The sequence below is a fragment of the Diadema antillarum genome, unplaced genomic scaffold, assembly GCF_040938485.1.
Source record: "Diadema antillarum isolate AM-2024a unplaced genomic scaffold, OU_Dant_1.0 seq00000415_RagTag, whole genome shotgun sequence".
Taxonomy (NCBI): Eukaryota; Metazoa; Echinodermata; class Echinoidea; order Diadematoida; family Diadematidae; genus Diadema; species Diadema antillarum.
In genome coordinates this window covers 17,299-154,362 of record NW_027271401.1, presented here as the reverse complement: position 1 = coordinate 154,362, position 137,064 = coordinate 17,299, and the positions used below count along the sequence as shown (strand labels likewise).

Below are 137,064 nucleotides of genomic sequence, written 5' to 3'. Positions count from 1 at the left end.
AAATAAACATGTTCACTCAAAATTCACTCCAAATTCAATCTCAACTCACTCTTTCCTGTTACTCACTCAGATCCTTCAAGAGTGAACATTTTTGTTTAGTGAGTACGTACGATACATGCATAAGGTAGGCCTACATATACAACATGAGTATTGTCATAATTAATGAAACTAAATTTAATGGATGGTGCCGGTACGGTTGAAAAGGGGATTCAAACCTTTTGCAAGATATTTAGAAAACACTGATATATGACATATTAAAATGCATGAGATTCGAAGAGGAATTAAATATCGATTTGATGAAAACTGGTTTTAAAATGTCAGATATATCCAAAAACAAAGTAAAACAAGGTCACCCTTATAAAAGGTGGGACCTACCTTTTATTAGGACCACTTTGTTTCTGGATGTCTCAGCCATTTCAACCCAAAGAAGACAATGATATATTGATTGAAAAGGAGCCATATGAATAGGCCTACATTGTAGTCGATATTGAATGTAAATTCAATTTGTTATGTTTGTCGAGAATATGAGTCACCAAAGATTCTCTATAGCAATGTAAACCGAAGCCTCTTTATATTTTGGTTCGATGAAATTGGAGGATTTTGATCGGTCATTCATTGAATATTATTATTCGGTGAAAAGCGTTTTATTATCTATATGATTTAGAACTTTAAAAGTCTTCGAACAATAAAATTTACTGACTGCATGGTCGCTAGATGGTGACAGATGAAATCAAGGTATATTTTCGAATGTATACAGCGTAAAACTTGTATGGGGAAGACAAGTCATTTACATTTGAATAAATTTACGTTTCATGAAAGTGAAAATAAAAGAAAATGGAACCGGTTTGAAAAAAGGTTGTGATATCAATGAATGTATAATGAAGGTATTCTAAAGCTCATGGTGCACACTATCAATAAGATATAGTAATCTAAACGTGTCTTTATTATAACGGGGACTTTGACTACTTCGATGAAGTCTATAGAATAATTATCGTTGTATTCCCCTTTTCTATTACTATACACGCCCATAAAGCAGCGATGGGCACGTAATAGTGATTTTTTCAAACTTAAATTTGATTTGTATGCAATGAACAAAAATCATATTATGTCAGAAACACCTAGTTGAAAGGTTATAAAACTTTAAGAAAATGGCTTCCATTTTGACGTCATTTTAGATTACGGTATACTCACGGTGTGCGTCAACATCTTTTGATATGTATTTTATTGAGTTCCTCATCTTTATAAAAAAAAAACGTAAATATAGAAATTTAACTTTTGGATTTGGGTTACCTGGTTGAAAAGTTACAAGAATTTTAGGAAATGGCGGCCATTTTGGACGCCATCTTGGATCATTGTGGAAAACGCTCAAGGAGGATTTATGAGGACTTTTAGTATGCTATTCTAAACATATTTCTGGACCCGTCCTGAAGAAACAAAGATCAGCTTGTTACCAAAAATGTCTAGGTTTAAACCTATTTTGACCTAATGCTCTTGGACTCTAAACATAGCCTTCATTGAAACGATGTCAAGTAAGACCCCGTTCTTATTTTCTATGAATTATACATTTATCTTGCATGTGACTATTTGTATTGTGCAATGTCAACTATTATAGATGCATGGTATATAATTATAATGTCAGATTGCGCATGGTCCTGAAGAAAACTGTTTAAAAAATGATTTGGTAACTAAACGTTAAATTGCTGGCGTATTTCAAGAAACATTATTACTGATATTCCCTTTGTGAACCATAAAGTTGTTGTTTTTTTTATCTTATTGGATAGTAGCAACAGAAACACTTTGTTGTTTACATATAGCGACCGTTTTGTAATGACAGGTAAAAGTCAAAACAAAAAGGAAACATTGCACGACATCTGAGTTGATATTTTGTTTAATCACAAAGTAAGAAGCGCGACATTATTATCTATCTTCATTATTTTGTAAATATGAAATTTGTTGTGAATTTCTCTTTGAAACAAGCACAACTCAGTTTGAGTCTTATGTGTATAGTATTGTAATATTATTCAATTCATTTCAATTCAATTCAATTCAATTCAATTCAATATTTTCATATTTCTCAATGAAGGAATGTATACATCAAATATAATAAACACACAGTGAATCATAATATCCGGCTTGGATGCACAGTAAATTAATGTATCCTAAGCACGTAAAACATAGCGGTCAATCATCGTACGTTTGGTTCTATGTATAACGCTAAAGAAATATGATGGAACCTATACTTAAAAGCGCGCTTGTTAAGCGTAGGTCCCAAATTCTGAACAGAGTGTAAAGATGAGGAGCACGGATGCAACGTAGGACCAAAATGAAGAATAACAAAAATGAAAGGCGAAATTACCTGATGGGGCACTAACAGAACCTTCTCAATACAAATAGTGATATACAGACAACCACATTCTGCAGATATAAGAACAGTTGATTTAACAATGTTGACAATAGTGTAATAGTATGATTTGAATAATGGTGAAAAGAGAACAACTCGACATGCGAGTCCTCGGAAGAGATACGGGAAACCTAAAGAGTGAACATACAAATACTAACATTCAAAGAAAAATTATAGTTAGATTTAGAATTATGTAGATCATTTAATAACAATCATAGAACTTATTTGGGGATGCAGTAAATTATGGACCTACGTCTATACGATCATACCAATTACTGTTTAATTCAATAAATTGAGCCTATCAGTCAGTTCAGTATTATTTCCGCATTCATAGTCAGAACTGTGAGACAAAAGCTCACAAAGTAAATACCGTCATAATAATTATAAATAAGATTAATATTGTGTATATTTATTATGGGGCACACAATACGAGAAAACATTAAAAACATAAAGTCGATAAAGCAATATCATGTTGAATGTATACACACTAAAAGAAAGAACACTTTAAGGTAAAGTTTACAGAAATAATTGGAAGACATGGGGTCTTCATTGTGTAATTCTAAGCAAATTTTGACTGGGAAGATGGTCTTATCATCGTAAGTCATGCAGGGCTATAGAATGACTATAAATACGTCATATCATGTGATGTCCCTATTGATTAACAATTCCAAAACTGATATATCTATAGGCCTTCTTCCAACTCTTCCATGCACTTTGACTCTTTTTTTTTTTAATAAGAATCAGGTGTTCAGTGTCCATTTATCATGACTATGACGTCTTGTTTACATGAGTTTGAAAACAAAAAGAATGCTTTGTCATGCACTTATACCACAATAAAATGTCTATTTGGATTTGGGAAATACTCACATGACAGTGAATGCGATCCAAACTATAATAAATGATTTTCACTTCATTATTGAACCCTGAGCTGCCCCCCCCCCCCAACAGTATACTGTATAGAACTATTATCATAGAGTCTTACTTGTTCTCATGCTTATGGGCAAGGGTCGATAGGAAAAGCTGGAAAAAAGAGCCGCGGCAAAGAGCGTAGCGATCAAATAGGTTTTCTGCAGCTCTAATCATGGCTGATCATGAAGTATGAGCGTTTCACCTACCTGCAGGTATGAAGGTGGAGAGGCACAGGAATTGGCTCAGTTCGGACAAAGGTAGTGCTATTGCAACTGACTGACGAATTGCCCTTGATCGACGAAAATAAAGACGTGATTTACGTCGATGTAAGGAAATTTGCCATTTGGTTGCAATAACAACTCGACGGTAGAATTTCATCAATTGGAAAAGAAATTCAAAATTTGCTTTTTTTCATTTAACGTGCAACAACGTGGCTTGATTAAAAAGCACAAAATGGCAGATTTTTTTCTTCTTTGTTTTCTAACCTTTGATGAAGATGTTGCTGCTGTTTGTTTGATTTTGTTTATATTCATGTTGAGTATTTGCCATCTCGTTAACCGACGAAAGGACGTGGTAATGAAAAGAGGACCAATTTTGAAATTCTTTGTAGCAATGTCGGAATTGTGATTTATTTTTCCTTCTTAAATTATAACATTGTCATTAAATGAAAATCAACCACACTTGGGGATTAACTGGACACTCTCGAAATAACGATCAGAGATATAACAAGATATCAAATATTGCGAGGAAATTTCACTTGTTTTAAACAAATCATTATCACGCCGCTCTTGCTACGAGATTAGTTATCAGAAAATATCTGTTGCGACGAATTGAATCTTACAACTTTCATACGAGGGAAAATAAAGCTGATGGGTCCTCACCATATTGAAGGGGGGGGGGGGATATTGCATGAGTGACCATAATTTCAGATCCACATTCCCCTTTTCCCCATACCACAGTCATGATGTACAAAATAACCCATACTGTATACACTCGTTGTTAAAAAATGATAAAGATCAGGCGTTTGTAGCAAAGACACACACACACACACACACTCACTCACTCACTCACACACACACACACACACACACACACACACACTCACACACACACACACACACACACACACACATTTAAAGAAAGTATAGTCCATGCATTCGAAATCCATTTTCAAAGAGCGCCATCTCAAATAATCTCTCGCCCAATCGACTCATTTAGGGCTCACACCCATAAATATTTCCCCATAGGGACGTGTGTTAAAAATCAAATTTCAAAAAATTCTGTAAAATAGCTGGGAGAAATGAGGTGTTTCAGCTTCACTAACCTGGATAAGTTAGATGTACCCTTTCATCCATCAAATTCTCAGGGTGGATAATTTAGTTCAAATTCTGTTCAGGGGTCCGAAAAGCCAGACTACGAGTTCTTGTCACTCAAAAAGTCACCCATTTTCCGTACACGTACCCAATGAAATATAGTCCCCTCAAATTCCACCAGAAAAGCTTGAAATCATCTTCTAACCAAAATGCAATTTGTAGAGGAATTCATACTCAATATCTACAGCTATTCAGCTTTTTGCCAAACTACATCATTGATTTTTAATTAATTTTTTTCTTCATTTATTTTGGTATCTTTGGTACGAATTTGTGAAGGGGTTTCGGACATTCCATTGTATTTACGGATGTGAGCCCTATAGTGAAGGTCATATTTCTCATTTGACTTTTAAACATTATAAATGTGTTTTTGATGATATTTGCACCTACATCATATGGGAAATTACACATTCTAGGGTTATAAAGCTTCTCAAAGGGACACTTTTGAAACTCACACCCTTTGAGGTTTTTTTTTTTAAATAAAAATGTATAGTGTTGATCAGTTCTTCATAAGATGAATACCTAGATGCAGGCAGTAATCTTTGATTACGGGGGTGTCATCATCACATTATTGCCTACAAAATACTTGAAAAGACTTTGTTTTGTCAAACAGACTAACTTTATGAATTTTGACCTGTTCCAGTGGTAGCCAAACAAAGAAATACATTAAAATAACACAGTCAATCAAAGTTGTGTGATACTGATGACTGCTATGTACAAAGATCTATCTATACCACAACAACACAACAACATAATAAGAAAACAAATTATAGCCAAACAGAGTTGGGGGGGGGGGGTAGAGGAGAGAGAGGGGGGGGGGGGGTAGGAAGGGGAAGGGGGAGGGAGGAAGAGATCTGACACAATACATCAACATAAACCAGCAGAGTTTGTATGGGATGAATACTTCCCATAGACTTGTGTGCATTGCATGCATCCTCTATAGGGCTCACACCCATAAATATTTCCCCATAGGGACGTGTGTTAAAAATCAAATTTCAAAAAATTCTGTAAAATAGCTGGGAGAAATGAGGTGTTTCAGCTTCACTAACCTGGATAAGTTAGATGTACCCTTTCATCCATCAAATTCTCAGGGTGGATAATTCAGTTCAAATTCTGTTCAGGGGTCCGAAAAGCCAGACTACGAGTTCTTGTCACTCAAAAAGTCACCCATTTTCCGTACACGTACCCAATTATAGTCCCCTCAAATTCCACCAGAAAAGCTTTCATCTTCTAACCAAAATGCAATTTGTAGAGGAATTCATACTCAATATCTACAGCTATTCAGTTTTTTGCCAAACTACATCATTGATTTTTAATTATTTTTTTTCTTCATTTATTTTGGTATCTTTGGTACGAATTTGTGAAGGGGTTTCGGACATTCCATTGTATTTACGGGTGTGAGCCCTATAGTGAAGGTCATATTTCTCATTTGACTTTTAAACATTATAAATGTGTTTTTGATGATATTTGCACCTATATCATTGATTAGGTATGGGAAATTACACATTCTAGGGTTATAAAGCTTCTCAAAGGGACACTTGAGATTTTAACTATCACGATGCTATACATGGACACGTCACGATGCTACAGGACACCGTTACATTTGGTTTTAAGATAACTTCATCAAAATTGAGTCTGAATGGCACAAAATTTCCAGGAAAATGTATGGTCTCAATACAAATGTAAAGCCTATAAACAATATATGTATATAGCATAATAAGTATTGAGTTATGCTAAAAAATGTAACACTTTGTGCCCCAACTTCACGGAATTACCCAAATACATGATTGACTCCATAAAGTATCTCCTTTAGGAACCTATAATTTATAGTAACATATTCTAATCTATGACGTGAATCATTATTCCTTTTACATGCAAGACTGTTAGCGTCAGTTCATCTGTACTCAAGGTAATTTTAATGTTTATTCATATTAAAGTGAGAATGCTTTGCAATTTTTGCTATGTCAGGGGATCCACCAACAATTAAGCTTTCTTGCTTGTTTGTAAGATTTTTTTTCGTACAATGGTATAAGTTTACATCAAGACTAAATTGAAATATTATGACCTTTAACCTGGTTAAAATTTTATTTACTGCAATGAGTATTAATGAGTGCTGTGTCGTTGGTTGAGCCGTGTATAGGTTGAGCAATAGCTATCATAGCTATTGAGGTGACATGGTCACGAGCAAAATGTAAACTGTTTACGATCTCTTTTCTATCAGCCATTTATTCCCATTTAAGGACACTACTAAAACAGTCATTAAAATGTTTGGAATGCTATTGCTGAAATGATTTTGATTGATACGATGGATAGATTTGAAGTGACGAAATAAAGAGAACGATTACGTTGTATACCGATGGAAGTATGCATAGGCTCTTGTATATAGCGTGTGAAGTCTGAGCAACTGCATGACAGGCTGACCCAGGAGATATAATAAGAGCATTGCCACTATCAGCATCCGGGGATTATGATGTAGCTTTTTAAAATGGCGTTGAGATATGCAGATGACCTATTGTCGTGGATCTGTTTTGGTTCATACAAAGAAGCTTGTCCTACAGTGGCGGTAAGATCCGTTTAAAAACAATCTTGCAAATGTTTATATTATCCCGCTCGTTAATCTCCTTCCCTTTTCCTTCTTTTGTTTGCTTGTTTTTCGGTGTTTGGCTCGATTGGATCGTAAAACACAATTTAAGGACATTATTACTCTCCACAGACGCCAGACACAAACCATTTGGCAATGATTTTGAACGTGACAACGCTCTCCACTGCATACAATGTTAAACTCACACCCTTTGAGGTTTTTTTAAAAAAATAAAAATGTAGTGTTGATCAGTTCTTCATAAGATGAATACCTAGATGCAGGCAGTAATCTTTGATTACGGGGGTGTCATCATCACATTATTGCCTACAAAATACTTGAAAAGACTTTGTTTTGTCAAACAGACTAACTTTATGAATTTTGACCTGTTCCAGTGGTAGCCAAACAAAGAAATACATTAAAACACATTCAATCAAAGTTGTGTGATACTGATGACTGCTATGTACAAAGATCTATCTATACCACAACAACACAACAACATAATAAGAAAACAAATTATAGCCAAACAGAGTTGGGGGGGGGGGGTAGAGGAGAGAGAGGGGGGGGGGGGGTAGGAAGGGGAAGGGGGAGGGAGGAAGAGATCTGACACAATACATCAACATAAACCAGCAGAGTTTGTATGGGATGAATACTTCCCATAGACTTGTGTGCATTGCATGCATCCTCTATTTAGCGACTGCCATGATATAAAGTCTTTACATTCACTTTGCATGTTTGTCTACGCCAAACAAGATCTTTAAATACCACAAAGTCCACCGGATTCGAAAGCCTTAGGCCTACTCTTCCCCACCCCCTCCTTCCACCCTCTCCTTCCACCCCCCCCCCCCCCCCTTCCCCCATAACCAGAGATGTTGTGGGCAGCTAGAGCACATTCAAAGTCTTGTCACGGAATCACAACACTCCTATACTCCCCTTAAAGCTTCATCCCGACTAATGATGATAAAGACAAACTTTACTGCCGAGCGAAAATGAAACAGAAAGTCTCCCAAGAGAGTGGCATGAATGACCTGTCAATGGCACGTGTAAAATAATGATTCACTCTATTTTATAAAAGAAAGATTGATGCCTTAAGAGTACGTGGCACCACTTACAGGGAAAGCACATTTCGTATTTACAAGCGTATTGTGTCGTATGGTGTTTTATCTGCTATATAGAGCATTGTAGAGTGTCTTTGTTCAGTGAACGTTCTTATGTTCATATCCAAGCTCATTCGACACGCATTTCTGTATTGTGTCACTGATATTGTTTTTATTTTCATTGATGAGAAATTTCTGCGTATACTCTGCGAGTCGAAGTTAATATAATGCTATGGTATATTTCTTCATATCTATATGAAAGAAAATAAGCAGATTTAGAAAAAAGATAAACTCTAGAATCATGCATCTTACCTACTTTATCAATTATCATGACAAAATGCATGTCATTAAGACATTTTGAAATATACATTTTGATGCCCTGTCTGGTTGGAGGTATGAGCAAAAAGTTCAAACTGTTACAATTATATATATTTTTTGAATTATGATGATGATAATAACAATAATAGTGGAAATGACTCTTTTCCATCTTTATGATTACTTCCTCTTCCTTTTTTGTTACCATGACAAAGACACCGTGTGTATTGTTTCTTTGTTGTTGTTGTTGTTGTTGTTGTTGTTGTTGTCGTCGTCGTCGTCGTCTTTGTTATGTTATCATTCGGGCATACATTTTATATATCTTTCATTTCATTTCATTTCATTCTCCTTTATCCAACAGAACACAACACAGTATGAATTAGGTTATTATCACAATCGTATACACACAACTTGGAAATTATATCAAATGATACAATAATAAAGTTACATATATATGCATGTATACGCAAAATAATACAAGTCTATGTTTCAGTTGGAATATTGTGTTTTGGAATCAATGACCTGTCCTTATCAGTTGAATGAAAGTAAAGTTGACACATTTTAATGGAAATGAATAAACTATTGAATTATTAGGGGAAAAAGGTCTTAGTTATCCAGAATAGCCTCTTCATGCAATGTTGCCACTGCTCTACCAGAGGGCCCTGCCATTATCATTACCATTATCATTACCCCAGCGTTGCCAGATACCCATTTTCACCTGGGTCGAGAGGGACATGGTGGGTAAAAACATCTTGTCCAAGGACGTAGGCAGTGGGCGGGAATCGAACTCGGGTCCTCTAATTTGGGGTCGGGAGTCGTATCCACTATATCAGGGGTGGATCCAGGAATTCTGTAAAGGGGGGGGGGGGGGGGCGTGAATAATATTTCTGGTGCCACTTCCGGGTTTCATTTCATTTTTTTCTTTTTATTTCTTTTGTTTTTAACGAAAAATGAAGGGGGGGGGGGGCGTGCGCCGGTTGCGCCCCCTCTGGATCCGCCACTGACTAATAATGCCACAGCGCGCCCAAGAATTGACCTTGGCAAGTTCAATCATTCTATAATATTTTTTTTTTCAAAATTTCTACAGTAGATTCTGGTCTTTTGTATTACAAACCTATCAGGTATTATAGTAATCTTGTTGGTCCATGCGTTCTGTAGACAATTATTTGATACTTAATCCACTGTGTATGGAAGGATATCAATAATTTAATATTTTACTTTGTTTGTTTGTTTGTTTGATTGATTGTTTATTTGTTTGTTTGTTTGTTTGTTTGTTTGTTTGTTTGAATGTTTATTTGCTTATTGTAAAGCTTTCAGTTATGTGTTTGTATTTTTTTTTTAATTTGCTAGTCAAAAACTTTGAAAAAAAAATGCCTATACGAAGTGATTCCAAAGGGTGATGTGTAGCACGGAACGAAGAAACTTCACAATAATAACAATGTGAATTGAACGGATCGAACAAAAGTAAACACAATAACATTACTATTCAGATTTTTTTTTCTTTATGCGCAATACAATGGGTCTGTGTTTTCAAACATTATGCTTAATTTACCACTGTTTTCAATACTTCCACAAGTTTATAAACATTTTTATGTGAAAAGTGATTTTGTCAATAACATTTAATCATATTTGACGCAAAATATTGTGCTCTCTTCATTATGCGTCCAATGGCCTGATTGTACGGAGCAATACCAACTTTGCTGTCTTAGGATAATATGAAACTACTACATATTCTACCAATATACTTTTTGGGATATACCAACAAAGCAATTGTATAAGTGCATTCTACCAAGAGTCCATTTCATGTTTCCATATCACATATATACTTTCATTTTTGTTTTCTTTTTCTCTTCATACCACCCCCGACACACCGACAAGGTATGATGGTATTTCTCTTTCGAATAACTCTTCGTGCTTCCGTCCATTATATCAGTCAATCTATTTATATCAGCTATAAGCTATACAATTGTACTGGTAAAAGAGATATCATTAAGTCGCATTTTAATTTCATTTCCTTGACATTCTATTTAAACGCGCTAATAAAAGGAACTTGTTCAGCCACGGGCTGTTATTCTGCAATTCATCTCTCTCTTCTCTCTTGTTCTATTTTCTGCATGACTCGTGACTGACTTAGTGTTTCGATTTTTCTGGGTGCTTGTCTCTGGGTTAGATAGGTTTCTCTTCTTTTTTTATTCGTAGTTCGTATAATTCATTTTGTAAATAATTTAGTTTCATGTACAAAGTAGAAGATCAATGAAATAATATGTGTATGCCTAATTATTGTTTTACTATGTTTGGGAGGGGGAATTTACCCTATATTCAAGCTTTGCTTCTTTAGCATTCCTCCCCATCTTCCACATCTTCTAAACTTCAGAATGTTCTTTGTGCTGTTTCTTTTGTATAACCATAAATTTCATTTATCATATTTTGTAATATTGACGAAGTATATATGTATTTACATTTTGTGTGAAAATTGTATTTACAAGTTCTCTTGGAGATTGAAAAAAGACCAAATGAATGAATGAATGAATGAAAAATCCGTGCACATGAATAGCAGAGAAACATAGCACAATTCAGTGTACAATACTGATATTTTTTAAGTTACATGGACAGAAAAAAAAATACATAAAGATCATGAAGAAAATACAGACATTGGCAAAAGACTGCCATAAAATAAGATAACAATGGTACTTATCACATAATATAATATAAACTTTGTAGCAAAAAAAGAAGAAAAGCTATCTGTAGTATCCAGGAGGCACTATGCATCGAATTAATTGTTCACTATATACACAGGGAGCAAGTTCACAATATCCTAACTACCATGTAATGTATATGCACTATATATTTTGCGTTAACTGCGCAACTTGTCGACAAAACATACAAAGAAAAAGAAGAAAAGTGGGACAGAAAGAGATTGAGTTATACATATTCAGCGCAGATTAAGGGAAGACATGAGCCCGCCCTGCTAAAAATACATTACTGTGTTGTTGCAAAGTGCGCACGCGCAGAGGTGATACATATAGTTAAAACCGCACATTGTTCATGTATATAATGTGGAAAATGTGCCCACAACATAATTACATCAGAAGGTCAGCGCAAATTCAGGAAAATTGGACAATCCGTTCAAAAATTGTCAGAAGGCAAGTTGAATAATATAAACATTAACATAATCAAATATCAGTAACAATTTATTTATTTAAGTTCTATTGTCGCATTTACGGGTGAAAAGGCAACAGCAGTTCGTAACGTCACCGCACGACAATAATATAAAGAATAATAAGTAAAGAGAATTCAACATCTTATCATTTTTCTGGCATGCTTAAAAAAAGCACTTGACTTGCTACTTTCAGAAAGCAAGGGAAATAATATAAACCTTAACATAATGTCAGTAACAAGTCGTCGGGGAACTGTATACTCTTCCTTTAAAATATATGTATAGTTTGTGTGATTCTTTTAACATTTCCTTCATAATATTGTTGTTCTGGGGTGACGTCATGAGCTGTTGTAGTCCTTTCATCCAGAAATCGTAGCACGTTTAAATCTTCAAAAATTCATAACTTTTGAAGAAATTGTATAGGATCAGTTTCCTCAAGCTTTCACTGAGGGATGATCTACTGTCTCGCTGCATTCACATGATCCACAATATATTTCGGTTTCATTCCCCTTTAAGTTATGGAGGTTGAGCTTGGTTGTGATTACTAAACCTCTCTCCTTAGATAGGCAAATATAAAAGTTCATGTTCGTATTTGTTTTTGTTTTGTGTTTAGAAGTGTGGTTAAAAGAAGAAAGCGAGAGGAAGATAGCCATTATCATACCGGCAAGCATGCTGACAAATTACGAGTGTTTTTATGAATTAGTGTTCTGTTCTTTCATGAATCATCATGATCATTGTGTAGTCTGACTTCCAGACCCTCTGCCCATACTATTTCGCTATTCATGATATTGACGTCATCAACGTCGAAAACTAGTATAGTTTAAGTTGACTTCGTCGCCGCGGAGTCCAGTTGGCAAAGGGTCTGGAAACCAGACTAGCACTGGTGGGACTGCCATGACCTTGATTATAAGCACGATAAGGCGAGAGGAAGAGGAAAGTGTAAGAACTATGATTCCTTGTGCAAAATGAAGTTTACCAAAATTACATTATCAAATAATACATATACAGTGAAATCAAATCAACCCGAATGACAGAAATCCCATTCCAATAGGACATAAAACACGAAATCTGAAACTATATAAGAATGTCACAGAAATAAACCGATATTGGAGGCAGTCACTCATTACAAAGTTAAATTGAATAATCAATGTCACTGCATGCCTCACCAGTTTCTTATATTCCTCTGTACAGAATATATGTATATGTATATATGTATATATACATATATATACATACATATTATATATAAATATGTATATGTAGTATATGTATATATATATATATATATATATATATATATGTATATGTTGTATATATATATATATATATATATATATATATACTGCAAAAAGTCCGGTGTTAAATAGTGAACACCGAGCTGGTGTTAAATTTTTGGTGCTCATTTATGGTGTTAAATTAACACCTCCAGGTGTCATTTCCAAATTTTAAACTGTTTTTTGAGGAGTTTCTTAGTAACTGCACTTCTTGTTGATTTTTAATTTAAACAAGACGATCAAGAATTTTACATTAAAAATACTAGATTTTTGAAAAAATGTGAAAATAAATTTACACCAAAGTAACACCAGCTGGTGTGGTCTCTTATTGAAGCTGGACGGATGTTAAACCATTGATATTAACACCAAACACCAACAAATATCAAATCAACACCATGTGGTGTCATTTTTTTAATTTACACCAGTATAGTGTCAAAATAACACCAGGTGCAGTGTCAAATTAACACCACGAAGTGTCAGGTGAACACTTTTCAACACCATCACAGTGCATTTTCAACACCTGTGGGTGTGGTCCTTTATTGAAGTTTGATCGGTGTTAGATTTAACACCCGTGGTGTTAAATCTAACACCAATGTTTTTACAGTGTATATATATATATATATATATATATATATGTACAAATTTGTGTATGTAGTATAATACATTGTCACAACAGTCCTCCTCCTAAGAAAGTCAAACTAACGTATTTGTTATAATAGTTCATACAACAGCCCGATAATTATGTAAAGGGAATAATGTACTTCATTCCTTCTTGTGTATTCAAAACAAAATAACTTTGTGTGAATAATTATCTGTATGATGGCTGTGCTTTGAAGTAACATTAATAGCAACACAATGTTTAAGGTGAATATCAACAAATAAAATTAAATGAAATACAAAACAATGCATTGTTTGTATAATAGGTGTGTTAGTATTTGCGTGAATAGAGCATGTTTGTGTGTGTGTGTGTGTGTGTGTGTGTGTGTGTGTCCTTGTGTGCGCGCGTACGTGTGTATAATGCGTTTGTGTCGTTACGAGGAAAAAAAGAAGACAACTAGAGAGGGGCCGTCAAAGGCAGCAGACCCACGCCTAAGTACAAAGTCGGGGTAAACATAATGTGCATTCGGTCATCTACCAGAATTCGGCCACTTAATTGCCAGTGTGCTTTATCACCAGCCAGTGAGTTCTACCAAAGATCGTACACTGAAGTGTACGATCTTTGGTTCTACAGTCACATCACACGCAAATCACATCATTACACATACGGTATTAACACTCATTCACGTACAGGAAAGTCCTTAAGTCTCCTCCAAAAATCCATCGAAAATCCCAAATTCCACCGTCAAAAGTGCAGAATCGGAACTTTTCCAAGCGCGCGCGAATTAAGTCCAGTTTTAAGAGTATTGTCTACACGACGGGTCGCGGAAAAAGCGCTAAAAATCGAGAAATACGCCGTTTCCTTACGGGATATTTTGATTATAGCAAGCCGAGAGTGTGATGATATCAAAGGTCGTATGAGTGTACGATCTTTGATGGTATCCACAAAAGCAAAAAAGAAAAACAAAATTTACGTACCCCCTAGGCAATTACCCCTATGATTAGTGTCTACGGGAATTATTCAATGCAAGGGTTGAATGCAAATGTCTACTGCACCAGTATTCGGCCACCAACGAGCGCCGCAACGTCCCCGGTGCAATTTTGCACCAACAGTGTAGAGCGCGATGCATTTTCAGCGGCCTTGCACACGCATTGACATTGAGCACGCATATCGTGCAGTGTGACTGCGACCGAGCAAAATGCTCCTCTAACGAAAAAAACAATCAATGTTAATTTGAAAAATCATCAAATATCAAAGGTCGTATGAGTGTACGATCTTTGATGGTATCCACAAAAGCAAAAAAGAAAAACAAAATTTACGTACCCCCTAGGCAATTACCCCTATGAAATAGTGTCTACGGGAATTATTCAATGCAAGGGTTGAATGCAAATGTCTACTGCACCAGTATTCGGCCACCAACGAGCGCCGCAACGTCCCCGGTGCAATTTTGCACCAACAGTGTAGAGCGCGATGCATTTTCAGCGGCCTTGCACACGCATTGACATTGAGCACGCATATCGTGCAGTGTGACTGCGACCGAGCAAAATGCTCCTCCAACGAAAAAAACAATCAATGTTAATTTGAAAAATCATCAAATATCAAAGGTCGTATGAGTGTACGATCTTTGATGGTATCCACAAAAGCAAAAAAGAAAAACAAAATTTACGTACCCCCTAGGCAATTACCCCTATGATTAGTGTCTACGGGAATTATTCAATGCAAGGGTTGAATGCAAATGTCTACTGCACCAGTATTCGGCTACCAACGAGCGCCGCAACGTCCCCGGTGCAATTTTGCACCAACAGTGTAGAGCGCGATGCATTTTCAGCGGCCTTGCACACGCATTGACATTGAGCACGCATATCGTGCAGTGTGACTGCGACCGAGCAAAATGCTCCTCTAACGAAAAAAACAATCAATGTTAATTTGAAAAATCATCAAAATACGGGCCAGTTTGTGATGACGGAGAACGAACTTTCATAAATCTAGAAGGACATAGTCCCTCAAATAGGCCTAAACGTAAATTTCGGAATTCTTACGAACATTTGAGCAGCGAAGTCGGATCGTTGGGGAGTTTATGTGTTCGTATGGTAGCGGAAAATCGCAAAGTGAGAAACGGGAAATTTTCGGAATGGTCACTATACCATGGGGTCAAAACTTCAAGGTCACACAGAATTTGCAAGGGTCAACCGATTATCACCAAAATCTAATCGATTCTTTCCTGTCATTATCCAAACATTCCCTGAACATTTCGTGCAAATCCGTTTACCCGTTCTCTTGTTATCTTGTACACAAACAAACAAACAAACAAACAAACAAACAAACATACAAACAAACAAACAAACAAACAAACAAACAAAAAAAAAAAACAAACAAACAAACAAACAAACATACGGAACCCTTTACATAACCCCCTGCCGATTTTCATCGGCGTGGGTAATTATGTTAACTTCTGGCTGTGTTCTCGCTTTAACATTTAGAGAGTGTCCGCGTGTTCACTTTACATCAATCATTTCGTAGGCGCATACTTTGTATACGAAACTACTTATGGTGCATTTCATTGCAGTGACGTGCGGAAAGTGTAATCATCTTTGACTTGAGTACATCAATGAACGACCGGAATCAGGGGCGTAGAAGACGTTTCTAAAACGTAGGGGTGCCTCATAATTGGGAGGGGCTTTTGGGGGATGGGGGCGGGAATGGGTAGAGGTAACATGCTCTGAAGTATAATTAAAATAAATGTTATGTTATTGGAGAATGAAAACACCGGGTTTAAGTACCTCACCAAAAGAACGTGGGCCTAAAAGTATTGTATTTGACTTCTATTTATTGTTATTATTATCATCATCATCATCACCACCACCATCATCATCATCATCATCATTATCAAGCACTATGTCGTATAACATTCAAGTTTTCATGTCATTTGAGATCATTTCAATTTTTGTTTGTTTGCTTTTCTTTGTCAAGTCAGAAGGATTGGTCCAATGCGAAAACTTAGGCCTATAAGACCAATGCCCTCGTAACCCCTGACTAAAAGTCGCGATGTGGCTACAGTAAGTTTCCACATGCACATAATAGTAGTGCAACTTCACTTGCTCTGTCTTTATTTTACCGAGTCCACTTCCGCATCACAAACTCACTAGTATAGATGAGGTTGCGATCACCACCGTTAACATTGTCTGTCAGCTGCGTATGAGATTGGTCGAGCTTAGAAAACGCAGCAATAGCATCTTTGATAGAATAAGACAGGAAGCCATTAATTTAGATTAAATTTAATCATAAAACGCATCATTTCGTATCTGTACTACTCACATGCTTTGCTTTGGATTTACGTATATACGTGCATCCAGTGACCAGCGCTAATATATACCGACTTCGTTGTCACACTACGATTTAAAAAAAAAAAAAAAAAAAAATCCGTGGTTACTTCAACGAGCTGCTACGAGGATGTGAAACTCAACCGTCATATCGCTTACACTCACTTTTTCTATCTTTTATCTACCACGATTGGATTTAACACGACGGTTTAGCAAGACGGTGACTCTGGGTTGCATCACGCGTTGTACATTACAGAAGGGATAAAAAAAGTATTGGTATATGGGGGGTAATATCACCTCCAAAATGAGAGGGAGTTTGGTGGTGTTTAACGCTGTGCCAGTGAGTGAAAACCTCGTGACGTGACTGGCCGCCAGATACCCGGAAAAGTGGCCTGGACGCCAGAAGAGTCTCGAGCCAAAGAAATGGTGAGTGGTCTATATAGCCATCATGATCTAAGCAGTCTCATTTTAATGTGCATTTTTCTTACTCCGTGCTCACGTCGACTCGAATTAAACGGTAATGATTGAACAAAGACTATGGTTGGAAATTCATTTAGATTTGACATGAATTACTGAGATGCAAGAAATTCTGAAGTTCTACATGTTTTCACACAAATCATCGATATTATCGCCTTACATCTTAACAGCTGGCTTGTACATTTTTTTTTATTATATTATCAGTGTATGGTCATGTCAACATAATAAACTAGCCTAAGATTTCTCTATACTACTACCAGTAGGTAATTGATAGAAACGTTCTCCAAATAGATTAGATATGAAATCTTGCCAATTTAAGTACATACCATAGCGCATAAATCAAGCTTGGTGCTATTATACTAAAAGAATATGTAAATGAAATAAATGTAAAAATTTGATCGTGTCATTTTTAAAAATCAATTCACATACAATATCAGTCCATAACTATATAGCATGTTTCCCTGCAACGTCTTTTGTTAATCATATCAGCATGTGGAAACAGCAAGTTGTGCTCAGACTATAATGGGGAAAGTTGTATTTCGGTGTCTTTTGTTTATTATATCAATTCTTTTAAAATGATTAACAGATGATGTCACAGGCAGAATCTTTGTCTGGAAATTTTCTTTTTGATGACGTATCCACGTAATCAGAAGAGGAAAAAAAAGTAGACGAACTATAATTGTAAAATAAAATAAATGGCAGGTATTTAGATATCAATTTGGCCAAATGATTCTGAGGGTGTCATGAATCAACGCAAGTAAACATGCATTTTGCAATAAATTCGAAAAAATCGACAAGTCAATTTTCATCAACTTGAGTTCTGTGATATTGAAGCTGATAAAAACAAACAAACCAGTTTATAAATACATGTATATATATATATACATAAAGTAATATATTACACATTATAACTTTAATTATTAATACTTCCATGTAATGTATCTTACGAGTGCATTATCATTGAAAAGATTTCATTTTGGGGTTTTTTCTCTGTTTGATCATAATTTTAGTTTTAAAAAATAGAACTTTGAAAATGGAATCTATCTGTGTTAGCATCGAAGCTGTTCAAATAGTTCCACTGGGGTCACTTTATTGCTTTTAATTGATCTGTTTAACCACATCAAGGATACTTCGCTATGAGAGTTCTACTATCACAAGTAAAGTATAATCGCTGTTTTCATGCAAAATCGATAAAATCCGTCACTTACTCCCTCTTCATTAACATAATTTTATGTTTGTTTTGTACCAGAATTATACAGTATAGACTGTACACTGCAAAAAGTCCGGTGTTAAATATGAAACAACGAGCTGGTGTTAAATTTCCGGTGCTCATTCATGGTGTTAGATTAACACCCCCGGGTGTCATTTCAAAATTTGAAATTGTTTTTTGAATAGTTTCTTAGTTACTGCACTTCTTGTTAATTTTGAACTTCAACAAGACGATAAAGAATTTTCCCATAAAGTACTTGATTTTTTAAGAAATCGGTTAATACATTTACACCACAGTAACACCAGTTGGTGTGGTCCCCTGTTGAAGCTGGACGGGTGTTATACCATTGAAATTAACACCACCAATATCAAATCAACATCATGCGGTGTCATTTTTGAATTAACTCTTGCGCAGTGTCAAAAATATCACCAGCCACAGTGTCAAATTAACACCACGAAGTGCCAGGCGAACACTTTTTAACACCGTCACAATACATTTTCTACACCTGTGGGTGTGGTCCTCTATTGAAGTTTGATTGGTGTTAGATTTAACACCCATGGTGTTAAATCTAACACCGATGTTTTTACAGTGTAAATAATATCTACTTTTTGGTTGTTATTCCTTATGTCTTCATATAAAGTCATGGTAATGTGGCCGCAACTAATTGAAGGTTATTTTGGATAACTGTGTTAGATTACTTACGGATATTTTATTTGGTAATTGAAACAACGTTTCTTCAATAGAATCAACTGACAACACAAGATGCCTTTACAGTCGATAAAGCTTGTAGACATGGTATACAATGTAGCCTGTTTCGTGTTAAAAATCAACTTCGCAGAGGGACTAACTTGCATGCCTTTCTTTTTTATTCTCCCCAGCCATATACCCATTTTACTCTTTGATTAAGAGAAATTAGATTTAAAAAATTCTTGCAAAAGGGTATTATAAGCGGTGGATACAAGATTCGAATCAATGCGAGCATTAAGTCTAGAAGTGCAAGTCCCTATATATTTACCACCAACAGACCACTATACCACGATTCATGCTCTCTCAATAGCCTTGATTTCACCAGATTCGTTCCCACCAAGGTCATGCTGTATTCGATGCAACTACTTCAAGTATCCATGTATTTCCATAATCTAAATATCATTCAATAACTTTATCCAATGGCCTTTGTGTTACATTTTGGAATGGAAAAAGAGTGCAGAAATACGATGAATTCAAATCCTAATCAAAAATTTACTCATGGAAATAATTGCTCTAGTATTTCCTACTTGTATCAAAACTTGAAACTAATTCAATTCTCTCAAACGCAGAAAAGTGGTTGATGGTCCAATACAAAATACGGTCGGCATTCAAAGTCAATTAAACAAAATAATCTATGGTTATGGAAAACATTTAAGATCCTTCTAAATTCGAATTGTATAACTTGCGACTTACTTTTCGAATGCGTCAATTTAGCTTATTTGCATGTCCTTCATATTTTCTCGGAAGATGGACATTGTGTTGTATCATGATTTCAGAAAAACGCCCCAAATGTTTAGGTTAACGAACCTCATCTTATTTTCGGATCAATGAAATATATATGGAATCGGTGTGTTCAAAATTGCGAACCTTCAATTTAACGGATTTTCGGATTAACGAACTTTTTGCTGCTGTCGTTGGATGAAAATACTACAACAGGACAATAAGAAAAAATATGAAGAGAATACCACAGATTTCATTTTTATGAAAAGTCCACATTCTGTCGACTTGCCACTGTGGCACATTCGTTAAGGGTAATATAGTTCTCCCTGTATGCTATCTGAAAGAGGTATCTAGTCAGGTGCTTTTTTATTTGCTCGAGAAATATGAAAATAATGTTTTTAATTTAGTTTATATTTTCTTTATATCGTGCTGCAGTGATGCTGTAGTGTTCACATCCATCCATGGCGGCACAGAAATGTTAAAAAGTAATAACTTTTGTTTGGATTGTCTGACTTTCCTCAAACTTTCACTGATGTGTTCTCCTATATAGTATTGCTGCTTTCACCCAATTCGGATTGTATAGACCCTACCATTTGGGTGAGCCACTTTGTCTATATCCTGAAGATATAGTGTTTGAGTTATATACTTGGCATGACTTGGGTGACTATGAAATATAAAGACAGGGGCCTCCGAAAGTAAAGTGTTTGCATCAAAAGAAGCAGATTCGAGTAAACTAAGACAATCATTCCTTTGTCGTGGTTGCCATTATTACAAAGGCGCCGTATCTATCATGAAAATTTGTAAGATTCAACACAAGCTGTGTACACATGAACAGCTAATAGTACAACATTATTACAATAAAGAGGAATTGCAGTATCACTATAAATGGATTATAACCATCTGCTTCTTTCGACCAAACTTTTTTTTCCGACAGAGCTGGTGGTGATACATTCAGGGATCAAAGGAATATACAAAATAGATAGAAAATGGCGAGAGCTGGCTCTGATGAGGACGTGTATAAGTCTTGCTATGAGGTGATGATGCCCATACCAATACCATCTCCAGAGGAAGACGATGCAAAGTTGGCTGCACCCTCTCCAGTCGAGGAGCTGAGGACTCCTCCGACACCGGCTTTGCGTCGAGGACTCGACCATGAAGCGACTGGAAGGGCCCCCTTGAGGTCCTCGCCTGTTTCTATGTTACTGTCGGGAGAAGAACTGCCCTCATATCAAGAACCTGAGAGTACCTACGAGGTGTCAATGTACCTAGCCGAAGGACAATATGACACACCGCGCCATCAACCGCCAGTGCCATCCCCAAGATCCCAAGACGTAGCGGCGTCAGTCTATCAGAACGTACAGACTCCAAAGTCCCCACGGGTCCTCCCATTCAGGGCCAGAGCCAACGTCATGGCCTTGCCCGAGCAGCCGGCTCTGCCTGCGCGAGGACGCGTGGCGCTTAGACCAAGAGGGAGACGACAGGAAAAGCGTGTATCCCCTCTCCCTGTCCAGGATGACGAGAATAAAAGCGAAATGAATAAAGAGGTCACAGAAACCCTGGCTCCGAAAGCATCATATCAGCCTATGATAAGGGATATTAAGGAGGAAAATCTCACACCGATGTTTCCTAATTTCAAGAAGACTGGCTCCATTGATTTCGATGCTCGCATCTACCGATGCAACGAATCGCCTTTGGGAAGCGCTGGCAAGCAGACTCTTGTAGCTGCCGAGGAAAACTTCGCGTGCGCCATTGTGAACCACGAAGGCGGTTACCTAAAATTAAGGCGGGCACAGGCGACACTCTTTATACCCCCTCACGCTATTCTCGGTGACCCGGAACCTGTCGTTCTCTACGTCATGTCTAAGACGAGTCAAGTAGGTTATCAACCTCTGTCGTCAAGTCTAGATCCGGGTCAATTCCTTGTCAGTCCGATCATGTTCGTCGGGAAACCAGGATCAAAGTACTGTAGTATGGACATTGTTCTCTCCTTTCCAATGGAGTCGAGCCCAACTCAGGAAGTGACCTTTGACCTTCTCACCGTAAAGACGTTCGACTCGCAAGGCACTTGTCTTCCCAAAGGTAAATCAATCACACCTTTAATCACACCTCTACCAAATTTTGAAACTTATTGGACAAAACTCTCTGCCGAGGACTCTCTCGTTGTCACATGAATTTATCAAAACTCACAGTTTGCTGTTTAACCGGCTGTTTAGAAATGTATCTATTTTTAAACAACTTTATATTCAGTATTGGTAAATTAAGTTCTCCTTAAATTCCCCAACTGCCGTCAGGAGCTATTCTACAATTGTTGGTCTGATTCTGCCTGGTCAATCTGGTCTAGGTTGGGTGTTAAGCTCTAATATTTTGCGAGTCTTAACCGTTCAGTACCTCTAGCATAAGATGAATAGTTTTTTTTTAATCAATTATTGTAATGACGAGTATTTTTTTGAAAAGTATCTCATTCTTTGAATGATGTTGTTGTCATAATGTGAAAATACATCGCATTTGAATTACAGTCAGAAAATTATATTCAGAGCACGAAACTCTTGGGATGAACATGTTCTGAATGCAACCAAAAAAAAAAATGGAATCAAACAATGTATTACATTATCAAATTATCGATTTTGGTGCTATGAGCATGATGACTGCATGTGGGATAAGCGTATGCCCTTAAGTCAATCTTATTTTATTTATATACATTGTAACTCATATTTCTCTAATGGCGCTATTCCAAATATCCAATAAAGCACAATTGAAATCAAAAACTTTCTCAACATAGACAAGGTAATTAGTGATTAGTAAAATGACTTTTGAGAAGTTTTGATTGATAATTACTTCTAGATCGAATTACCGATGCCTTCTACCTACCGGAAATTCACGAGTCAGATTTAATGTGGTGGGATTCTTAACCGGTGGGCCGCGATATCGGCAAAAAAAAAAAAATAGATATCAAACAAAATATCGTGTGGGAGCTCCAGGTTATGAAAAACACAAAGGTTTGCGAAGCGCGTAAACCTTGCATTTAGACTTTAAGAGAGATAGACCTAAACCTATTTAACTATTCTTCTTATGATATTCTTTTATTTTCTGGTGGGTTTTTTTTTTCTTTCAGATAATGCGAGATGGCGAATTTTGGCACATGGGTACGATTATTTCTTCACCGTCTATGGAGAGCGAGGTGTGCTCATGGTATCACAGTCTGCTTTCTACGTGGTTCGTGCGACAGTGGCAGGATCCGTTGCTACCAACCAGATGACGTTGTGTTCTGAAACCAAGCGGATTTCAAGCGAGAGGGTAAATAACCATGATTATTATCTAAAGGCGTGGTGTCGCGAGTAACGCTCTTCTTGGCGTTTAACCGGGACTTTTAACTCGCTATGTGCCACATCGATTCTTGTCCATACGTATGTGTGTTAAAGTTGTGCCCATTTGACTCAAAGGCAGTTACATTTGAACAGTCACCTGTGTGTTCGGGTGCACGTGCGTCACGAGTTCGACACCCTTGAATCATCAGCCCAAGAATTATACAGCCAAAGAGTCATACAGCCAAAGAGTCATACAACCCATAAGTTCGACATTAAGCAAACAAGGCCAACGAGACGGACACGTTAATCCCCGTGTTGTAATGTCGAACTCGTGGGCTCTTTTTACCTGGTGTCGAACTCATGGTCCTTCTCCCCCCCCCCCCCCCCTCTCTCTCTCTCTCTCTCTCTCTCTTTGATATTAACCATCGTGAGGTTCTTTGTTTAAAACTGATTTGTGGTCTATTTGCCTAGTGTCGAAACGATAGGCTGCATGACTCCGTGGGCTGTCTGACTCATGGACCTTTTTCTCAATGTCGAAGTCGTGGGTGTTGGTCTCGTGGGATTACCCCGTGTGTTCAATGCTATGGGGTTTTCTGTACCAATGGACACCCAAAGTGCGCAAAGTGTTAATCGTAAGATGATAGGTTCGAATCCTGTATGTTAGTTATACAAGTGCGTCCAGTCCTGCAACGGGTTGACGGGTTGACGGTAGTTTGCAGGCACAAACCCTTGTTGGTCGTGAAGGAGTCTGCGCCAAGACTACTATATGCACCACTTCGGCACTGTCCCATAGGCCCTGTGTTGTAGCTTCTCCCAACAAGGAGAGGCTGCAGTGTAGTGGTGCGTGTACTAGTCTTGGTGCATGCAGACTCCTATACGACCAACAAGGGTTTGTGCCTGCAAACTAGGTTGACGGGTTGACGGACCTCAGCATTTCCGCTGCCCACCCCCTTTCTACCTTCCAATTTCGCGGTTGTAACAGAAGTGAAACCTTTCATAAAGGGAAGCGTCAATTGTGTAACTGCTATGATCAATCCCATTACTCTTAATGGCAAAATACAATGTATATGAGGGTTGATTTCAAACTGTAGGATGTACAGCGGAGAATCGCTTTCGACGCTATTGGATCAAAAGACCTATGATGAGAGAATGTCTTGTCATTTCTGTAAGGTTTGAGTTGAGTCCATTTATACTATGATGTTGTATATCACATGTTATTAGAACATACAATGGCATTAAAATGCTCCATCCTCTTAGAAATGCGCTTCACCGGCGGGATGGCGCTTATATGTCATTAACTTTTTTCATTGTACACACAAATACACACACACACTTATATACTCAAATGCTGAAAGTCGTTTTATTGCCAACGATAAGAAGAGCATCTCTCGCAGACAGTGTCATTCCCAAACTAGCCATACTCTGACAAAGCTTACAAAAACTTGTGTAATTATTTTTTATTACAAATGACAGTTCGCAGGCTAGTGTATATTATGTAACATCGCTTGGTAAACTGTTTCATAATTGCCAAGTTTGTGCACCACGATATGAAAAAAAAAACTTTATTGTTGTTGTTTTTTTTTTTCAGTTGGTGGCTGGTTTGGGCATATCTAACTGAAGAGACAAATAGAGATGGAAGGAAAATCAAGTATCTAGTATCTAGAATCTGCAAGTTTCTTTTGTCATGACATTCAACACTTGCGTTTTACTTTGAAGTACAGTTGACACTACTTAGTATTATGTGTTTCGACTTATCTTGACCAATGTGACCGCGAAGTAGCAGCCTAGCTAGAACGCCCATATAGACATGACAGCTAGACACTGCTTTGATTTACATGTAATTGACAGCGGGAATAGTAGTTATGTTCTAAAGCGCTTTGTGCATTCCTTTATAGGATCATTATCTATTTCATTACAATCATCTAATTTTCCATTGCTTACCACAGATAATGCAAAATAAATGCAACTGCTTAATCCGAAGGGTATACCAACTTTGATGGAAAGAGAGCCTTTCTGTGTGCCATCTCTATAAACCATCTACATTCTGGAAAATCATATCCCACAGGATATTCTGAAATCTGGCACATTTACGTCATTTAGGTCCTCTCTCAAAATTTTCGTTACTATTATCATTTTTTTTTTTTATAATCATCAGCATCATTATCATCATTATCACTGATAAATTCCATCGTGGCCGTCCAAGCCCTTCATAACTTAAAATGTCTAATTACTCCCAGATACCGAAATCAAACCAGCACATAATATACAGTGATCCTCTCTCTCTCTCCCTCTCCCCCCCCCCCCCTCTCTCTCTCTCTCTCTCTCTCTCTCTCTCTCCCTCCCTCTCTCTTTCTCCAGTGTTATACCCACCTGTATAGAGTTTTCAAGCCTGGCTGATAGTAAAAATGATGACATCATTTACGTATCTTATGTTTCTCTTTTATTCTGCCTCAGCTGCGGATTATTCTGACCGGGAAGACATTTTCAGACATAAGACGGGCAAAGCTTCATGTTGTCTTTTCAAGGGACGACGACAACGAAACAGAGGTAATGACGTTTGGAGTTTCTTTAAAATATCCATTTTTATTATAATTAATGATATCATAAATTTCCATATTATAATATATCCACACGAGGTAGATATTAGACAAAATAAAATGCACGAATATACATATATATGATATATATATATCATATTAGTTGTGTGTGCATATACCTAATTATATTACAAGTGAAGAAGGAAGCTTATAATATTTGATGATATACATGTACAATTACATATATATATATATATATATATATATATATATATACATGCACATAACTATGAAATGAAATGAATTGAAATTATGTGTGTATGTGTGCGTGTTCATGTGTGTGTGTGTGTATGTGTGTGTTAATGATCTTTTTATGATGATAATTCTTTATTACACTAATGATTTGTTGATTTTGATACTTTTTTATATTCTGTCAATGTTCCAAAGGGTGCATTGCTATTCTTGCTTAGTTAACTAAATTGAATATAATAATTATGTTTATTATATTTTGCATAACGCTTTTATTATGGATTTTCTACAAAATCATAGAATAACAATTGTGTAATCAATACTTTGCATTTTGCTACGGTTTTTGTGGACAAATGGAAATAATTGTCCATAGAACTGAACCGAACTTAAACAGTTGTTAAAGCTCGGTGATATCTGTTTTGGTCATAGCTCGGATATCAATTACACTTATTCCATGGACATTGATGGATAAAGATTTAAGAAATTGACTATTAGAAGGGACAACATGTCATGTTTTTTGATTCAATGAATTCATTGTTCATCCTCCAAACCCCTTTGTACATCTGCAATCATAAAAGTCACGACAAAAACCTCACACAGTTTAAAGAAATCAAAGAGGGTTAAATACACGAACTCTTTTACAAACAGACAAAGAAGGTAAAAGAGAGAAGCGCAAATGGTGGAAAGTGTAATTATGTACTATACGGAAAAAGAATAGTTATACTTGTGAGATATAAATGAAATTAGACGACCAGGAGGGTAGGGAGAAAACACGAAACAAAAACTTGCATATATGTGGATACCGCAAGCGAAATATATGCAGTCATATATTCCTAAGAGCCTTAAGTGTATGGTTGAATCCAAAGCAAGATAACCAATCGTAATACGGAAATGAGAGATATACACTTCATGCATCATAACATGTGACGGTTACAATTGTGGTTGAAAGTCAAACTAATGAATGTATAGCGTGAATGCACCGTGTAACAGTAGCTACAAGGAGTTATAGGGCGAATATAATAAGAGATGCAGTGCTCTTCACTCTTAGTTAAGATAATGTGTATTGGAGGTTTGTAATTGTTATTTCTCCAATCTTTATTTTTCATAATTCAACTGCATTCTGCACCCACACTTGCAACTGCACTGCACCCACCTGATCACCCATTTCCCCTCAAGAGAGTTGTGTCGCCGGATCGTCTTCTTATGAGAGCCCCATCCATTTCCATCGTAACCGCTAACGATGGCGGTCTCCTGCAGTCAATACTCTCATATTAGATTTTACTGGAAAAATACTTACTATGTACAAAGTTTATCTTTTTTATACGTTTTGTATACGTTTACTGCACAATGCGATTGCTTATGTTTGTCGATTATTTTGTGTAATGTTAGGTTCTCATTTTAAATCATTGCATTTATTATTCTTTCTCTTTGTGTCTTTGAAATTTGTATTAAATTTGTATTTGATTGAATTAATTCTGCGGAAATAGATCAAACCAAAATCAAAATCAAATCAATGTCAAGTGTTCCACAGTAAAGACCGTGGGCGAATACGATTTGACAAAATCAAATGCAGTCTTCAGGAACTTGTATAATTATGCGCTTTCTGTGCAAGGGACCCTACAGTTTGTACAACGTTGTGGTTTTTAGCGCCAATCAGCACACAAGGGACACAAAGGGTAAACGGTCTTGAATGGTTATCTTCCCAGGCTTGGTATCTTCTGCCTTGATATCACATGCGAACGATTTTTGAACCACAAGAACTTGAAAGAAGGCCAAGCTCGTCATGAGTTCGCTTGTTACATGATGAGATTAACAATAGACAATGACTCATTAGCAAAAGATTGATTTTCTCAAAGCGTTTGACTCGCGAGCGCTCATTACTCTTGTGTATACTATATTGCCCACATGGGTCTCACTCTCGATCGATCTCTTAAAGGCATTGGTCAACAGTGTTTCGGAGCAGCAAGGTCGTACATGCTGCAAGTGTATTTCATGTGATTGTGTATGGTGATGAAGCTACTTATGAGGAGTCTGACGGCAAAACGGCTTAAGCGCCATTTTTGAATGTCAAAGTAAATTTATGATTAGATAAAACAAAACAAAACCTTTCCAGTGATACCTCAGTAAGGATTGGGAATATTCTAAAGTTATGATAAAGATATCACGTATTTTCTTAATTATTTCCTTTGTTTTTGGCAGCTTTAATCGCAAATATCTTAGATTAAAAAGAATGTAGATAACTTGTTTTTCGATAGAACTCTTCAAAGTTAGATTTTTTTTTAAAACTGTGACCGCTATTCAATTCAATTCAATTCAATCATAGTTTATTCATGTAATATACGAGACAAATTATAGAACAACATAATGTACAATAATTAGAAGGAACACTGTATAAATACTTCGTGGGCGAGCGGAAAACAAATTCGATTATGGCAAATAGACTAAGTGATCCACTAAAAAGCAAAGCTTGTCGGACGTGGATCGCTAGATAAATAATGAGTAAATGATAAATCTATAACAGTATACATGTAGTTATATACATATATACATACATACTTCAAAGCATAGGCGCCGGAAGTGGGGGGGGGGGGGCAAAACGCATTCCCCCCCCCAAAAAAAAAGCCCCCCCAAAAAAAAAAAAAATAAATAAAATAAAAAAATAATAAAAATAAAATAAAAAAATAAATAAAAAATAAAAATAGAATAAAAAAATAAATAAAAAATAAAAAAGTCATGTATAGTAAGGGTGTATTAACGCTGATATCTTCACATTTAAAATTAGAGATTGAAAAAGTGGTAACAGATGATGATGGAAGATATGTTATTTTCAAAGGTGATATGCAAGGGGTTACTTTGGTAATGGGAAATTGTTATTTCCCTACAAGAGATAAAGAGAGAATGCAAGTGGAGTTTTTTCAGAAATTAGATATTAGTGTATGGTGATATATACAAGGGAATATTTGTTTAAGTTTGGTTTTGTGAATGATAATCTTTGTTCTTTTTGTCAATTGGAAAAGGAAACTTATTCACATATATTTTTTGATTGTGTGAAAGTAAAGCCGATATGGCAGTTTCTTATTGAGTTTTATGATTTAGTTGAGTTAGAAGAATTAGAATGGAGAGATATCTTCTTGGGTTTACGAGGTAGTTCAAATCGAATCAAATGCGTGAATGCCTTGATAATTTTGATGAAAATTGTAATATTTCGGTCAAGAGAACAAAATAAGTTACCCAAGAGGGAAAAGATAAAGAAATTTGTTTTGGATTTTATAGAGGAGGAAAAGAACGTTGCGGTTAAAGCAGGTAAGCTTGGTTTTCATTTGCAAAAATGGGAGCAGTTGAAACTTTCATAGAGTCAGATGTATGGTCAGTTTATATAGGTTTTTGCCGTATTAATGTTTAGGAATCGGTATGTATCAGCATTATGGTGGTCACTTTTTTTCTTCCCCCATGTAAAATGTTTAGTTAGCTTCGGTTTTAATTTGGTGTGTGTCTATAAACTGTCAAAGAAACAGGTAACCAAGATACCACAAGTATGTAGTGTGATTTGGCGTGCAAATGTTGGTGTTTGTGAGTGCGCACTGGTGGGTATGTTGTTGTTGTTGTTGTTTTGGTTGATGTGTAGTGCATATATGGGTGTGTGTGTTGAGGGAAGGCTACGGGGGAGGGGTATGTTAGTGGGGAAATAGGTGGGGATGGTTAGGGTTAGGTAGATGTAGTTAGGCAATAGTAGAATAATGGTTAAGGGGTTAGGCAGGAATATGGTTTGTTTTGATGATATACACATATGGTTATTTTGTGCTGTACGGGGGGGGGGAGGGGTGGTTGATAGGTCAGATAGAAAAAAAAATGATGAGTTTTGTTCGGTTAAGTAAAGAATGCTTTTCTTTATGATATGTTTCAGGAAATGCTGTATTCTCAAGCGAGTGTAAAAGAATTTATGTAATGAAGTGGATATTGAGAAATCTGATCAGTTCAGTTCATTTCAGTTCAGTTCAGTTTTTATTTCTGCATTTCAAAATTAATACAAATCAACAAATCAAGTTGATCAAGAATTTTTCCCCCCTTTTAAGAGTTATACCTTATCTGATATATTTATGTATACTAGTATACCGTGTGCTCTGCCAAAATAAAACAGAAGAGAAGGAAGTTAAGTAAAAAAGGGATTGAGTAGCACACATTTCTTATTCGGTGTGTAAGTGATAAGGCATATTCGGATTGGCTTGATTAGGCTGATCAAAATAGCTTTTTCTGAGAATTATGCAGATTTTTGTGTCATTTCTCTTATAAAAACAAGGTATGATTTGGTAAAAAGAATCAAATATATCGTACTGTATGTTTGAAAAATGATTTAGCAGCACAAGAAAGAAGAATACAGCTGCTTTCTTTTTTGTTGGTGGATGTATTAATTTTATTGTTAATATGGATTTCACATTGAATGAAGCTCAAATAAAGAATATTATAAAACAAAAAATATTGTGTAACATATGTATGGTCTATCGTGAGCCCCCTCCAATATTTGCCCCCCCCCCCCAATCCAAAACTGCTTCCGGCGCTCCTGCTTCAAAGAAAGTTAAAAGCTGAGATTAACTTGACGACCATATTCAACCGACCCATGTATAGACAGCAATGATCCGTCTCATTCAAACAATTTCGGAGTATATAGGTCTCTATACTGCATATAGCATGTGAACAGACATTATTGATATGAACATGATTTTAGAGACATCTTATGTTTCAATGTTATTCCTGGCCATTTTTTTTCATCAATGGTTTGACTATCCTTTTAGAGACCTGTCGGGAAAAGTCGATTTTAGTTTTTGTAATGAAAAATGATCTATTGTTACAAAGGACGACTCCGGACCAGTTGTATAATACTCTGAAAAGAAATGGAAATAAATTATGTTCAAAATGATAGTAAGTAAAAAAAAAGATTAGGAAATTTATAATATTATGTGTTTTTTCTAATTTTCGAAACAGTTTTTGAACAGTCAATATGAATCTGCATAAAGTGAAACGATGATGCCAATGCCTCAGAACTTGTTACATAACAACAACAACAAAATTCTTAAAATTATGATTAAGAATATCCCCTATTTTTTGTATTGTGGTCTTGATGTAGCAGCGTTGATCGCAAATATCTCAAATTAACCAGAATGGAGTTAAGTTCTCTTGCGATCAAACTCTTCAAAATATTACCGTCTTTGTCCATCTAATCCCCCGTTTGTCAAGATAGTTACTTTGGTAGACATGGCTCAATGTAAATGTCCACTATAAATCACCAATGTGTTCTTGCGACTCCAGGTATATTCTATCATCTAGATTGAGATTAATGTGAGGACTGCTACAGTACATGCGTCATACATACTATACACTTTAAGGTCTCGGTACACCGAGCAAGGTAACGGCAACGGTCCTTGTGTGTGTGCGTGTGTGTGTGTGTGTGTGTGTGTGTGTTGTTGTTGTTGTTTTTCTTCTTCTTCTTCTTCTTCTTCTTCTTTGTTTTGCTATGCTGAGCCAACAGGAACCATGTTTGGTTCTATTAAAAGAGATCAATAATTCGGTACAAAATCACCCAAAATTTTATTCTTATATATTTTGTCAAAATCAAGAGCAACAAAATCACCAGTTGAAGATTTATTTTGTAACAAATTCATTAGCGGGGAAGGGATATTGTAACAGAAACAAATTAACATGGTTCCTTTTGACGCATCATTGCATGCCCTTGCATATAGCAAAAATTCGGACCGTTGCCGTTACCGTGCTTCGTGTATCGAGGCCTTTTCCAAGATTCAAATTCAAATTCATTTTCATTTCCATCAAATAAACAGAGAAATTAACAGAGAGGCCTTAACACTATGTATATGCTGAAGATCACTAAAGTTCGGGATTATACCTTTGCGGATATTGGTTTAGGGCCTACGTGTCTCGCATGATAAGTTTCAAGTAACGAAAGCGATACAGAAAAATGAAAATGAAGACGCTATCAGCGGTGACATCGATAAACATTACTCTACATAATCGTCATTGAATGAATATAAACACACTTGGGGTTTTCACTGCAATGGAATCGAGCTCGGCATGAGAACTTTGTTAAACTATTTTTATAACTCAAAGCTATGATAAGTTAGCCTGGCTTGTAACATATACTATGGATACATATACGTTACTGTATTGACATTATTATTTCAGTGATTCTATTTACGTTATTCTTATCTTGATATCGCATTCCAAAGTGGATATAAATTGCATTATCATTGTCTGCATAATAGTATAAAATGTTCGCCCTGTTTTCTCACTCTTTCGTAAAGGCAGTGTTTGGAAAAGATATATTTATGGCGTATATCTTCAACAATGTAACGAACTCTTTACGGTTCAGAAAAGGTCGTTTTATCAATTTATTCAAACATAGATATTTTGCAACTACGTCGATAAAGGGCAATTGTCAATCAGTTGCAATAAAAAAAAAACATTTCGACGGTAGAATTTAATAAATTTGAATATAGTTATTTGCTTCAACCGTGTAATTGGAATTCAAACTCATATCAAAGTGAACGACTTCTAATTTGCAAAAACATAATAACAACAGAAAAGCAAAACAAATGAGAGTCCACCTGTGTACATATTAAATAGAGAGACCAGTTCAGATACAAAAAACAACAATAACAAACTAGATGAACAAAACGACCATTTTCATATTTTGACTAAAATTTGTGATAAACTTTTTATCTCAATTTCTCAATCTCTATTTACCTCCGAAATATTCAACTGTCGGCGCTAAAGCCTTCATCAGCGGAATGACCCGTCTTTGCCTTGATTTTTATGACGGTCGGTAAGCGGGTCATAGACTTTCGGAATTGAATTTCCAATACAGATGAGATTTTACTGTGTATAGATTCCCATTGTGGGAGCGCTGCGACATTAATATAGTGGATAAGACTCCCGACTCCCAATCGGAGGTCCCGAGTTTGATAAACTCCCAGTGCTTACGTCCTTGGACAAGGTATTTTTACCCACCATGTCCCTTTCGACCCAGGTGTATTTGGGTACCTGGTAATGCTAGGGTAATCATACATTGAAATAAAAATGGCAGGGTCCTCTGGTAGAGCAGTGGTAATACTGAAGAGGCTACCCTGGATAATTAAGACCTTATTATTGTTATCATCATTATTGCTATTACTATCTCCTGTTGCACTTTCTTGCTATCTTGTCATTCACTTTAGCGTGTTATCCAGGCCGAAGACCAGGAGGGGTATCGAAAACTGGATCACGTGAGGACCATCAGCATCCAGCCGTTGTCAGGGCAACCGGTGTGGGTGAGCTTGTCGCATCTCACGAACCCGTCTTGGCGTCTCCAGACCAGTCCCACAGCAGTACGTATTAATATTCTCGTCTAAAAGTATCGGTTACACCGGAGCCGAATCGGCTGCGAATCCACCCGAATACGGGCATTCGGGTGGACTCGGGAGCATTCTATTCTCCTTCCCCGAATGGCAAAAATTCGGGAGGGATTCTGGAACATTCGTGGAGGGATTCGGCTCGTTTTGGAATGTTCAAAACCAGCCGAATACCCTAAAAACTACTCCCGAATGTGGCCCCCTACAAATTTCATTCGGGCCATATTCGGGGTGTATTATTCGGGTGGAATTTGGTTGGATTCGGGGAGGCATTCGGGGCATTCTGGGCAGATTCGGGCCTATTCGTATCATTAGTGGAGTAACGGCCCGAATTATCTTCATGAATAGACCCGAATATTACCAATAGAGCCGAATCTGCCCAGAATGCCCCAAATACCTCCCCGAATCCATCCGAATCGTTACCCGAATACAGAGCAAAATACAGACGAATGAGCCGAAAAGGCCAGAATACAGCCAAATAGCAGCCGAATAGGTCAAAAGAGCGGCCAGAATGACCCGAATAGCCTCGCGAATAAGCCAGATTGGCGATTGTGCTCTGATTCGGAACGTATTCGGAACGTATTCGTCTCTAATTCGGAGAGCTCCCCGAATCAGAGACGAATAGGTTCCGAATCCACCGAATCCATCCGATTCAGTCATGTTCGGGCAGAATCGGTCCAAATTTATTCGGGAGAATTCGGCTTTGGTGTTATTCTGGCTCAACTTTCCTCTCCTTTCGCTCTTCTTATCCTCCTACCAGGCATTTATTCCCTCATTATGCCTTTTACGTCACAACGTACTGTAAGTCTTTACTTTGTTTTGAGCTTCCTCTTGTTATTTTGACTGAGTGTCTGCAAAAAGGAATGTTATCAACAAACCGAATATGAATCTCTACTCAAGCATAACTTTTCGTTATTCTAGTACATGTTGTAATGTATCATGCTATCATTGTAATTGTTGATTTTCCATTATTAGCATTACATAGTGCCAGGTACTTTTATGGTTATATTTCTGCTATTATTATTATCATTATTATCATTATCATTACCATCATCATCATAATTACTTTATCATTATCTAGATGCATATTGCGAAAGTGTCATTCTCACTAGTAATGAAATCATATATTCCTTTTGTTAGTATGTTCCTACTTGTTTTTTTTTTTGTCCACTAATAAGATTGGCTGTAAGAGAAAAGATAAAGATTGATAAATCCCGAAAAATCTAAAAACAGAAATTTTCGACGCAAGAGCTCCTCGACTACGCAGACAGGTACCCACCGTCGGTCACCTTTGCTCTGGGGGAGATCGGAAACGAGTACGTCCTCGACTCGTTCGTCCAGTGCGTTGTCGTGGCGCATCAGGGATCGATGCCCAATCACCAGGCAGAGGATGTCGTCAGCTACGTACAACTGGTCGGTGACGTCACAATTATGCAGAGAAAAAGTGGCCAGTTCCTAAGCGTAAGTCTACCATAATCATAACGTCACAGGGAAACAAGTACTTATATAATATAGTTCTCCGGCAGTGAGTTTAGATAGTTTAGTTTGTCGACTAATGCCACTGCACACTGTACGACTCATCCCACAAGTATATGCGACTGACAGACTCTGGATATGAAATATCAACAATCGTGTTGTTCTGAGGCTATTACTATTTATTTCGGATCCAAAGTCTGTCTGTCGTGAGTCGTGTAGTGTGCGGCGGGCTCAAAGACATACAGCAGGAAGTACAGTGTGTATAGTCTTGATTGTATCTGTTTTACTGGAACAAGGGACTCCCGTTATTGTTATAACGAAGTCTTCGGGACAGCCAGTTTACTTTCGTATAATGGTCGAACAGAAAAATATACACAGATATTATGCATGGCGAGGATGATTCTGATGCTTAAATCTTAACTTCGTAGTAACGAGAATTTCCTTATAAGCATGACGGAAGTATACACTATGATTTGTCCTCCGTAACTGCTTTAGGAAAACGATGAATGCTTATAGGCAGGTAAACTATATTGGGGCTGACGACCTATAAGGACTTTATGATAACCTGCTAGCCGAGAGCTTTACCTAAAGAATGCTTGTCCTCTTTTGTATTGCACACTTTCTCCATACACAAAAACTCGGTTCTTCCATAAGTAGACCGTAATCTGTTGTCCATATCATGAGTGCTCGGCATAATCACTTCTATGTAAAATCAAAGAGTTGATTGTGTGTGAATGTGTGCGCATGTTTTTTTATGAGATTGTACGTGAGATGAAGGTAGGGGGAAGGGAGGTACAATGCATGTGTAGTGTCTTAATAGGAACTGATTCTAGCTAGCAGATCTTAATCGAAACTTGTATCAGCAAAGTGCCATATCGCTGCATGAAACCAACGTCTCCACATTCATGACATTTTTAAAGTACGAGATCACACCACATTTAAAAACTAAATTTAGAATGAGACAGTCAGAAAAAAATAGATGTGTCATTATACTCTGACAAAAAGTAACAAATAAATGAAAATGAGCAAAGAAATTGGATGTACAAATTAATAGCTACGTATATCAAAAGAGCAATGAAAGTTAAAGGGTTTCGGGGACGAACCCTGTACAAGGGCTCTACATATCTGGTTCTGTGAGTAAATGATATACAGTATGTCCCCCTAAAAAACTTACTGTCAGATTTTCGTTTGATAACTTACACTATGATTTATCCGTCTAAATGCTACCTCAGAGTCTTAATATGTAACATCTTAGCTACATTATGCAGAAAACCCCATTCAATTTGGTTGAGTGGTCACAGAGATATGTGAATCATTGCAACGCATGTCTTCTTCCAAGTTAGGGCCCCGTCACACTACAGCGAATGCCCAACGAATGCCAAGCGAAAGCCCAACGAATTCGAAAATGTGAAGACAGTTTGCATGTCTGACGTTCTTTGAATTCATAAGCTATTCGTAGGGATTCGCAGAGATACGCTGGAGATTTTGGACATGTTAAAAAAAAAAATAGGCTCCAGCGTATCTCTGCGAATCCAGACGAATAGCTGATGTATACAAAGAACGCCAAGCATGTTACGAACTATTCTAGTATTACCAACGGATGTGAACATATCTTCAAATTTTCCAATTTATTGGACATTCGTTGGGCATTCGTTGGGCATTCGCTGTAGTGTGACGGGGCCTTTAGGCGCTTGGATGCTCTTGGAACTGCATAATAGTGATATGTGAACACAATGGACAAATCTTGGAGGGAAGGGATTCCTGACATGCTCTACAAAACTCCTCATTTCTCTTTGACCACTGAAGCAAATCGGATAGGGTTGTCAGTAAGATGTGGCTAATAAGTTATAGTTTCATACCCTGAAATTGTATTTGGACTGATTCACTATTTTTAGAGTTAGCACCTGTGGAGGGTCCCGTTGTAATTTTTGGGGGACATACATACGTTATAGCACTATTTTTTTTTCTTGCAATCCGGAGATCACAGGTCCGAATCCCGATTTTCTTGGCTAATGTCTTCGTTTGTTTTCTGGTCTGTTTCCCCATATTCGTTAGATTTATTATCAATCAAGACAGAGAACTCACAGTTTCACATGTTAACATTGAATATCAAAATTGGTGGCAACAACACAAATCGGAATTAAAGATCACATGGTTGCTACTTTTTATCACTGACTCGTAAAACCAGCGTGGGACCCCTTTAAACTCCCTTTTTGATTTATATGTCCAATTTAGGTTAAATCTTTACCGCATTCAAAGTTTTATTCCACATTGTTTTATTTTAGCCAACTTACCTTAGAAACATACACTTATGCGATGATGATAACTTAAGATTTTTTTAACGTTATGCCCATCCATGTAACTGAACTTTGGTTAAAGACACCACACGATGGACCACGGTGATAGTGAATATACGATGGTACTTACTGTAAAGGTGTAAAGGTATAACATACTGGCAGTAATGATAGTTAAAAAACAACAAAATAATTAAACACTCTTAAAACATCCGAGTCAGAACTGACCCGGAACTGGGTCCGTTGGGGTCACACACCATTCCGGGTATAAAATGACTTGGAATTTGGTCATGAAGACCCCGAATGGGGTCACCCTGACCCAATTCATGACTCTGAATGGGTCATTATCTGACCCCATTCCTTGTCATTTCTGACCCGGAACGGTGTGTGACCCCAAACGGACCCAGTTCCGGGTCAGTTCTGACTCGGATGTTTTAAGAGTGAACAATGACGGAGATTGAATAAAGGTCGATCGAGGCATAATAGCATTTATGGTAGTCGCTGAAAGCAAAAGTGACAAGTGAAACAGAAGCGGTGGCAATTGCGGCAGTAAAGGTGGTAGCAGGAGAAATAGAGGTATTTAAGGGACAGTCTCCTTTAACGTAGATGTGGATTGAAGACTAATGACATGAATGGAATGCATAAAACCTTCAAAAAAATAGTATAATCTTCATTATAACAGTTCATTTCATTATAATGTTACCCTCTCTAGACAAAAAGTAAAGAAGTTTTGATGTCACAATAGTAGTCCTACAACGATATCGAGAAAATCCACGCAGGATAACATATAAACATGCATTTTTATCGACCTTCAAAAACCCGTGGACAAAATCCTTTTCAAGGAATGGAGGATAATGTTTTGAGTTAGTAACAAGCAAGTCGATAATTGTGTAGGCCATGTTTCATTAGAAATCAAACTGCAACCTGTTAAACTTGCCTGTCGATCTATAGACCCGGCCTGGGCAGGGAAGCCTCGAGGCCCCCCCCCCCCCCCCCCCCCCACGCACACCCTACAAAGCTTTCTCCCAGCACACTCAATTTACCCTCTTTGTTTTGACAGATGTCTCTAGGACGAGCGTCGGGGAAGAAACTCCCCGTGCTTTCTGTCCAGCCTTCCCCCTGTAACACGCTTGTCTCGGCCGCGCAGAGCAAGCCCAACATGACCACGCCAATCATACAACTGCCGCCACATTTGCCGCTGATCGCGGGCCCCGAGTCTCCGCGGGTGTCCAACACTTCGAGCTGCCCGTCCCACTCTCCGCCGCCGGTCCCGTCGTCGCAAGACCACAACGCGATGACGTGGTCGACGTCGTATTCGTACGACGACGCCGTGAAATGCAACGCCCGCTTCGACGAGATTATCATCCCTTATCAGTTTATGGGGAAGATGTGCCTGTACCTTCAGGATGCCAGAGCCGAAGCCCGGGGGAGGGGCTGGAAGTCAATTGCACTGAAGATAGGTCTCTCCGAAGAGCAGGTGAGAGACTGAGGTTAAGGGTCATAGGGCCTATATTCCTTTCTCAAATTCCACGGCATGGTTTAAAGAATAATGTCTCCCAACAATGCCCAACATCGTGTATGAAATTTTGCAGAAATACTGCAGATAAAAGAAGAAGAAGAAATAAACAACTAACCCCATGTTACTCGAGAATGAGCTCCTTTTTGCACAGAGAATAACGAGTGGAATGTTTTCGGGGTCCAAATAGATTCACTAGAAACTATAATGTTTATTCCCTCGCCAGCGTCAGAAAGAAGTTCCCATCAGTTTTATAAGTCTGAAGAAAAGTCTTGATTACCAACCTGTAATACAACAGCTTATGAAAGGAATCTGTTTGCAAAGGGGATGCACGAACTATGAATACTTTAAGAGTAATTTTTTAATAGGAAAACAACACGTCACGTGAAAAGCGACATATAAGAGAATGATTTAACATAAACGGAGTTTCACGAATGTGAGAAAGCTTCGGACTTATAATTTGCGCCTTTGCTCTTTACATAGTTAATTTTCATTTCCATTGCATCCATTATCTCTGTGTTGCACCTCTGCCAAGAGGAAGATTATCTTCTCCGACGCTTGTTTGTTGTTTTCATCTGTCTGACAGTAACCATGGTAACGTTTCTTTGGTCAAAACATCGTGAAGGTTTTTGAACATTTTCAGTTAAGATCAAAAATCGGAATGAGAAACAATAGTTTTGAAATTTTGTAGGTGATCAGGATTACCGTCCATATCATAGTATTAATTTTTTGTTATTATTCACTTCAGCGTTTCATTTTGTAACTTCTCAAAGAATATCTGTACAATAGCATAATACGTTGCGTAATTCAGTATAAATGTCATACTATTAATTCTATTCAAGATATTTAATTGGATTCATAACACTTGATGCAAATCTAGTTGTCTCAAGCGAAGTGTCTGCTATTGGAGAACGTCCCATTGAAGATGGCACCATAAACTGACATGATCTTAGTATGTTTTTGCCCGCATTTAATTTTGATTTTGATTTTTCCTGTACAATATCATAGCGTTTCGATTTTCCGTATTAATATTTTGTAACTGATTGACAAATTGGCCTTCGTCGGTGTGAATAAACATCGATTATTCAGTGTTATATTAGTAGCAATGATAAAAAAAACAGTGAGCAAAAAAATGGCCTAGATTATACCAGCAACCTCCTGGTTGCCAGACACAATGCAGGCGTCATTAATATCCACTGTAGATAACCGCTCTTGCGCCGAATAGCCAGTGAACGTTCTTATCCCTCAGCAGCGTAATTCAAATTATGGTAAAAATTCTGCGTAATGTCAGTCAGTTTCAAGGAAAGCAAATCCGCACAAGAATCATTAGTTTGAATCCATTTGAATGTTAATTTTCTTTTTGCAAGTTGCACGTGTTCATTTTAAGTTCTCAGGTGCAAGTATAGTCATTCTATTTTGATTTAGTCCTGATCGGTTTTTCATTTCTTTATACTATTCTTATTACTCTCGGTTTTATTGCAGTATCCATCTCTCCTCAGATTTCTCGTTATTCTCATCGCTGATGCCATTTCAAATAGTTATTGCAATGTACTGCGGAGTTAAAACGGAAAACTAGACAGACGTGTCCATTGTGAAAACGTCATGTTCGCGTTTCAACTTTCGTTTTTTCTCTTGGACTGATGCTACAGCTGCAGAACCTGACGAAGAGGTACGCCTTCCAGTCTCCACTGGCCATACTCCACCTGTTCTTCGGCGCCAGTCAGACGATTTGGGGCGTGTCCGCACACGACACGGCACGGGGACACTTGGCGCGACTTCTCTCCATATCACAAGATATTCAGGTGAGCGAGACAGTGCTCATTATTGCTGCGTTCACACTGACTTCTGCCTCCCGATCTTCCAGACGATGCTGTTTTCATGCAAGAACCAAGAGGCCCCAAATAACGTAGATTAGATAAAAGATCTTATTGTTTTCTATTAAAAAAAAAAAGGTTGCATTTAATTTATTATTTCATTTAATTTATTTTGTGATTATATTGGTGCAGAAAGCTCTGAATAAATTTGAATTTGAATTTGAATTTGAAGAATAGATCTCGACTTTCTAAGGACTCGGAGTAAAGTGTGAACGCGTCTTACAATCAACTGTCCACGTCTTGTTTAACTGAATCCTTCAGTCTTCTTTTCCCCTCCCCATCACTATTCGTCTTCTCTAAATGATGTCAATTTGACGCCCAAATGACCATCCAATTTGACTCCACAACTCCATGTAACTTAGTTCATCTCCGATCTCATTTTTCTCAACCAGAGCAACCCATTCAGACACTACCAAAATCATTAGCATAAAGAAAATGAAAAGTTAACACAATTTTATTTTCATTGTGAGTATTTTTTTCTTCATCATTAGTTTTGTTCCAAATTAATGTTCTAACAACCATGACAACGTTGACGTAACTGCATGAATAATCATTAGCTTAAAGGGATGTATAAGATTGGTAGAGGTGAGGATTCAGCTTTAAACTTTTTGCAAGATACTTAGAAACCATTTCATGAAATGTTCAGGAGCACACAATTCTAAAGATGAATTCAAAGTTTCTTTGAAGAAAATCGGGTTTGAAATGGCTGAGATATCCAGAAACAGAGTAAAATTAAGCGATCCTAATAAAAGTGGATCCTGTCTTTTATTTTGGATATCGCGGCCATTTCAAAACCGATTTTCATAAACTTTGAATTCTCTGAGAATTACACAATTGTTCTTTCATGTTTTATCAAGGTTTCTCATTATCTCAAAAAAATATCATAAAAAAAGTTGAAAACCTGAAGCCCCATCTTAACTGAAACTGTCCACCCCTTTAATGATTCCCGATTTTTTATCATTATTGTTATTTCTATCATTACCAACATCATCACGATCGATAGTCATTTTCGTTATCATTATTATCATCATTAGTACATGTACTATCCTTATTATCCTGGTATATTATTATTATTATTATTATAATTATCATCACCATCATCTTCATCATCATTATTATCAATTCAATCATTACTATCATTAGTTTTGTTCTCATATTATTCAAAGCTGAACCATTTCTTTACACGCAAGATCCTAACCAGTCCTTTCGGTGATTACCTTTTCTGCCTCCGAACAGCGCGACGACCTGCTCCTAGAACTTCAGCGTGAGCTGACGAACATCGACCGCCTCGAGGACCGGCAGAGCATGTTCCTCTTCGACGCCCTACCCTTCGAGTCGAAGACCGGGAAGGGCGCCCTCTGCGGCAGCAACCGACACTCGCTCAGCGACACCGACGTGAAAAGTGTGACGAGCGAGAAACGGGCGACGGGCACCATCAGGAGCCATCTCAGCGATATGTTTTCCTGGTTCAGGTCAAAATCTCACAACGTCGGAGGTAGGTTGGGTCTTTGTGGAAGAAATTGGGCAGTTTGGTTTATAGTCTGGTTTCTAGACCAACTCCATTTATTCTTGACAACTTTAGTCCCTTCCATATGAAGCGCCCTCCAGGGCGACGAAGTGGCGGCTTGCGCCGGAGTCGCCGCCGCCCTTTCCAAACCATCCGAGTTCGAGTCCAATTGAATCTTTATCAATATTCCTTGAACAAGATGTTTTACCCACTGTCTCTCTGTTGACCCAGGTATATTATAAATGGGAACTTAGCGACAACGATTATTCTCGTTATTGCATGTCATCATCGATTTGTTGTTATTGTTGTTGCTGTATTATCACCGTTGTCCTTTGTAAACATAGTGCATTGTCTAACAATGATTACTATAGTGCTATTTTTTATGTGGTTGGTTTTGTTTTTCTTCCCCCTATCACTTTCTCTCCCAATTGTATCATACATCTATATTCTTGTTTTGTGTGTGTGTGATTGCATATATTTTGCTCCTTTCCTTCTCTCTCTTGACTGCTCTCTTTGCCACCACTCCCCCCCCCCCCGAAAACCTTACGAGGCCCTATCAAGGAGTGTGTATGTGTGAAGTTTATATTTATTATATTTATCTCTCTCTCTATGTATGTATGTATATTTATATATAATATAATATATATATATATATAATTAAATTTCACTTTCTTTTATTTCTCACTAGGAAAGAAAACAGAGGATGTATACGTAGAGCCGGTCACGGTGTCAAACTTCAGAATCTTCGACGACGCGTACATGTATGACGTACCCAAAGCGACTGCAAGCGAGGAGATGAAGCGGGAGAAGAAAGCCAAAAAGTTAAATCAGTACATGTAAAGGATGATTCCGTCATCCTCTCCCGCAGAAACCTTTTCGGTGAACCACGTCCGGTACTGTCCTTGAATTACTTTTGATAGTAATTGTCTGAATAGAGGTGGAAATCCACTTGATATTTTCAAGTTGACCTTTGACATAATGTTTGGTTGTTAATGTTCTTCTCGACTAATAGTATAAAATGCGTACCTGGCAATGTTGTGTAATGACAGTGGCCGCTGATTAGAGAGAAACGGAAGTGCGCTAACAACAATCTGCCATGCGCATGACGATGTAGAGCTTCGAACCGTTGTCAATAAAATCATCCTATCGTCGATGCCATCATTGCAAAGGAGGCCACACACACACCTAACATACATATAAATATGATATATATATATATATATATATATATATATATATATATACATATATATAAATATTATATTCTCCTTCCTTTCTCATATCTCATAATATGTATAATATATATATATATATATATATATATATATATATATATATATATATCATGTGAGATATGAGAAAGGAAGGAGAATATAATATATATACATATATACATATATATAAATATATATACATACATACATATGAAGAGTTTGTTCGCAAAAACCGATAAGTCCATTTTTGAAGATATTGAAGTATGGTCTCTGTCATAAAGTACAAAATAATACCTTTTAAATGATATATTGTACACTGCATATAAAGGCACATTTTTGAAGTTATGGTAAAAAGAAGCAAATTTTTTCTTATTATTCTCAGTATTTTTCTTGACCTTTAATTGCAAATATCTCCATTTGCCAAATATGGACTTATCAGTTTTTGCAAACAAACTCTTCATATATATATATATATATATATATATATACGTATTGATATAAGTCAGTCTCCTTACAAACGAACAAAAAAGGGAAGTTCTGCAATGTAAATACAACCCACATGCTTGGCACGAAATTGTGATGCATATGCAAATTAGATGTATGACGTCATACCTTCAAAAGTCTGCCATTAGCGTGGACACATATTTTCCTTTATGTCCTGAAAAAATAGATATACATTTATATATATATATATATATATATATATATATATATATATATACATATATATATAGCATGGGTAATATATCATTTGAATTCTTTGGATCCATCTTTCTAAAGCTGTTAAGATTCATCAGTTTTTACTCTTTTTCATTTTTTTTTTTCAGTTTTGAGGGATGGCCGTTGTAGGTTATCAAATGACTACAGGGTTGGCATAATGTAAGGCAAAAGGCAAGAGTTGTATGTCAATAGACTGACACATAGTTTGGTTCACGAAAACAGATTATTACACTTAAAAATGACAACGTTTCTTTTCCCATATTTTTGTCCTATAGTATTGTATGGAAACTTCATTTGTCTGTTTCATTTCAGATTTTTTTTTTTAAATCAAGTTCAGCTTTAACATGGAAGAGAGTGAATTGTTTCATGACTGCATAAAGGAAACGGCAGGCCTGAGAACTTCAAGCATGGCATAAGTACTTGTAAGCATCATTATATTTTATCATTAAACACATAATGTACAGCAAGGTTACTGTAGGAAACTTTCACTATGAGTTTTCACTGTGAATTGACTCATAACGTGCCATTCGTACGTGCCACTCTCGTACATTCGCAGCAGTGAACAGTAGTGAACATACAGTCAGTCAGTTGACGAGTAAACAGTCAGTCAAAATGTGAAGTTTCCACAAAAGGGTTATAATGTTTATTCAGCGAATGCATGCAGAAATGCTGAAGACACACAATCTTGACAAGGTCAAATATTTAGGAAATATTGTACATTGTACTGGCCAATCCTTTCACGAAAAGTTCCGTATCTTAACGTCTCATGTGCTGCCCTCTATAGATATGAACTCCACAACATTTCGTGACGTCACTGTAATCGAAGGATAGATAAAAAAAATAATAAAAATAGTTGGCTCCCTAATTATCAAAAGGGGGTTGTTAGTAGAGCATTTTGTCCTGTAGGCCTATAAAATTTATAAATGTTAGTCAGACGGCATTGAGAATAATATTACCCTATATAATGACATCGCAATAGCATGATATGAAGGGAAAAACAATGTGTTTTCGTCATTTTACGGAAAAAATAAGGCTATTTGTAAGTCCTTTGACAGCTATGTTCTTATCGCTTTACCACTGTTGTCTATTATTTCATCTATTCAGAAATGCATAATGGGGATCAATTTATCTTTACCCCCTTAGTTTTAGTCAGTACTTTTGATCTGATTATTTCAACTAAGATCAAAATGAAATGTTAAAAAAAAAAATTCACTTGGATTCGTCGCTATAAAACCCCTACAAGTACCCCTAACTCCCGCATCTTTGCATTTACCATCACATGTGAAGTTGGAACGCGTAATGCTAACAAAAACATTTTATCCCTGTATCCTGTAGTTTATACACATGTACACAATTATGAAATCCGTTAGGCCTATTTATTATGTAAATATGATCATTGTGACAAACTACTGATATCGCTATTTCAAGAGGTTATACACAAACGAGAATGAGCCTGTTCATAACGGAAGGTGATTTTAGTATTGAGTATTATTTCCATGACTCTTCGAGTTTTGCGTATAATTTTATGTCATCATAGTATCAACTTGCGTAAAGCATCATGAAACGTAGTAAAGGTTGCTATGGCAGCTGCTGCACATGTGTTCAATTCGTGACAACCTTAACTATATCAGCAATAGAATGTCATTGTACTATAAATACAAATCTTACCACGGCGTTTTGTGAGTTATCATTATTAGCGCATGTCCTGTACTGGACATACTACACGTCCACTAAAAAAAAAGACACTTTCCTATTTGACATTTTATTCTTCTACTACAGAACATTGAACCTGATGTTCTTCATTGTCTCCATGTTTCCTTTACTTCATTGTCTCCTTTCTTCAGAATTAATTTAATAAATCATAGAAAAAGGTTATTCGGCCTGTCACCATGTTTGATTCAATGATTCAATGATTTGAACAAATGTTATGATATCTAAAAATTTGTCTCATTCCAAAATGACATCAATAACTAAGTAATAGTGATTATGGTTATTTTTCTTTGGGGCAAGAAACACCCTCTTTCAATAAATTGGTTTTGTTTTTGTTTTTTAAGGTTACGCTTGGGGTAAAGAGGAAAATCAGCATAAAAGAAGAGAGAGAGAGAGAGAGAGAGAGAGAGAGAATGAAAGCGGGAGAGAGGGAGAGATAAAAACTTTACACCTCCTTAATAGACAGTTTATACTTGATCGATACAAGTCGTGACATCCTCTTCAAAACTCTGTAGGCCTACATACTGACTTTGTCATTGTGTGAGATGATTACGATCTATGCAAACGACACACACACTCACACACATACGGACACACACACATGTTATAGCCTCGTAACGTTTTTAGTGTGCAGGGGCGGATCCAGGAATTCTGTAAAGGGTGGGGGGGGGGTGGGCGCAAACATTATTTCTAGTGCTACTTCTGGGTTTCATCTCATTGTTTTTTTTTATTTATTTTCAACAAATAAAGGGGGGTGCGCGCCCGGTGCGCCCCCCCCCCCCCTTCCTGGATCCGCTACTAGTATACCCATTATTAGCCTTTTAGTCAAGGCCCTCTCGCTGTATGGTGTAGCAAGCCCAGCCGAGTGGGTTAGCGAGAGACTCGCTTCGCTCCGTTCGCACGTCCGTTACAGCGAGAGGGCCTTGACAAAAGGCTAACCCATTATGGGTTCGGGGAACGACGGAGGGGTGGGGTGGTCAAGGGTATCTTAGCACTCCATATCCTTGTGGGTATAGCGCCAGCCACGTCCAACTCCGACGGAAAGAATCTCAATTGCAACGTACCAAAATGTTTGTCGTTACCTTGGCAACAATATGACAATAGCCTGTGAATCATTCACATTCTTTTTTTTTAGATGTTATTGTGTTTTCCTTGTAAGTTCATAGATATTCCGCGAATGTATCCATAATTGAAGATTGTATACTCTCTTTAAAAAAAAATAAATCGAGTGAAAATATTCACTCTTAAAGGAGTGAATACAAAAAAGAGTGAATTTAGAGTGAAATTGGAGTGAATTTTGAGTGAAAATGCTCATTTTCATTCATTTTGGAGTGACCTCAGGGATCACTCGAAGATTTAGGAGTGATCCCTGAGGTCACTCCAAAACGAGTGAAAATGAACATTTTCACTCAAAATTCACTCCAATTTCACTCTAAATTCACTCTTTTTTTGTATTCACTCCTTTAAGAGTGAATATTTTCACTCAATTTTTTTTTTAAGAGAGTAGTATGTCAACTTTGATTTTGTTTTTCTGTCAGTAATGACGATTAATATCACTTCAAAGGTCCACTTGTTTTAATCATAGTTATATTACAGTCAAAACTAATTCGGTCGTTCGCTATTTTTAAGCCAAAGATTCCGTTTTGCGGCCGTGTCGTGTTCTATATTTTGTGTGTGTCTGTTCATCTCTTCAACAATTTTCAATCTTGAAAGCAAAATTATATTATCTCTTCAGTCTTTTGTTTCCGCCGAACGAGGAGTATACATTAACTCGCATGACTGTAGATTTTTGAAGTGTATTATAGTACAGTTTTTTACAGTTCGTCGTTATGCACTTTACAGGGGAAAATAAATCCTGCATGTTATTTTTTCAACACAGTAAGTTTCGATGTGTGCCTTGATATGTACGTGTTTCTTATACAAGAACGGTTTAGAGTGATTGGGAAACACATTACGAGTAATATACTATAAAATATGTACACAAGAAGGTCGGATTAATCATTACATGGACAGGTATAAGACAGGTCGTCTTTTTATACATAAGGTCTCAATGTCACTGTAAAATCCTGAGATTCATGTGTCAGTGTATATAAGTGATGCAACACATACACATAAATAAACAATAAATTCTGATAATAAAGAAAGAGAAAAGTCATTTCTCTATTCAACACGTATATAATTATATAGGGCCAATACGTCGAAGACAAAATAATTTCATTATCATATTACTGTTTGTGGAAATAGGCCAATTTGCTTTTACATAAGTCAATTCAAATATTTTTCATTTGCAATGATACATGAATCTGTAGGGCTTACGGCAGATTATATGCATTATAGAAGTCCGTCGATCATTCAAATTGGTACATTTTAATAAACATCTCGATTTTGTTCGCAGAAAATGAACAATTCATTCATGCATTCATTCATTAATTCATTCGTTCATTCATTCATTCATTATTTCCATATCAAAACATAACATTTACAAAAATCAAAACACAATTGCCTTGGTACATTTATACATTTTGAATGGAGGGATCATAGAAAGCACACAAGAGGCTGGCTGGAAATGATCCCCTACAAACAATTATTACAATTCAACTGAACAATAGGCGCATTCAATTGATAAAACAAAGGTGGAAGATAGAGAGAAGAAAAGAGGCAGAGTTGGAAACAACACTGTAAAAACATCGGTGTTAGATTTAACACCATGGGTGTTAAATCTAACACCGATCAAACTTCAATAGAGGACCACACCCACAGGTGTAGAAAATGCACTGTGATGGTGTTGAAAAGTGCTCACCTGACACTTCGTGGTGTTAATTTGACACTGTACCTGGTGTTATTTTGACACTGTACTGGTGTTAATTCAAAAATGACACCACATGATGTTGATTTGATATTTGTTGGTGTTCATATCAATGGTTTAACACCCGTCCAGCTTCAATAAGAGACCACACCAGCTGGTGTTACTGTGGTGTAAATGTATTATTTTTCACATTTTTTCAAAAATCTAGTATTTTAATGTAAAATTCTTGATCGTCTTGTTTAAATTAAAAATCAACAAGAAGTGCAATTACTAAGAAACTCTTTAAAAAACAGTTTTATATTTGGAAATGACACCCGGAGGTGTTAATTTAACACCATAAATGAGCACCGAAAATTTAACACCAGCTCGGTGTTCACTATTTAACACCGGACTTTTTGCAGTGAACGCATATTTATATACTTTACTTATACAAATACTTATACTTAGAGTTTCAAGCACATTTCATCAATGATAATAATGTGAAAGTAATTAGAATTGCTTGAATACGGTGAGTGGAGGCAGAGAGAATGAGAGCGGGGAAGGAGTTGAAGATATGGGATGATCCACCAGTCAATGATACTATTCATGGGGGGGGGGGGGGGGGCTTTAAAAATTGTCCATGTACCCCAAAGGTGGTGATATCGTAAAACGGGGTGAATAGGGACAAATTTAAAGTTATTATGATTGTATTTTTCTTTTCATGCAGCCCAGAGACTCGATCTTATGTGGGGATTTTATGTCCATACCTTTAATTTGGTATTGTGAAAAAAATAAATATTTGGGGGAAAAGTATGTTTTTTGATAAAATGACGCTGTCCCTGTTGACCCCAAATTTGGGGTCAACAGGGACAACACTATTTTTGATCCAAAAAGAGCTATTTGGAGGCATTTTTTTTCAATCCATCCAATGAAATGGATTAAGGGAACAACTACAGAATTTAAAAATGATATACAAACATTTAAGAGCAATCTATTCCATTGATGAATCAATCTTTAACAAATATTGCAACAGCCCAACAAAATGAGCTGATATGAAAAAATGTGACCCATCAGGTCAAAGGTTAAGATTGAAAAGTAAGTCAAAACTTTACTAATCCATTGAATTGCACTCAGATATTAACCCACTAGACTTCTTCTAGTGGCAAATCACGATGTACAATCTTATTCATACACTCTAAATTCAGTGTAACTTGACTCTTATGATGTCGGGGATATTTTGGGAGTTCTTTATACAGCAATTATATAAGCTGGCACCTATAGTATGGGTCTGACCCAAAGAGATGTGTTATTGGCATTAAGGGGACAGTATATTGGTGGAGATGAAAATTGGGCTTTTAACTTTTTGCGAGATACCAAGAAAACACTTATGACAAAGTACAGAGCATACCATTTCAAAGGGAATTCAAAGTTTATTTGATGAAAATCGGGTTTGGAATGACTGAAACATCTAAAAACAAAGTAAAACAAAGCGATCGTAATAAAGTGTGGGTCCCACACTTTATAAGAATTACTCTTTTTTGGATATCTCAGCCACTTTAAAACCAATTTTTATCAAATAAACGTTGAATTCCTCGTAGAATTACATGCTTTTTCATATTTCATAAGAGGTTTCTCAGTCACCAAAAAAAGTTAGAAACTTGAAATTAGGTCTCAACCAAAACTGTACGATCCCTTTAAAACATGCAGAAGACAGAGAAAAGGGTCATGAAATACAAGTGGAAAAGTCCTAGCCTGTCTTAGGCAGTGAAAAAAAATTCCCAAGAGGGTGGGTGGGGCTGGGGTTCCCAGACCCTTCCTCCCCAAGTTAGGGTTAAGACAGCAAAGTTCACTCTCATCTATGTATACAAAAGTGAAGCCACATAGGCCTATCCAAAGATCAGTATTGCTCTCTTGTCAAGAGATTTAGAATAAAAATTCACACTTTTGGAAATAGCTGGACATACAGTGTAACAAACATTTCAGAGCAATTTATGACATTATAATAGTTAATCATACAGAAAATTTAAAGGGCCAATCAAACGACACCATGGTGCCCCTATTCACCCCAGTCTAACTGATTTTTTTTTGCCCAAGAGAAGAAAAAATGTGCTGTCACAAATTCCTGTTGGAATAATTATTTCATATTTAAAGGTGTGTTGTAGGACATAATAGGCTAGATTCATGAACATTTTCAGCGAATTTCATTAATCAATGGCCACAGGAGCAGAAAAGTTTTGACTGGCGCCTTGATTTTTTTGTGATTTTTTGAAAAGTTTTTATTTGGACCTCCTGTACCCTTTAAAAAAATTTTCACTTCAGGAGGACCACTTTCTGGACACTGTTGGATGGTCCTTCCATCCTGTGATAAAAATAAGAAAAAAAGTTCAAGCAAATATGAAACATGAACATTCAAAAAAACTTTTCTCGGTTTTGTCCCTATTCACCTCGCCGTCCCTATTGACCCCGTTTTACGGTACAGGTGAATTAGGCAAATTTCGTCCGATATCTCTATTATATTGTGTGTCAGAATTCTTGAAAGGGCGTTCCACATACAATTTTAAGAATTCTTGCAAGAAAACAAATTGCTATCGCAGAGGCAATCAGGTTTTCGCCCGAAGCATTCAACGGTAACATGTTTAATTGAAATTACTATTTTTTATTGAATAATCTTGATTTCGGCTTAATAACAGGAGCATTTTTTAAGACCTAAAAGGCCTTTGATATCATATTGCACGAAATCCTCTTATCAAAAATGCCTTACTCTGGCATAAAAAAACAACCGAACTACAATTATGGTTTTCATCTTATCTTTGTAACAGACAGCAATGTGTTTCTTTTAATCCACTGGGCATGCCCGGGCACTGATCTGATACATCTGTTAATAAGAAATTATACTCTAAGATTATTCCGTATCAGTTCTATTTGTCGGGATTATGTGGATTACGTGATAAACAGGCTTTCCAGGGGGTACAGTTTTAAACACTTTCATAATGATTATGATATAGTTCTGATTTACACTTTTCCATATATTTCGGGACAGGATTTATATGCTTTATCATTAAGTGAGATTTCGTTTCATTAAAAGAAATAAACAAGCAAAGTTTAGTAAACATGTTAACGTTAAAATGAATCCTCAGATTGCCCAGCAAGACGGCGCCTCCCATCGATCATCAAAGACGGAAATGCACCTGTGGAATTCTTTTGTACATCAATAAACAAAAACTGAAAACGGTTTGAATAATTACAGCCAGTTGGAACTCCATTTCTTAAACGCCCTTATTTCATGGTCCATCATGGTGTATTAGTTCATGCTGAAACTGAGCCTCAACTTTGCCATGGAATATATCCCCGTCGCTTGTATAAAGTGGACGAATCTTTTTGTTTTTGCCATGCTTGGACTTCATACTTCCTTTTGTCAACGACACAACAAAACGAAATTCTCAGCAATTCTCTACTTCTCAGTTTCATTCCCTCTTCTTATTCCAGATTGCACTGCGAGTGTTAAATATTGCGTTTCGCTTCGCGGATCATAGCGTGAGACCTATACAGTATGTCCAAAAAAAAAAAAGTTACAATCAGATTTTTGCATTGATAACACCCAATACGATTAAACCGCCCAAATTCTACTTCAAGGTCTTAAAATATAACATCTTAGCTCCATTTTGAAGGAAACCCCATTCAATTTGGTTAGGCAGTCACGGGGAGGTGTGGATTGTTGTGGGGCGTGTCATGAGTCTGATTCTTCCAAGTTTAGCACTTGAATGCTCTTGGAACTACATATCAATGTGTAAACACAATAGACAGGACTTGGAGGGAAGGGATTCCTGACGTGCTCTCACTCCTCTGCAGGAGTCCTCATTTCTCTTTGGCCACTGAAGCAAATTTAATGGATGTGGGCAATGAGTTATAGTTTCATACCCTGAAATTGTGATAGATTGATTCACTATTTTTAAAGTTATCCTTGCGGAAGTTACCGTTGTATCTTTATTTCATTTTTATTTCATTTATTTATTTATTTATTTTCTTCTTCTTTTTTTCTTTTTTTTTTAGGGGGGGGGGGACATAGGGTAGAGGGGAATACGATAGAATAAGGACGATGTTTAACTATTCAAAGTAAGTAGGTCTATATCGCCAGTAGGTCTGTGTTAGCCGTCATCTAAATTGTAGGGCCTATATTTGGCGGCATGTTTGCTTATGAGGTGCTATAGTGCCCTTTGATCTCCACACCATGCCTGCCAACAGTACGACAATACACCAAAGGTGGACTGTACTGAACAGGAAGAAGAAGGAGAAGAAGAAGAAGGTGCCCTTCCTTTTCTGTTTGTTTATCAATAAAAATCAAACTAAAATCACCCTTTACGCCGAAGACACGGCATTGTTACAAAATATTTTACAAGGGAAAAATATTGTAAGTATTTAGATGACTATGCAAAAGGAATATTGATTTTAATTTATTAATCTATCGTGTGAACGGTTCAGAATTAATCAAATGAAAATCAATGCCACTATAAAAACAAAAGTTATGGCTTTTAGAACCAAACGTAAGATTAGAAATCAGATTCTAATTACTCACGGCGACAAAGCTAGATCACTTTGAAAATGTTACAAATATTAAAGCTAGTACTGTAGCTGATCATTCCTATTTGTCTGCACAAGATACACCAGTAAGCCTACCCGTATTATAGTTGAATGGACTTTGCAGCGTGCTGTTTATTTTTCGTGCTTGATCAAACTGCAAACGAGGGCATTTAAAAATGGCCATATAAACTTGATCGCTGATTGGTCAATGCTTCGGTAGCGCACCCACCAGCGCGTCTTTCATTGGTCCGTTCGAAGTCTATTGAAGCAACGTGCGAAATTTGTATGGGCTGCTGTGTATTACGTTTGGTGCACGATCGTCTAGCTAGCTCAACGTGAGGCAGACCATGTTGTTATGATTGCCATTCTGAGCTGCGTGTGGAGCGATGGCTGATAAATATCGGCAAATCTGTGAGTATTTTGGCGGAATTTCGCTTGTATTTGTTAACACCTTCACATAAACATTGAAGACAATGTTATGATGTCGTTTATTACCCCACATTTTTCAAGCGTAAAAGGCATTGACTTGATGTCTTGAGAAGACGAATGAAGTTGAAGGGAGGATGAGTCCAGTCCTGTAGTGTACGTAGTGTTACTGTAAACTGTAACTGTGAGTAATAAGTCCATTAACGTTAAACGTTTGTGTAAAAACACGCTAAATGCCCATACCGTAAAAAGTCCGTATCTTGTCGTCGGGGATAAGGAGGACCGTACGAGTTCAGAATTTTAGAAAACTCCTCCGGAAAGACGGATTTTTCTGTCTAATCCATGGCGATTTATGACGTGATGGTGGTGGTCAATGACGTGGTGCGGAGTAGGCCTATGGTGCACGGAATTTTGGTGGTGGGTGGCGGCGTAGTTCAAACCGTGCCCCCACGTACCAGTGCTGTGGCCGTGTGCCAGGAGCAGTACAGTAAAAATACAGGGGAAGTGGCCCAGGGTGCCATGTCGCATGTCACAATCGGCAGAAAAATCTACTGATGCTAATGATTGTATGCTCAGGTGTCGTGAACATGACAGTATTGACCATGATTGACACCAACAAAGTATTTTATGTAGGGACAGGGTGCCTAGACTAACACTGTCAACACTGTTAAGGTTGTGCCTTGGAGAGTGGGTTGATGGTCATGATGATGGAGTAGAATTTAAAGTTAAACTGGACCAAAAGATCAGTCTGTAAATCTGGTCGTGGGGGATATGTTCCGCGGAGACTGTGTCTGGCTTCATGGAATAATCCCCTCCTACTTGTATACTGTCTAGGAACATCTACGTAGGAGAGTGATAATGTCAATAAAAATAAAAGACTCCTCTGGACAAACGGATCTTTCTGTCTAAAGTAGAAGAACGCGCTACAAAAAAGCCTTTCACTCCTTCAGGCCCGATGGGACTTGTTAAAGGTTTCTGATGTTTTTGGTTGAGATGGGGGATTCAGATTTCCGATTGTTATTTTTTTGCGAGATAATTAGAATTCTTGAAACCACAAATGGTTAATGTTAAAGAGCATACATTTAGAATTCTAAAAGGATTGCAAAGTTTGTTTGATGAAGTCGTGTTTTTTAATGCCTTTTAAAAAATGGCTGAGGTATCCAATTCAAACATTGAATTTTTGCATTTTTTGTACTTTCCGATCAATGGAAAATTGTGAGGTTATGACATGGTTAGCTCACTCATTGCATACATGTATATATCCACTGTCACAACTTAGAACTGATTGCAGAAAAGCAAAACTTCAAAATGTTATCACTTTTGTCATCCGATTTCAATCAAATTTTTACTGTTGAACTCAAAAGATTTTATTTTTTTAAAACCAGACTAACATATTTAGACTGGATTTCCCCTTTAAAAGCAAATTTTGCATACACTGCATGTACTGTGTGTGATAACTGTTGATGATTATCTACCTGCAGTACACTCTCTCATGTAGTGTCTGAGCACTGGAGATTCACTGGATGGCAATAAAATTATTTGTGGAAGGGCTAGACCTCTAGTCATTCTGAACAAAAAACAAATTGAAAGAAAAGAAAAATTGACAACAAAATGTTTTGAAAGGGCTGACTTGTCACTCTCAAATATAGTGTCTATCACAGACACCATGGGCAGTTACTATTCTTACCCTGTAAGTACTGTGCAGAAATTATTCCATTGACTTTGGTTTTCCAATTTCAATTCGCCAGAAAACAAAAGAATTGACAAATCGTGAGGACTGTCTGACGGGGTTTCTAACCCTGAAATTGAGAAGTGAGAGGAGATTCAACCCCATCCGGAATGGATGACTCCAACTTGACGCGGGGTACCCCGGTGCTCTGCGACCCCTGGGTCAGGGCACACACTCCCACGGCCGAGCAGGAACACAACGCGGCAGCCGCTGAGCGAAAGAAGCGCCGCTCGTGGTTTGCCGGCGGAAGCGGAACTCCCGTGAAAGTGGCTCCGGGTTCGAACGTGAGAGGGCCATCGTCGGAAGAGGAGGAGGAGATTGCCACGCTGCAGATAACACATTTCACCAAAAAGGTCATGCTGTCTTTTGATGGGGTCCGCCTCGGCCGGACCAAAGTGAAAAACCTGCGGCTGGAGAACCCGCACGACTTCCCGCAAGAGGTGGCAGTTGAAAAGTTTCCCTTCTCAAAGGTTAGTGAGGTGGCAGACACTATCTCAAACTTCAACGCACAATTTCAGCAACTTACAGTGAAGGAAGAGGGCTGCCGTTCCTGTTCCTCTGTTTCTGAAATAACTCTGCATTGAAGTTGAAAACACTGTTTTTACATTATAACAGGGAATAATTTTCCAACTTGAATTTTGTTAGCAATTTTAGCTCCTAAAGGAATGATATTTCAGATATTTGGTATGCTGCACACTTCTGTTGAAGAAAACTGCCAAGTACACAAAAGAGAGTTTGTTTAGCACAAGCAGTGGAATTTAAAAAAATACATAGATTATTTAATTGCGATGCAATGCCAGGAATATTATTCCCTGCATTCAATAACTCTTATTCACTTTCATTGTATCATTTGATAATCCTAACTTCTTTTTAGGCAGTCTTCTGTTAGTAACATTAGTAATTTACAATCCTGGCTGTTGGATATGACTTTCCATGAATACTTGGTCAGTGAAATATGCACATTTTTATTTTGAAGAGACAAGTTCGTAATGCTTCATGTACATGGCAAATAGATACACACTAGTCATGAAAAATGAAGTAACAAACCCTATGACAGCTTACAGGAATTGTTCTGTATTTGTAATGATTGTCTTGTTGTCTCAGGTTGACATTTTTCCTGAATGCACCACAGTCCCAATGGATGTGCATACTACTTTGTCAAAGTAGGTTCTGCAAAATTCCTCATTATATATTTACTCAAAACTTTTTATAAAGTTCTTTTACTGACCATATATTTGAGTGTTTCTTGTAAGACTCCACCAGATTCGCATTTAAATTCGCTACTCTCCTACTTAATACCAGTAAATGTTCTTTGAATATCCTGCAGGGTTTTTCTCTGCCCGACACCCAGTATGAGCTGGAGGCCCGGGAGAGCCTGGTGGTCCCCATCTCTTGGACACCGACAGAGGAGAAGAACGTCAGGGAGCTGGTCACCCTCAAGTGTGAGGGCGCCTTTCGTCTCCAGCTCATCATCCTTGGAACTGTGTCGGTTCCAAAGAAAAAGGTAGTATGCCATGAGTGTTTCCTGCCTGGGTGCTTGCATAGCATCGTTCCAAGTAGGGCTCTACATTGATACTTGTGAAGGAAAAAGTATCCTCTAGATACTTCCCCAGTACTTCATTATTGCAGGAGTTGCCTGTATCTTTCGTCTATATGAACTTTTACAAATGCAGTCAAACCTGCCTTAGCGATCACCTGTTGTATAATGGCGACTTAAGAAAAGCAAAATCCTCCCATGAAGAGAAAAGCCATGTTAATGACCCTGTCAATTGTGGCCACCTGTCTATAGCAAGTTGGCATATCAATGTAGCCTAGACTTGTGTATTCTCATGTACTGCCAAGAAACAGCAAAGCTTTGGGGGCATTTCATGATTTCATCATAAGACAGTCAACAAGTAACTGACAAGTTTCATGAAACACTGTCAAGAACCTCAACTAATCATCCATTTCCATATAACATCATGCTAAAATGCCATAGCTTTTGTTTGTTGTTGAAATTTTTTTTTTCTTGTCACTCATCCCCCCCCCCCAAACCACTGTTAGAGACTGCATATTTTCAATGTGCAGTCAAGCCAGGGATATTGTGATGTACATGCTGCAGTCTTCCAACAACAACATTTCACACTGAGTCAGAAAATCAGTGGTGACATCATGAATGCCATTGATTGCAAAAACTAACATACAACAATTAGAGAAGGTGTTGTGTCTCATGAAAGCAAGGCAGAGGCACACAATACTGTATGTATCATGGCAAAAAAAAAAAAAGACTTACTTTATGTAGATACATCATCCACTCAATACAGGTAAATGAAGAAAACAAAATTGTGCTCATGGGGCAAGCATACTGTTTCTAAAATTTTCCTGGCATGTCAGATTTTAGCTCTCAAAACCAATACAATGCCAAACTACAAATCCTGTACCTGAAATAATTGTAACCATGGTCTTTGTAATCCATGCATTCAGTTATTTACCCCTTGAGGTCTGTCAGTTACTTCTTGTTCAAATATTTTTATCTTTGCAGAGAAATGTAAATCGCAGATCAACGTATACTGCTCGCAAGGGTCAAGCTCTTCAGGCTAGACAGAATGCTCTCGCTGTCACAAACCTTCGCAGGGAAACATTCGTCCACAAGAAGTCTCCCCAGCCGAAACCATGCCAAGAAGTCACCGACAAAGAGAACAAAGTCCCCAACAAGGGGACGAAACATGCTGATTCGCCCAGATCGAGGAAGGCTCGTGCCAGGTCGGTGGGAACTGTCCTCGAGCAGGTGCTGACTCCAAGTCACGCATTTGCAGGGAACCAGGTGGAGAGGGTGATTGTGGGAGGGAAAGTGTGTGCCTTCAGCCCTCAGCTCACTGCCAAGGCCCTGTCAGAGATCGCCTGGCAGTCTCCCTTTGCCGACGGCAAAATTAGGAGTACGCCGCAAAGGGAGACCCTGACTGTGTGCGATGGTCTCTCTCCACTGCTGCAAAAGAAGGAAGAGAGAAGGAGGGAGGGAGAAGAGTCTTGCATGCGGAAGGTGGTACTCGTCAAGAAGGCCCCTGCGGATCCCATCCGGAGGCTATCCAAGGAGCAGATGGCCACCGTGACTAAGGCAAAGTCGCCATCGTCCCGGCTCAGCGATGGCAGAGGTGCTGTCCCACATCGGTTGACCTTCGCGGATGCCGAGATAAGCCATGTTGAGGCCACACCGGCGTCATCTGCGCAGAAAATATTTGGCACAGACAGCCAGCGGGAGGAATGTCCCTTGACGTCGACAAGAATCGATGACAGTTTTTGCCCATCGGACCGGGTGATGGAAGAACCAGTCATTGGCGAAAGCAGCAAGGAGCCCAGCAAGGGGAGTATGGACAGGGACTCCCTGGAAGATGAGGAGCCTTACCAGGAAACAGCAGCCATCAAGACACCATCAACTCCTGACAATGACGTTTTTGTAAAGGATGAATGTAGTTCTGCTATGGTACAGGAAATGACAGACAATGTCAAGGCAGGTGAGCAAGTGGAAGATGAACCAGAGTTAGGATCTGGGACAGTAGATGTGGAGCCAATTCCAGAAGACACCTCACTCGGTGTAGCAGTCGAAGCTTTCAAACCAGAGCCAGAGAACCCAAATATTCCAAAATCATCCCCTCATGAGAGTCAGAAAACTGAATTAGCATCGATCTCTGAACCAGAGAGAAAGAATCGATCCCAGGTCTGGCATATCTCCCTCGGAAATAGTAAAAAGATTCCAGCAGAAGGAAGTCACAAAATTCCCTCCGGCAGCCTATCGGCTCGAGAGACCAGCAGTAGGTCAGGACAAGTAGCTCGCGGACGAAGTCCGGCTGCAACTGTGAAAGTTCCTGCAAGGAAACAGGAATCTAAACCGTCTCCCTCCAGTGCGCCCAAGAGGGCGGCGGGAGCTGCTGCGAGATCATCTCCGAAGCCAGGGGAGGATTTCACAATCCACAGGAGTGTGGTGACCAGCAAGCTTAATAGGAAGAGGCTCAGTGATCCCCATGGGAAGACCAGCCCACCCAAGAAGAGTCGCCCTTCCCCAGAGCACAAGACCTCTCTGAGAAAGGGCGCCACCACCGCTTCTGCAACTGCCAAAGGTGCATCCCTCAAGAAAGGCACCGCCAAGCCAGGCTCCTCCCAGCTCATGAACAGGACCGTGGCTCTCAGGAAAGCTGCAGCCACGGGGAAGGAAGTTCCGATCAAGGCTGCTGCTAAACCCGCCAGGAGCAAGCCAAGGGCTCCCAAGGCAGTCAAGGGTGTCCCAATGGCCAAGCTCCAGCTGATAAAGCCCACTCGCACAGGTATCAATCTATTTGACAACATCTTTTGTTTTCTGCTATATAGCCATTTACTACTTCTGCCACCTATGGTACTTCTTTGTATCAGCCCTTCTCCTTGATTTGATAATCTGTCATCAATAAGGTCATTTGCATGTAATTTCCACTTGACTTTAACATTTGGCGTCAAAAACTGTTAGTAATGTGATTCAAAGTTGGGAGTTCATAATCACTATCTCAACTTAGTTTTAAATTAATTTCTGGTTGGGTTATCCTCATCAACCTTTATTTTTTTCTTCTTCTTCTTTTCTGCCTACCTCTTGGTGTTTACAGCTCTTCCAAGACATCCATTGCCATTTGCGGCAAAGAACATCTTTTACGATGAGCGGTGGATGGAAAAACAGGACCGGGCGTTCACCTGCTGGTTGAACTACATCCTAACCCCGGAGGTGGACACACCTAAGGACCCCAACAAGAAAGTCAAGAGTGAGTCTCTAGTATTCTCCATACCGAGATACACAGAATTTGTATGCCATAAATGTTTGCATTGAGTACAGGTGGTTCACAATACTCCAGGAGAATCAACTTCACTATGAAGTACTTCTTGTTCGGCCCAATGCAATTGTAAGAATGTCTGTATACCAAAGGATGTGTAATATCGTTATCTCTCATGAAGAGGTACATTGTATTGCTAGGCATGTACAAGAGTCACGACTGAGTCATAATTTCTTTTTTCCTGTCTTTGCATTCAACAGGTTCAACTCTACTGCTTTTTATTCAAGCTTTTACAGAGAGAATAAAAAGCAGAGTCACCCATTCAGAATCTGATAACCTATTGTCAAGTATGAGGTAGACGACTTGGAAAATGGGGAGAAATTAGGGGAATTAGAAAAAAATGGATCCCCCCCCCCCCAAAAAAAGAAGATATATTATACAGACATGAACAACTGTGTTTTATATTTGTATCTTATATTTATAAATATGTCTAATATGGGAATGAGCAACAAGCCATAAATATCCACAAATGATTATTTCACGAAACATCATCAAAATCAAAGTATTGTTCAAGTTCTCGTGATTTTGTTCTGCTTCAAGCGTCTAAAGACCCACTTTTAAAGTGTACCTGTTTCCTTTTTGTGGTGTGAATGTACCTTCATTTTTAGTCGACGCCCACCTGCTGTGTCTGGAAGGAGCCAGTAAGGTGGGCCCCGCCCCTTCCAAAGAGGACCTCTCGCTGCGGGCCTACACGGCAAGGCGCCGGCTGAACCGGCTGCGCCGGGGAGCCTGCCTGCTCTTCCAGAGCGAGCCCATCATCCGGGTGATGCAGAAGGTGGAGGCGGAGGTGGAGAAAGGGAGGATCGTTGTCCGCAGCGACAAGATGCTGCATGCTGACCTCGGTGCGTACTTGGGTAGAAATTGCAAATATCTACAGTGATGGTTTTATCCTGGGGCAGAGAGAGAAACATGTTTGATATATCATATGCAACAACTGTCTGAATTCATTGAAGCAATTCTGATGTTTGTGTTGCTTCGGCTCATATTCTTTCACAGTTGGTTTCCAGTTATTGCAGTTGTGTTTTGGGCAAAGTTGCACAATTTTCCTTCAAGCGATGAAATACTGCAGATCATCATTGAAACTTTGGTTTATGTCTTCACGATTGTACATTATCAGGGCCAATTACGTGAAGCTGTTTTCTTTTCTCTTTTTTTTTTGGGGGGGGGGGAGGTGGAAGTGATTATGGTTTGGTTCTTTGCTAATAGTTTATTCTATTGCCTTTCCTTTTCCTCAGGTATCAAGCAAGAGCTGCTGAACATGATTCTGTGTTACAATCCTCTGTGGTTGCGCATCGGCTTAGAGGTGAGACATAATGGAAAAAATTTGAATTGTGGGGTGAGATCAATATTGTTGCCTGAAAGTTGTCCTCCATAGATATTTATGAGACTTTTGTCATTAATTTCATTCCTTAGAGCCAAGACAGCATTTCATGAAGCCTATCAGGCGCTGACAGTCTTTTTTATGCTACTGAAATCCTTGCATCGGATTGGCTGAGAGTATGTATGAAATGAAAATCATGGACAAAAGTAACACTTGATGAACTGGACAGCAGTGTGGTTTGTGAAGGCATTGATCATTCTATGGAGTTTTGTTTTTGTGTGTGTTGCATGACTACTGCCTGTGGCTTTCACAGAACATACCTGTTTGTGTCGTAAAATGCCCAGATAATTGTAGTTTCTTTTACTGCTGTGACATTTAATTCATAAAAGTACTCTAAAGAGGATTCTATATATGACAGCTTTGACATTGTTCTGTTCATATAATTTTCTTCTATCCAAGAGAAAGAGAAAAAGAGAGGGAACCATCTTGAAGTGCATATCAATTGTTCAAACACGGAGATTAACTACATTATAACTATAATGTGATCTACATCTAACTGATTACTACTTATCAATGTCCCTTTTCACGTCACGCTCCAGACGATCTATGGAGAGCTCCTACCAATCCAGGATAACAGCGATGTCTACGGCATCTCGCGATTTGTGGTGACCCGGCTCCTTGGCAACCCCGACATAGCAGCAGACTACGCCCACCCAACTGTCCCAAATCTGTTCGGAGAAGGTAAAACGTCTTGTCCCCCATCTCGGACTGCGGTGAAAGCCGTTATATTTGGGAGGGTTTCATTTCTAAGAATTTCACAAATCACTGTTGGGCTGAGAGTTTTACAGCCCACAAAGATATCACTATTTGATCTTGATCGCATCAAGTTGCGGGGTGAATGAACCTAGGTATTAGTGCACTTACTACAGCCTCGGACTCAAATTGCAAAAATGTCTGTGACCTCCTCATTTGCAAAAATATCAGCTTTTGAAGTATACCATTGTAGCTGTTGTTTAGGAAGAGCAAATGCTGTAAATTTTCTGGTGTTTCACTCTCAAAGCGCTTGGCTGGTAGTAGGTAGAGACCATCTTGGGGATGGAAGTAAGGAGGGGTGGGACTCTTCTTTGGTGGTTTGGTGCTGTTTGTTTGTCCCATCAGAGGAGTGGTCTTTATAGTCTTCAGAAAAATTAAACACAAGAAAGGCACACTTTTTTAGCTCCACCAAAGAGGCTATGTTTTTACCGACATTGGTTCTTGCTTGTTGGTGCTGGTTTCTTTGACTGCATGTTAGCTATTCGACTTGGTTTCTTTTATATTTCTTTGTTTGTTTGCTTGTTTGTTTTTCCAATCAAGCATTTATATTTGAATGATAGTATCCTAAATATGATAGTATAGTAGTTTATTGACTGACATCCACATAACTGCATGTGTATCTTTGCAAGCCTCGATATGGACGAACTGTTCACTGAGTGCGAACACACTGTCTCTTCCTGCCCTTCCAGGCTATGCGGCCAGCTTGGCCCAGTTCACACTGAAGAAGTTCCTCATGCTCGTGTTCTTCCTGGACCGCGCCAAGCTGACAAGGCTTATCGACCACGACCCCTGCCTCTTCTGCAAAGATGCCACTCTCAAGGTAAGGTTCTTGCTTGCTGAGCTCCCTGCTGCACTTTGGTGATTTCCATTCTGCTCTCACATTTCCTCTGTTCTTTCTAGTTGGAATGAATGTCAGCCTTTCTTATTAGATAGAATCTTATCTGACAAGGTTTATAATAATTGTGATCTTTATAAAGTTCCTCATGCAGTGTACTTCAAAGAGTTCAAGCTTGTGTTTTTTTCTTAGGAAATGAGAGCATACTGTGGTGTTAAGTTTATCAATGAGATTGCCAGCATTTACACTTTAGATTTCAATCTTTATTTGACCCCTCAGTCGAGTCGCGACATTCTTCTGGAGTTCTCCCGCAAGTACCTGAGGGGCGAGGGTGACATCACCCGTCACCTCAGCTTCCTGGGCTACTCCGTCACCCACGTCCAGCAACCCCTGGATGAGTTCGACTTTGCCGTCACCAAGCTCGCTGTTGACCTACGTTGTGGTGTCCGACTTGCGTGAGTATGATGGCAGAGCTGCCATTAAGTATTTCTGATTCTCTGTGAGGCTCCCACAGAACTTTATATTGCTTCATGACTTGACAAGAGAATACAGAAGCCTCCCTGGCTTTGGAATTATGTTTGCCCGATGATTTGCATTTAAAAGCACACAAGTATCTTGCCCAGTACTTCTTTGAACTTTCCTTCCTAATCACTGTAAGTTAAGCAAACATTTTCGTGGTACTGAAATTTTGGGACATTTCACACAACATGAAACTAAGCATCAAAATAAAAGGGTGTGAATATTTTTCCTTCTTATTCTGTACAAGGCAGTCACATTTCATCTCTATGACTCCACCCTACTGAAAACACTCAAAATTCGCTTTACCTGGTTAATGGGGATAAGTTGCTCACGCGAAAATTTCCACTTTTTATAGTATATGGATATGCGAATGTTCCAGTTGGCATCTTATGCATCTATAGAGCATTGGGATATGCCAAGGATGGGTATAAGCAAGGTGCTAATGCTTGCCATGCCGCGCACATCATTTTGCAATGCGTACGAGGTAGCATCTCTTGATTTCCAAACATTACACACATTCTAATAGCCATTTGTTTTGATACTAAAGAAATGCAACTCAAAAGAACTGTGAACATGAGTGTGTGTAAGATTGATTCTAATGCAGTATAAATGACATCCTCGTACAGTGTGCATATTGGTGTTTCATCTGTATGCAAAAAAGAGAACACTGTCAAAGGCCATGTTTATAATTCCCATTCTATCATTGATGATAACTGTAAAACCAGATTATTTTTGTGTTCATTTTAATTTCGCAAATTTTGCGAGAGCCATGTTTCATTAAATTAAAATGCATGCCAGCGTAAGTTCTTGTCTACATTATATTAATTGAGTGTCAGAGGTAATTTGCGAAAACTTCATGGCACGAAAGAGGCCGTCTGCCACAATTCATGAAAATTTCTTGACTTACAAGTACTTATAGCAATGGCACATATTTTAGCTCCATAATGTCAAATCTGCGTGTACACGTGAGGCAAAGTTTTACCATCGATTGCTAATTGTCTTTGTCTGAATGTTGCAGACGGGTAGTGGAGTTGCTGACCCACAACTGGACACTGTCCAGAGAGCTTCGGGTGCCGGCCATCAGCCGGCTGCAGAAGATCCACAACATTGAAGTGGCCTTCAAGAGCCTCCGAGAGAGGGGAATTGATGTTGAAGGTAAGAAATCTGCAAAAAAAAAAAAGGGGGGGGGGAAATGAGGAGAAAAACAAGGATACAAGTCAGATCATAGTAAACACCATTACATTGCTGGTCCTCTGCATATTTGTAAACTTGCCCACTTGACTTTATATTAAAGATTTTCTGCACCTAAGTTGGCATGCAGTTACACAATGAAAATTCATTATGTTATTTCATTCATTCATTTTCTTATTTTCTCTGATGTACGGGGCTTAGTAGAGGTCAAAGGGGATAAACATTGATGTGATTGGTAGTTACGTTTCAATAAACATCGAATAAACCTGACAATATATGCACCAGAGAGGTGAAAAAAAAAAACATTAATTTTTTGGAGCATGATGTTGTGATGCCCTTTACAGTCATTATAGATCAGATGTGTCATAGTTCATAGTTGAAAGTTCAAGATTGACTTTCAGAAGGGTACTACATGAAAACATGATGAATCACTGTAGATCAATTGTTGAATATCTTTACAGTTGTAGATATATGAAGAGAAATACATAGACTAGCAGATGCAGTGTGATTCCTGTAATTAGGATGTCCTCGGAACAAGCAGTTTTCTTTTGTTTTGTCAAAATTTCATTCCAACTGAAGGGAATAGTGCACCATGGACTATAATGATGATAATTTCAGGGCCTGACTTTTTGCATTTTCATACTGATGATTTTGCTATAACCGTGTTTGTTAAAACATGAATGCCTTGTAGATGGAATGATATCTAGATTAGATTCAGAAATTTCTGATGATATTCTCACCTTTAAATGCACATTATGTTCTACTGCGTGTGTTCATGTCTGGTCAGGAGGTGGTCTGAACGAGAGAGCCATCGTGGATGGACACCGAGAGAAGACGCTAGAACTACTCTGGAGGATCATCTTTCACTACCAGGTGAGGAAAGATAGGAACTTGAGAGAAGCTACTATAAACAGGGGGGTGTTTCATGAAGCTGTTCGTAAAGTTACGAACAGCTTACGAGCGACTGGTGATCAGTTCTGATGTGCTATACTTATCAGAATTTCCATAATTCAGCACAAGAACTGATCACCAGTCACTCGTAAGTCGTTCGTAACTTTACGAACAGCTTTATGAAACACCCCCCAGGGCTAGACTTCAGTGGTGGCCCAGGGCCACTAGAAATTGATGTGGGGCCACCAAATTTCGTAAATGGCCGTATCTTGGTGACCCGATTGTGTAGCCTACATTCAAATTGAATTTTTATATAATTTCCTTCATTTCCTACCACCATATTTCTTTTTCAGCCCCCCCCCCCAAAAAAAAAAAAAAAAAAAAAAAAATTGTTAATTCAAATATTTCAGTGGTCCTAACAAGCCAACAGAGAAAAAAGTTAAGTGTCAAACCCTGATACTGTAAAAGTGGATATTTTCATGTGACTAATTTTTTGCGCTCGGCGGGATAAGAAGAGTTCCGTGTGTTTTAATTCTGCGGAATCAAGACGTCAACTACAGGAACATATGGCATGCAAAATATTCGCGTGCTTTTATTTTCGCGTTAATTTCTCATTGCACGAAATGCGCGAAAATTTCCACTTTTACAGTAGTTGAACTCATAGTAAACTGGCCTGGTGAAAAACTATCTCTGTCATAAATTGCCATAGATTGGAATACATTAGTTAAAATCAACCTACTGAAAATCTTGCATCTGAGTCTTCAGGGGTTAAGTTACTATTCATAAATTTAGATATACTAGTGGATCAACCTATTGAAAATCTTGTATTTAAGTCTTGAGGGTGTAATTACCAGGAATTGAAATACATGAGTGTGAAGTAACCTTATAAAAATCTTGTGATTAAGTCTTAATTGGGAAATTACCATCAATTTGAATGAGTAAACTGGTATACAATTGTATATTGAACCTTATGTGGTTTTGGAGGATTTAACAATAATTAGAATACATCAGTAAACTGGCCAATGAAACTCTAATATCTGTGATCTCAGGGGGGAGTTTACTATTAATTTGAATACATCAGTTTACCAGCCAGTCAGAGCCAAAATTGTTTGAATTCCTCGTTGCAGGTGGGCGTGATGCTGAATGAGAAACAGCTCAAGGAGGAGATTGCCTTCCTCACCAAGAACCGGCGACTGCGGCGCCAGTTCGATGCCCTCAAGACGGGGGCCACCCAGCAGCGCCCCTCAGGTCCCGGGGCCGACGGCCCCCACCTGTACTTCAAGAGCTCCCAACTGATGCTTCTGATGGACTGGTGCAAGGCGGTGTGCTCCTTCTACGGCATGCAGGTAGGGATGGGGAGATATCTTTAGTCGACAGTTGCATTTCCGCTGTCCAAACCAAGCCCTGTCTAGTCAAGTATACATTATAGATTAAACCACTTAAAATATGGACAGAGTAGTTGTAGTAACAGCAGTAGCATTTTGTGCTCGTAGTATAGCAGTAGCAGCAGCACCTGCAGAAGTAGGAGTAGTTCTAGTAATAGTAGAGGTAGAAGTGGTAGCAGTAGTGATATTGATGATAATAGTAGTAGTGGTATTTATAGTAGACTCAGAGTGATACAGATGTATCAGTAGTAATACTGATATTAACAGTCGTGGTAATAGTGGTTCTATTATTAGTATAAGTATAATTATACTTGGTAAAAGTTGTGTTCCCAGGGGTAAATTGGCACCTCGTCTACAACCACCCTGTCCACTGTCCACCTAGTCTAATGCCATCTCGTCTAAACTCACTTCGTCTACTACCAACTCGTCTACCAACCATTTTGTCTATATGCCAATTAGTCTAATTGTCATTTCGTCTACTAGCCATTTTATCTAATGTCCAATTTGTCTAAGTCACATTTCGTCTAACACCCATTATGTCTATTGACCATTTCGTCTATTAATCATAAGGTCTATGAATAAAATAGTCTACAGCTCATTTTGTCTAATAGCCAATTGGTCTACAACTCATTGTCTAATAGTCAATTAGTCTAATAACCAGTCAGTCTACTCCCAACTGGTCTACTGCCAACTGGTCTACTCCCAATTGGTCTAATCCCAACTGGTCTACACCCAATTGGTCTACTCCCAACTCGTCTACTCCCAATTGGTCTACTCCCAACTCGTCTACTCCCAACTAGTCTACACCCAACTGGTCTACACCCAACTTGTCTACTGCCAACTCATCTACTGCCAACTCGTCTACTGCCAACTCGTCTACTGCCAACTAGTCTACTCCCAACTGGTCTACTACTAGTTATAGTTTTTTTTTTTTTTTTGGTATTTAAGTCTACTTCATCCAGTTTCTTTTTTGCCAGTGAAATAGGTTGAACGCTCTTGGTGCCCCATTTGGTTTAAATTTTTATGTTCTAATTATGACATTTTTAAAGGAAAAAAAGATAATGTCACAGTGTGACAAACTTGCTGCATGTTATTTTTGTGGTGGATGTGTAATCTATATCAGAAGCAATCATGCAGCATTTATATGTCCAAACTTCAACACTCCATCCATTCAACTTTGATAGTGATACACAATCATAAGTATGGTAAAAATGAAAAGGAACACATTAGAAGTACATTATCAGTATTCTTCATTCTGTCTGCCACGTACTGATGTATGTAAACGGTTAAATGCAACACAGTACTAGTATACGCGAGCATCCGGTGTCAATCCATCCAACTACACGCCCACATCGCGCGGATCGTTAGTACCTTCACTAGTGTACCAAACGCAATGAAAATCAAATTACACTCGTACTGGATAATTCCTCATTCGGGATCCCGCCAAGATCGCTGCATGCATGCCCACGGAGGTACGGGTGGACTGGGGTGGTCGGTCGAAATGTAATTCTGTTTCGTATGACTGACAATTCGTTTGTGATGGAGTATTGTAACTGAGCTAGTTTATCATTATTTAGTTATTTTACGGCCAAAATGCAGACTGGATAGTCATGTCTCACCATTGATTAGTATGTCTTTATATTCAGCATGTACGGAATAATTAACAACTAGAATAGTCTAATATTGATTTTTGTGCTAATCAAGGGCAGGGTTTAATATGAATAGTTCATGACAGTGAGACGGACTGGACACTATACAAAGTGGTATATTCATTATTAGCATGACCAGATGGAAATGATCAGTTTGGGTAAATTGTTGAGAGTAAAACTATATCAGTAGGGAGTACACCAATTGGGTATAGACGAGTATAGACCAATTGGGAGTAGACAAGTTGGGAGTAGACCAATTGGGAGTAGACCAATTGGGAGTAGACCAATTGGGAGTAGACCAATTGGGAGTAGACGAGTTGGGAGTAGACCAGATGGGTATAGACCATATTGGGTATGGACAAACTATGGGTTGGACGATATGATAACTAGACAAAGTGAATGTAGACTAAATGACTTGTAGACGAGGTAGGAGTAGACTAACTAGTAGTAGACAAAATAGATATTAGACGACATGGCAAATAGACATTGTGAGTGTAGACGATTTGGCTATTAGATCGATTGTTTTGTAGACGAAATGCTCCTTAGACGAGTTGGGTATTAGACAGTACGGGTAGTGGGCAAAGTGACTATTAGACAATATGGGTACTGGACAAAACGAGTTGTAGACCAAATGGGTATTAGACGAATCGGTAATAGACGATATGCCAGTAGACCAATTGGAAAATAGACATAGTGGCTGTAGACGAGGTCACTATAAACCTTCCCAGGTAGGAGAAGTGATACTTAAAGGGGATGGCTAGTAACTGATTAGTGGGAATGCTGGGGGATGATTGTTCCAATCCTTGTGGGATTCATTTAAGAGTACATTATATATCTATTGTTGTGGGAAAATTATATACTTCCGTTAATGATCGCCCCGTCACTGTACAGGCATGCTAACCTGGAAACATTAAACTGCACATTACTTAAATATGAGACCATTCTGAAGCATATAATTTTCACACAACAATAGATATATAATGTACTCTTAAATGAATCCCACAAGGATTGGAACAATCATCCCCCAGCATTCCCACTGATTCCCGCTGATCAGTTACTAGCCATCCCCTTTAAGGTTATAGTAATAGAGGTAGCTTTTGTATTAGCACCACTTGGTATTAGTAGTAATAGTGGTGGCAGCCGTACTGATAATAATGCCAGTGGAAATAAAAATAGCTGATGTAAACAGTATGACAATGATTGATACTATCGTAACTTTTGACGTGTCTCCCACCACAGATCGAGAACTTCACCGTGTCGTTCTGCGATGGGCGTGCCCTGTGCCTCCTAGTCCACCACTACCACCCTGCCCTCCTGCCCTACGAGTGCATCTCCCAGGACACCACCCTCATGCACTTTCAGAGGGAGGAGGCACTGGACCTCAACAGCTCCCTGGATGATTTCAACGGTACCTGGTCCCAGACCTTTTCACCCAGTAAGTCTTGCTGCTTCCCCTGCCCGATTTTCATATTTCTTTACGATGTATTATTTCCTGCAATACCACAATTGCATTTCATATGCAGATTTTGAATTCATAGAGTCCACTTGAGCAAACTCCTAAAATGTTTCTGTGAATCTAGAAGTAAGATGCATCCTGACAGTGTTATGAATTGTCTACCATACATTGTAGAAATATGGTGAAAAACATAATATGGAACCAGAACAATCATTTTCTCTTTTACATGCAATTAAAATGTGATATCAAATGTGGTCAGATGCAGGCATTTTTGTATTAACAGTGTAGACCAATACACTTCTTATTGTTGTCATATATCATACGATTATGAATTGAATCACCTTTACATTGCATCAAGAAACAGATTTCTCAAATTTGAAACTGGTTTCTAACACCAGCTTGATATCCGTAAGCTGATAAACATTAGCCAACTCAAAAGCATGTTGTATTGTTGACATTTTATGGAAAAATAAAAGATCTACAGTATGCGCATTCAATATTCAAAGCTTAACATCATAAATGGTGTGATTTTGTAGCTCTTTTGAAATCTGTTACATTTCGTGCTACAACTACCAAGTGACTGATAATTATTGACCCTCACCACCTTTCCTGCACCCTTTCTCACCCCTGCCACATCCTCTCTTCCACCCTACCCCCACCCCTCCCTTACCCCCCCCCCCCCCCCTTTCTTCCCACACATTCAGCCACTGGCAAGCAGACTGACCACGACAAGCTGCTGGCCCATGAGCGGCAGAACTTCAAGCTCCTCTACGACAAGGTGGCCGAGCTCGGCGGGGTGCCCATGATGGTGCGCTCGGCCGACATGTCTAACACCATCCCGGACGAGAAGGTGGTCATCACCTACGTCTCGTATCTCTGCGCCCGCCTCCTGGACCTCAGGCAGGAGACGAGGGCGGTGCGCACCATCCAGCTGGCTTGGCGCGCCCATTGGCTGCGAAAGGAGCAAGCAGCCAAGATTGTGAGTTTGCAGTCACTCTCTTCTATTTTTGTTTCATTGTTGTTTTCATATTTTGGAAGGAGGAGGAGTTTCTGTTGTAAAGCAATAGCTTTTCAATGATATCTGTGAAACTAATGTAGTGGTGATAAGATGTGGTGCTAACTGATGGGATGTATTTAGGACTGATGATTCCTGTTTTAGAATTTTTTTCTTCTTTTTTTTTTTTGTACATCTAGCACAACGGCATATTTGCCCCTTGAAATCTCTCATATTCTGTATTGTATTTACCTTGAATGGAGTTAGATAGAAAAGCAGTTGAAAAAAAAAAAATGTTGGCAAGCAGTCCTTTAATTTCATGGCATGTTCCACAACAAAAAACAGACTTGCTTGAAGTTCAGAGTACAGTATTTACAGTACGTACAATATGAAGTACAGGACAACTTCAACAATGTCTCTAACCATGAAAAAAATGTGGCTACAAATATATTGCCCATTTGTGCTGGTACATGAAAGTGACTTGGAACATTACTTTTGTGTTGTTTATGTTAGAGTTTGTTTTGCCGTTCAATATTTCTAGGAAACTGTGAGTGTTTTATGTGTGGCTGATTCACCACATCATATTAGCTATTTGAATTGATCTTTGAAGCAAAATTTGACTATCCAAAGCAAATGTTACTGGTCCGTTCCTCAACAAATACAAGTTTTATAATACAACCTTTGAAATCTCTCTGCCTCAACCATGGAGGTGTTTTTACACAATAAACTACTGTGTACCCTTTCCCCTCTACTTTTCACTCTTTCATTTTGTCTTATCATAATAGTTGCGGGAGTCTGCAGCCACCAAGATACAGACAGCCGTCAGAGCCTATCTCCTGCGGCGCAGACACCAGCGCGTGGCCAGTTCCGTCCTGGCCCTCCAGACGGCGTCCCGGGGATTCCTGGCCCGACGAAAGGCCCAGAAGCTGAGAGAGGAGAGAGAGGCAGAGAAGCAGCACAGGGCAGCCAGTTACATCCAGGTATTTCATTTCACCTTCACTTCATGAATCATTCCATTTTCCTTTTACACTGCAGCAACTACCACTTTGCAGCAGTCTGTAGTAGACTTCCTGAAGTTCCTGGACACATACTGTAAAACTAGAAACTTTCAGGGCAGGAAGCATTTGCAAATTGCCATATTCATTTCTTGCATTGTGTAGACAAAAACTTTTAATGTGCATTTGACTTTCACGAATCTTGGCTCCTCACAAAGCTTGTTTGATGCACGCAAAAATTTCTGGGTTTACAGTAGTTTATTCTTCGGGTCAAGAAAGGAAAATGCCCCGAAAGCTTGTTGTTTCATTTCAAGTTCAATTTCCTCTTTTCCGTCACTTTTCTCCATGTGTAGATACTTCTTTTTAGTCTCTCGATCTCTTTCTCTCGAATGTAATACTAGCAAAACTCCATACCATAACCAGCTTTTTCATTACAGGGCATATTGTCACGATTTATCGTAATGACACATTTCTGCTCTTGATTCCTTTTTGTTGTTGATCAGTAATGACACAATATTTGATTGGTGAAATGTTAGGGCCATATTCAAAGAAACTTGTGTATTGACTAAACAAGGTTTACGAAGTTGTCATCACAGCTTTGTGATCTTTAAAAACACTTCATTTTTTGCATGAGCTTTTCCTGGCGGATGCTTTAACCGAACACACAAATATCTGTTATATTTATTAAATGACTTCATATCTCAAATTAGCTGATGCTGGCTTACATTTCTGGACTCTCATCGTTACATTAGTGAACAGCTACTTGTATATATGCTGTATCATTAGCTCATGTGATGAATTGTGATGAATATCTAAAAACAGCAATATGTGCAGAAAGCTCTAAACTCAGACTCGATCTTCATTTCACCACTTCTGCAAGGCTGTGGCAAGAGGATTCCTCGTCAGACGTCTGGTTGCCAAGCAACGGGATGCGGCAACACTAATCCAGGCCGCTGTGAGGGGCCATCAGAGCAGGATGCGGATGCTGCGTGAGAGGCAGGCCATTGGGTTGATACAGGAATGGTACCGGTCACTGATCAAGACCAGACAAGCAAGGAGCAAGTTCCTTGCTCTCAGGCACGCAACGATCAGAGTTCAAGCAATGTGGAGGGGCGTACTGGTAAGGCAAATTTGCGTTAATCCTCTGACCATGCAAGGTGTTTGGTCCTTTATAATACTACTCTCAACATGGACTTCTGCTTTCCTTTGTATGATAAGTTTCAAGTACAATTTAGTACCTCATTCAGCTGGTAGTAAACTGAACTACTGTATCTGATGAAATTAGCATTTTTTTTTTCAACTTTTCACTGTGTTCAATGCTGATTTTATTAATTTGCAAATATTCACAATTATGTGAAACTGTTCAGTCAAGGTAAGATAGTATTGCTTGACAGCCAATCATACATTTGATATGTTAATGTATAAGAAAGAAATAGCACATGACAGAGCTTATGCTGTTTGCTGCGGGAGTTACAATATTGGTTTTTGCTTACACTGTACTTGAGACTCGAGAACTTCCCCCACATAAGAATATATATTTATTCTACACACCACAGTACTACTGTTGAAACTATGAATATCATATGGTGTAAAATCAAGCAGAAATATATTGCATTATGAGAACGCTATTCACATGTTCATACACTCATCAAGGAATTCTGCCCTTTTCTCCCAATGCCATCTAGGCTCGCAAACTCTACAAGAAGATGGTCGCCGCACTGAAGATTCAGGCGGTCTGGAGAGGCTACCTTCAGAGACGGCAGTACTTGAAGCAGCGGTCAGTGGCAGTCCTTCTCCAGTCCCACTTCAGGGGACGTCAGGCCCTGACTGCATACCAAAAGCTGAGGAGCATGGTCACAAAGATGCAGCTCCTGTACAGGGCAAAGCTCCAAGGTCGGGTCCAGCATAGGGAATATCTTGCCCTACGTTCTGCAGCCCTCATCCTGCAGAAGCACGTCCGAGGACAACTGGCCAGGAAACATGTGACAAGGGTCAAGAGCGCAATACTTCTGCAGGCTGCGTATAGAGGTTATGTGGAAAGAAAACAGTACTGCGCAATCAGGCGCAGTGTGGTCCGCATCCAAGCTCAGTTTAAGGGATACCAGGCACGGAAGAGCTACAGGGAAATGCAGCAGGCAGCAAGAGTGTTGCAGGTCCGTTATCGTGCCGTGGCGCGCGGTCGACGTGTGCAACGAGAGTTCAACCTCATGCGCGGAGCTGCCATCACTCTTCAAGCGGCCGTCCGCAGCCACCAAGCTCAGGCAAGATACAGCCAGTTGAGATGCAATGTGATCAAAGCCCAAGCTGTCGTGCGGCGCCACCAGGCCCGACAGGCCTACAGGAAGTTGCGAGAAGTAACAATCATACTGCAAACACAATATCGCGCCCGTCTTCTCGGAAGGAAGGCTTGCAGGGAGTACAACTTGGCACGAGGAGCAGCGATCACCATTCAAGCAGCCTATCGAGGTAAAGTTGCCAGGAGCAAATTCCTCGTGATGAAGCAGGCTTCAATTGTTCTCCAGACCTGGTTCCGATCCTGTGTTGCCAGGCGGCGCTACCTTCGCCTCCGCTCTGCCGCTGTCATTCTTCAGACCCGCTACCGGGCACTCTGCATGGGTCGCCAAGCTGTACAAGACTTCTACTACACTAGAGGAGCTGTCATCACACTTCAAGCCGCCTTCAGGGGTTACATGCAGAGGAAGGCTTATCTTCAAGATAGATCTAACATCATTCACATCCAAGCCATGGCCAGAGGAGCTCTTGTGCGCAACCAATATCTGAAGACACAGAGAGCCACTGTTGTTCTTCAACGACGATTTCGTGCACTGGTTGTAGCTCGGTCGGTCAGGTCAAGTTTTCAAGCCACCAGGGAAGCTGTTGTGGTTCTCCAGGCTGCCTATCGGGGCAGCGTCCAGAGGCGTGTATACCAAAACCAGAGATCAGCAGCCATTCGTATCCAAGCTGCCTTGCGTCGGAGCATAAATCAGAAGAAGTATGTCCAACTTAAAACTGCTGCTCGTGTCTTGCAAACACGCATCCGTGCACGCCAGCTTGGCAAAAGGGTCTTTAATGAGTTTGCATCAATGCGGCAATCAGCCATTGTTCTTCAGTCGGGGTTCCGGGGATACATGCTCCGAAAGAAGTTTCTCCGACTGAGGTCTGCTGCTGTGGTCATCCAAGCTGCATACAGGGGCAAAATGCAGCACAATCACTACGTCAAAGTATTGGCTGCCGTTGGTGTCATTCAGACTCGCTTCAGGGCTTGGAAGTTGATGCAGGACTGTCGAGAAGATTACTTTATCATCCTAGGAGCGGTGATTACAATCCAAGCTGCGTACAGAGGCTACACTGCACGTCGCATTATCAAGCAGCAGCATGTTGCTGCCACTGTCATCCAGGCTAACTACAGATGTCATCTAGCCAGGTCAAAGTATCTCACCCTGTGTAAGGCAACCCATGTCCTTCAAACCAGAATTAGAGCTCACCTGCTTGCACTGAAGATCAGAGCAAACTATCTCAGGATGCGGGAGGCTGCCATCAAGATCCAAGCTCTCACCAGAGGAAAGTCGGTACGAAAGAGGCTTGCCCAACGTCACAGGGCAGCTGGAACAATCCAGGCAGCAGTCAGGGCACATCTGGTGCAGAAGCATTACCTTTCTCTGCGCTCCGCCGCTTGTGTCTTCCAGAGGAGATTCAGAGCTGTCTTGCTGAGAAACAGGATCTGTATGGAATACAACATCATGAGAGGAGCAGCCATCACCCTCCAGGCAAGTTTCAGGGGACATCTCCAGAGGAAGAGACTCGCTCAGCAACACCTCTCTGCCACAAGGATCCAATCAGCTTTCAGATGCTTCACTGCAAGGAGGCACTACCTTGCGCTCTGCAAGGCAGCACAGGTGCTCCAGACGAGGTTCAGAGCTCGCACCCTGAGGAAAGCTGTTCAGCTCCAGTACCATGTCACGCGTGGTGCAGCCATCACCCTCCAGGCAAGTTTCAGGGGACATCTCCAGAGGAAGAGACTCGCTCAGCAACACCTCTCTGCCACAAGGATCCAATCAGCTTTCAGATGCTTCACTGCCAGGAGGCGCTACCTTGCGCTCTGCAAGGCAGCGCAGGTGCTCCAGACCAGGTTCAGAGCTAGCACCCTGGGGAAAGCCGTTCAGCTCCAGTACCATGTCACGCGTGGTGCAGCCATCACCCTCCAGACAAGTTTCAGGGGACATCTCCAGAGGAAGAGACTCGCTCAGCAACACCTCTCTGCCACAAGGATCCAATCAGCTTTCAGATGCTTCATTACCAGGAGGCGCTACCTTGCGCTCTGCAAGGCGGCACAAGTGCTCCAGACCAGGTTCAGAGCTCGCACCCTGGGGAAAGCTGTGCAGCTCCAGTACCATGTCACACGTGGTGCAGCCATCACCCTCCAGGCAAGTTTCAGGGGACATCTCCAGAGGAAGAGACTCGCTCAGCAACATCTCTCTGCCACAAGGATCCAATCAGCTTTCAGATGCTTCACTGCCAGGAGGCGCTACCTTGCGCTCTGCAAGGCGGCACAGGTGCTCCAGACCAGGTTCAGAGCTCGCACCCTGGGGCAAGCTGTGCAGCTCCAGTACCATGTCACACGTGGTGCAGCCATCACCCTCCAGGCAAGTTTCAGGGGACATCTCCAGAGGAAGAGACTTGCTGAGCAACACTTGTCTGCAACCAGGATCCAAGCAGCTTTCAGATGCTTCATTGCAAGGAGGCGCTACCTTGCCCTCTGCAAGGCTGCACAGGTGCTCCAGACCAGGTTCAGGGCTCGCAACCTGGCGAAAGTAGTGCAGCTCCAGTACCACGTCACGCGTGGTGCAGCCATCACCCTGCAGGCAGCCTTAAGGGGACTGGTAGTCCGCAGAGAAATCAAGAGAAGACAAGAAGCTGCCACAAAGATCCAGGCAGCATTCAAAGGATGCAGGGAAAGGAGAAGATACCAGAAGACATGCAATGCCATACTTGTTGTTCAAAGGCATGTGCGAGCATTCAGACTTGGTAAGGAGATGCAAGCAGAATATCAATCGCTCCGGCATTCTGCAATCAGGATTCAGGCTCACTATCGCTGCCACAGGGAGAGGAAAAGGTTTGGCGCAAAGAAAGCAGCAGCAATAAAGATCCAGGCAGCTGTGCGTGGATACCAGAGCCTCATGTCTACCAGAAGAATGAAAGAAGAAAGAGTCAATGCTGCCCTCGCTTTCCAGAGGCGATGGAGAGCAAAGGTCCTCAGGGATCGTGAAGTGGTCTCTTACCACCTGCACCGGGGGGCAGTCATCACAGTCCAGGCCGCCGCCCGTGGATACATTGCCAGGCAGCATTTGAAGAAACAGCACAGAGCTGCTACTGTCATCCAGTCAGTGTACAGAACACACAAGGCATCCCAAGCCTTCAGAAGAACACTCTCTGCAGTGAAGACGATCCAGGATCACATCAGGGCTCACCTGCTTGCTAAGCAAGTCCAGCGAGAGTACCTTCAGCTCAAGTGTGCTGCAGTGTCGGTCCAGGCAGTGTTCCGGGGGCTCATTGTTCGAAGGCAGTTGGAGTGTCAGCACGTGTCTGCCACCAAGATTCAGGCGTTTGTCCGTCAGCTTATTGCAAGGCGTCGGTATACCGCGATGAGGTGTGCAGCTCTTATCCTCCAGAGGCGCTACAGGGCCAAGAAGTGCGGACAGGAGCAGTGGCTGAGATACCAGCTGACCAGGGGGGCCTGTATCACTCTCCAGGCAGCGGTCCGTGGCTACCTGGTCAGGGCACACATGAAGAAGTGGCACGGAGCAGCCACCACAATCCAGAGAGTGTACAGGGGTTGGAGGCAGGTTCAAGAGTACCAGCGCACGAGGTCTACACTTGTCCAGCTTCAGAGGCAGATCCGAGCCTATGTCGTGGGCAAGAAGACGAGGACAGACTATGTGGCGATGAAAGCAGCAGCTGTGGTTCTCCAGAGTGCCTTCAGGGGTTTATCTGCTAGGCGCTTTGTTGCCAAACATAGGGCGGCCCGTAAAATACAGGCAGTGTACCGCATGCACACCACAAGAAAGAATTACCTAGTGCAGCGCGGTGCTGCTGTCACAATCCAGGCGACCTTTAGAATGTACGCGGTCAAGATGACATATCACAGAACATTGTTAGCACTGAGTACCATTCAGAAGCATGCCAAGGGGTACCTTGCAACCAAGAGAACCAGAAGTGATTACCTGCAGATGCGCCACTCTGCAATTTTGATCCAGTCACATGTCAGGCGTCATGCAGCACAGGGGTCATACATGAGACTGCGCCGAGCAGCCATCTGTTTGCAGGCGCACTTCCGGCGTATGCTGTCAGAGCGGATGTACCGCAGGAAACGCACAGCCGCCATCGTTCTCCAAAGGCGGTATCGGGCAGTCACCGCAGGACGCCGCACCAGAGAGCAGTACTATTTGACACGTGGTGCCACCATCACCATACAGGCAGCGTTCAGAGGGTACCTGCAGTGCTGTAGGTACAGGCAGCTGCGGTGCCATACCATCAAGCTGCAGGCCCTTGTCAGGGGAGCCATGGCAAGGAGGCATTATTCCCAAATGCTAACGGAGACAAGGGCTGCTTTGACAATCCAGCGCTGCATCAGAGCTCACCAGAACAGGAAGATCGAAGAGGTGAGAAATCATAGCTTTTATGAATAAATGCAATAAAGTGATTCTTGCTCAACTAAATATTTTTAAGGAGTGACAAAATATACAAATCATCTTTAGAGAGTAATGACACTGGGAATTGTGACACGCTGTACATTATCTGACAACTGACTACGCATGTAGTTAGATTTGTCAGTCCGTCACTATTTCCCTGTGATTGATCAATTCATGCATTAGCACGATAAGACCTGCACTTCACTTTAGAATGAAGAGAAAAGAAAAGAGTTTAATGAGCAAAGCTGATTAAGTGGAAATATCAGGGTTTCATCCTGCATAAGTACATTGCACAAAATTAATTTTGAATGGAGACACAGTAAAAACTTTTGTGAATATTTGATCATGTCATGTCCAAAACTTTCAGGTTCATGTTTTGATTCTTGGGATAGAATTTTCACCTGCATGAGAAGAAGCCACAAATACTTGAAATCATCCATGCTTATATATTTATGTACAATCGATTTTTGCTGGACAGACTTTTTCCCAAGACATAAAAACCATGTCAGGAGCTTAATCTTCGAATGATTTACATTCTAAGATTTGCTTGTTAATAATGATACTTTTCGTGAGCAATGAAATGACCAGTGAAATCATATTAAGACATTTTGTTCATACGGAACAGGTAGTGAAGAATTATGAAATATATGAAATTATGAAATACAGTAAACCTCGCATGAGTCGAAGCTCTCGGGACTGACAAAAATGCGTCGACTTAAGTGAAATTCGACTCTCGCGAGAGTCGATTTTTTTTCGACTCACAGTTATGTACATGTAGTATAGGACATTTGCATGCATGTGTGTGTGTGTGTGTGCGTGCTTGTGTGTGTGTTTGCATTCAAATTTGTCTGTTCTTGAAGATAATGTTCTTATTTTGTTCTAAATTGAACATGGAATTTGTATCAATACTAGTACCTAGTAGTTAAACGTAGTTCGCTGAGAATGTCTGCGCTAATGTGGCAATGTGCATGTGCTATGTCTATGGTGCAACATAGGTAGCCATCTCTGTCAACCTACCCTGAGACAAACACTCTCCCAGGCCCATCCTACCTCCATTGAACAAAACAGCCAGCCGGGCACGCACAAACAAGCTCCACCCACTTGGCCTGTCACTAAAATATTAAAGCAGCGATTGGTTGACCGAGGAGTTCTGGCTTGACATGGATAAAGTATGGATGTGCTGTGTGTATGGATAAAGTACATGGATCGATGTGCTGTGTGTATACATACATGTGTATGTATTCGACATGCGTGCAGAGCGGTACGGTGAGTGTGCATGCTTACCTGCAGCAGGCCAGGGACGGGGTTCTGCGACATGCCGATTATTTTGTTCTCCTCTAAATGTAATGAGAATGCCAGACAAATCTTCTTCGGCTCAAGTGATGTGAACTACGTGTATTTTGTACAAAAGGGACTGACTGTTTTACTTCGACACAGCCGAAATTCGACTCTCGTACTTCGGCTTATCCAAATATTTCTTAGAGAAAATACATAGGGAAAAATCGGGACTTTTTATTTTGCTTCGAGTTAAGTGATTTTCGACTCACTCGACGTCGACTTATCCGAGGTTTACTGTATATTGACAGCATCAAACCATAATGTGGTAACTCTACACTAATGATACTTCTCTATTTCTTTCGCAGGCCAAGAGACAAGCCAGGCTGGCGGAGCTGCAGCAGTTTGCTGTTTGTGCTAGAGCACACCTCTCTGCTATCCGCCTACAGAGGGCCTACCGCAACCTGCTCCTCCGTCGTGCTTTCCAGCAGAAGATGGCCGCCATTGTCACCATCCAGGTACCCTCCGTCCCAAGTAGTCATATGTCATCGTGTGCTTCTGTTTGTCGGTATCAGTGTCTTCTGTATTTGTGACATTTTCACCCTTCATCCCTAAACCCTGACGGTGCTTTGTTCGCCGACTGAAATGTCTACTGGAGTGTGCTGTTTCGTTTTTTTGCCAGTTGTCACAGATATACGGCTTCTAATATGTGTTGCCATGACCTTCCTATTTGGTCAAGTTTCGAGCTATTGAAATCTGAGTGCTGATGAAGAGCACAGCAAGGGGCAGCTACGAGCTTCCCTGGCCACATTAAAGAACGTAATAAGTAAACACTTGAGCACAGACACCTTGCCTGCCATAATTCTATCCCCACCCCTTTATCAAGTCATGCAAGTTTGACCATGAATATGCCATGTCCATATTTGCTAGCACAAAGTGGAGCATTACACAGTGAGCATGCAGTCATTTTATCTACATATTGCAACTATTGATTTTGATATATTCTATCATACACATGACCGAGTCCAATACTCATCAACTACCCCCCCCCCCCACCAAGTTTGACATGTTTACCTGTATAATACCAGGATTGGTTTTATCCTTGGTCTTAAAAAGAATCTGCAACTGGAAGATTAGCACCTTGGCATTGACTAAAAACTCTTATGGGCACATTAAGGGTTAATGTGTTGTCATTTCCTTTTTTCACGTGACACAGAATTGGATGAGAGCATGGCTGCAGCGCCTGGCTTACCTCAAACTCCGGACGTCCACCCTCGTCCTCCAAAGGGCAGCGCGTCGTTACCTCGCCCGGAAGAACGCAGCAGCCACTTGCTTGCAGTCTGTCGCTAGGGTGTGGCTTGCTAGGCAACACGTCAAGAAGATGCAGTCAGCGGCCTTCATGATGCAGGTCAGTGTGAAAGTTTTGGTTTTGATGGTGATGAAGCCCATGATGATGGTGATGATGTTAGTAATAATAATGATAATGATTATGATCATTCATAGTTCATCGCTGGGGTGACAAGACCTTGTATCTGAAATTTTGGTGAAAATGGCATTTTTGGATTAATGGTCAGATAATCAGTTAAGTGATGTCCTGTCCAAATCCTAGCTGTCTTACCCCCAATATGAAGCCACCATAGCATGTTAAAGGAATGTCTGTCCCATTTGATACTGTGCTTTGGCGGCCATGTTTTTTGCTCTCCTGAACATTTGACATTTTGTAGATACGAGGTCTTGTCACCCCATCGATGAGTTGTATGATCATGGAGCTTGTGGTGGTATAATCATTTTATCAACAGGGGCACCAATGCAAATTTATCCTAATCTCCATGCAAAGTTAATCCTCGTTTCCTCCTCCTCTGAAGGAAATTTGAAAAAGCATACAGTCTGTAGATTGGTGCCGAATAGAAGTATATTAGGGGTAATAGAAATGAGATGTTACAAAAGTTTGACAATTCAGAGCACACTACAGGGCATTTTCACCAGAGAAGAAAATGTAAAAGGAATTGGCGAATGTGTATAAAGCAGAGCTGCGCACTAAGCCTTTTTTTTACTGGTCTATTCCTGAAAAACTTGCTGGTCCGACAGTGAATTTTTACTGGTCTCAGACTGTGAGACAAGTGCCAGTGTGCTGCATTGGGCAAAAGACATAAATTTTTCTTTGACAGCTATTCAGAATGATGGTGACGAGTAAGCCACGTTGTCATGATTTGACATCTTGTTTCTCTCTGTCCGTCGCAGGCGCTGTGGAGGGGCCACCGGGTGCGCTGCAGCATCAAGAGCAAGAAGGTGGCCCAGGCGAGGGCGCGGTGTCGCCAGGCCAACCGCAACGCCACGGAGGAGAAGAAGCTGTGCAACCGGGCTGCCTCGGCCCTGGACTATCTCCTCCACTACAAGCAGATGTCCCGCATCCTGGAGACGCTCATGAATCTCGGTACACGACTGCATCATATTTTTCAAAATTCCAATTCGCCATTCTGCCATAATCAACTGGCACCCTTTTTTTTTTCAAATTAGGATGTCGATAAGCGGATTTTGTTATATTACACTTTTCCCATAGACACCTGTCTGAATACTGTATATGCCAAATATTTCGTTGGGTGTTTATTTTCATGAATTTTGCGAGTCGGGTGCTATTCACGAAATTAAAGACGCACAAAAATATTGACTCTGATCCTGATGTGAATGTGACGTACGCATGTACATTTCTCCGTTCAGTACAGGACTCCACGATCGCGAATTTAACTACTCGCGAAATCGTCGGGAATTCCCGATTGGCGAAAATTTAGTCACGAAATATATGGCGTATACAGTAAATGCTGGAGTAGTCTCCAAAGGGTTAACAGAGTTGTCAATTCTTGATGTTTTTGTGGGGGGTTCTTGAAAAGTAAAAATTTTCGTCGTGTCCTGACAATAGAATATAAACACTTCACTGTTTCAGGTATAGTTTTTTGAGCATTTGAGTTGAATGTCATACACAAGAATCCTTCTGGTTGTTCTTGGAAATCCCCTGAAATCCTGATGTGAGACTATTAGTAGCCCTGGTCTAATGTATTACAGAACATTTCTCGGGTAAACAAGGACCAGGCATGGGTTACAGTCATTACTTTATTCTTTTGGACATTAAATTGCTCAGCACAGAATTAAATAATTTTGTTTCTAATTTTTTGCACACTTCGTATTTGGAAGCTGCATTTATCACTTTGTTTCTCAACTCCTGCAGAGGTGGTTTCCCGTCTTTCCGTCGTCTGCTGCGAACGTCTGGTGGAAGGGGGCGCTGTTCCCGTCTTCTACTGCCTGGTCCGCGGCTGCAATCGCAGCGTGGCGTGCATGGACGTCATCCGCTACGTCGTCCGTATTCTCTTCAATCTCACCAAGGTACACCAAGAAAAAATGCACATGATACTTTATACTCGGTATATTTTGTGGCATCTTTATTTTGACCAAGGTAGTGAGTCAACTGATACTTGCAATAATATTTAATCTTGAAAATGTTTATGAAAATATTTACTCCTGTATTAAGCAGAAATGTGCTGCATATTGTCTCCAAGTTCTCATTCTGTTGCTGAGGTTTTTGGTCATAACATGCTAAGTATGCAAAATTCTTGAACAAGTACCAGTTTGCTAAATATACCCACAAGATGATACTATATGGTATATTATTTATTGTAGAGTAACTATTTAAGCAAGCTGAAGATATATATTCCAGCTTTTGTAGTTGTCTGCCTGCATCTAAAAGTGTTGGGGGGGGGGGGGGAGGGGAGAAAGAAGGAAGGGACTGCAACAAAAAAAAAAGATGTAGAGGCGAACCCCATTGTAACGAACATGGATACGAGATTTTGCTCATAAAAAGAGGATTTTACCAGTATTGTCAATATATTTTTATGAGTACTGTAAATATTTCCCTAAGTCTCTTAATATGTATGAATATAAAACTCACTGCAACAAATCAACATTTTCTAATGCGTGACTAACTCTCGCTTTGCGCTGTTGTGCCATGAATGCTATGCTGCTACAGACGGACTCTACCCAGCGTGCCGTGCTGTGCGACACCGAGTCGGTGACCACGCTGATGGACCTGCTGCAGATGTGTCGGGAGAAGAACCGCGACATTTTCTGCAAGATCTGCGTCATCCTGGGCAAACTCCTCCAAGACCACACCCAGGCCACGGTGAGTCAACTTAGTCTCTCTATCCAGCAGTTTTTATAGATGGGTCCTCATTGTGAACATAATGATAGTGTGCACAGTGGGTACTAGAAATAATAACCCTGTCGAGTTAAGTCCTTTTAATTAGGCAAGTCTGCCACTGGATTACATGAGCTAGTGATACCAGGAAGCATTTTCTTTTCTTTTTTTTTAGAACAACAAAGAGACCCTATAAACAGTAAGTTTGTCTGCTCAGACCAAAGAAGAATGTTTATTGTTAGTTTAATTTCATATTAGATGTGGTGATGTCGAGCTCTGCTGTATTCACACACCACAAACACGCCTTGGCCACTGTCCTTTGTCCACTTTATGCTTCAAAATATATTGTATTTCTTTCATTCACCACAATCTTGGCAGTGATGATGGACGCAAATTTCTACATTATGGAGACACCTTTGTGCAAGCGGATCGGGATGTCCAAAAGAGTTCAAAGTTAAATAAGCAAATAATCAAACCAAACATTTGTATTTTCTATGTCTAGAAATCAGCACCTCTGCATCAATTTCATTATGAGGAGCTTGTGCCTAGCAGTTCTCAACCATCTGTATTTTTCTTTGCAGATGATTCTTTCCAACCCCAAAACTCTGGAGAAGGTGCAGTCGCTGCACAAGCTGGTCTCCCGTAAGCAGACGCTGAACGAGCGTCGCATCAAGGCCAAGACGCTCAACGCCAGCGCCACCTCCACCTCCTTCCTGGCGGGATCCTTCAGCGGCCGGAGCTCCGCCTCCCTGCTCACCGCCACGCCCCGCAAGCGCCGCAGGATCCTCGACACCGCTGGCGCCGGCACCGGTGGTGGCGAGTGGCACATCGAGGATCCCTTGACCGCCATCTCATTTCTCAAGACCATGGCTGAGAGGGTCTGAATGAACCGTCATCTCGCTCGATCCGAGATTTCCCTCACGACAGGCTGGTACCCCAGGACTCTGTCAGCCACTTGGTCTCATGACCCTGTCAATGGGCCAATCAGAGCTGAACAGTAGAGGGCAGTGCAAAGCGGCTGCAATCCTCTTCAATAAACATGCATTTTGTGTTTGCATGCAATGTACAGTAAGTGAGTAGTTACCGTTTGATCTTTGTACAGCAGAAACAAAAGCAAAATGCTCAAAGTATTTGGGTGTACGGCCAAATGCAATACAATGCTTGTGTTGTGTAAAAGTAAAAGCGCATTCTACAGCAAATGTTAGAGAATCATTGTTGCTTCTAACATTCTTTTGTTCCTTTCTTTCTCTTTCTATTTATCTTTCTTTCAATGTTGAATTTGACAACATGCTAGGTGACATTATGATACATGGAATTTAAGAGAGGATTTGTGCCAGATAATTACTTGTTCCGCATCATCTGATGTTTATGAGTGTCTTCAAGAAACTGCTGATACGCTTCTTCAGTTAGAATAATAGAAGGAAATGAATTTCATATCAATGCCAGCCAGTAAATTTCATGATTCCAGACAGGATTTGCCAGCAGGCTGCGAAATTAAAAAGACACGCAAAAACAATGACTCTGACCCTGATATGAATGCGACACACATATACACATTTCTCCTTTCAGTACTGCACTCCACGATCGCAAATTTAACCACTTGCGAAATTGTCGAGAAGTCCTGATTCGCAAAAAATTAGACTCGCTAAACATATGGCGTATACAGTAATTGGTTTACTCTCATGGTGATTATGTGTTCGTAGATCTCATTTTGATGACATCGTGATTCGCAATACTTTAGTATGCCGGAATGTGTTTCCATCAAAGTTGAATTTCTGCCAGAGATCGTGTTCAACCAATGTGGATGTACATGTACATACAGATGTATAATATGTGTATACCTTTACAGTATAATATACAAGTGCCTTCAAGTTTCTTCATCTTATGCCATACTCTATTTGTGCATTGCCCAGATTCCATGACATTGTGGACCGCAAAGTAGTTGCATGTTACTCTGAAAGAGCATTCCAATTTTCAAAAGGTTTTTCAATAGATTTACATTTTGTAGCTCTCATGTACTCAAAACCAAGTAAATCATGTTATCTACAGTATACATGTACAGTGCATATTTTGACTAGGGTTTAGTTTAGGTTTTTTTCCCCAAGATTAGATTGGGTAATTCTGATTGGAATACTTTGATCACTTTTACTACTTTTCAAATCATCAATCTTGTAAATCAAGTGATATATGCATTTGTTTTTTGTGATGGCCTTTAATGAAAATACAATATGAGTTTGTATTAAAGGGAAAATTCACTCCGATATTTGAAGGTTGTGAAGTTTGTTGTTTCTGCTCTTTGTCTTAAAGGGATGGTATAGTTTTGATCTTGAAATGGGGATTTAGCTTCTAATTTTTACAAGATAATTGCAAAACCACTTGTATGAAATATTAAAAGAGCATTTGATTAAAATTGGTTTTGAAATGGCTGAGATATCCAAAAACAAAGTAAATCAAAACAATCCCAAGAAAAGTACAGTTTGTATGTCCCATCATTTCTCAGGATTGCATTATTTTGACTATCTCATCCATTTCAGAACCTACGTATATATATATATATATATATATATATATATATATATATATATACATCTAATATATATGAAGAGTTTGTTCGCAAAAACCGATAAGTCCATATTTGCCAAATGGAGATATTTGCGATTAAAGGTCAAGAAAAATAAAGAGAATAATAAAAAAATTTTGCTTCTTTTGACCATAACTTCAAAAATGTACCTTTATATGTAGTGACCAATATATCATTAAAAAAAGGTATTATTTTGTACTTTATGACAGAGACCGTACTTCAAAATCTTCAAAAATGGACTTATCGGTTTTTGCGAACAAACTCTTCATATATATGAAATACCAAAACATTGGCCAAAATAAAAGGCGACACCCCGTCAAGAGTTAGCAAAAAAAAAAAAAAAAACAGTCAACTCTGCATGAGTCAATCTTGAAGGGATTGAGGAAAATGCTTCAACTCGGGCCATATTGACTTTGTGCATACAGTATCGTATGTCCCCCCCCTCCCCCCCCCCAAAAAAAAAAAAAAAAAAATGACGAGACCCACCGCAACGATAACTTTAAAAATCTGTAGTGAATCAACCCAAATACAATGTGAGGGTATGAAACTATAACTTATTACGGTACCTACATCTTATAGCAAACCCCATTCGATTTGCTTCAGTGGTCAAAGAGAAATGAGGATCTTTGCAGAGTATGTCAGATATCTCTTCTCTCCAAGTTCTGTCTGTTGTGTTCACACATTGAAATGCAGTTCCAAGAGCATCCAAGTGCTTAACTTAGAAGAAACAAACCCATGACATGCTTTACAACAATCCACATTTCTCTGTGACCACTTAACCAAATCGAATTGGATTTTCTTCAAAATATAGATAAGATGTTGAAGGGGATGGCTAGTAACTGATCAGTGGGAATGCTGTGGGATGATTGTTCCAATCCTTGTGGGATTTATTTAAGAGTACATTCACATAAGAGTCTCATATTCAAGTAATGTGCAGTTTAATGTTTCCAGGTTAGCATGCCTGTACAGTGACGGGGCATTAAACTGCACATTAGATTACTTTCAAAGTTTATTTCTTCACAGTTAACGTAAGCCAGTTCACAATTAGTTCGTGAGCACATCGAACAATGACCTTTCCTATTTCATTTTTTTTTCTCAGTTGGTCAACCACTTCTGTTTTCAAAGCGGCATGAAATGCAGAGGCTTGCCCCGATGTAACAATTTATGAAATTCATGTTCAAACAAGGAGGTTCGAGGGATGGAGTCACAATAGTCTTATTCGCTTTGATCCCATGCTCGTAGCCGCCACTCAAAATGTTTGAACTACAATGTATGTGTCAACTCGATCTTCCCAGCAGATAGGAAGACAATGGATTCACGTCTCATTGCATAATGACCAGCCACGCTCCATACGGAAGATATGTCTTTATGATGGCAATTACTTTTCGCTGTTCCTATACTTATAAACGATTGGTGGTAGAGAATGGTAAAGACAAGGGGGTGCGCAAAAAGATATTGCTCAGATATTGCTGAAATAGATATCAAAATTACTTGGACTGGACATGTCTGGACATTAATCTGACATGCATCGTATTTGTTAATAAAGAACTATACAATGTATCTGAAAAGCGCAAAGTGAAACTGTGAACTGGCACAGATATTCAGTGTATAGGGTGAACTTAAAAACAAACAAACAAACTCACACACACACACACACACACACACACACACACACACATTCAATTCAATACCAAAAAAAAAAAAAAAAAATGAGAGAGGTTAATGTCCAGAAAATTACACCACAGTGGAAACCGTCGTTCGTGCTAAAAGTCACCTCTTGATCCAGCATAACGAGAGAGACGGACGGAAAGATAAGATGACAATTACAGGAAGTAAATTGAGACTAAAGAGACGAAACATAGGATAGTAAACTACATCACGTCGTCTCCGCAGACGACCCGAGATTTCCATGCGGTCCTTAATGGGTTTGTTTACGGCCAACCCGCCCGTCGGTTCGCCCTGACGCACCGTTGGTGTGTTGTTTCGGCCACATCCCGTGCGACAAAACAGTGGCAGGCCTTTCTTTTTTTAATTATACCAAGTCACAATACTGACGTTTTGGGTCTTTTTTTTTTTTCAAATGTGACCTTCCTTTCAACGTCCACAGACCGGAAGTCACGTTTCCTTATAGTTTACCAGCTGTGATGTGGTAAAATATTACTTCCTAAAGACCTTTGGAACGTTTCTATCCCCCAACCCATTATCCATGCTTTAAATTCTGCATTCAAAACCCAATCCGTCTTCAGTGTTTATGGTTATTACCTCCCCCAAACACACATACACACATACACACGCACGCACACACACACACACACACACACTTACTTTTCATAATGATGATGATTCTACTTTGCAATAGCGTGCATTAATGACACTGAACGTTTTAAAGCGGGGTTCCCACCATCACGATTGGCGCCACGATTGAAATCGTGGTCTTAATCGTGGAGCAAGCGTGATGGTCTTATCAGATTGTATCAGATCTTAAGGTCAATCGTGGCAATCGTGTTAATCGTAGAAAATTTTTGGACGGTTCAAAAATTTTCTACGATTAACACGATTAGTTTTTGATCGTGATCATCGCATCAGATCGTCTGGGATCCTATCTAAACGCAGCAAATCTCATCTAATCGTGCTTCTTAATCGTGTTGATCGGGATCGACTTTTTCACTTCACTTCCGCATATTATTATTATTTTTTCCCATTTGCCCTTATTTTACTCACAGATTACATATATTTTGTATTCCGATAGGTGGTAGCCTGCATCTTCAGATTATTATTTCCAAACGGTAAATTGTATGACTGTGTGGGCTTTGAATTGTCGTAATTTTTAAGGTACATTATTAAAATCATATTTTTATGATTTTAAGATATGAAAGTTGTGTTACAGATTGTTAGATATTTTCATACATTATGCTAATGATGTTATCATTAATAAGTTGTTATTACTATTATACAGACACGCAAAACAGGAGTTGTTCCCGCAATCAAAATGGGGTAACTTTTGTAACGAAAACCAAAAATGAGCAAAAATAAAATGGCATTTGTATGTCTGCACGTATTGACTAACGTCAGTACAAAGATGAGAATAATTCAATGAATCGTGCTTGAATGAGCACATATCAAAGGCAAATGGTTAATTTTTGAAAGTATACTATATAGTATTTTTGGGGTGCAGTATCCTGTTGTTTGTGTATTGTACATAATGATTAAGCGTTGTTGTTTCATCAGCCATCGTTTGACCCCTTCACGTCTATTGTGACACTTTTCAATGTCATTTGTGTGTGTGGGTGTGTGTGGGTGTTTGGTAGAGCATAACTTTAGAGGAAAATGGTTATTTTCAACTCTCATTATTACTGCAAATGTAAAAGTGACCATTATCGTGGATGTGAGATCACCCGTATTATGACGATAAAGATCACTCTCATTATTTTTCACTGTTAGTTAGTCAATAAGTGTTGCAATATACCCCTGCGAAATAATGTTGCTTAAAACCTCCTTTTTCTTTGCTAAAAAGTGACATTATTTTGATTAGGGGAGTCACTTTTCTGTTGTGTGTGTGTATCAGTTATGTTAAACATTGTTAAGTAAAACAATAAATCAAGCCAAATAAATCAAACTTTCAATAACCCTTGAGATAACGACATTTTGAAATAAAAAGGCATATGATATGTACACTTTAAGAATATGAAATCAAACACACAAGCAATACTATCCATTCTGCCAATTTTCTTATATCGAGCGTATATAACACATAATACTACGTTATATAACATTGAAAATGATCCCATCCTCTTTTGTAGCTTCCATTTCATTATATAATTATTTTCTTTCTGTATTGGAGAGAAAGGTCATTTGTTTTGTTTTGTTTTTTTCTGGGGAGGAGGGGCAATCATCTGATCTTATGTATTTGGGTTCATTATTGTTTTTTTCTTTTTGTGAGGGGGGAGGGTGAGTATGTCGATTTAATAATATATTAATTTCTTTAGGTTTAGAATTAGATGAGGAACTATCTGAGGTTGTGGCTGGCCTGGGTGCTACTTTCTCTAGGGCTGATAACGTAATCGTCATTCACAATACTGCAAAGGTTACGTTGTCCTCATCCTCAACCTGTCAACCCTTGCCATCATCAATGGTTGTGGATAAAATTAATAGGCCTAACTATTCTGCAGAATTTAAGGGAAACAATCAAATACATCGTCAGCCGGACTATAATATTCCCATTCGGGTTCAATCGCGCCTTAAATGGGGGTCGCTTTTGATCCCGATCGTGAAAGATATCGTATCTTATCTCAACAGCCCGTATTGGTTCGCGGTATTCGTATTGGAACGTATCAGCACGTTGCTGCACGTACCAGATCGGGGATCCCGGTCGTAATGGTCATGTTAGATCGGTACCAATCGTGAACTCAATCAGGACAATCCTATCGGATCGTATTTGAACGGCAGACCAGATCGTGACAGATCGTATTGCTCGAAATAAACCAATCGTGACCATATCGCATCCAAGCGTACCAACGCGTATTGACTCGCATAACCTCGTGTTCAAACGTGAAATTTCAGACGAGTTCAACAAATTTTCTACGATCAGTTACGAATGTCCAATCGTGGCGTTCGCAATGGATCGCACGATAGTGGGAACCCCGCTTCAAGCGGGGTTCCCACTATCGTACGATCTAGTACGAACGCCACGATTGGACATTCGTAACTGATCGTGGAAGATTCGTTGAACTCGTCTGAAATTTCACGTTTGGATACGAGGTTATGCGAGTCAATACGTGTTGGTTCGCTTAGATGCGATATGGTCACGATTGGTCTATTTCAAGCAATACGATCTGTCACGATCTGGTCTCCCGTTTTAATACGATCCGATAGGATTGTCCCGATTGAGTCCATGATTGGTTCCGATCTACCACGATCATTACGATCGGGACCCCCGATTTGGTGGGTGCAGCTACGTTCTGATACGTTCCAATACGAATTCCGCGAACCACTGCGGGCTGTTGAGATAAGATACGATATCTTTCACGATCGGGATCAAAAGTGACCCCCATTTAATGTGCGATTGGACCCGAATGGGAATATTATAGTCCGACTGACAATGGATTTCATTGTTTCCTTAACTTCTGCAGAGTGATTATAGGCCTACTATCCACAACCACTTATGATGGCAAGGATTGACAGATTGAGGATGATGACAACGTGACCTTTGCAGTATTGTGAATGACGATTACATTGTCATCAGAGAGAAAGCATCACCTGGGCCAGACACAACCTCAGATAGTCCCTCCTTTAATTTAACGTAAAGAAATTAATAGATTATTGAATCGACATGTTCACCAAAACAAAACACACAAAAAAAGATCAAGACAAAATAAATGTTTCACCTTCCTTTGAAATATATGAAGAAAATATGAAATTGAAGCTAAAAAAGAGGATGGGATCTTTTTGAATGCTAACATAATAATGTGTTATATACGCTCAATATAAGAAAGTTGGCCAAACTGAAAACATTGCTTGTGTGTTTGATTACATATTCGCATAATCATATGCATTTTTATTTCAAAATATCATTATCTCATGGGGTATTGAAAGTTTGGTTGGCTTGGCTTGATTTATTGTTTTATTTCACAGTGTTTAACAAAACCGACATACACACATAACAGAAAGGTAACTTCCTTAAAATAATGTCACTTTGTAACAAAAAAAAAAAGTCTTCAGCAAAGTTATTTCGCAGGGGTATTGCTACACTTCTTGACTAACTTCTATGTGAAAAATAATGACAGTGATCTCGTTGTTGTTGTTGTTTTAAAGAAAGAAGAGAAAGAAAGAAAAATGATCTTTATAGTCATGCACGAGTGACCTTACATCCACGACAATGGTCACTTTTCAAAAGTCACAAAAGTTAAATTGTGGGGTATGTGAAACATTCTGCTTCTGGTTGATGTTTCAGTGGTGTTGTTATTTTATAGTTCATTGTGCCACCCCTCCCTTATTCAACCTCGCGGAATACAAAATATATACGATTTGAGAGTAAAATAAGGCAAATGTGCAAAAAAAAAAAAAAACAAGCAGAAGGAATGTGAAAAAGTCGATCCCGATCAACACGATTACAGAGCACGATTAGATAAGATTAGCTGCGTTTTGATACGATCCAAGACAATCTGATGCGATGATCACGATCAAATATTAATTGTAGAAAATTTTTGAACCGTCCAAAAATTTTCTACGATTAATGCGATTGCCGCGATTGATCTCAAGATCTGATACAATCTGATACGATCTAATAAGATTACCACGATTGCTTCACGATTAAGACCATGATTTCAATCGTGGCGCCAATCGTGATAGTGGGAACCCCGCTTAAACCAGCAGTATGGTTATCATAATCCATTGTCTAATCGGTTAACTGCCCTAGCAACCTACGAATAAAGACATGAAAGATAAGCTGCTCCGATCACATACACACAAACGATACACAGCAAATGACCTCTCTGCAAAGTAGACCTATACTTGTATCAAGATGATGTTCCATATCTTATCCAAAAGAATCGCAGAGGCGACAGCCGTGCATGAGTATCTATGGGAACGCAAAACGACTCGAGGGCAGACAAGACGATGAAATATTATGTCAGTGACAAGTACTGCATCAACCCTTTCTGTGCCAGGGACTTTGGATAGTGTGGGCCTAATCAGTGTTATGGGGTGTTCTGTGTCAATCTACATTCGAAGCACACGATGGGTTAAAGCATGGACAAGGAAGGCGGGTGGTAGGAGACGAGAAATTTAATTGGAGACTGATTAGGGAAAATTTTCGTCCGATCTCAGCATAGCGATGATTCGAGACTCTTTGGATCTGCAAATGTTCGTGTATATCATTAAGACGAGAAAAAGTCAAAGAAGAAGCGAATGCTGTACAGCGTTTTCCATTCTTCTGAAATATATTTCACATTGACATGTATGTATACTAGTAGTCATCAACCCCATTTTGCCTAATCCCTGGGAGGTATTGTGCATGCGCTCAGAACTTTCTGTAGAAGCTTGTCATTTAAATCAGGTCATAAATGATGATTATGTTAGTAATTGATGATGGTGGTGGTGGTGGTGATGATGATGATAGTGGTATAATACTGTAATGGTAATGATGGTGATGGTAATGAGGTGGTGATAACGTTGGTGGTGGTGGTGATGGAGGTGGTGATGGTAGTGATAGTGGTGATGGTGGTGGTGATGGTGGCAGTGGTGGTGTTGATAGTGATGGTGGTGATGGTTGTGGTGGTGGTGATAGTGGTAATGGTGGTGATAGTGGTTAAGGTGGTGATGATGGTGATGTGGTAGTGATGGAGGTGATCGATGGTGGTGGTGCTCGGGTGATGGTAGTGGTAGTGGTAGTGATGGTGATGGTGGTGATGGTGGTGGTGATGGTGATGTTGGTGATGGTGGTGCAGACAGTGGTGACGGTGATGGTGGTAGTGGTGGTGTTGATGGTGATGGTGATGATGGCGCCGGTGGTGGTGGTAGTGATGGAACATGGTGGTGATGGATGTTGGTGATTGTTAAGGTGGTGGTGATGTTGGTGATGGTGATGATGGTGGTGGTAACAGCGGCAGTGATGGTGCTGTAGATGGTGGTGGCGTTGACGATTCTAGGATTGGAGGACGGAGGAAGAATGAAGAAGAAAATAAACACAGAAGAAGATGGGAGAGAAGAAGGGAAAAAGGAGAGACGAAAAAGGGAAAAAATTTAAAAAAAGCAAAAGAAAACTGAGAAACAGAAGAAGACAGAAGGGAGAGAGATAGAAGAAAGGATGGAGGGGAAGAGAAAGGAAAAGTGAAGAGAAAAGAAGAAGAAGAAAGGAAAAACTACAAACAAGGACAAGAATAAGAAGTTGATGATGGGGAAAAACAAGAAAACTCGAAATACAAAAATATAAAGAACAGAAGAACTTATCCACCAGATATGTTACATGCATACATTATTCTTTAGTGTTGACAAAGAGATCTGTGTGGCTGATATCAGACTCTTGACGTTCTGAGCATGATTCATCAGTTAGCCCAAATAACCAACTGCCTAGCGTAAACCTGCTAGGTACCATTAGAGATCTATTGGGCATGCATGATATGGTAAGTGACGGGTTAAATATCTTCTTGGAAAATACTTTTTTTTTCTTTTGATCTGTTAGTAAAAGAACACAGCAGATGAAGCGAATTTGTGTTTGGTGGTTATCATATATACAATGTGGCAATTGTGTCTGACAGCAATTACCGAACTTATTATGAATACCGTTCAACCACATGAACTGTGCTTGATTAGCGGATTTGTTATTTTTACGACTTTCAATTAATTAGCCTATATCTATCATGCCCAAACGTCCAATGACCACGATGACAGACTTACGCATTTTATTCCATATCTCTCTTCTCTCTCTCCCTCATTCTCCTTCTTTCTTGTCTCCCCCCCCCCCCCCATATATCTTTCAAAGCTAGAACAGTCTACGGCTTCTTTAGAATTCTCAAGGTAATGGTTAAAAAGTACTAGGCACTGTCTAAGCGAACTTTAGCCTATATCTTTAAGTGTTCAGCTCAATCAAAACTTCTCTCTCTCTTTCTCTCTCTCGCTCTCTGATCATCGGCCAAAGACCTTCATGAAGTGGGTTTCAGAATCTCCACGATCTGATTGGCTGATTACCATGTAAGAATATAATTCTACTAATTAATTTACATCATCGAGCCACGCCTCTTGCACATGGTCATGATAATCAACAAATGGGTAAAGTTCTCCTGGTAAACGATGTATCATTATGTGTCAGTAAATGGTCCCCGAAAAATACGTGATGATGGGGAAAATACGTTTCATTTCGCCATTTCAGTATGTTTATGCGTTCATTTTTTTAACAGACTAGAATATAATAGTCTTAAATCAGTTGAACACAATTCATACAAAGCACTTCTTGAGTGTTTCAATCCTTGTGAATAAGGAAAGTCTCTCGAGATACAAGTGTTTTCCGTTGCCTAGTGACAAAACAAACATCACTCTCTATCGCATTGATTGCACTTATTTGATTCAGTCAAGTTAATTCATCATAAATAGTTCAGTTCAGTTTAATGACATTTTATTTCTAGCAAATATAAATGTATATAGGTAACAGATAACATGCGATCAATTTGAAAATACTGGGGCACATCTCGAGAAGTAAAAAAAAAAAAGGTGACGAGTATTCCATTATTATTACGTTATCATAGTAAATGGAGATGCAAAACAGAGGTATGGACAAAGACAGAGATAGAGACAAACGAAGACAGAAACATAGACAGGGACATACATACATACATACATACATACAGACAGACATTGACATTGACAATGATATCAACTTGTTTCAATCCAATTCAATTCAATTCAAAATGATTTTATTTCCATAAAATAAAGTAATGCAAAGTAATATACATAACGCTTACATGAGTACATGGTATCTAAAGAAACTTTGAATCACGTATAAGTTTCAACAAAACATGAATACAATTATTATGATGATGTCAACTCTGGTTTGGATAAATAAACAAGTAAGCAATACAATCTTCATCTATAACTCTGCATGGAAAAGAGGAATTCACAACTTGTAAAGCATAACTTCGACTTATATACATAACAACAAAAGGGACATGGAACCCAACAGACGTGTAATACAGGGAGATTGTCTATTATGAATATTACTATGATAATGATAATGATGATGATGATGATAATGATGATGATTACTACTAGGCCTAATTTCTACTACTACTACTACTACCTGATTACTACTACTACTCTTTTGTAATCAACATCAACATCATCATCATCATAGTCATAATCATCATTGTTACCATGGTATCATAATCAGATGTATTTGTAGTGGCAGTCACGTAACCATGGTAACGATGCTGTTAAACATCTTGACCGAGACTACGGCAATTTTGGAGAGTAACCTATTATTGTATTATAATATGATAGTTGGTTTAACCTTAATTAAAACGAATGTCCATAACCAACCGTTTACGTTCACCATTGTTCGCGATTGAAATTGTTCCATGACATTGGCGCGCTGTGCAATTATCATGAATCAATGGAAGGGATACTGCTGACGATGTTATTATTGCCCGAAGCTATTTTAACCCAATTTCGTCTCAATATCACTCTCAATCATTTTCTGTCTTGTCATACCACAGGCGAATTTATTTGATTCTTTCTTTCCAAGAAGTATGTTAGATCAGAATATGCCTGTGTTTACGCAAATCAAATGACATACAGTATAGCATATATGCATGTTATATGAATTTATATATAGATAGATAAATGAATACCCACGTTTAAAGTAAACGAAAAATCTGTATTCTGAATTTGATGAGGACTCATGTTCAGAAACTAATAAATCAAATTACGTAAACTTTAAATGTACTACACTGTAAAAACATCGGTGTTAGATTTAACACCATGGGTGTTAAATCTAACACCGATCAAGCTTCAATAGAGGACCACACCCACAGGTGTAGAAAATGTATTGTGACGGTGTTAAAAAGTGTTCACCTGGCACTTCGTGGTGTTAATTTGACACTGTGGCTGGTGATATTTTTGACACTGCGCATGGTGTTGATTTGATATTGGTGGTATTAATTTCAATGGTATAACTACCCGTCCAGCTTCAATAGGAGACCACACCAACTGGTGTTACTGTGGTGTAAATGTGTTTACACATTTTTTCAAAAATCAAGTACTTTATCGGAAAATTCTTCATCGTCTTTTTGAAGTTCAGAATTAACAAGAAATTCAGTAACTAAGAAACTATCAAAAAAACAATTCTATATTTTGAAATGACACCCGGAGGTGTTAATCTAACACCATGAATAAGCACCGGAAATTTAACACCAGCTCGGTGTTTCATATTTAACACCGGACTTTTTACAGTGTATATTATGTATGCAAGTAGGCCTATATAAATGAATGAATGAATATATTGCACACACTTGTGTATGCCATCTCTCTCTCTCTCTTTCTCTCTCTCTCTCTCTCTCTCTCTCTCTCTAATTACAACATGTCTGAAAAGTATCATATCTTACTTATAAATGAATATCACAGTAATCGTGTGCCCTAACTGGCGTCGAAATTGACGCCAAGCGTGAAATACAGACATAATGCGGATGCGGAATATATTTTACGTACCTTCAATCATTATCATTGTTGAAGAAAGCAGTTTGCTTACATATTTTCTTTTTCTTTATTTTCTTTAACTCTACCTTCCTTTCGAGCAGGTAACCCACATAATTTTTTGAATACGTCGGATATACGAAATTGGTGAGCAATGTGACATATAACATATGGGATAATGAAAGAGAGCGGTAAAAATCAAATCGCATCAACTGGAAAACAGTTGTATCGTATTATACCGTACTATATATTATTACAGGAGTCATTATCCAATTCAAACACATTGTAGTAATATACTTATCGAATTACCTAACCATCTACAGGAGTTGTGTCTGATAGAAATTAAATTGGCAATTGCTATGATCTCTCATATACACAAAGACAGGAATAACCTAAATTATATTAATTTATTAAATATTATATATTTATCATGCTCTTCATAAGAGTCATAAAAAACATAATCCAACCGTAGGTGATTCATTATCTATATACCAGGCTTTTGTTTTACCCCCCCCCCCCTTCCTTCAAACTATGGAGAGTTCTTGTACGGATAATATTATTCCGTGACGTATATGTACATAGGACGCTTCATTCAACATTTAACGCGTCACGACACGCTTGGTTTAATTTCTCGGAATAGTGGATGTCAAGTATAGAAAAGAACAAAAACAAAAACAAAAAAACTTTGATTGATATCCTGATCGTTCACTCTAAGCTTGAATGTATCGGTTTCGCTTGAGTAGACCAGACACAGCAACCGTAACAGAAGAATAAGAACATCCGCCAGTGCATGGCTTTTTGTTAGACAATATGAAACTAGGTTAATCGCCGTAAAAGAAAATACCCCGCGCTGTTCTGTACGTGGATCCAAATTTATCATCGGGGATAGTTCCTCTGTTTTCTTCCATTTTTCAACTAAGTAAACTAACAACAACAGCGACGACAACAACAACAAATCATATTAAAGGGATGGTCAGTGGCTGTAGTGGTTATGGAGATGAAGACTGAGCTTTTAACTCTTTGCAAGATACTAAGAAACCACTTTATAAAATGTTACAGAGCATACCTTTTTTAAGAGGAATTCAAAGTTTATTTCATGAAAATTGGTTTGAAATGGCTGAGATATCTAGAGACAAAGTAAAACAAAGCAATTCTAATAAAAGTTGGGTCCCATCTTTTATTAGTATCGCTTTATTTTGGATATCTCGGCCATTTCAAAACCAATTTTCATCAAATAAACGCTTAATTCCTCTTGGGAGTACTTCTCTATCATACATGTTTTCATAACATATTTCTCATTATCACATACACACACACACACACACACACACACACACACACACACACACTCACACACAATAGAAACCTGAAGTCAGGTCTTAACCAAAACTATACTATCCCTTTAAGCTTTAGAAAGAGTTTATATGCGAATACAGAACTTGGATACAAGGAAGCATGCATTGACCGTATATATGGGACTAACTCTGTAACAAACTTAGTAACTTGGTAAATTGCAACATCTCCAGAATTGGGTTAATATAGATTACTTATTTACACTGGGAAAGCAACCCATATTACCCAAGACCCTCCACCTATCCACTGGCTCCCTGTAGAGACACGCAGTATCTTGAAGATCCTCCTCGCTGTGTGTATACCCAAGGAGGTACTAGGCCTAGTACCTCCTCGGTATACCATTCACTACACAGATTTGCCACTGGTGCCTTCCTTGAAGATACCCTTCATTCGTAAGGAACCGTCACGAAATCGTTCATCTAACCTATACCTCAGATCGAACACAATAAGTTCCTAGTGGGGGATCGTGCTCTTCATATACCTGATCCCAAACTCTGAAATAGCTGTCCCTTATTGTATCTTTACGACAAGCACCTTCATTTGATGTTTTCAAGTGAAACCCTTTAACCTACCTCTGTAATTTACATTGATGTAATGTCTTTATATGTAAACTTTTATATTTCTTTTTTTTATAATGAGTATGTTTGTTGAAGGTTTTTTTTTCTTATGTTTTATATCATAATTATGTTGAAATGTATCTTACATACCCTATTTATATTCTGGTTTCCGCTGCGGCTTTAGTATCTTCTCAGGTATAGAATGATCGCTTTATGTTACAGAGTCCGCTATGTCATCAAAACCGTGTGTATGTTACCTGGAGCCGACTGAAGACACTGTTGTGTGGACAGTAAAATCACAGGCGTTGGATTCTGTAAGAGTTAATGTCCATTATAACTTATAAGTGGTATGGTGTTATTCAAAAGTTATCTGATTATGAGCATTGGTCACTTGCAAAGGAGGTGGATATGTGTTTGTGATATATACATTTAATTTTAGCTTAAGTCGAAACTGATTTATGATGATGTCGTATCATCTCGTTTCATTTCGGAGATAACTGTATACAAATGGTAGTCTGCAGTTAGCGTCTATGTCAGAGAACAAATAATTATTAAATCAAACCAGTGATAGTGATTTGGGGTCCCTACTTTAATACCAGAGCCCCAACAAATTAGTGTTAAAGGGGAAATCCAGTCCAAATATAGGTTAGTCTGATAAGAAGAAGTAAAATATTACGAGTTCAACGGTAAAATTTTGATCGAAATCGGGTGAAAAATAAGGAAGTTATGACAATTTGAAGTTTCGCTAATTTTTCAGGAAACAGTTCTTGAACGGGAAATATGAATATGCAAATGGCAAAGTGAGTATGTCATCCCCCCATACAGTTTATGCATGACATTTTGAAATTTTGAAATTTCCAGTTTTCATTCAAACGCAAATATGCCCGAGGCTTAAATCCTGGTATATCTAACTGATCACTACTCTGAAGTTGTTCAACCAGGAATAACATCACGTTTCAGAATTCAATGACAGAAACAATCAATGAATTTTCGTCATTTTTTTTCCTGTACACGATCAATGGCAAATTGTGAGGTTATGACATGATTAGCTCACTCATTTGCATGTTCATATCCAGCGTACAAGAACTGTGTTGCAGAAAATAGCAAAACTTCAAAAATACCGTTGTAACTTCCTTATTTTTCATCCGATTTCACTCAATTTTTTTACCGTTGAAGTCTCAAGATTTCAGTCTTTTTTATTAGACAAACTTGTATTTGGACTGAATTTCCCCTTTAAAGAGCACTGTCATACAAAGCTCCCCTCCTCTCAGTTTTCTCTACCAATCCTTCCCTCCCCTGTATAATAATAGTTCTATGATCTTAATCTTTCCGTGTGAGTCTGTGTGTACATTATGTGCATACTTTGTGAATGCAGTCGTATGCCGCTGTGGGATTTTTGTTGTTGTTGTTGTTGTTGTTGTTGTTGTATCTCTCTCAGGTCTTTTCAAATTCAATTCAAAATGATTTTATTTCCATATAAAGTAATACAAAGTAATATACATAACGCTTACATGAATACATATTCAATTCTATTCAATTCATTTATTTCCATTCATAACATCAAAAGGAACTTTCAATCACGTAATTTTCAACAAAACATGAATACAAGTATCATAATGATATTCACGCTGGTTTGGATAAATAAACAAGTAAGCAATACAATCTTAATTTATAACTTTACATGGAAAAGAGGAATTCACAAGAAAAGCATAGCTTGTAAAATTTGTGAATTACTCATTTACAAATTAATGTTTGATGATAAAACATAAGCCTTTTGTGCATACAAGCCAAGCTTTCAAGAGGGTTTCTCGATTTCCAATGTATATTTGCAGCCATTTTCTGACATAAAGAATTGTTCTGTGTTTCTTATGATTATTATTACATACTTTTGCCATTCTAATATCATATGCCAGAAAGAGTGAGCAAGATTATAACTTGAATTATATTTTCTTAATAGCTGTGTTGCTCATGCAGTTATCAATTATGTAAGCATGATATCAAATTTTTATTGGAAGTGTAATAAATCCAAATGCTATAAAAACAAACATCGTCACTAGATTAATTACATAATTTATGCTTAACATGTAGTTAGGATATTAATATCCAGCTTGGTTATTGGAAAGAGAACATATTGCTACATTCGTTTGTTGCATAGAGCGGAAATCAGGAATGCATGAGACATGTATCAAACGTTTGCAGATAACAAGAATTTCGCTTTCTCTTCTAAAATGTACTTACACATTGTAATTTTCAGCTGCATTGTCTATCAGGCTACAGTGATACATGCTTGGAAACAGCTGGTCAGGGAGTAAGGTTTAGTTTTAGGCCTATTTTTTGTATGTTTATTAGTATAGTTGTTTGTGTTAGGGTTGCTGTGTCGTTTTTATTTTAGGTCGTTAGTTTGGAAAATATTTGTTATTGTTGTTGTTGCTGCAGCTGCTGCTGCTGCTGCTGCTGTTGTTGATGGTGGTGGTGGTCGTCGTGCAAGTATTAAAGGTCCAGTTTACCTTTGGGAGCAGTGATTTTAAAAATGTTCAAGATATCACATTTGATCCATATGTGTAGGTCTGTTGTATCACAAAACATCCTACCATATAAAATTTTTGCAATAAAGCCTAAAATATAAAGAGATATCAGTATTTTTCTCAATAAACCATAACTGTAGACGGTTTAGTCTGGAAGCATTCTTATTATAAACATTGTTCATATTTTGTGTATTTAACAATACTTACATCGATTTTACGGATTCAAATTTTTACACTGGTTGTTTCTATCCCTAACTCACATTTTAAACCTATTTTAAAGCATTAATGCTTGGTTTTTGTTTCATCTGCAAATGGTAAATTATGCCTTTAAGGATGAAAAGAGAATTTTATAAATACTGACGACATAAAAGCATCCGGATTAGTCACGCATGCTCAACAGTCTATTGCCATGATTGCTGGGTCGTTGATTTTTTTCTGGCACCGTGCCGATGGCGTGCAGTGTTTTCTCTAAGCGTTGTGAACATGTGGGGAATAGTGACGTTATGATATAAAAATAAGATGTGTTTACCCCCAACCGACATTCCTCACTCTTCTGCCCAGAATTCCGGCCCACTTAAAAGTTGATTTTTCCCCTCCTTGAGAACTGTAGTGATCGGTCCTTGTTTGTAATACCAAGGAGGTACCAGTACCTCCTTGGTAATACTAGTAACTCGTCACGGGTATTGTTCGATAAATGAATACACACGAGTGGCCAGGTGAATGTTGGCTATATTTGTGGTCAGTTACAGACCCAGGATGACCCATGTCCACAGAGCGGGTTCCTGTTGTATAATAGTTAAGCTTTGGACGAAATGAATTATACAGGTGATGAAATTTAAGCTTGGCGCTCGTTCGAAGAGAGCGCACCTGAGTGCAAGAAGGTCTTATCACACTCGCGCCTTTTTACGAGACTTGCCACAATCATAATATGTGCCATGTCACCTGGCCTGATTTCACAATTAGGTGGATCGAGCCAAGGTACAAGGACACAAATATCACACGTGTAATTCACGTGTGTGTGTGTGTGTGTGTGTGTGTGTGAGAGTTTAGGTCTGTTTGCAATCAAGAACACAATGACAAACCTCATATTGGTATTTTTGATTCACTCATCTGTAGACCTAGATATATTACTGTGATGTTGAGATTTGCGTGTTTCCGTGTTTGATGTCAATCTCCGAGTTAATGCACATTCCGAATTCTTATGATAGATTCTTGTCTTAATGAAATGATATACACGACGTGTAGGCTTTTAATGAATTCATTTTTTTTTTTTTGGTTCTAATTTTTGTCATGTTAAGTGGCACCTTCTCAAATCAACATTAAGTTTCTGTTTTCACGTCGTTTTCTTGAATGATACTTTTTAACAAGTGATGTAAAATGTATGTATGGTTTCATAAGCAAAATATAATATAAAATGATAACGAAAAGTGATATGCATTAGATCAATATCTTAATATATACACTCGCTTGTGTCTGTAAATGTGTGTGTGTGTGCAAAATATATAAAAACTACAACGAAAAGATAATGTTGCGAAAACATATCAAGATTGTGTACTGAATCGACGCTCTTTGCTTCTCATAACCAGAGAGGATAAATGATATCCTATATACAAACACTCAAAGTAGTATTAAATTTACATGACAGGTTTGAGCTGGTCGTTCGATCAGTTGCCGGTTCGAAAGGGGGAAACCCGCCGCGCTTTCCCTCTTGTACACTAAAAAAGATACAATTGATGATGCGCTTATTTAGGAGTATAGAAATGAAAAATGAATGACAAGCGCATCTACAACCCGGATTTATACTATTGTCGTGTGATATATTGTAGTGATATCAAAACCGCTTTGCTGGAGAGGACAGACAATATAAATGAAAATAGACGTCTGCGTGGAAGTCATATCTGTAACACAGTTTTCTTTGAGCCAGTGACTTTCACATTCCTGTTCTCCTCATCTTTCATTTTTCATGTATTTCATCTTCTATTTATTCTGCATCTAATTCTTCTTTATCTCTGCCTTACAAAGTTCTCATTCTCCGTCTTCGTCCTTTCATTCATCTCATTATCTCTTCTTTGTCTTCTTCCTTCTGATTATTCCTTCTTCTTCTCCTCCCTCCTTTTCTGTCCTCTTCTTTTTCTTTTCTTTCTCCTCCCTTTTTTCTTCTTTATTCTTCTACAACGAAGATTGGATAATCAAAAAATCGCTGTGTGTTAGACGGTATGAGCTTCTTGAAGTTGACTTTTCATATTAATTACTGTAGGCTGCGCTCCTTTAACGAGAATAAGACATTATTTTGATTTAGCTTTACTTACTGTTGCTATGGTAACTGCGATGATTGCTAGTTCGAAATACTGTCAACAACTTCATGCATTTAAGGGTCCCCATAACAATTTTAACTTTTAAAAAGCTCGCAGTCTCTATGAAAGCGAGGGCACTTTGCAAGGCGTTTAGTTGTATTGTCGAGAGCTATGGCAATTGGGGGTGACTTTAAGGAGTATTATTCCTGTCTAGGGTGGCCAAATATCACTGTTGTGTGTTCTGTTGGTTTGTTCCTTCCTTTTTTTGTCAGTGTTTGTTTCTTTAGATCTGTATCAACAATCCTTCTGTCCGTTTGATTGAATGAGCAAATACATTGTATGACCCATATTCATTGCACTTTATACCATTTCCCTAACTTCTTCTCTCTGAGTCTTTTTCTTTCTCTTCGTATCTGTCCTTTTATTCCTTACACACACACACACACACACACACACACACACACACACACACACACACACACACACACACACACACACACACACATAAAACATACACACACACCAGTACACACTCACCCCCATAAATCATTATGGACCGGCGCTCGGATCTATGATCGGTCATTTTTTTGTGATTTAATGTTGTAGATATTGGAACACTATACTTGTCCGAAGTAGGTTATAATATGATATACAGGCTTGAGATAACACATTAGGCCTGATTCTCACCCACAGTCTGGCATGTACCGCGTCTATATTTATCATTGGTCAGGAAAGATTTAGGACAGACTAATGGCCCATTTAATTTTTCTAATCACCCATAAACATGTCACCGATTAGCATGATTAGGATCTATAGATTACTCCCCAGGACTGAAATTGCCAACTCATGCAAAACATACTTGTTTTCAATTTCCACAACATGAGATCATCAAAACAGTTGGGGTCCCTGTGTGTCCCTATTGAAGACAACTACTATAAACAGGCAAACTAAGAGCTGAGTTTGATATGATTGACATGTTGACCTTTATTGTTCATTCCTTTTTACTAGTTGTAGAAGATGCGGATATAAATGAAATGAAATAAAAACGAAATATCGTTGCATCATAATATGTGCATTTGTAAGCCTAAGCAGATGCGGACAAAATAACTAAAGAACTAGAAGCTTATACGTAGAATTGAAAAAAAAAATCGTCATATTGAATGTGATTGACATGAAGCTTCACAAAATATGAGAGAGAAAGGGAATTTGGCGGCGAGAAGAAATGAAAGATCTTGGAAGTGGAAAGAAAAATAATATAATCTGAGGGACACGTCATATTAATGAGAGAGTAAAAGCATGCTGTATGCAAAGGTATCTAGGATTTTTCACAAAATTTACTGCAGCTTCATCTGTCTATACCATTGTACAAGAGGAGTAGAGAATGGGTGTAAAAACAATAATAAATGTGTATGTATAATCTATATATATATAGATATATATACACACACACACACACCCATATTATATATATTATATATATATATATATATATATATATATATATATATATACATATATATATATATATATATATAGAGAGAGAGAGAGAGAGAGAGAGAGAAAACAAAGAATCAAGAAATAAAATAGAAATGCATTATTTTGCCAATCAAGAATGGGTTTATACTCAAGTTTTCGGTGGCCGCCACCTTCTTCAGGAGTCTCGACGGGGAATAAACACTGAAAAGAAGGGGAAAAGGAAAGGAGAAGGTGGAGCGTCAGAATGTTCAGACACAATTAGCAGTTGCACATAAGGCATAAGACTATGGAATAAATATATACGTTTTATTGACTCTTTTGTAATTTTGTCTTATACATTCAGGTAGATTATTCACAGCCACTTGACAGCTGAGGAGGTCCCGACTGGAAAACATGAAAGATTTGGTATTGATGGGTCCGTGGAGGAACTATTAAGAGTGATTTATTGTTTGACCGCAAGTTCCGAGAGAATAAATATTCCATTACCATGGTTATCAACTGTTGAAGGTAGACCAGTGCAGTGTTTCTCAAACATATTATGAAGGTTGACAAAAAAAAATAAATGAAAGAAAAATCTGTCGGATTAATTTTTTTCTTTTCGGATTAACGAACTTACTTTCGGATTTATTCATTCGTTCATTCATTCATATTCGAGATTATGTTCCTATGCGCCTTAACATTGTCAGTAATGATATTATGGTCTTCAACAATCTGTCATATACATTCATGCAGATAGTTATGGGCGTGACGCAGAAATAATATATGATAGAAAAATAGACACATTCGGATGATTGCCTTCAGGGAAACTCGCATCAACTGTATCACATAACTGTAATAATATGATCAAGCAGAATTCATGAAAGGTATACGCGATAGGCTTATTTTGAGGGCGTGTAGTCATTCTTTCAGGATTAACACGGAATATATATATATATATATATATATATATGAAGGATTTGTTTGCAAAAACCGATAAGTCCATTTTTGAACATTTTGAAGTACGACCTCTGTCATAATGTACAAAATAATACCTTTTAAATGATATATTGGTCACTACATATAAAGGTATATTTTTGAAGTTATGGTCAAAAGAAGCAACAATTTTCTTATTATTCTCTTTATTTTTCTTGACCTTTAATCGCAAATATCTCCATTTGGCAAATATGGACTTATCGGTTTTTGCAAACAAACTCTTCATATATAGGTCTTTGACCGAAACGTCAGTCTAATATTTTGCGGTGTTTTTTATGACTGTTTATTCTTGATATCTATTTATTACACACCGACGCAGAACTTTCATATTTTGATTGCTCAGAGGTACATAAGTATATGCATATAGGCCTATGACTTATATATATGTATGTATGTGTATATGTATATGTATATATATATATATATATATATGTATTATATGTATACATAACATAGTATACCTTATATATATAGCATATAATATCTACACAAACAGTCATTATACATCTATATATATTTATATATATATTACTTTATAACCACTCATCTATTTATACACGAGTCTATCACGTCGTGCTACTTGGGCTTCTGGTAGACATGTTGTGTATTCAAATCGTCGTGACTCATTGGCTATTTCAAAGGGGATCTCAAAAGATCCATGATATTGACTCGGTTCGATTTCGTAAATCAATCACCGCTTGTCCGTAGTAGCGTGATCAAGTTTCTATATACGACCAGTGTCCCCCTCTTTTCATCGTTAATACTTTCGATACCATTGGTCGTGTCCTGGCTGTTTGTGATTATAGGTATTGACCATTGATTTAGGCTAGGATCCAGACTTTTCTTTCACGACATATAATGCTCACCTATTTCCTTCTCTCCACTTTCTGTCTTTTTCTTCCTTTTTGCGCTTTCTTTTTGTTTTTTGCGTTTTGTTCTCTTCTTCCTCTCTTAGGAGCTTGTGTAGCTGTAGGTTGTTTATTACTTCTTTTTCCTTCTCGAGGGAGCCACACTAGTACAAGCACTGTTTTCAGATTGGATTCTTTCTTTATGTACTCCAGCTGAATATGATTGTGTGTGTAGTTTAAGTTGATTATATAGACATGAACATGTTGTTCTTTTTACATCTTTTATATTATTCAAAATGCATGTCCCGTTTCAATCGTTGCGTTGTATATTCCGTTGAAATGGAAAAAAGAAAATGTTAGAGAAATGAAATGAGTCGAAATAATAGATATGCAGTGTTTGACGAGACTAATGGTACGACACAAAGGCGTAAGTCGCAAGTTGGTAAATATCACGGATGTTATCGTATAACGGAACCCTCGTGGTGCGGAATGAATGTTGTTAAAAGGATACCGATATATTTCTTGGAAACAACTGTATCGTACCATTCGAAACCACGTGATGATATCCTATCTATGATCTCACCCTTCTGTTTCTTTCTCTCTGTCTAGACTACTTAGTATTCTCTTTCCCTCTCTTCTCTACCTCTGTTATTCTCTCTCACCCATTCACGTTGTCACTGTTAGCACGCAAGAAAAAAAAATCCCTTTTACTTTTCAGGCGACTGAATGTGATAACAAGCTCTCTGTTAAACTTGAGAAAATCGAGATGTAATATAAAATTTAAATATATAAGACACACAAACATAATATGCATACCATATATACACATACATCAATATATGTAAGTATGCATAATGTATAGGGCCTACATATTCGAGATACAATATGTAATGTGTATTTCCACTTCTAGTTGAAGATCACATTCCACGGATCGAGAAAAAGCACCCTTTTAAACATTTTACAGATTGAACAGTAAGTCCATCATCCGACGGAGCAAAATTAAACCTCTGCAAATACCTCACTTGTTACTATACATAACAAACATATTCCTGAAGTTATGATTAAAATCATAATTTTCTTATAATTTTCTTTATTATATCTCAGTTACCACAAATTAAAACAAATGGAGTGAATTCATCTTGCGATAAAAGTCTTCATTTGTTTTTGTATACTTTGGTCTCAGCTGATTATTCCCATGCGTCGTTCTGGTACAAAGTGTGACCTCCCCCTAAGTTTTGCTTTTGTGTAACCTATAGTGCAATTTGAAATGATACTAAAATAGATCATGGATTTTGATAAACAATTAATTACACATATAATGTAATTTATCTTGGGAGAGGGAGAGAAATTAAAAAAAAAGAGATCAAACGATAGGGAATGATTTACAACGTTAAACTTTACGTTAGTCGAACCTTTAAATTTCCAGTAACCATTCTCTTTAAGCCTAATCTCGAAAGTAAACAAAGACGGTAAACTTTTTGTGACTAACAACAATTACTGGAACTCGAATCACAAGTAGAGATATGAAAAAAGAAATATAATATGTGTATATGATATATATGTATATATATATATTATATATATATATATATATATCTTAAAGTGTAATGCCATTTTAGGTTTTTATCATATATTATATATGATATCCAGTTAATCTCTTTTTTACACTATTAGGTATGTACAGTCTTACAAGCCATGAATAAAGGCTTTCTCATGTACATTCCATTTTCAGTCATTACATGTATTGTGTACTTTATGCTGATTTGTATAGTACTTGTATCAACAATTTTTTGTCATTGTTGTTTTGATTTGTATGTTACGTTATGTGTGGGGTTTTTTCATCCTTGGTGAATGATGGAAATAAATAAAATAAAATGAAATAAAATATACGAATACGAATGAATGTGCATCATTTACATAAAGAAGTGTTAGAGACTATCTCCAGATGACTATTGGCAGCATCTCAATATTTATGTGTATGCATGAGAGAGAAAGACATACAGGAGAACAAACAAGCACACACACACACACATACACACACATACATACATACACACACATACATACACACACATACACACACACATATGCCAGAAAACAGAAAAACACAGAGGCAAACAGGATCCACCACACCAGCTTTCTTTTCTACAATCAATAAGTCAAGCGTCCCCATCCGCGTTTTCGTTTCTTTTCTCTCTACTGTGAGAGATAAAGATCCCCCACATGTCAAGCCGGAACTAAATGTTTTTCGATACTTACTTGACGGGAAACACAATCGAAAGCGGAGAGTCGGTGGATCTGTTCATCTAAAAATAATCACGGGATAGGCATATCAATATATTCTTTCTCGAAGACCGTCCCACTCTTTTTTTTTTTTCAGCGCCGATAATCCTGAGCGAAGAGAGCTGAAATCAAACAAGTCAGAGCATACAAAGACCCTTTGTGATCTTCAAATGCGATTACTATTCGTGAGCCTGAAGGGAGGCCCAACTCCTGCTGCATGAATAATTCTTTAGTCACTTGGTCCAATCAAATTGTTTGGTTTATCGACGGTCAGTGCGAAATGTAATATGCATGAGCTACTTCAAATAAGAGAGCTCGGCTGATTGGTTGAAATAATAAAGATTGCTGCCAAACGCTGGTAGCATGCCTAGGTAATTCAAATGCACACGTTTTCAGAAATTCGAATGGTTTTCCAAAGGGCCCGACTCCGTGACGATCTTCTGCTCTCTTCTCATGCAATAAATCATTACAGCGAAAGAGCCTTGGACAAAGACTACAGTGTAGCTTGCGTTTTACTTGAAGAGCCAGTTCATGAAATGTAATAATTCTGTAGAATTTCTTCATTTTTATCTCCGTCATTTTTATGACATCCCCATCACAGAGGGAATAACTTTACACACCAAGCTCGCGTTCAGCAATTTAATGTGAAAGTTCAACGCACTTTGGCAAAACTCGACTGTCCATCTGAAACCACACACGCGTGTGTTGCGTTTTGCTTGGTTAACCATGCAGTTATAGATGAAGTTTCACAATCATTTGATTTGCGGGATATCCAGATGCCATGGAAGTCACAAATAAAATATGTAACTCTGACTCTCGAATGATTAAAAGAAGAGGTGAAATTCAAGACGTAGATACCTTCAGATATTGATTGATCACTTATTCAAATACTTTCGATTTAAGTGTGAGATTTTGTGATAGTTTTACCGAAACACAAACAAGCAGCAATATCTTATATTACAGTTGATTAGATTGATATGATACAAATGATTAAGACATAAAAACGATACACGGGCCGTACATTTCGGTTTTGATTTCATACGAGTTACACATTATACTGATGTTTTATCTTCTTTATTCTTTATTTCCCTTTTGTGCATAATCTAGTACAAAGAATATGTATTACAGTATTATTCTATATCTAGCCAAAAACAATAGAAAGAGCGAGATTCGGCTACCACTTATTTACTTACGGATTCAAAGTTGCCCTTTAATTTGATTGCGTAACATAATGTATGAACAACATGAACTGTGCATTTTACTATAACATTCAGTTTGTGACAAAACTGCGAAAACTTCACATCGCAGAGAGACATTGTGATCTGTATGTGTATTAGGTAGGCACTTTATTATTAAGATTAGCATTTTGCAATTATTACAAAAATATACGTTCTGCTAATATATACATTGTATATAATTCCTCTGTATATTCGATTGAAATGTAAAATGAACTTGAACTTGAAGAACAGTAGCTTATTGGCTACAATCATTATTCATTCATTTTAGTTTTATTTCAACAAAGTGATAAAAGGAACTTTCTCAGCCAGTGGCACAAGACCGTGCATAGTATACATAAATCAGTTTACTCGTTAAAAAAAAAAACAACACAAAAATAAAACATACAAAGAACGAGACAGAAAAAAGACAGATCGCTCTACCCTGACACTTTGTATCCGCCCTTTGTAAGATCATTGAGAATTTACAAATTTTTCCCCTTGCAAACAACACTACCAGCACTGATATAGCATTACAAAGCCAGCTTAAACGTGAAATGCATTGGAATGTGTGCATGTGGGGTGGGGAGGGGAGGGGAGGCTAAAGGGAGGGAAGGGGGAGGGATTCTTGAGACTTATAAAACCATAATACAATGCAAAAATGGAATGCTAATATTAATATCATGTTTTGATTTTTTTTAAATAAAAACTACGTAAGTCATCAGGTTTTGAATTTCGTTGTTCACTGTTATAAGCATTATATTTCTTTGTAATCAGTGCCGCTTTGCGCTAGCAGCGGCCGCGAAGCGCCTTTGACTGTGTGCGTATGCCTTTATGTGTGCGCGTGGGTGTGTGTGTGTGTGAGAGAGAGAGAGGGGGAATTCCGTTTGATGGTGATATCTAACGGAATTCGAATAAAAATATTAAAATAAATGTATGTGCGCGTGTGTATGTGTGTGTGTGATTTTTGTGTGGTTATGCGTACTGGTGTGTATGTGTGTGTGTGCGTGTGTATGTGTGTGTGTGTGTGTGTGTGTGTGTTTGAGGGGGATTGAGAGGAAGGTATCGGACATGATTATAAGCCTATTGGTCACGATAGAAAATGTGATCATACCATCCCTTTGACGTGAATACTGCCTAAACATGAATGTTCAAGTTTCATGGGTATACTATAGTATGTGATTTCAGAGCTACGTTACGTCATTCAATCAAGTTGAGTGGTCAAAATCAAAATGACTCAAAAAACCTGACGTCGATCATTATTTCATCATTAATATACATTGTATCGGACTCTTGATACAAAATATGACATGAAGGCTGACTAATTAAATGAATTCATCTACACAATTCCCCGAATTCTACTGACTGCATATAGAACATTAAGATGATAGTTATAGTTGATCTATAGTTTCCCACGGGGTGTCAGTGTAACAATAACTGGGAACATAACACCGGTCACTCCGGAAAGATAGTTTAAAGGGATCGTATAGTTTTGGGTGAGACCGAACTTCAGGTTTCTAGCTTTTTTTTTTCTGGTGGGATAACGAGAAACCTCTTATAGAGTATGAAAGAACATGTTATTCCGAGAGGAATTCAACATTTTTTATTCAATGAAAATTGGTTTTGAAATCGGCTGAGATATCCAAAACAAAGCAATCCTAATAAAAGATGGGATCCACCTTTTATTACGATGACTTTGTTTTTGAATGTCTCAGCCATTCCGAAACCGATTTTCATCAAATAAACTTTGAATTTCTCATAGAATGGTATTCTCTGTACTATTTCATGAGTGGTTTCTTGGTATCTCGCAAAAAAATAAAAGTTCAGTCCTCATCTCTACCAATACTAAAATCATTTGGATTTAATTGGATTGAATTGAATTGAATTAAATTGAATACTATACTACGCCTTTAAAGCAACTTTATCCTCCCCCCCCCCCGATTTGCAAGTGGTGTTACGTACAACACTGTAATGAAAAAATCTATGCATTTTATCATCATATTAAGAGCATATCAGTATAAAGCTGCTTTACTGATTATTGTTTGTTTTAAACTAGACTATTATTATTAATTATTTGCCCCCTCCCCCGCTCCGTAATGGCAAATTTGTTGCCTTATTGAGTACCAATTAGCATTATAGTTTAGCTGATTGTTTTTAGATAGCCGTAGTTTCGCTCGGTTGGTCCGCAAGCGCTGCGCAATATTTTGTTTCACTCAGGGTCACAACCGAAAACAGTTTCAGAAAATGTGAATGGTATTCAACGGCGTGCGCATCCTTGTCAAAATGCCCGCGCTCTGAAGGTGCTAGTGCGTGTCGATTCAAGTCATGGTCAATGAGGGTTGCTTTAGTACGACTGCAGATTGCGTCGCGCCATAAATAGCGTCTGCTCCGTCCGCTGGGTTTCAGTCGCTCAAGATCACTCTCTACAGTATGCCGGAGCAAGCCCGGTCGATTTCCAGGGTTTATGTTACAACTGAACCAACCTTGCACTGCTGAACTTTCGTACTTTGGAAACCGGCTTCGATGACGGCAACTACATGATATTCATTACCAGGCAGATTTCGTAAAAGCAACATCAAGTTAACGAAGCGAGCTCCTTGTATTTTCCTTTTGCTGTACGTGTATTTTTTGATATGTCAACCATAACTTGACAATCTGTCATCCTGGACATGATATCGTCATCTCTTAATGTTGCGTCTTCACTTTCTCTGAATGCTGCTGTTTGTTTTCATTCCACTGTGAGCGGTGATAATCAAGTGTTTCCCTTCAGTGGAAATTAAAAGGAGAATATCGTCATGCGCCAAAGTTGATAACATCTTGTGGACATTTTTATCCTTACCTCTATCTACTGACAAAAAAGGAATGTATAGCTGCCAATGATCTTCCACGGTATAATACTAGTAGTCTGCACATTCTTCCACCCCCACAGTGTTTTGAGACCAAAAACGATTGCAAAAGACTGGACAAAAACAAACGACGCAAGAAAGAAAATAACCGTTGAACACTTCCGAGGAAACTGGTCATCACATTCACGTGTTCGCCGAAGGAAATTTGAGTGCGAAGTATTTTTGCGAGGATAAAATCTCAGGTACACTCAATTCGTGTTTTATTACAGCACATTCCCCTCCCCGATGTCCTCATTCTGAAATCACTTGCTCTATTAATAATAGTTCTCGTATTGTCTTTACCTGTATCATGTGATTGGATATCTCTGTGACCAATGGTGCAGATTTTGCCTTCGACGTCATCATCTCCAAAGTTATTTGCAGACCCCGTGTCTGGTGTCTTCAATACTTAGCAAGGACAGGAAATAAGAGGCCATTTCCTTCGTGGTTATAGCAAAGTGAAAACACTGAAGCGAGGCGGCGTCTTGTTTTCATGCCATACTATCACTTGTCTAAAAAAAGAAGAAGAACAAAAAGAACAAAAACAGAATCATTTGTTGTGGTTTTCATTCATTATTTCACCGTTGTTTAGATGATTTCTCCGTACTGAGTACCATGTAGGCAGCGGACATACTCTTTGCTGGAGATAAGTGAATTCAGAGACATTTCGATACAGAGGATTATTGCGCAAAAGTGTCGGCAAATTGGTGTTTGGATGTATCACACTTGAGTGGGCAGTAACCGTGGAAAGAAGGACTATTCAAGAGGTAAAGCTACTGGGCAAACTCCCCACGAGTATCGAAGAAGGATTATATGGTGCGTGTAGGAGAAGAACACGAAGGATTATTCGGAAAACCGCGAGAGACATTTTGACATTTCGTACCCGCGAGTACATCCGATGACGTCACTGTTCAACAGGAAAGTTTGTGCCCGACAATCAATATAATTATAGCGCCACTTCCGACCTCATTAGTTTCCTCGTTGGTAAGACTTTAAATAGATAGCGCATCTTAACATAGGTGAGATGATAATTCTATGACACGCCCAGACTTGTGCAAAGATAGAATTAACAGGTGTTAATCGGAGAAGCTGTGATACAGTGATATAATATTTCCTGCATTTTCCCACGCAGTCACAGGAATAGGCAAGACAGTGACGAGGAGTTCTATCTGTGAATATTCCTCTGGACGTAGCCTCTTACCATCGGCATTCGCCATGGAGAGTGAACGACTCATGCGACTTGTTTTCCTGGTAAGTGATCCTTCAATATTCATCAACTCCATAGTTTCTGTCTTTTTATCTTTAGCATCGAATTCGATCTTCAGAAATAATGACGTCTGAAGGGAAAACATCTACAATTATGTGTATTGTCATCTTTACAAACGTCTACAAGCATTCTTCATTTCGAATTTGGTTTTTTTTTTCAAATGAATTTAGTTGACCAGAAAAAAAAAAAGATTGCTGATCACTGTACTGGCCATGTTTATGTCACATAAACTATATACTAGTTATGCATTACGCGAACGTACAAATAAAAAAGGGATGCGGTCAATGTTAATCCCAGCACAAGGATTCGTAAACTGCTGAAAAAAAAAGGGAAGGATGCTTTGATCTGGACAAGTAAGAATGTAAGAGTGAACATAAATCGACGATGAAAATAATGTGATATAGTTTTGTAGTTTTTATTCATCATTTCTTTTCTCCATCACATCTCTCCTCCTCCTCCTTCTCCTCCTCCTCCTCCTTCTTCTTCTTCTTCTCCTTCTTCTTCCATTTCTATTCCTCAGTCTATTTCTCTTATCCCCCCTTCCCCTTCCTCCCCCCTCCCCGCCTTTATATTTCACTCTCTCCCCTGGATTTTCCATGGCCCTTCTGCTTCTGTTTCATTTCGAGCATATTGACAAACAGACGTTAGTTAATTAATCCTGAGCAGCGCGGAACACAAAATAATTTCACAGCGTTTGAACGCACCAGACGTTTGGATGAAAACCATGAGATGAAGGGTTTAGGGAGTTCGGTTTAGGTTTCTCCAAGGTTACAATGAACGCAAAGAGTCAGAGTAGGCCCTAATTAGGGTCATCAATATTGACGCTGCAAATCGCTTACCTTGTACTTGTAGGTCATGTGCGTGCGGAGATGTAGATGAAATTTATTACTCACGCTACTTTATGAACTGCCCAGTTGATACAACGAGAGTAAACAATAGATTTTGTCGTTGTTGTTGTTGTTGTGACGTTACTTCGTTTTGGTGTCAACGACATCAGTTCTAACATCATTCACAGTGAAAATTGATCAAGTCATCCCTACTTTTTGGCTGAATGAAATATCTGTTGTAATTTGACGGACAATAATCATTATGCAACTTGCAAGGAGTCCGGGTGGGGGGGGGGGGGGACATAATGGGCTGGTCCGGGAATAGAATCATGTTCACTATGAACATTATTAAGGGTCATCGAGAGATGTGTCAGTACCATTCGACACCGGAAGGAAAGGATTAAGGCATGTTAAGTGATGATTAATATTAGAGCAGCGAGCGTGATACGGATTTATAAACAAAATATCATGCATAGAGTCAAGTCGACTGTAAAGCATATGTTCCGTTGATGTGCCATTACTACTTTGATTGCGATTAGATTTCGCTGCGTTGAGTTGCGAACTTAATAATACAATGTAAATGTGGCAGATTAATCTATTTTCGACTTCTTCAGACTGCATAATGCTGATATCTGTTTGGGTGTTTTTTGTGTGTCTGTTTTCAGTTTCGACAATTCTTTTCAGTTCAATTCAATATTCAATTCAATTCAATTCAATTCAATTCAATTCAAATCAACTCTATTCCATTCAATTTTTATTTTTATCCAACACAAAATTAATACCGCCAGTGTGGAGAATGACATTAAGTAAACTATTGCAGCAAGACTAACATAATTATTACCTGCAGAATATTTTGAGAAACTTTCATTGAATGGCACTGAATTTCGAAATGGAACAATAACACCAATGTATTGCTCATAATTTTGCTGCATCATTGTTTGATACATGATGATATCTGTAGTATTTGAACATAGGAATAATTATCAGTTCAATGACGATGAAAATGGAGTATACCCTGCATATCATATATCCTCTAAACGGGGGAAAAGTTCACGCCTAGTCAGAACGAAACCAGCTCTAAAAGCAGCCGGCTACTTAGGGCTACCCGTGTGACTCGCGCTAACCCTGGATGGGATGTTATGGCACCTAGCGTTACTGTAAAAATAAAACTCAACCAACTTACTAATCATTTTCTCTAACTCTTGAAACCATGCCGAGTTCAAAGTCCATTGAAACACTATGTTTGAAATCCCTCGTGTTTCTTTTTATGTGTTAGGTGTCATCTTAAAAAAAATACATCCCCTGCTCTAGCGATGACGTTTGTGATTAAAATAGAACGCCATCCAGCCTTGGTCGAAACACACACTGCTTCCCTGCTATACTACATTAGGATATTGATATTGGTGTTATATAGCATGTTTATTGGTAATATCTATCATATTATTGTCAAGCACTTCAGTTACCACTTCTCGGTATGAAAGGAGATATATTGATATTTTGTGTACCATGAGTACATGATATATGAGTGTCAATATGCACGGAAAATCCCAAAGCGTTGTACACTGTCAAAAGTTCCCAGCACAGAAAGGGGTAAGAAATACCTGTTGTAGTTATCCCATGTCGTAGGTGTCATAATGTTATCTACGAAGATGATAAATATATAGATATATAGAACAGTGTAGGTATTAAGATAGATAGATAGATAGATAGATAGATAGATAGATAGGTAGATAGATAGATTCCAAGAGGTGCATACACGGAGTTTTTAAAACATCATCATGGTGAATATTACTACTCTGAAAGGGTTATTTCCAGTAAGAAAAAGGAAGCTACCCCAAGGTCAAGAGTCAACCTACTTGCAGTCGAAAAAGGTTTATGGGGTTATTGCGTGAAATTCAACAGAACATGCTGACTATGACTGTTTGTGGCCGTTTGAATGTCACTTCCCATGTAGATCGTCTTCAATGGACAGTAAAATGATGATGATGATGATGATGACGACGACGACGACGGCGACGATGATGATGATGATAATGAAAATAATGATAATGAAAACAATAATAAAATAATGATAATGATAACGAAAACAATGATAATGATTACAATACTAACAACAACAATAACAATAATAATACTGTAATATCAACGTTGCCGCTGTGTATTATAAGGTTGCACTATATGCGTAGGCCCTATATCTGTTTTGTCCATGTCATAAATAGGCAAAAAAAAAAGGGCTTTCCTTTACACCCAGAATAAAAACGACGTACTCTATGTCTTTACAGATTCGTCAAAGAAAAAAACAGGACTTGGAAAAATGAATCTTGAATGAGTCACTGTGAGGGAAACAGTAATTTCGTCTGATCGATTGACTCTTTTTTAGAGACAGACAGAGAGGGGGGGGGGGTGAGGGGGGAGGAGAAGCGAAGAACATGACTTAGCGAAACTTCCTCTGACAAATGTATCCGTTACAAAGGGGGAAAACATATCCGGTTGCACATTCAAATGTTCCCCTCATTGGACACACACGGGAGGGATAAAAGTCATACAACGATAAGTAATCCACTCCGATTCTATAGAGCCCCCCCCCCCCCCCCCTTCCCCCTTCCCCTCGCTCTGCGTTCACTTTCTAAAATTAGCACTGCTGGTCTTGAACGAAGCCAGTCTACAGAATCACCGTTGCGGTATCACATCTACGAAGATAGCGAGAGTATAATAAGCGTTGCTGCATAACAAAACGGAACGTCAGGGGCGATGAGTACACTTAGGTTTCGATTTCATGTAGGGACATGAACATATTGCACTTCGGTTTCGATTTCAGTGTCATAATCATAACGGAGCGGCTGAGCATGAGACGAACATTGCTTTTGAAGGAGTATTAAAATGTGAAAGTCATGGCTGCCTGATTTGATGCCAGAAAGTATGATATTGTAATTGGGAGGGGTATAGGAGGGGGATGTTCAGAGTACTGAGATAATTGTTTTTACTTATGCTTTGCTTTATCATATTGCTCGGACTATTTTTTGTTTTTGTATGAGTAATTGCATTCGGCTTATTTGTCGATTGAGTATACACAAGAAGTATGACGTAAGACTGACGTAAGTCATCTTGCGTGGCGGCCCTGGATATCCAGGGTGCGATTAGACGCCCCACCCCCACAAACACCCACACTGGCTATGCCCCTTTAGGCAGCTGATTTGACTCTTAAAGGATGGTACAGTATTGGTTGACGTGAGGATTTAGCTTTAAACTTTTTTTGTGAGATACTTAGAAACAACTATACACCATTCTTGGAGGAATTAAAAGTAAGTTTTTGATCTTCGAAAATTGGTATTGAAATGGCTGAGATATCCAAAAACAAATTAGAATAAAGCGATCATAGTAAAAGATGGGTCCCACTATTTAGTAAGATCGCTTTATTGTAGATGTCTTAGGCATTTGAACGCCATTTTTGATGAAATAAACTTTGAATTTCTCTTTCAATTGTATGCACTTTCATATTCATACCAGGTTTCTCATTATCTCAAAAAACCATCATAAAAAACGTTAGAAACCTGAAACCCCCATCTCAACCAAAAGTGTACCATCCCTTTAAACTTATGCGTCACAGCAGATAGATCATAGATTTTGTTTTCGTCCCTGAATAACACGTCGCAAGTTTCAAAACATTTCTCGAAGGAGGCATCTCGTTTCCGACCCTTTCTCGTCGCCGAAAATATATGGAACACATCCTCTTCTAATAAATTCGTCTGGGAGAGACTATTAATCTGCCTTTTTATAGGCCTACTGCGCTATAGTCTTTATCCTGTGATGCAATGCACATACCCAAATATATCTTATTTGAAGTCCCGTGCCTTTATTTATTTCTATTCCGTGTAGTTATCTTATACAGAAACCATGCAGAATTTTCTGTTCGAAGTCTTGAACTCTCGCTTTAACAACTTGTTGTTAGAAACTTGTTACATGAGTTATGTTAGGAGTCAAAAGGGGCCCCTATTTTCGATCCAAGCAAAATTAATAGAGGCAGACGTTTATAATCATGCGTCATTTTGCCTCTGACGAAGATGCATTATTCATCCTCATTCCCCTTTTCACTCCACTTTATCCCACTGGCCCGCCTATATTAACTAAAAAATTGCAATTTCCGCAGCTTCTTTTTTTTTTTGTTGATAGTGCATGCATGGGTGAGTCATGCATCTTCGACATTTTCGTGCACGGAGTTGTAGGTTGATAAAGGTAACCCTTCACCAGTTTGTAAGTCTTCATAAAGGTTGAATTAGGAAATGTCACTGCGCCTCACATCGAGGGAAAATAATCGTATCGATCTAAATCGATACTTGGCTATCAATGTATGCAAAGCCTCCGCAATTTATTGATGCGGACACTTCTTCGCGCTCTGATAGTCTTTTAGTAGAGCAGATAGGTGCAAAATTTCGTCGAACTGTGGGTTTCGTGAAACAAGCATGAAATTGAAGCTAGCTTAGACAAAGAGGAGTTCTAAACACACTGACCTACTCAACAACACCAAGGATTCTTCTGGGTAGCAAACCGATGATCATCTCCGCATGGATCAGACCCAGCATCCACTGAGCTAATCAATTACCCCGTCTGCAAAATTTCCATTGCGTTCATCGCGTGCCGACCCTCGAGCAGGTGATTGATATGTAACCACTATTTTACTGCTCACCGGAGCGTGAAGGGTACAGCCTCCATCATAATGGCTTACTCGTTACACTTCATTTATAATAAAGCTAAACATATATTTTCTGTGTTGAGCCCCCACCCCTCCCCCCCCCCACACACACACATACACAAACTCAACAGGTATTACTAGGTCAGTATAGAAATGTTGAAATTAGATATTGAGGACAAGCGGTAGTTGTCTTTTAATACAACTGGCCTCTGTGAGAGGGGCAACAATATTAATTTCCTGTTGTAGGCGATGTTTGTCTTTTCCGCTTCTCATACAATCCAAACTGTTTCATTGTGGAAATTCAGGCCACTGTCAAGTATAAAGACTGCAGTTGATAACTAATTCTAGACCTATCTATTGAGGGCCTACTGTCGTGTCTCCAGACACCACAATTTACTTGATATTATATGTTTATTGCAATTTTATGTAATACAATGCTGCACCAAATTGATCAGTCCCGTCCCGGAAAGGCTTGCGCACTGCCCGATACCTGCTCGATAAGCCTGAGCAGTATACAATACGTGTATAGTTCATCAACTCCTCCCCCCCCCCCCCTCCCCCATTGTCGCCGCTGCGGCCTTCAAGTAACCGACACTTTGACCTCGCGCGATTTCATTTTCATTATATACCCTGTTAAACATTTTTAGTATCAATGTCCTTCTTCCCATCTTCACTATCATGGTCGTGCTCTGTCACAACAAATATCAATGCTTCATCGCTTCTCTCTCTGTACAATGTTTCGTACACCTGCCATTTCGGTATAAGCGTTTAGTAAATTTTGGTGTGGTTTTTCTTTTAAGTAATGTCACGCGAAATCGTTAATGTTAACACTTTTATGCAAAAGAAACGTTCTAGTATTCCTGGAGACCTCATTCGAAATCGATCACCTTTAATAGTCGTCCTCATCGTTTGTCTGTTTGCTCGTTTAAATCAATTGTCTAAGCTAGCTAGTCTTGATGCGGTTCTCGAAACTGTTGATTGGTCAAGAGTTTTTGAAAGTGATGATATTAATTTGTCTTTTGATTATTTCATGGAAACATTTAATTATCATTTGGATAATGTAATTCCGAAACAAAAAAATAAACCAGATTATAAAAAGACACCTAGGTTGCCGTGGATTACAAAATCAATTCTTCGGTCGATTAACAGGAAAAATCGATTGTATTATAGATACAAATTGGAAAAAAATGAGCGATCAAAACGTAAATACACTTTATATAAAAATACTCTAACTATGATTTTACGTTCTGAAAAGAAAAGATACTATTTTAAGCAATTGCAAAGATACAAGTTTGATATGAAAAATACTTGGAATGTGTTAAAGCAAGCTATGAATGTCTCGAGTAAAAAATCTGGTTTCGACAACATTAAGTTGAATGATGAAATCATCAGTGACCCTGTTCACATTGCAAATGCTTTCAATTCTTACTTTTCAAAGATAGGTGAAAGTTACGCCCAAAATATTCCTGCGTCAGAGCATCATTTTACTGAATATTTAGGCCAGCGCAATTCCAATTCTGTTTATTTTACTCCAACTAATAGACATGAGATTATTGATATTGTATCTTCTCTTAAGAACAAAAGGAGTTCTGGATATGATGATATAGATAATTTCATTCTTAAAGGTGTTATATCTTCAGTTGTTGATCCCCTTGTTCATATATTCAATTTGTCAATTTCTAACGGTGTGTTTCCTGACAAGATGAAACTGGCCAAAGTAATTCCATTATTTAAGAAGGGTGATAAATCCGATGTCAGTAATTATCGTCCAATTTCATTATTATCATCGTTGTCCAAAGTTTTAGAGAAACTCATTTATAAGAGAACTATTGGTTTTTTGAAGTTGCATAATATTTTTACTAATTCGCAATTCGGTTTTCGAGAGAAGCATAATACAACTCATGCTCTTTTATATTTTATTGATAAAGTGGCTCACGCAATTGATAATCACTCTCATTTAATTAGTATTTTCTTGGACTTCTCCAAGGCCTTCGACACTGTTGATCACGATATTCTACTCCACAAGTTATCACATTACGGAATACGTGGGAAGGCCTTGGAGTGGTTCAAGAGTTATTTGGAAAATAGAAGACAGTTTGTTATAATCAAAGATAATTGTTCAGTGATAAGAGAAGTAAATTGTGGTGTTCCGCAGGGAAGTTTATTAGGGCCACTGTTATTTATTGTTTATATTAATGATTTTTGTCAGGCATCTGAAGTACTTTCTTTCATCCATTTTGCTGACGATACCAATGTATTTTTTGCCCACAATGATGCTAATTTTCTTGTTCAAAAAGTTAATTCTGAATTACAAAAAGTGAGTAATTGGGTAAGAGCCAACAAATTATCCTTGAATGCCCAAAAAACGAAATGCATGATTTTCAGTAATACTGTTGATACTCTGAGTACAGCTATAGTTTTGAATGATATTCAGTTGGAAAGAGTTTCACATCTTAAATTTCTTGGAATTATTGTTGACGACAAACTTTCCTGGAAGTTACATATTGATTATATATCCAACACAATCTCGCGTAATATAGGCGTTATAAATAGAATGAATTCGTATATTCCACAAAAATCATTACTTATGTTATATTCTTCATTGATATTGCCTTATCTTAGTTATGGTGTTTTAGTATGGGGTAACACTCATCAGAATCTACTGGATAGAGTGTTTCTCCTACAAAAGAAAGCTCTCCGTATCATCTGTTATCCTTCCATACCCTCCCACTCAAATTTGTTATTTTCCTCCAATAAGCTATTAAAAATTAAAGATTTGTTTTTATATAATTTGGGGCAATTTATGTACATGTACAGCAACGACTCACTCCCGTCCATTTTTGCTTCTATGTTTCAAAGAAATCAATCATTCCATGAGTATCCCACTCGACGCTCCAATGAATTTCATTTACCTCTTTTACGAACGATGTTTGCTAAGAACACACTTATTTACACTGGCCCAACTTACTGGAATTCCCTGAATAATGATATAAAAGATTCCCCCTCTATATATTCATTTAAAAGAAGATTAAAGTTTTCTTTATTGCAATTTTATGATCCCACAGAATTGAATTAGCCTGTTGGCTTATTTCAATTCCTTTTCGAAGAACTTGGCTTACAAGTGATATACCGTATTTTCTCGTCTCTCTTGTCCTGAGACACCTACAGAGTAGGTTTGATTTCATTTATATTATTTCCGCATCTATTTCTCTATACTTTTCTATATAATGGTATCCTTTTCACGCATCCCATCATTTTTTTCAATGAATTCTGTCGAGGATCACTGGATCTGCTCTGTCTTTCTGTCCGTTGTATTGTCTTCCTGTTATATTAGTCTTGTCTCGTTCTGTCTTGTCTCGTTCTGTCTTGTCTATGAATCCCCCTTTATTAGTTTCGCCGTCCCAGTTTCGTTTTCTGTTTACTCGCCTGAGTATGTATGTCTGTTTGATACTCTATCTTCCTAGAGGGCTTCCAGACTTTTTTCTTTTTTACTTTATTCCCAGTCTTTCTTCCCCTTTTTGCATCAGTTCAATTTCTATTGACATTCTGTACTTGAGGGGCCCACATTCTACAAGCATTGTCTTTTTAGTGGGTCCCTCCATTTTTCGATGTCTTACGCATTATGTCGTCTTTATCACTTCAGTCAAGTTTCATTACAACGTATTTCTTATTCCAAGGTTCTTCGATTTTATTTTTCTCAATTTACTTTGTCTTGACTATGCAACCTTATTCTCTGTTACCAAAGAAAGTGAAATGTTTATGTTCTTTTCGAAAAATGAAATAAAGCATGAATTGAATAAAAATTGAATTGTCACAATGCCAATAATCTTTAGTGGTCCCTAGCTGGTACAATGAACACCTTCGGAAAGCCAAGCAAGAACGCAGAAGATTAGAATGACGATTCCTGAAGCCGAATTCACTACAGATCGATAGAGAGATGTACGCAAAGCAGTGCAAGGCGTACAATACTCTGCTGTATGAGACTAAGCAACTATATTTTCGAGACAAGATAAAAAACTCAGACGAGAAGCAACTTTTTCGACTGATTAATGACCTAACATCACCGGAAATAGCGTCACGCATAGCTGAGCATCATTGTCCTGAGAAACTGGCACGAGAATTCAGCGATTTCTTCACAGCGAAGATCCACCGTCTCCATAACAGCATCGGTCATGAGATGTACGATGACCTTTCAATATCTCCACTGCTAACGCAACACCGGTTATCCAGTTTTGAGGTGGTTTCAGAAGCTCAGGTCTTGTTGATGGTAAAGTCATCGTCATCAGCGTCATGCGAACTTGACCCGCTTCCAACACTCTTGATTAGACGTTGCATTCCTGACCTGACTGCGGTCATCACCAAGTTCATCAACTGCAGCTTGCAGGCAGGTACAGTTTCGTCAGCTTTGAAGAGGTCTATAGTCACCCCTAGGCTGAAAAACCTTAACTCTCTGTAAACGATCTTGGAAACTTTAGACCTATCTCCAACATCCCTTACCTTTCTAAGATCTTGGAACGGGCCGCACTGGAGCAACTTCAAGAGTACCTAGACGAATGCAATCTACTATCTCCTACCCAGTCTGCATATCGCCGGCATTACAGTGTAGAAACCGCCCTTATACGAGTGCAGAATGATTGCTTGCGAGCCCTGGACAATCATCAAGAGGTCGTCATCGCATAGTGCTTCTTGATTTTTCAGCAGCCTTTGACACTGTTGACCACCTGATACTCCTTGATCGAATGTCAAGTGAATTCGGCATATCAGGCAGTTCGCTTGAACGGATGAGATCATATCTCGAGGGCAGGAGCCATGTCGTCAAGGTAAAAGAGAGTGCATCACCTCGGGTTCAGAACTCCTGTGGCGTTCCGCAAGGATCGGTTCTCGGACCCCTTCTCTTCTCGCTTTATACGACACCAATCTGTGACATCATCTCCAGCTCATAGTCTACAATCAATGATCTATGCAGATGACGTCCAGGTGTATACGTCATTCTCATCATCGGAGCGGGAATCGGCACTACAAAAGATCCACGACTGCATTGCTGACATTCTGTCCTGGTCGATGCGAAACAAACTAGTCATCAATGATGATAAGACAGAACTTCTGCATCTATCCTTTAAGTTCCTCGAAAGGCCCCCAGGAGTCGAACTGACCGTAGGCCACAGTCATTGAGGAGAAATGTGAGGTTAGAAACCTGGGATTCTCCATTGATAACACCTTATCACGAGAATCACAGATAAACAGTACTTGCCGATCCTCCATGGCAGCTAGTTATCAGGAAGATCTCTACAATACGCACTGTCCTAGATCGTGGCACCACCCTCAGACTTATCCATGCTTTTGTCACGTCAAGACTGGACTTATGTAATGCACTTCTCGGAAACGCACATGCGAAAAACATCGCTAAGCTCCAACGGGTACAAAACATAGCAGCAAGAATCACAGAAAGAGCGACCACACACACCAGTACCAAACTTCTCCTCAAAAATCTCCACTGGCTCCCTGTCTGCAAGCGTGTAGAAAACAAAATACTTCTTCTCACATACAAAGCACTCACTGGTGAAGCTCCAACCTACATTTCAGACCTCATCCACGTCTACACACCTCATCGTGCTCTCCGATCACAACACCAACTACTTCTTCAAGTCCCCCGCTTCAACACTCAATACTATGGCTCAAGTTCCTTTTCTGTCATGGCACCCAACCTATGGAACACCTTACCCAACTCTGTTCGCACCGCACCAACACAAGAGACTTTCAAAACTAAACTAAAGACGTATTTGTTTAATCCATACTTTGGTCATTCTTCGTAATTTCTTTATTGCTGTTGTAGTCAGTTGTATTGTATTACATTATGTATTTCTAATTGTATTGTAATTATAGAAATTTTGTAAAGCACATAGAGACTTAATTGTAACACGCGCTATATAAGCAGAATGTATTATTATCATTATTATTATTATTATTATTATTATTATTATTATTAAAGCTGGCAAAGCCATTATACCAGCCTAGCACACCTCATGCACGTGGATAGTATTTTCTCAAGGAGGTACATGTACTAGGCGAGCCAAGTACCTCCTTGGTTTTCTCCCCTTTAACTGGATTGCATTGGTAGTTTGAATGGTCATCGCATGATAAACGCCAGTGAAATATTTCAACCTGTAGTAGCCAGATGAGGATTCTAAATTTTGTCATTCTCGAGAAAGGTATTAGGCAAATCTTCCAAGGCAAAATTTCCATTGCGTTCGATAAGTACATGATGTATGTTTTGCCCATTTTCTTTTCTTTTTTCTTCTCTTTCAAGGCTGTCGTATCTTCAAGCTATAAGCTTATTTGACGACAGTCTTCTGCATTCACACTTTCCGAATACATGCGCCATAATTCAATCAGATTATTTGCTTCACTTTATCCCGACTGCTTCCCAACTGACGTGTTCTCTTACTCTTTTCTTTAATCTGTACACATGGTACACGTATATCTCAGTTATGTTCGGATGTACACGATATGTTTTATTGTCTTGAAAACAAAAAGAAATGGCTGTATTTCATTTGTAATATAATACTATTAAATGCAGAAAATTTCCAATAAATTCATTTGAATTCAATCGAAAATATAGGACAAATTATTTCTCCCAACACGTGCCTGTGGTCATTGAACTTTGATATGTGTATAATTATAATTATAATATAGGCCTAATTATAATAACTGAAAACGAAACAGCCATGTAGATTTAAGTTGTTATAAAGACACATACACACATCCAAAATAAAAATCAGTCAAATACTCCTTCAACCATTCGAACTTTCACCCATTTCACACTGAGGTTCGCAGTCATTATCTTTTGCAACTGGAATGACACGTTAAAGTCATTTTTACAAAATCAAAGCCCGAACTGAAAGTGAAACTAAAACAAACAAAATTATCTTAATTCAGCTCATCGCTATTAATAAGACAGTGGCATGTTCCCGATAGCGTTGACTTTCGTGCCAAGTTGAGTCAGATATCCTTCCGATATCATTCAAGAAACTATATTCGTTGAGAGAGTAAGAGTTTGAAATAACAAACACTGTGATTGTCCTTTTGATATCCAATCATTTTGTTGCCTTACTTTCTTCTCACATACAGACAGAGTCATAGATGATTATCTCTCTATCTGTCTGTCTCTCTCTCTCTCTCTCCCTCTCTTATAATAATAATATTCTTCAGCTATAAATTCCGTTTCATGTATAATGTGAGAGTTCAATCTCGTTTTCTATATTATTTCTTGCTTTTGCTCGTTTTGTTACCCTATTGTATTGACATATTGTCATGCCATAAAATCACATTATTATGTTAGGCCAATTCCATTTTGATAATGTCATTATATACTGAATACTTACACATTATTACAATGTGATATCTTTGAGAAATTTGAGAAACGATAAACTCTAACTGAACTGATTATACTGTATATAAAGAGCAGAAGCATAGCGGAAAGTAAAATGATCAGTCAAGACACAAATAATATCCATACAAAAATCACGAAATCAGCATATCTATTCGATTTATGTATTTTATGTCAACGCTCTGCAAAGTAGACATGGCAACAAAGAGTTAAAGATTGAAAAAGATATAAGAGAATTAAAGAGAAAGAGAATTCAAGTCAAAGAGAGGGGGCAAAGATGTCATCGTTGGTCATAGCTTTACTTTGGAGAATGTCGAAAAGGCAAATGAATGCCCCTGAAAAACGCCTGTTGTTATTGTTGTTGTTGTTTTTGTTGTTGTTGTTGTCGTTGTGTTTGCAGTTGATTTAACTGTCACGTTTCATGTAATCAAATTCTAGCAATATAATACCACGTTAGACGACTTACGCTCGGGAGTTGACGCGTTTCCTCGACGACTCCAATACAATTATTGTACCCCATAATATACTAACTATTGCAAATACCACGTGACCCTAAGCAACCTTTACTCGTAAGGACGCGCGACCCTAATTTGCTTCCTGTTCATCATGCATCATCTTCTTCCTCCTCCTCCTCCTCCGCTTTTTCTTCTTTTCTTTTCTTTGCCGCGCTGCCCGCCGAGACGATGATTAAAGATTGATCCGACGATATCGCGATGGATCGATTGCAGACTCGCACAGCTGTACCGTTACCCATGATCCTCTCGGTCAATATTAGCTTAGCAACATGATGACGTTGTTGCATAATATAATATAAAGTAGTTTAAGGAGGGAGATCTCCCATAATACATGCTACATTATGCTCGAGCTGACGAATCCATGACGGCTGTTGAAACGAAGAAAAAAAATGCGCTTGTTGTGGTTTTAAGTGATCACCATGCTTCTCATTTCACTAACGATCAGATTGACTATTATTCAAATGCCGTCAGCTATCTCACTGCAAACTTTCATACTAAAACTTCTGAAGCTATTGTCCTTCATGACACAGTATATCTCGTGCGATTTACCGTATTAACGAAGTCAAGTCTTTCCCTTCGTGTTAGGATAGCATATTAAGCTATTCATGTAAAATTATTCCCATCTCTCATGAGATATTCCTATATCTATTTATAGTACTCGCCATTCTGTCCATTCATATTGTGCCCCTCCCCCCCCCCCATTTTCCATTTCATTTCATTTCATTTCATTTATTTCCACTTTCATCATTAGTTTACAAAGTTTGCATTAGAGAACATAAAAAAAAACATACTATAGAATACATTGTGTGAAAGATGATAGTGGTGGAATATATAACTACATTTTTTTTTAATATGTAAAACAACATTAAATCGTTAAATATCTTGAAAATGAAATACGACGTATGACAAACTAGAACAACTGCAGTGCCTTGAGAACTGACTCTTCGATCAGGGCGAGTGCCTAGTCAGATCTGGTTGTACACGGTAAATAGCCTCTCCTTTTCCCGTTGTTGTTGTTTTTTTTTTTCTTTTTAAAGAAGAGGCAGCAGCTGACTTATGACATTTTCACTTGAGTATGAGAGCAGATGGCGGATGCCACTCAATTTCCGAAATTCACATTTGCAAAAAAAAAGAAGAAAAAAAAAAGAAAAAGATGATAAATGGAATAACAGAAGAATAAGAAAGAGAGGAAGAAGCAGCGAAAGAAGAAGAAGGAGAAGGAGAAGGAGGAGGAGATTCCAAATGAGATTCGCATATTGCCAAACTTACAGTGGGGAAAAAAGACAGCTAAGATATTAGAATAAAGTCTTCGCCTCATCCCACACCCCTTCGTCCACCTCAACTTCCCCCACTCTATATACTCAACCCCACCCCGGGACCCTACCCAACCCCACCCCCATTCGCCTTCTCCATCCCTCTCACTGTCTATACTAATTGTCTGTCATCAAAATCAACTCCTCTCTTCGTTGCGCTTTTTCATTTCTTTCCGAAGTAAACCTGTATAATCATTCACTGTGTAACTATGTTATTTCTGTAGTTTCTATTGCTCAATGCCCTTCTTTTCCTGTTCTTCCGCTTATCGGAAAATTTTCCCCACTTTTCGCATCAACTGCCTTAAAGTTCCCATAGTCTTCACACAAAGTTCTCCGCACACAAAACACAGTACTCATGCATGGAGTTGATGACATTATGGAAAATCGTTTAGCAAATGTCACGTGCTTTCCAAACAACAGCCGTCCATTGCAGATGGTAGAGTAGGCCTAAATGACAGGAGAGTGCATATAATTATTTAAAGACATTATTTACCATTTGCAGATGAAACAAACACTCAGCTGGTCAGTGCTTCAAAATAGTGCTTAAATGTGAGTTAGGAATTGAAACCACCGATGTGAAAATATGAATCAGTATAATTTTTCTTTTTCAAATGATAGAATTTATTGATTTCTCGAAGCAACATAATTATACAGAGGATGGATGAAATACATATTATAATTATAAATAATTATAAAGCCATTTCTCTGGTACAAACAATTTAAACACTTATCTGTGTTTTTTTCCATTGTTTTTCATATATTCATGTATTTCCTTGCTAGTAAAGATACAATAAAGGGATATATTATACTTATAATGTTTTCTGTTATCAATGCACAATACATAAACTCATTATAAATGCTATATTATTATCTGATGGATATCATGCCGAAAGCTATTTATAGTATCTTTATTTTTATCATGCGTGCAAGGGTACACAATAATGCAGACAAATGGCTGCACCAAACCAAAAGTAGTTGCAATTAATGTTAAGTAATATCAAATAATCAATACAAATTGTGAACCACAGGTATAACAAAGATGTTTCTGGACTACCGACTACAGATATGGTTCATTGAGAAAAATAGTGATATCTCCTTACAGGCTTTACTGCAAAATTTTTACATGGTAGGATGTTTTGAGATACAACTGACCTACACATAACATCAACAGTGATATCTAGAACATTTTTAGATCACTGCTCCCTATGGTCAACATTACCTTTAAGGGAAACAGTTAAAACAATTCATGTTAACATTGGTTGACATAACCGTGAACACACGAGATTTAGAAAAAAGAAATTGTCATCAGAGTAACCTATTGTCATCTATTATACATCACCACGTCAGAAGCGTGAGAATGGCCAAAATGGAAAACAAAAATACATCAGCAACATGCACTCTTTGACATATTTTGGTACTCTTTGGGACAAGAAGACAAACATATTCTTTAGATAGGAAGCTTTGCCACCTGGGCTGAGTACGAGTTTGTGTTAGTTTTGGGGACAAAGTATACGACTCCTTTAATACAAAGGGACATTCCCGCGCCATGTTCGCGCAGTGCATGATGGGAAGAGGAAAACTTGGACACACAGAGCAGAGAACATGTCCCTAAAACAAGAATGTTTGAGAATTTTTACAGTTCCATTATAATTATCATTAATTTCACAAACTAGCGTTATCAGTTGTATAGTTACAAAAAAAAAATATTGCGATGCAACTTATAGCTGACGAGGCGATGATGTCATGACATCACAAGTTTATGCTTTCCCCTGCTGACTGGCTTATTGATGCAATGTACAAAAGTGCCATATAAATCATATTATGTCAACAGTTTAGCGACTTTTATATAGCACCTCTCTTTTAACGTTAGCATAACACATGAGTCATTGCAACTTCACGGTGATTCTGTGTGAAAGGTCGTTATGATTCCTTTCAAAATATAATGTGCTTTTTTTATGGTCAATATGATTGTCTCGTGACAATATGTATGACTTACAAATGTGTGACTTACAAAATCAAGAAAAGATAAATTTGCTCTCCTACACTTTTTCTGATTTGAATGAAACCTCACTGATATCTTTTTTTTTAATCTTCATTTTCTCTTTATCCAAATCAATGCGAACACACTGTTGTGTTTATCTTTAAACCTTCATACTGGATTTTGGGGAAACCGAATATTGTTATCTTTTCACAAGAACACCTTATACGTGACACCCATACTGATTTCATTTGACATTTCGACGCGAATCTTAATCCCTCAAGCGAAGATTACGCTAATCCCATCCATGTGATTGCGATCAACTTTCTTCCCTACTCTATGCTATAATAGCACCTAAAGTGTTACTGGGTATAAAAAAGGTTGCGGTCAAAATGTAGTACATGCGATGATCCAACTCGTGCTATACTTGCTGCAATGTAATTATGACGAAAAAGTTACCTCTCTTAACCCGTTCCGTACGGGAAGCTGGTGGCCTGCGTATTAAGTCTATGGGTATTTCAGAAAACAATTTAACAGGTTAAGACCAATCACATAAGAGCCATTGACATTGTGTACGGCAAGGTCAGCAATGATGACAGTGGTGATATTAGGTTTGAACTGTAACGTGTGTTTGTTGCTCGAAATGTTTATCGTTTTGCGCTGTTTTGTCGTCTATATGTTTTCTTTAAGGGGTTTTCTTTGACTGTTGTTATACACCGGAATTTCGCAGCGCATTAATCTACATTCTAAGAGAAATATAGGTTCAACTTTTGCACCCAGTTTACCGGTGTCACACTAGCGCCATTAAAAGTGCAACTTGGTACCATTAAAAGTGCAACTTGGCACCCTACAGACCAGAGAGGTGCATTCACACTGAGAGCACCTTTAGAGGTGCAAAGTTGCACCCATAAAGGTGCTCTCAGTGTGACAGCGGTATAGAGCAGCATGGTACAATAGCATTACCACAATTCACAGAGGTAAGATCTTGTAAGTTATTGTAACGTATATTTTTAATAGTATTCATATTTTTTTCTTGATTTTTTTTTCTAAACAATTCACATTGGAACACTTGTGTGAATGACCTAATGCTGTAACTTGTAACAATACCACACAATAAAGCTATGAAGATTGACGTTTTATAACATTGTACGTCTTACACAATCAATTGAAACTCTCGATGGCTCTGTTCAGTAATCGTCGAAAGTGAAAGACCAGCGAGAACGAACCAACTTGAGAAGTCCTGCTTTGGGGGTTTTCCGCTTTAGTCGCTTGAGATAGCGCCTGTTAAAACAAAAGATACAAAGCAAAAACAATCAAATTGAAAAAACGAAAACAAAAAGATCGAAAGCGGATCGACGTTGGGACCACCGCTTTCTAAACTTGTCACGAAAGTTTTTTAGTGCATTTGGTCGAAGACCGCATCTTTCTTTCTTTTTTTTTTTACATTGAGTTGTAACTTTCTATTCCTGACACAAGACTGAAGGTTATGCTAACAGTTTAGCTTTTTCCCCCTCTTTTTTTTACATTTTGTCTTTGTTATTGTTTTATTATTTTGACATCGAAGTCCGGAAAGGGCCGAGACCGACTCGACTTCCGCCAAAAGTCACCCTTGTCACTGCTTTTACACTTCAGCTGAAAATTGAAATCCGGGCTGACTTCGACTCGTCTGCTTACGATTTGTAGAGACGGCGGCGATAGCTGGGTCTCTAATGTTTCTATGTCTATATGTCTACATCTATATCCCTGTGTATGTCTGTTTCATTATACGTCCACCCTCTTTTCGACGTCTCTATTTTCGTCGTCTATGTATTGAAATGTCTACACCTCCACATCTAACTCTGTCTAGTTCTTAATATCAGCCTATCTCTTTACCTTTTCATTTATCTATCTTTCCATATCTGACTTATCTATCTATATCTATCTATCTATCTATCTATCTATCTATCTATCTATTTTTCTGTATAACTATCTACCTATCTATCTATCTATCCATCTATCTAATTTCTATCTATCTATCTATTAGATCTATCTATCTATCTATCTATCTATCTATTTATTTATCTATATCTATCTATCAATCTGATTTACCGGTATGTTATATACGATTTGTGTTTTTGTGTGTTGACAAATTAATTGACTTCGATAAGTACAATCTGGTGTTAAGTAGGACCTATACAAGAGTAAGATTTGTTAACGTACTTGACGCTTGTGTTGAGAGGCAGCCAGTGACAAAGCTTTGTGAAACCGCCCATGTTAGATTGAAACTTATTGTATATGTCCGAAATATCCCAATGCAGTCTTTAAAACACACGCAAAAAAAAAAACCATGTAGATCAGTTCATCTTCAAATACTTTTCGTTGTTGTTGTTGTTGTTGCTGTTGTTGGTTTTTGTTTTTGTACTTCTGTGCCTTGAAATTGCAGCAATTTCATATATAGGTTACTATCATTCCATTTCAACTATATAGATCGACCTTTATATCCGCGTTCTCCTCGTTTAACCTCGCCGACCTTTTGTGGTCGGCCATGTTTGCTTCTCGAGTGTCAAAATCGATTTGAAATTTAGATCTGTTTTGACTTTCAAGACAATCTTTGAGCAGCTAAATATATAGGACAGAAACCTGGCTAGAAAGAGGTATTTGCCGCAAACTGGATAGTTCATTCGGGGAAGTATTAAGAGAGGAATATAACTTCTTCCAAGTTATAGAAAGCGTTCCACGTGGTAATCATTATTCAGCGGGTGAAAAGTTTAAGTCATCAGAGGTGTCTCTGTATGTACCTTCTCGTCATAGCTGCTGAGGAAACGTCAACATTTTTGCTCGCAAAGTGATAAAACATGAGGACGTTTACCCCGTCTCTCGCGCTGTGCAAACTTCGGTGCAGTGACTTGTGATCTCCCTGCCAGCTCAACGCGAAAGAGCCTTATGACGATCGTCTGTTTAGCCACGTGGTTATCAAGCTCGTCATATTTTGTCAATGATTATGATGGTTCCATGCAGATGTCATACAGTATCAAAAACAGCATGAGTAACGTGCATCTGCTTATTAATTCGGGGAGAAGGAGGGTGTTTTTTTAAAGGGTCATTCCAGACGATTTTCATAATTTCACATCATGTAGTACATAAATCAACAGCTCCATGTATAGATTTGTGGAATTTATTGTGGTTCTTGAGCAGAGAAACAATACTTTGAAAAACCTTAAACAAGTTGCACTGAACAAGGATGATGACATAGGAGGATTACATATTTCAGAAATGTAGCAGTGTAATTTCATTACAATACCACTTGTTTATCAGTTCACCTGTGTAGAATCTATGCATGCCGTCTCCTTTTGTTCTGCTTCCTTGAGCCCCAACTCATGCATTCTTATGGTGACCCTGCCATGTCATCATCCTTTTTGTTATAAATTTCGAAAATATTCTTATTCTTCATCCCAATTATCTTAAATTGTGAAACTCTGTCCTCAGTATAACTAATTCATAGTTGTTCAAATGTAAAAATCTGAAATCATCCGGAGGTCTCCTTTTAAGAGAAGACGACGTCTGTTGTAACCTAAAAAAATCACCAGGTTGGTAAACTTGTTGCGACAGAGATGTCAGACGTACCGACTTAAAATTTCAAACATCTAAAATAAACAATACCTTGTGATAAGCCGAATAGAAGGTGGCGGCATAGGAAGGCAAAACTCTTAAAAACAATAGGGTGCTCTCATTTTCGATCATAAAAACAAACTGAGTTCTAGAGGAAATGTACCATTTGCGCTTCAGACGTAAACTGTCCTGCGACAAAATGCACCCCTCCCTTGTATATTTTTTTCTCCCTTTTTGCACTCCCTTATTATTTTCCACCTCATTATATGGGCGTGTTATAATTTTCCATTTGTTTATCAACTTATTCCGTTATTCTTTTCTGATGAATTAATTTGATTCAATTATTCCTTCATTTACTTATATATGTATGCATGTATGTATTCACAGATCCATGTATTCTTTCATCTTCACGTATTTATTGATTTATCTTCTGTTTATTCTGCTTATTTTGATCAAAGTAATTCGCAAATTTGACTTCGTGGTTTTTGTCAGTGTGCCCCGTCTTATCCGTGAGCGAGTACCATAATGCTGATACGTCACGTAGGCGCTACTTAGATCATTGCGAGCTGTCAGTAGCTATTGTTGAAGATTGCTGTTTGGGCGTGGCTTCTTCAAGCTCGTCATTTTTTCGATGAACATTTTTCAATTGCTTTTTTTTTTTTGTAACCACACGACCCACATGGCAAAATCCTCATTTTTTCTCTCCCCTCTTCCTCTCTTTCTGTCTGGCTGTCTGTCTCTACCCCCCCCCCTCTCTCTCTCTCCCTCTCTCTCTCTCCCTCTCTCTCTCTTTAATATGTCCATACATACAT

General features: G+C 38.6%; 3 protein-coding genes across 3 annotated transcripts; all 3 read left to right on the top strand.

Moving 5' to 3' along the window:
- Positions 1–17,150: 17,150 nt before the first annotated feature.
- LOC139732367 (uncharacterized) lies at positions 17,151–38,729 on the top strand. The gene is made up of 8 exons (XM_071643234.1): positions 17,151–17,445; positions 21,108–22,252; positions 23,286–23,467; positions 25,933–26,025; positions 33,488–33,637; positions 34,895–35,122; positions 38,492–38,656; positions 38,715–38,729. The coding sequence occupies exons 2-8, from the start codon at positions 21,160–21,162 to the stop codon at positions 38,727–38,729; spliced, it is 1,926 nt and encodes a 641-aa protein (XP_071499335.1). The 5' UTR covers positions 17,151–17,445; positions 21,108–21,159.
- A 61-nt stretch (positions 38,730–38,790) lies between these two features.
- On the top strand, positions 38,791–43,387 carry LOC139732358 (uncharacterized). Its single transcript, XM_071643225.1, has 4 exons — positions 38,791–38,908; positions 40,597–40,749; positions 42,058–42,316; positions 43,017–43,387. The coding sequence occupies exons 1-4, from the start codon at positions 38,810–38,812 to the stop codon at positions 43,166–43,168; spliced, it is 663 nt and encodes a 220-aa protein (XP_071499326.1). The 5' UTR covers positions 38,791–38,809; the 3' UTR covers positions 43,169–43,387.
- Positions 43,388–53,674: 10,287 nt separating this feature from the next.
- LOC139732380 (abnormal spindle-like microcephaly-associated protein homolog) lies at positions 53,675–85,430 on the top strand. The gene is made up of 24 exons (XM_071643247.1): positions 53,675–53,746; positions 55,510–55,960; positions 56,818–56,994; positions 58,012–59,788; positions 60,098–60,250; positions 60,928–61,161; positions 61,555–61,622; positions 62,240–62,381; positions 63,143–63,273; positions 63,568–63,743; positions 64,826–64,962; positions 65,786–65,871; positions 67,017–67,235; positions 70,163–70,358; positions 71,084–71,358; positions 72,159–72,353; positions 73,249–73,488; positions 74,054–79,027; positions 80,701–80,850; positions 81,549–81,740; positions 82,574–82,766; positions 83,556–83,710; positions 84,351–84,503; positions 85,100–85,430. Exons 2-24 carry the CDS (start codon positions 55,601–55,603, stop codon positions 85,400–85,402), a joined length of 10,686 nt encoding a protein of 3,561 aa, XP_071499348.1. The 5' UTR covers positions 53,675–53,746; positions 55,510–55,600; the 3' UTR covers positions 85,403–85,430.
- The last annotated feature ends 51,634 nt before the right edge of the window (positions 85,431–137,064 follow it).

Coding starts and splice junctions, on each gene's coding strand:
- LOC139732367 (XM_071643234.1), top strand. CDS start 21,160: ATGGCGAGAGCTGGCTCTGATGAGGACGTGTATAAGTCTTGCTATGAG. Junction 22,253..23,285: donor AGGCACTTGTCTTCCCAAAG/GTAAATCAATCA, acceptor TTTTTCTTTCAG/ATAATGCGAGATGGCGAATT. Junction 33,638..34,894: donor TCCAGACCAGTCCCACAGCA/GTACGTATTAAT, acceptor ATCTAAAAACAG/AAATTTTCGACGCAAGAGCT.
- LOC139732380 (XM_071643247.1), top strand. CDS start 55,601: ATGGATGACTCCAACTTGACGCGGGGTACCCCGGTGCTCTGCGACCCC. Junction 81,741..82,573: donor CAGCGGCCTTCATGATGCAG/GTCAGTGTGAAA, acceptor TGTCCGTCGCAG/GCGCTGTGGAGGGGCCACCG. Junction 83,711..84,350: donor TTCTCTTCAATCTCACCAAG/GTACACCAAGAA, acceptor ATGCTGCTACAG/ACGGACTCTACCCAGCGTGC.
- LOC139732358 (XM_071643225.1), top strand. CDS start 38,810: ATGGGGAAGATGTGCCTGTACCTTCAGGATGCCAGAGCCGAAGCCCGG. Junction 38,909..40,596: donor TAGGTCTCTCCGAAGAGCAG/GTGAGAGACTGA, acceptor CTGATGCTACAG/CTGCAGAACCTGACGAAGAG. Junction 42,317..43,016: donor AAAATCTCACAACGTCGGAG/GTAGGTTGGGTC, acceptor ATTTCTCACTAG/GAAAGAAAACAGAGGATGTA.